At 38.4% G+C, this 110,734-nt stretch overlaps 6 protein-coding genes across 13 annotated transcripts; 3 read left to right on the top strand and 3 right to left on the bottom strand.

The window, feature by feature from the left end:
- The first annotated feature begins 17,526 nt into the window (after nucleotides 1-17,526).
- On the top strand, nucleotides 17,527-19,873 carry LOC141754153 (uncharacterized). The gene is made up of 2 exons (XM_074613052.1): nucleotides 17,527-17,776; nucleotides 18,633-19,873. Exons 1-2 carry the CDS (start codon nucleotides 17,599-17,601, stop codon nucleotides 19,583-19,585), a joined length of 1,131 nt encoding a protein of 376 aa, XP_074469153.1. The 5' UTR covers nucleotides 17,527-17,598; the 3' UTR covers nucleotides 19,586-19,873.
- Nucleotides 19,874-21,870: 1,997 nt separating this feature from the next.
- Nucleotides 21,871-37,757, top strand: dna2 (DNA replication helicase/nuclease 2). Of its 2 annotated transcripts, XM_074612991.1 has the most exons (25): nucleotides 21,871-22,192; nucleotides 23,668-23,724; nucleotides 25,115-26,000; nucleotides 26,705-26,813; nucleotides 27,684-27,833; nucleotides 28,045-28,228; nucleotides 29,330-29,478; nucleotides 29,723-29,845; nucleotides 30,040-30,286; nucleotides 30,398-30,512; nucleotides 30,782-30,938; nucleotides 31,126-31,317; nucleotides 32,209-32,451; nucleotides 32,585-32,698; nucleotides 32,833-32,942; nucleotides 33,579-33,688; nucleotides 33,883-34,011; nucleotides 34,311-34,403; nucleotides 34,603-34,796; nucleotides 35,045-35,134; nucleotides 35,412-35,625; nucleotides 36,525-36,614; nucleotides 36,769-36,954; nucleotides 37,083-37,229; nucleotides 37,561-37,757. In XM_074612991.1, exons 1-25 carry the CDS (start codon nucleotides 22,163-22,165, stop codon nucleotides 37,612-37,614), a joined length of 4,173 nt encoding a protein of 1,390 aa, XP_074469092.1. In that variant the 5' UTR covers nucleotides 21,871-22,162; the 3' UTR covers nucleotides 37,615-37,757. The 2 variants fall into 2 exon arrangements, with proteins under 2 accessions (XP_074469092.1, XP_074469084.1); XM_074612983.1 differs by lacking the exon at nucleotides 37,561-37,757 and having other exon boundaries at nucleotides 37,083-37,451.
- A 1,410-nt stretch (nucleotides 37,758-39,167) lies between these two features.
- LOC141754142 (phenazine biosynthesis-like domain-containing protein 1) lies at nucleotides 39,168-48,818 on the bottom strand. 2 transcript variants are annotated; one of them, XM_074613042.1, is made up of 10 exons: nucleotides 48,685-48,818; nucleotides 45,209-45,308; nucleotides 43,888-43,986; nucleotides 43,403-43,512; nucleotides 42,893-42,922; nucleotides 41,970-42,058; nucleotides 41,774-41,865; nucleotides 40,913-40,996; nucleotides 39,834-39,896; nucleotides 39,168-39,415 (listed from the first exon to the last, which is right to left on the bottom strand). In XM_074613042.1, exons 2-10 carry the CDS (start codon nucleotides 45,267-45,269, stop codon nucleotides 39,303-39,305), a joined length of 741 nt encoding a protein of 246 aa, XP_074469143.1. In that variant the 5' UTR covers nucleotides 45,270-45,308; nucleotides 48,685-48,818; the 3' UTR covers nucleotides 39,168-39,302. The 2 variants fall into 2 exon arrangements, with proteins under 2 accessions (XP_074469143.1, XP_074469135.1); XM_074613034.1 differs by lacking the exon at nucleotides 48,685-48,818 and adding an exon at nucleotides 45,925-46,111.
- hnrnph3 (heterogeneous nuclear ribonucleoprotein H3 (2H9)) lies at nucleotides 48,629-58,278 on the top strand. 3 transcript variants are annotated; one of them, XM_074613020.1, is made up of 11 exons: nucleotides 48,629-48,766; nucleotides 50,433-50,525; nucleotides 51,223-51,378; nucleotides 51,717-51,860; nucleotides 53,316-53,454; nucleotides 54,315-54,502; nucleotides 54,666-54,746; nucleotides 55,231-55,343; nucleotides 55,995-56,130; nucleotides 57,244-57,300; nucleotides 57,442-58,278. In XM_074613020.1, exons 2-11 carry the CDS (start codon nucleotides 50,438-50,440, stop codon nucleotides 57,519-57,521), a joined length of 1,182 nt encoding a protein of 393 aa, XP_074469121.1. In that variant the 5' UTR covers nucleotides 48,629-48,766; nucleotides 50,433-50,437; the 3' UTR covers nucleotides 57,522-58,278. The 3 variants fall into 3 exon arrangements, with proteins under 3 accessions (XP_074469121.1, XP_074469113.1, XP_074469106.1); XM_074613012.1 differs by lacking the exon at nucleotides 48,629-48,766 and adding an exon at nucleotides 49,273-49,309; XM_074613005.1 differs by lacking the exon at nucleotides 48,629-48,766 and having other exon boundaries at nucleotides 50,255-50,525.
- Nucleotides 58,279-60,893: 2,615 nt separating this feature from the next.
- Nucleotides 60,894-93,714, bottom strand: rufy2 (RUN and FYVE domain containing 2). 4 transcript variants are annotated; one of them, XM_074612946.1, is made up of 20 exons: nucleotides 93,033-93,714; nucleotides 89,461-89,751; nucleotides 80,721-80,894; nucleotides 80,467-80,584; nucleotides 79,347-79,448; nucleotides 78,657-78,780; nucleotides 76,452-76,516; nucleotides 76,281-76,346; nucleotides 75,322-75,391; nucleotides 74,927-75,028; nucleotides 74,655-74,771; nucleotides 74,467-74,559; nucleotides 72,195-72,269; nucleotides 71,995-72,092; nucleotides 66,068-66,187; nucleotides 65,610-65,739; nucleotides 65,349-65,443; nucleotides 63,920-63,968; nucleotides 63,623-63,703; nucleotides 60,894-63,277 (listed from the first exon to the last, which is right to left on the bottom strand). In XM_074612946.1, exons 2-20 carry the CDS (start codon nucleotides 89,534-89,536, stop codon nucleotides 63,134-63,136), a joined length of 1,899 nt encoding a protein of 632 aa, XP_074469047.1. In that variant the 5' UTR covers nucleotides 89,537-89,751; nucleotides 93,033-93,714; the 3' UTR covers nucleotides 60,894-63,133. The 4 variants fall into 4 exon arrangements, with proteins under 4 accessions (XP_074469047.1, XP_074469037.1, XP_074469028.1 ...); XM_074612936.1 differs by lacking the exon at nucleotides 93,033-93,714 and adding an exon at nucleotides 91,002-91,241; XM_074612927.1 differs by lacking the exons at nucleotides 89,461-89,751; nucleotides 93,033-93,714 and adding an exon at nucleotides 85,196-85,901.
- A 681-nt stretch (nucleotides 93,715-94,395) lies between these two features.
- Nucleotides 94,396-97,961, bottom strand: LOC141754110 (uncharacterized). The gene is made up of 2 exons (XM_074612969.1): nucleotides 97,519-97,961; nucleotides 94,396-95,618 (listed from the first exon to the last, which is right to left on the bottom strand). The coding sequence occupies exons 1-2, from the start codon at nucleotides 97,858-97,860 to the stop codon at nucleotides 95,289-95,291; spliced, it is 672 nt and encodes a 223-aa protein (XP_074469070.1). The 5' UTR covers nucleotides 97,861-97,961; the 3' UTR covers nucleotides 94,396-95,288.
- Nucleotides 97,962-110,734: the final 12,773 nt, after the last annotated feature.

The following is a 110,734-nucleotide window of genomic DNA, read 5'->3' as shown; positions in this document are numbered from 1 at the left end:
GCGGTGAAATGGGACAACCCATAGCTCAGTAATATCACATTTCAGTAACTTCAATACGATGTGAAGCAGCAGTATTATGATTTTGAAAGCTTCTCTTTAATGTTTGATGTTTGAGTCGCGAAGCGGATCATCTTTTTTTTGTGTTAAAGCATGACCTTTTCTTGGTTTGCATGTAAATATGTTTAGAATTACCATTTAATGCATGACAACAGTTTATTGTCGCAAGTAAGCATAGCAAAATCTATTCAAATACAGCCATATTTATTAATAAGAAGTACAACAAACCCAAGGCAACATGCAAAATAATGAAACCAGTGGGCAACTCCGGGTCTGAGAAGTGAAGCCGATGCTGAAGTGCCTTAAACTTGCATTCTGTCTAACAGCCAGCAGGGGGCGACTCCTCTGGTTGCAAAAAGAAGTCTGATTGTATAGAAGTCTATGAGAAAATGAGCCTCACTTCTCACTTGATTTATTACCTCAGTAAACATTGTAAACATGAGTTTATGGTCTCAATCGTTAGTTTCAAGTCTTCTTCAATACAGAATGATGTTCATTTAGTAAATTATGGTCCCATTTAGAGTCAAACAGACCATAATGTAGGGTATGCTTTAGGGCGTGGCTACCTTGTGATTGACAGGTCGCTACCACGGCGTTGTCCAGTCTGTTTTCGTCTTACAACATTAACCCTTTCACTGTGTCATTTCAGTCCATGAAAGTTAATTATAACATTTGTGGTCGCCTGAAAATGTCTTATTCGGCCTTTGGTTGTACTTAGCTCCGCCCTCTTGTGTCACTTCTGGTTGCAAATAACCAAGATGGTGACAGACAAAAATCAAAATGGCGACGGACAAAATGCCGAACACAAGTTTTCAAAATGGCAGTCCGAAGTCCACTTTACTTTTACATAAAGTACTCATTTTGTTATATTATGAGCCACTATAACTGAGTCACAGATGTTATTGATGTGGATCACAAAACAAAAATGTGCAATATTACTCCCTAAAAACGTGACATTAAGTTTCTTCCACTCTCCACAAACTTAACTTCAGAGACACATCTGACTGCCTACCCACCAACAAAACCGACCCATTCTTACATCTGAGCAAGTCATTCATGTTCATTTAGATTCCATTTAACTTCTTTGAAATGCGTAACATAGATAATGGGTTGTTTGCTATTAGCTTGTGTCTGATAAGTTCAATCAAAGAGCTAATGAGGACATAAAAGAACGATGGATTTCTTTTCTATTAATTCAGTTCAACAACAAGTTCAACATATACCCGAGGACTAAATGTAACTGGTAAGAGAAAGCCGGCTCAAGACTAGTGGATCCATGTGTAAACATCACAATTCACTATTGTGCACTCTGCAGCTATAATATTGTTCTTGTAGGAGATCAGAAATCATGGAGCAATCGGCTCATTAGCAAACTAAACAGATGTATCTAACTATGAAGCAAGGAATCTGTCTGTCTGTCCCTCAGTGTGTTATTTGCATATCTCGAGAGGAGTGCAGCGTCGAATGTGGTGCAATTTGACCAGATGGTGGCACTATAATAAGTAACTTTACATTTTGGCCTGTAACTTTTGAACCGTAAGTCTCAGAAACAAAATCTTTTTCCCCTGGAGTCCAGACGAAACTATCAGTATAAACCATGCAAATTTGCGTCTATACTGATTTTCTGCCATTTTGAATTTATCCAAATCTGATTTTTTTTGCTACTCTTCCCGCAAATGTTGAACAATTGTCACCAAATTTGGTACAGAACATCTCTGTTTTGTTTTTTGTTTTTTTTACAGGTTGTTGATGTTCCATACAGTTTTGCTATATTATATTATATTATTATATTATATTATATTTGCAATATTGCCCTCACAGTTAACTCAAATACTATGGGCAGGACTTATATTACAAAAAAAGACCATATCTCCTGAACGCGTTGTGCTATTGCGACCACATTTGGTGGACATATGTACATAGGATGTCTGAGTGACCGTGGCAAAGTTGGTGCCATTTGGCCGATAGGTGGCGCTGTAGCAGCATCATCTAACTATGCAGGAAGGAATCTCTGTCTGTCTGTGTATGTACAGTATGACTGCCCTTCCCATATCTCGAGAACCGTTCATCCAATCAACTTCACATTTGGCGGGTACAAGCAGCCATACTGTGGTTTTCTCAACAACGCTGCATGCAGAACTTCTGGGGGCCAAGCAATCTGCCCGTTCTGGACGGGCACTGCACTAGTTCTCTATAAATATGCATATATTCTCTTTTCCCACTTTGTAGACACACACACGGACACTGTGTCCAATAATGTGTGGGAGGGTGCTGGTCATTTGTTAGTCTGGTGTCTGGTCTGATGCTGACATTTAGCTCTGCATAATATAACAAACGAAGCTAATCATTTATTCGCGGACGGCAGCAGGAACACGGAGAGGTGTGTTGTTAGAGCTTTGCACAGACTCACAGAGTGCAACTATAACTCATGATGCTACTTGTTTCTCTCAGATCAGATCCAACACATACATGTATACATACCACAGCAGAAACATGTCTAGTGATCTAGTGCATCCTCTCCTCTCTGTGACTGCATATAAATTAGATATTTATTCATGGGAACAGACCAAGCGGACACACTGTTTTGAATGTATCAACCAAATGACCACAGCATGACAACCAATATTATGTGAGACTCATTTATTAGTCTGGTAATCAGTTTGATCTGATGCTGGCATTTACTGTCATGACAACACTCAATAAACTAACAACAGGAACAGAGTGAACCACAACAGCACAACAAAGATGCTTTCATCCAGATAACAAATGATATATTGGATATTTTCCCACAGTAGCGAATATCTGCTTTAACTTAATATGTAAACAAGCAGTCAACACTTGTCTAGTCTACCATCTTTAATGTCCGTACACCATCTCTGTTTCTCCTACACAGTAATTGAAATGGTCATGCAGTAAGGGAAACTGAAAATTAGTTTTATAGATCTGGATTCAGGCGTTTTTCTGGTGAGTCCCCAACTGAAGAGTGTTTTTTGTAATGAAACTGGGCCCCAGGTGACAAACCAAGTAGTAGAAGAACATGAGCCAATGAGCTTGAAAATTAAAAGGTCAGCTACTATATCGTGAAACTAAATGTTGGACAGAATCTAAAAGAACAAGCAGAGATTGATTATATATAATTAATGTGTTTACCACATTTCATGGCGATCCATATAATGGTTGTGGAGGCATTTCAGTCAAAAGCAAAAATGTGTCAGTCATATATCTTCATCCTCCAGGCACCCTGAATGTTTGTACGTTTCATGGTAATGCATCCAATAGTTGTTTAGATATTTCAGTCTGGACCAAAGTGGTGGGCTGACCAACAGACTGACCTCACCACACTTAAAGGATCACTGTGTAACAATTAGTGGGATCTATTGGCAGAAATTAAATATAATATTAATAAGTATGTTTTCATTAGTGTATAATCATCTGATCATCTAATAAGAATCGTTGTGTTTTCGTTACCTTAGAATGAGCTGTTTGTATCTACATAGGGAGCGGGTCCTCTTCACGGAGCCCGCCATGTAACATTACTTTCACTAAAAGTTCTTGTTTTTGCCACTGACAGGCTCAGATTGTTATTATAAGTGTCTGACAACATTATGGAAAGGACACTACAGAGAAATAAAATGACCTTTTGCTTGATCCGGTCTGTTTGTTATTGTGTCCAAGTCCCACTTAAGGAGAAGTCTCGTTGTGACATCTGAATATCCGTATACTCTGGCTCAAATAAATACGGGCGGCGATCGAATTCAAAGACCTCATCAATATTGTTGAAATCATCTAGATATTCAGCCATGACATTGAAAATCTTTTAGGTAACACTAAGCTACGTTTTCTGTACTCCAACACAACAAACTCTGAAGACGTTTCCACCATGGATTTATTCCACTATTCCACCGTTGTCTTCCGGCAACACGTCACCTCGACAGATTTTAGAACGAGACTTCTCCTTGAGCGAGACTCTTTCCATAATGTCAGACACTTATAATAATAACAATCAGAGCCTGTCATGGCAAAAACACACACTTTTAGTGGACGTAAATGACGGTGCCAGCTTGCCCCAATAAGATTACGTTGCAACCCATTTAGCAGCTGCCATCTACAGCTCTCTCCCTTAAAGGGACTATTTGTAACTTTCAGAAATGCTTGTTAACAGCGACACCTGTGGCCGTTAAGTCAACGAAAGTCAGCGTCGGGCTCGTGCTTGCTCGCTCTAAATAGACATGAACAAGCATCGCTCAAAACAGTGAGGCGACACACGTCAGCCAAAACCACAATATCACTCTATATTTCACCTGCTTGGCAGTAATGTTAGCTGACCAGACGAAGGTCTCTCCATGAATTACTGCTGATCCTAGTGTTGGCTTTTCCTGCTTCAGCCTCCAAAAGCGGGTCGGTGCCGGGGCTGAAGCAGGAAGAGAAACTTTATCACCTCCCGACTGCGCCCGCAGGGAGACACCGGCACCCGGTCGGAGACGACAACGTTTATCGCTGCGGAGCCCCGTCACTTCACAAGACACGGGAAACCTCTGTTGGTCTGGAGGAGCTGCAGCATTTATTTCTGCACAAACGTCCACTGTACATTCACTAGATATTCTCAGAGCTAAACTAACTCTTCTGCAGTGTTTGTGTGCGCGCGTTCACGTCCAGAGGTGGAACGAGACAGCGAGAACGTGCGCGCTCTGTGAGTGAAGGCAAGCAGGCAGCGGAGGAGAGACTCCGGTCACACGCGAGCGCGCATGGTATCCCGACCCGGTAGATTTATACCTGTAAAAAGTTACAAACAGTCCGTTCAATACAGGACCAGTTTCAGAAATTGTTGTTGCTATAAGTCAGTTAGACACAAAAACATGGAAAATAGGGTCCAGGTTGAATAATACAGAAGTTACCCTTTAAAGCCAAAAGAAAAGAAGCCTAAAATCTCGACTAGCAGAGCTCCTTGTGTCAAATGGACTTCAAGAAAGGAAGCAGTTCTGATGGCAGGAGGATGAAGGCTAATTGTAACTGTAGTTATACGAGAAACAGCTCAAATGAACTATTATCTTTGTAGGTTTGATCTATAAATAAAATATATGAAATTGAAAATGATAAATAGTGCAAGATAAAGGACAGTGTGTCATTTCAAACAAATGTTTGACAGTTAATCAAACGTTTTAACACAGACAATACTGTTCATCTGTCTTTGTTGCACTCCAACAGCAACAGCTGCACACTTGTTAAAGTGTTGTGTTTTTGGTTTTGTTCATTTGTTTTATGACGTGTTGCTGTGCTTTGTACTTCTGGGCCACCAGAGTAAATACCTCCTGCTGCATTATTCCAGTTACCTCTGAGACTTCTACTCAGTTGATCTGAAATCTCTCTAACAACATCTCTGGTGTAAAATACATACGGGGAAATACTGTGTTGCTATGACTGCAACGGCAAAATTGTTGTCTCTGAGGTCATGGCAAAACAGTCTCCACAAACCATTACTCTAAAATGCTGTGACAACCACTTTTATTCATTATATTAGAAATGTTACAGTTGAGTGAGCCTCTCTGTCTCTCTCTGCTCCTCCTGAAGCCATTGAAAGCATCGTTTTTTAAGGCAACCAAAAAACAATTAAAAAAAACAGGAAAGTGATCTGAAGTCACAAATTCCCCACACAGTTTGCAATATAATCTACTGCTGTATATTGCTGTGTACTCGTCAGTGGGTCTCATTTGGCTGCATGCCATTATGATAGTTTCATGTGTGATAATTTGCATCAGTGCTTTATAGCATCACTGTAATTAAATATAAAATTAGCTTTGTTTTATGAAAACTATACAAACTCACACTTTTGCCGCTGAAGCAGATTTTTTCGGTTGATGTATTCCTGCTCGGAGGTGGAGGACGGTGGAGGACGGTGGTGGACTGTGGTGTACTGTACGTTGCATGGATTGCACAATGTAGAATTCCATTAAAATTTAATCTCTGGGTTGTTATCACATAACAGTTTTATAAATTGGATCTCATTTTCAGCATCATGTAGCTGGGTGCAGCGACTGTGAAGCAGAACAGTGATTACATGGGTCATAGTATCATGGTACACAGCAACAGTTGGTGAATACTGAAGCAGCAAAGCTGTAGCGTTGGAGATATTGGTAGTGAAGAAGAAAAGCCTGTGACCTTGCCAGTTCAAGTTTGATGAATGAACTGAATAACACATTCCCCTCCTTTAATAACTTCGGTCCAGATGCCCTTGAATAATGCCGTCACCTTCCACCTCCTCTGGTGGAGCTGCTCAGTGACCGATGACCCATGGTTGTGATGGTGAACGAATGTGAACTATATGCTTTAATACATTGTCTTCCCAGAAAAAGAAACAACTAACATCCTCAAAAATAGAAAAATTTAATAATTACCATGGATCTGGTTCGATTTATTGATTCCATGATCAACGATCCAATATCATTGATGCAAAGTGAAAACACCAATACATATCCTCATCTTTAAGATACGCCTCCTTCCTACAGAGCTCAGTAATAAAATTGTCAAATCATATTTTAGTTGCATTTTGTGAGTTAATATAAATGTAACTGATTGTGCATGTGCATATGATACCTTCTCATATCGATCGCAGGCCCCTGAATTGAATAAATAGAAATCGTATCGTGGCAGACTTTGTGATATCAGCAAATATCGTATCGTTGTCCAAAGATTCAATATGATATCGCAATGTGATGAAACTTAGCATTTTTTCTGCAATAGAAAGTTGCAAAGTGACATGCAACAAAGGTCGAACCAGATGCATCAACTTTCCCAGAAAGCTCCACGAAATTAGATTGAAAAGGGTAGCCAACACGGGGCAGCATGGATAAAGAGTCAGAGTCATTAAAGTAACATAAATACCATCTAAGGTAGGAAGCAGTGTGAAATACCATGCACCACAGAAAAGTCATTGGCTTGAGAACATTTGGGAATACTAGTTGGTGGAAACACATGAATCACATTTTCCTTTTTCCAGCTTGTTGGGAAAAATCTGCATCTTGCATGAATTATATCAATAAAATTAATGAAAACTAGCAGCTGTAAACTGACTGTACAAGACACGTCTCCTTCTAAACTGACCTAGTTTTAACACCTGAACATGCACCATGATTGAGAGCTCATGGAAAATAGTTAGCGAGCGAGCAGAGTCGAAATATCTCCAAGTAATGGATAAGTGGCACAAACCTACACAGTGCGTCCGAAATCACATACTTCCTACTAATATGTGTACAATCGTTCAACATACTTATGTGTGAATAAACATTAGTGTGTATCCTTTCGAAAGCACTGAACTGTTATTTACATCGTCACTTCCTGAGAGCCTCAGACCTTGTAACCCATGACAACCTCATGTGACCAAAACAAGGATTTGTGAGATTCAAAGTCTGAACTAGCTCCAGCGCCCCCGCGACCCCGAATGGGATCAGCGGTTACGGATAATGAATAAATGAATATATTACGCCTAGCAAAGTGAAATCTTATACTTAGACTTAAACTGAAAAGTCATTGATGTTACAGAGCTGTCTGTCAACATCTGTAATGAACTACTACTGCATTGGATTGTGGGATATTTATGCCACCGTAGTGTCCAGCGTTGCATACTGTAATATTACACCGGAAATAGTATGCAATTCATGTACTGTTGGTTTCATACTAAGGTTTCGGACATACAAAAAAATCTCACATACTGTTTTAGCGTACTAAATAGCATGTTAGTGTGGAATTTCAGATACAACCACAGCTTTTGATCTATGTTTGTTAATCTAAAGTGTGGAGTGATTCATGCAGCGCGTGACCTAAAGTGGTCATTATTTCATAATGGAAAAGAAACTTCAACATGTAAAGGTTAACTATGTGGGAATCTGATGTATTGCCAGCCCTGAATCCAGTCTGAACACGATATCTGACTGCTCCTTTTTGTAATCAATGTGATGACACTCTAATCAACTCATTACTTATTAATTCCTCCTCACTGCACCATAGCTGTGTAGGTGTCACTGCGCAGGTGGGCCCCCTGACGCTGCTCTGCTTCATTCCATCACTGGCTTTGTGGGTGATTACACTTAAATCTGCATATATGAGGTGCTTTCACCTGTGTTCAAATGTGAGGTTAATTAAATCCGATATGAAGGTCATTTACCACTTCCAGACTTTACATATTGGAAATTGTAGACCTTCTAGTACACCATAGGCTTTTTTCACAAAACACATTTTGACATGTAACTGTAGGAAACGCCTATGTGTAAATAATCAAATGAATGATGGCTGGATTCCATTTAGCTGCTTCAGTTTCAGGTCCTGGTATTGTGCATGCTGGCTCACTGGGCCACTTGAATAGATCAGAGCCACCGTTGATGTTATTAGTAACACTTTTTTTTTTTTCCTAATGTGACAAGTTAAAATCTGCTGTGAAAAGGGCCTATTACTTTTTTTTTAATTGGTAGCACATTTCTCAATACTGAGATGTGACTGAACTGTGGCTCAATTTTCATTGCTTTGACAATGTTTATGTTTTTAATATTAGTGTAGTGGCCATTTGTCAGAAAAATCTAAATCAAACTTAAATCAAATGACCACTGATGCACCATGGGTATGTGGTATAAACAGACAAATAAGACCATTGTGCATGCAAAGTTTCTACAAACAAACAAAGAAATGGCTATCGCTGCGTCTATATATACTAAACAAGAAAATAATTAAACTAAACAAATAACTAGCAAAAGAAAACACCATCAAAAATCTGTTCATCTACATCCTGCTACATCTACTGTACATGGAGGAATTCTTTGCTTCATATGGGTGGAAAGTTTATGACCACCAGCCAAATGAACAGATGTCCCTCCTGGACGTGATGAATGCTGGCTGTGTGGACGTATCTGCAGAAGATTGCCAGAGATGAATCAGGCATGCAAAAACATTCTTTTCCAGGCGATTTGTAAGAGAGGACATAAGGTTTGGATGAGAACTTGTGGCCAAATGCAGAGCACAGCCTTGACTCACGCTGTTGTGTTTCTAGCTATCATATATTTGTGGATATAGTTTTATATTGCATTACTGTAGGGTTGCAACTAACGATTATTTTCATTGTCGATCAGCCTATCGATTATTTTCTCAATTAATTGATTAGTTGTTTGGTCCATAAAATGGTGAAAAATGTTGATCAATGTTTCCCAAAGCCCAAGATGACGTCTTCAAATGTCTTGTTTTGTCCACAACTCAAAGATATTCAGTTTACTGTCATAGAGGAGTAAAGAAACCAGAAAATATTCACATTTAAGAAGCTGGAATCAAAGAATTTTGACTTTTATTCTTAAAAAAAGTACTCAAACCGATTAATCGATTATCAAAATAGAAAAAAGTCAATCGATTAATCGTTGCACCTCTACATTACTGGAATTACTTTAGTTTCATTTCATGCACTTAGAATTATTCAGTTAAAAAATGGCAAAACAATAATGAAGCATTTCTGATACTTACATATACTGGACGGTAGCCCAATCCATGCAATAATCACTCAATACATATCACTTTTAGTTAAAGGAACATTATGATTTGTAAAATGAACAAATGACAACAAAACGTAGCCTCCAAACTGGCAACAGGCATCATCAGCCCTCAAAGGTGACAACGGATGATAGAAGGACTCTGGACTTTCATAAGATTTTATTTGACAAACAGGTAGAGTGTGATATCTGTGATTTGATATTGTTCACTTCCAGCTGGTTATGAGTTTCCTTTCGGCTCACAGAGAGATGCTATTCAGTGGCAGCTCATGTGGGATCACTGTGTGTCTCCTGAGTGTTGTGGTGTTACTATTTGATTTGATTTGATTGCATTGTGCTGCATTACAACATGCAGGGAGTACCATTATCTGATACATTAACTGAAATTGTCTGCTTTTAAACAAATAAAGCTGAAATATATTGGGTTTAGATGATCTAATATGTTATAATGCCATCGCATTATTTTATTTGTTCGGTTTATTTCTTTATGCTTTTTAGCATAGACAACACAATTAGGATTATACATAGCTAATAAGCATGCTGACCACTGTACAATCTATATGGTGATCTTTATTGAATCATTGAGAAGAAAAGAGGAGGAGAACAAAAGACTACAGGAGGTAAGAACACAAAAATGTCAATGAGATAAGTAAAGAAAAAGGAAATTAGAGCAGAGGAATTTAAAAGGGCAAAAAAATTAGGAAATAGGACAATAGATAAGTGAAGAAAGAAAAAGAAGACGTGGGTAATGTTTACCATGAAATTGTGGCGTTGACATTTTTTCAGTCTTTTACACAACATTTTACTGCATCGTGGATGACATTCATGTGATGTGGTTTTATATAATGTAAACAACAGCAATGCTTTCGCACACAGACACATATATGCATACACTGAGACAGAAATATCTGCTTCTGCATGCATGCGTATACATATAAGATGCCTTTGAGGTCATATTTTTTGTTTTGTTTTTCTGTGGATTTATGTGTTTCATGTGTCATTAAACAGCTTGTTGAGACAGGACTGAAAGGGACTCTAGTTGAAAGAGAAAATAAATAAGATTTAATCAGCTGAAAGCACGGCTTCACACTCCTTTCTGTTTCTCTTTAACACTTTGTCGAGTCTCTTCTTTTCATCTCCACCTCTCGTTCTATTTCTTGATTGAAGCTATAAACACATGAGGCTATTTTCCTGATTAAAGGCAGACATTCACCAAAAGATGCTGCTTTTTTTTATTACTCAATTTACAGATAAAAAGAATATGAGTCAGGGAAACAAAGATGTGAAGAGCAACAAGACCTTCCGGTCAAATATAATGATTGCCTGTTACAAAGGGAGTCTGTCCCTTAAATTCGTCTCACTGATAAACTTGTACACTGTTGGTTTGGAAAATATTTCTGTAATGCAGGGCCGCCTCAAGGTATAGGCCATTAAGGCGGTCGCCTAGGGCGCCACCTTCTGGGGTGGTTAAAAAAAAAATGTCGGTGGGCGCCCTTCCTCATTTTTTGCATTGATGTCATGTTCTGGCTGTGCCAGCTCTTATTATTTACTTTTGTGATTTTGGATTTGGTTTATTTGTATATATTTCCGGTGTTTCCTGTTTTATTTTGGTAGTTCACTCCTCCTGTGTCTTGTCTGGTTTTACTTCCCTCCTTTGTTTGTTTTCCCGCCTTTTGTTGATTGTCTGCCCCGCCCTGATTTGTTTCACCTGTGTGTATCATGTCCTGTATTTAAGCCTGTGTGTTCCCCTCTGTCCTTGTTGGTTCGTACTTGTCTTCCCAGTCCCTTGTCCTCCGTGTTCCTAGTGTTCCTCCGTGTTCCTAGTGTTCCTAGTGTTCCTAGTGTTCCTCCTGCCCGTGACTCTCGCACCCTCTGGTTTGTAGTTTTGTTTTGTTCTCAGTTTGTTTTTGGTGTGTTTTCATTTGTACTTTGTTCCCCTCCTTGTTTTGTTAGTTCTGGAGTTGTCAGCTTAATTAAAGCTCGCTTTTGTTTAAAAGATCTTCCTGTCCTGCTTGTACTCTGCGTTTGGGTCATCCTCTGTAACTTTCCACATGACAATTGAGGTAACAAATGAACAAATATAGAAAGAAAGAAAGAAAGAAATACACTTTTCACCCGAGTAACTCTCTATCTCACACTTTATCTTTCGCCCGGCCGCACTTATTTGTTACTAAAAGTGTGAATTGTTGTGAAACTGACTAAACACTTTTAAGCCAACAATATTAGGGCCCAATTGTTTATTTATATTATAATAAATACAGTTATTTATGAAAATAAAAATCACCTACGCCCTGCTCTAATGCGATTTTAGTTCATTAGCTAAAACTGTGTATTGTTTCTATTTTCATGCTCAAGAATGAACTTTCACGTTCAGTTTTTTCAGGGGTTTGGAGTAAAGTCTCCATTTATAATCTTGATGATTTCAGGATCAAATCAAGAAAGACAACTCAACTTATATCACGTATGCTTTTTTGAACTTAATAAGTTAAATAAATGTCCAGAAAGAGAAACTAAAAGCTGTTTTTTCTGGAAGCTGAATAGCGAAAGTTGAAAAAAGTTTTGTCACCGTGGAGTTCGAGAAGTGTCTAAAGATCCAGTCTGATAAACTTCATTGAGTGCTTAATGAGCCACATGACTGTGTGCATATTAAATACCGTAATCATTAATATGTAGGAAGAGATCGAAAGGTCAATGTAGTCAGGCATCCGGGTGCTTTGTTAAATGTATGAGTCTACCAAAGACCAATTACCTCTCTGTCCTTTTCTCTCTTCCACTTGTCTATCTTTTCTTTCTTTCTTTCTTTCGATTTGGCTTTGACCTTTATAAGAAGTGGTGGTGAGTGAGGCAGGGAAACGTCTATAGGGCCTGTAACAAAGAATGAATGAGTCAGTGGAGTGACTGAGAATGTGTAAACACCAGATTTTATTGACTGTCACCCTCAGCCTTCGCAGGGCTGCAGCTCCTTGATAAATGCATCACAGAGGTTCACAGCCAGCTCGTGGGTAGAGACTCATGCTGCTGTTTGACAAGATAACAGAGTTTCAGCAGCAGTGACCTGACAGCTCTGCAACAAATTCAGCATTTCTTAATAACCTACATTGAATAATTGGCCTAATTTGGCTCATCTGAGACAAAGACAGACAACAATCTGATCATTAGTGTTTCTATGGCGTCCATGTTAGCACCATTACCATGTTCCACTGTTGTTCCAAGTCACTCTCAGTGCTGCCAGCTGAGTCAGAACAGTTACTCATCTCCTTCTCACAAGCCAAGTATCATATTATACAGTATGTATTATAAACCAATTTCCATACCGTTTTGCAGTTAGTATCCACGCAGCCTATTTGCTGTTTTTAGATTTACTTATCGCCAGGCCTAAATTCCCTTACAAAAAAGAAGTATACTTCAAGTTTATTTTATGAAGTAAACATAGGTATAGTTCAAGTATAATCCCAAATATACTTTGTGTAATAAGTATACTAATATCAATGTAGTAGTAATATACTTATGAGTGTACTACTTGAATACTTAATTGGCCCACTTTTTAGTTTACAAAAGTATGAACTATACTACAAGTAACTTATGCTGTTAGTTTACTAGTTGTATACTTGTAACCCACTTTTTAGTTTATGAAAGTACTCTTTAAAGTCTTTGTAAACTACTAGTTTAATAGTTTTTACTGCAAGTATACTTGTAAGTTTTCTTTATGTGAATTTATAGTACTTAGCCAAATATACTTATATATACCAAGTATACTTGGACTTTTCTGTATACTTGCCAAGTACACTTAGACTTTTCTGTATACTTGTCGGTTTAAGCCAAGTATATTTAAGTATAATTTTGTTAAGTGTATCTCTGATAAGTACATAAAAAGTAAACAAAGCATACTCTCTTATTTTACGTTTAAAGAAGTATACTAATAGCACACTTGAATGAACTTCTTTTTTGTAAAGGTTGTTTGTAAATTGAGACCTGGACACTAGACCTGTGTCCTTTTTTGGTGTAACGCTACTCTTTTACAGTTTTGTAATAGCATGACGTGATTCTAGATGTGATACAGTTGTGTTATGTTTTGGACGATTGATACTCTGTGGTACAATGAGAGAACAGTTACAGCTCTCTGGCAAACGTCTAACACAGCTGTCCAGAAGGAAATTACCACGGCTGAGTCACATTTCAGGAGTGTGGGCCCGAATAACTGAGGAAACTGTAACTGAACTCCTAAACTGAACTGAATAGAAGTCTGATAGACCAGTCAGTCTGAGCATCACTCATGATTCATAAAGGTAGATTAAACACTTGAAATGTAAAATAAATAAATTACACTAGCATAATTTCTTTCTCAATAATACAATGGACTGGTAAAGAAGCATGAAAGCGAAGCAAATGTTATATTACTGATCTGTATGTTTGACTGACAGCTGGACCTGCAGGAGGAATAATTTCATTAAGAGTTATTGTTCCAGTAGACCTACTTCATTTTGTTTTGTTTTATCTGTTTACCAAAATGTTGCAGATATTACTTAACACTAAAGTACTATCTTCTTTATTTTTAGTCTGTCTTTCTTTCTCAGAACTCTTTTGCACATGTTTATATAACAGAGTGTAAACACACAGGACACAGTGGCAGGATGTGCACATACCAGAAATATTCAGAAGAGTGCCATCTGTGACTTTGAAAGCTTCATTTTACTCTTCTTTTTTTCATTTGACTAACAGCTGAGGACGCAGACCAGATGCCAAAACTCTATACTGCTGTGGAAAAACACATTTTAATTTCAGCCGGACTGTAAGAGTAGATAGATGGAGGTGTGCAGTCTGTGCAGAATGAGCTGGTATGGAAGAATCTGTCATGTTGGCATGTGATGTTTACATGATGGTCGACTGGTCTCTGGTCTGTGTGGGCCCCCACTGGTATGTTATTGTCTGACCGACCACAGAGGACTTTAATCCTCACGTCTAAACTGACAACACCATGAATGGTATCTCTGGTATTTTTTAAAAAGCCTGGCTGGTACACAAAGGAACAAGCTAATAGACGGATATACTGCAGTAAAAATAAAGTGTACATAAATAGAATAAAATTAAATATTATAGTAAAGAAGGTTAAATTAATTGTAAATTAATTAATAATGATAATTTGTCTGTAAAATATCTATAATATTTGTATTATGGATTTATGGAAGAAAGCATTGTAAGAGAGTTAATCAGTAAAACATGCAGTTTAGAAGATAATCATCAAAACTGTAGAAGAATGAAGCTAAATGATACAGCACAAGTTGATGACCCAGGCTGCTTGGGTCAGGTTTGAGTACAGCATTTGTTTTGTTAAAGAGGACCAATTATGCTTTTGTGCTTTTTCCTTTAGTGTGTTATATATAGTTTTTTGTGCATGTAAATTGTCTGCAAAGGTACAAAGCCCAAAGTCCACGCCAAAGGGAGTTCCTCTCCCCCACAGAAACATTGCTCCTGAACTGCCTGAAACGCCTTGATTGAAGTCCCGCCTTTTCTTCCGTAACGTGGTGATGTCATCAAGTGACACACTTTACCTAGCGGCTAGTTTGGTATGCCCTCAAACAAATCTAGTTAGAGCGGAAGGATTTGGTTTAGTTGACCAATCAGAGCAGACTGAGCTTTTCACAGCCGATATGAGAAAAATAAAAGCGTGTTTTGAACATGAAAGCATGTAAACGAAACCCAAAATACCCAAGTGCACCTGAAAATAAGCATAATAGGTCCTCTTTAAAGCAGGTTGACAGACATCCATCCATCCATTTGGGGACTGAGGGGAAAATAAAGAAAGAAAGGAAGAACACCTCAAAATGAAAAGGAAATCTGTAACAAAGACTTAGATATGTATCCCATTTACTGAAAGTGTCAGTTAACCTTTCCTACCTTGTTTTACAGCATTTATCCTGTCAGATCTGATAGAGTATCCCCACTTTCTGGCTGCAGCACTGACTGAAGCGAATATTATTCATAATGATAACAGTTTTGACATTTAAAAGTGTCAAAAGAAAGTGCAGCAGTCATTAATGTCATAAAGGCAGTCCAGTGTCTCGAAAGTTTCACTCATAGACTGTAGGTTTAACCTGGATCTCTGCTGCCATCTTCTGGTCAGCAACTGCAAATGCAAACCTACACATCTGGTTTATTCTGGCCAAGGCAGGTGAGTAGGCATTCAGGTATAAGTAAGTAGTTTTACAAAATAAAACAGTCTTGGATTCCTGTTTCAATCCTTTAAACTACCACAAAGAAATGGAAAAGCAGCTACAACAAAGACTGTGAAACTACTTATATGTATTTATAAGCCGGTGGAAGGCTATTCTCAGAGTTTTTTGTGAACTTTGCCAGTCATTTTTCAATTTCAAGACATAAAGCGACACAGCTCGTGTGGCTCAAAAGGAGATGTACTGATCTATGGATGTATTCGGGCAAAGCGATGTTACAAGATAAGGGGCAGAATAGAAATGTTTATCATTTAAGTTAGATAGACATTATATCGAAATTGTACACTACCTCTCAGCCTTGGTAACGTGTCCCACATTGTCCTACACAAACATACTCTTTGTCCCACATTTGGTTTGTTGGGCTCTCGTCACCCTATTGTCAGCCCATGTAGGCCTAGCAACATACATAATGAAGTCCATCTTCTTTTCTGGTACATTAAAAAAGCATTTCTGCGTTATATTTCTTCTGTATTTACTTACACATACGTATACACTCTATTAATGTAGAAGCTAGAGAGTAAAAGAAAAACATTTTGTCCAAAGTGCTTACCCAATAGATAGATTGTGTTTGGGGCAGTGGAGCACAGACAGACTAATAGATTCACCTTGACTCATGTAATATAATGAGATTCATTTTAATATATAAATAAAAGTTTGATTAGTTGATGTATTTAAGGTTTTAAACCTGTATTGTTCCAAAGACAGAAGAGGGTGAGAGTGTCTTTCCGGATGAAGCGAGATATGTTTAAGTTATCATCTGTGTTGGAAAAAAGTTTGGACTCTCCCACAAAAATACTTTTTGATAAATAAGGTCAAAGAAGTGTCTTTTAAAATCATTCATCAATGTTACCCAGTTAGGTCCTTTTTTGCTAAATTCAAAATGATAGTGATTTCAGCTGTGCCTTGTGTGATTCCCATACTGAAACTATTCTCCATCTGTTCTGGAAATGTACACACACCCGTAAACTGTGGCAAGATATTTATAGATTTATCTTGGAAAATAATATCTGTGACTTTGAACTTCTACTGGAAAATGTATTTTTTGTTTTTTTAAGGTTCAACACAAGATATGAGAGAGAATAATTTCTAATAAATCTCATTATCATTGTTGCAAAGTTTTACATTCATAAATGCAAATTTGAAAGAGTTAAACCTCATCTTAATGTCTTCAAGAAAGAAATGGAACTATATATTAAGACAATATCTTCTGCAAAAAAAAAAAGCGTTTGTGCTCTCATTTTAATGTTTTTACTTAAGTTACTATTATTTATTTATTTATTTATATTAAACCCTGGCATGTTTTGTGTTTTATGTTACTTTGTTTATTAATTAATTAATTAATTTTATTTTGTATGTTTTTTTTGTTATCCCTTTATTTAATTTATATGTATTGTATTAGATATGTGTACATTTTATTGTTCTTTTAATTGTTTACAAATTTAATATAAAGTTTATTGAAGAAAATAAATAAATAAAGATATCATCCATTGTTTGTCTCGCGATATCTGGCAGCCCAGTGAGCAGCCAGTCCTACTATGGATTGTTAGTCTCGCGATATCTGGCAGCCCAGTGAGCAGCCAGTCCTACTGTCGATTGTTTGTCTCGCGATATCTGGCAGCCCAGTGACCAGCCAGTCCTACTATGGATTGTTAGTCTCGCGATATCTGGCAGCCCAGTGAGCAGCCAGTCCTACTGTCGATTGTTTGTCTCGCGATATCTGGCAGCCCAGTGAGCAGCCAGTGTTGTGTCAGGCAGCCCGTCAGACTGGAGGTCTTCTGTCACCCGCGGAAATGTTCAAAACAGAGAAACTAAAGGCGCTGGTGAACGAGCGACTGAAAGCCGCCGCCGAGGAGATATTCAGCATCTTTGAAACAACTATTAAAGACTATGAGGAGATAGTTTTTCGGTCAAAACAGGAGGTCGACCAACAACAACAACAACAACAGAGAAGGCTGGCCGGTTGTCAAGGTAAGTGACCGTTAGGACCGTTAAACTGTAACGGTCTCTACTTCTCTACACTCCTCATTTAACCAGTTTGTTGTACTAAAATGTCCTAAAAACCTTATGTGTGCTGGGCCACTCCCTAAATACCTTTTACGGGAGACAACAAGTAGCGCCATTTTGCATCCCTGAAGGGGGAGGAGGATGCAAAATGGCTGTCACTGGCAAAATGTGCCATACAACGGTTGCTAGGGACTAAATGCATGACGTGACGTGACGTGACGTGGGTCACACTCTGTCTGTGACCTCACCTCCACCTCTCCTGTCAGACAGTGCTGAGGGAGAAGAGAGAGGGATGTAACCAAAGGCCATTGTGAACAGTTCATTTGTTACTCATTAGGAAGTGATCCTGTCTTAAGTCCATAATATGCCTCATAACTAGTGCAAGTTTTTTGTGCCCAAAATATGATTATTAATACACACTATTTTTCCTGTGCTGCTCTCCTGCTCATTTATAATCAATGGTGAAAAGTCACATTGACAGCTGTCAGACTCCACAACCAGCACTGCTCCCAGTAGATCACTTACACACCAAAAAACTGACAATAACCTGATATTTTCAGGTGGAATTTCATTCATTCATTTCATTCATTCTCACTGTGCAATATGATTTTCCACTTGTGCAATTTTGTTAATAGTCTGTTTATTGTCAATACTGTATATACTGCTCCTATTTTTATACTTCCTTCTATTTAAATGGTTCATATTTTGTTACACTTTGTTTAGCTCTATTTTTACTGTGTTAGTTGATGCATCTTGTTTTTTGCACTAGCCCCTTTGCTGCAGAGCTTAAATATATTGTCTTGTGTGTGATACTATCCAGCTCCCCTGCAGCTCTCTGTCCAGGAAGAGGACGCTTCCTCTGAGCAGGATCACTGTGAGAAGGAGACTGACCTGTGTGAGGATGACCAGGAGCCCCCGCAGATTAAAGAAGAGCAGGAGGAGGAAGCGTGGAGCGCTCATGCAGGTAAAAAGCAGAAGGAGGAAGCTGATACCAAAGACTCTCTGTTCAATATAATTTATGTGCAAAGGAATGACGATGGAAGACAGTTCCCACATCAAAACCAAGAAGTTGAAAATAAAGGAGACCACTTGCCCAGCAGCTCGTGTGAACAGTTGAAATCAGAAGGCTGTGGTGCATCAGAGCCAACCAGTGACTGTCAGATGAGTGACGCTAGCGACGATGAATGGGGAGACAGCGGAGGATTTCACTCAGGTGTAAACAGAGAGGAACAACAACAGCATGCTGGCGAGACAGCAGACAGGCCGTACACCTGCGGCGTTTGCAACAAGAACTTCAGGATCAAATCCATTCTGACTCGCCACATGAAGACGCACACGGGAGAGAAACCTTACAGTTGCGGTGTTTGTGGTAAAAGCTTCATCCAGCGCTCCTATCTGCAGACTCACATGAACTCTCACTCCGGACAGAAACCGCACACATGTAGCTTCTGCGGCAGAGGGTTCACACAGGTTGGAAATATGAACGCCCACATACGAATCCACACGGGAGAGAAACCTCACAGCTGTACTGACTGTGGTAAAAGTTTTAGAGAGAAAGCAGATCTCATCAAGCACATGATAATTCACACAGGTGAGAAACCTTATATTTGCACTGTGTGTCATGTGAAATTCAGCGCTCAGTCGAATTTAACGCGCCACATGAAGACTCATTCAGGGGACAGGCCGTACAGTTGCACTGATTGTGGGAAAAGATTCATTCGGCGCTCCCATTTAATTATTCATATGAAGACGCACACAGGAGAGAATCTCTAGACTGGAGAAATGATGGTGTTTATTTGATCATTTCCTGGATGAGGACTCGCATTAGAGGAGTAAAATGTATTAAAAAAATCTTTTTGTACGGACCATTTTATCTATGTTGTTGCTATATAGTTTTGTACTGTAAAGGACCCAGCAAGTTGTAATACGGCATGTTTCTTCAAGTGACAATCATTTGTGTTGAGTGCAGTCATCAAATTTAATTCATTTCTGTTGAACTTGTCAAACAAGGTACTCTGAAGAAATAAAGCAAAGGGGACATTTTTACCTTCTCCAAAATCATCAGTTGTCACTAAATCCCATGAATACAATGTTTTTGTGTGAAGTCGATCATAAGCAAAGGAACTATGTGAATTATTGCTGCTGCTTTGAAAAAAAAAATCCAGTACCAACAAAAGTCCATTAACCATCATGTCTTTGTTAAATAATTATTAACTGTGTCAATGATGGCCAAATTAGTTTTAAGAGGGGCCAGCTTTACAACATCATGTGTTTCCAAAGATAAAAGAAGCGTCTGACTGCTGTTCAGCTGCAATTCAGATGGCTCACACATTAACTTTTATATCAATACAGACCACAAAAAGACAGGGTGAGCTTGAAATTTCGATCAGAGCTGTTGAACCTGAGTGGGAAAAGACCGACCGATCTACGCACCCGAGATACTATTTTTAATTTTTTCTTTTTTCTTTATTTTTTTTGCACAAGACAACCTGCCTGGAGAAATAGGGTTAGTAAACACTGCATATTAAACCTAAACAACACAACACATACTTTTATGAAGATGCAATAACTTATATTGCTTATCATGATGTAGTAGTTTTACTTTTCTGCTATAATACTAGTATTAATGTCTGAATATGTTTGGTTTATTCTCTTTTCTGTATACTACTCTGTTAATTTCTGTACATTTTAATTGTGACGAACATAGTTGCATATTTAGTGAAACCTGAAGAAAAATAATGGCTATTTGTGGAGAGCTTCATAACATGTTTTAGATAACGTACAGCCTACCGGTAATCTCTGGCCAGACTGATGGTGCAATAGTAACATTTACAGTTGAGAAAGGAGCATACAATCATGTTTATTGACCCTAATTCACAAAGACAAATTAACTCTTAGTTGAGGGTCAGATATTAAAAAAATAGACTCAGCTGCAAATTATTTAGGATATCATCCTAAATATCATCATGTTGCATGTTGTACTTGTACTTTACTTGAGTATTTAAATGTTTTGCTAATTTATAATTCTACTCCACTACATATCAGAGGCAAATATTTTACTTTTTACTCCACTACATTTGTCTGACATTAGTTACTTTGCAGATTCCGATTATTAATACAACATATAATCATCATCATCAATACATTATGATGATATATGTATTATTATGGATAAAGATAAAAAAAATCTTGTGAAATTCATAAGCTACCCAGCATTATATATATAGTAAAAAATAAGAGCACCACCTTTACCAGCTATAACATTTAAGTAATGAACACATAATGCATCAATAATTATAGTCTAATAATGTAACATGGGCCTACGTTATTCTGCAACAGGCCATTCTGCATAATGAGTACTTTTACTTTATGTACTTTAAGTATAATGTAATGCTAATACGTTTGTACTTTTTTGAGTACGATTTTGAACACAGCTTTTACTTGTAACAGAGTACACTGTGGTATTGTTACTTTTACTTAAGTAATAGTAATAGATCCTCCGTCACTGCTCAGTATCACTTATAAGATAGTTTTGTTTGTTTTATTGTTAGTGATTGCTTGATGATGAATGATTTAACTTCTGTATAATCGATGTATTCAGCTATAGTTTTATCATATAATGTTAGTGATTTTGTAGCTGTGGAGGTCAATAACTTATAAAAAAAGTGTTTTACTGGAAGTACACCAATTATTATTATTATTATTATTATCATTATCATCATTTTTATTAGTATTATTGTTGTTATTATTATTATCATTATTATTATCATCATTATTATTATTGGTATTATTATTATTATTATTATTATTATTATTATTATTATTATTATTATTATTATTATCATTATTATTATTATTAGTAGTAGTAGTAGTAGTATTAGTATGTTCATGTTCTTTAGCAGTAAAACTGTTGAGTAGTTAGAGTCCTGATCCTCACTCCAACCAGTTGGTGGCGGTAATGCCCCAACACGTTGTTCGCTCCAACGAAGAAGAAGAAGACGAAGACGGAAGTACACTGATGTCACTTCCGTTGCGCGAAACTGAAACTTTGGCGCCACATCCTGAAAACACACTGGTGAAAGAAGGCAGCTGAGAGAGCATCAAGAAGAAGAAGAAGTCTCCAAACACTGAACCAGTCCGGTAGTTAGCTACTCTCGTCAGGGTAACCGGTAGTCAGTAACCTCCTGGTTGTTGAGTCGTCCACAATGAATCAGAATAAAGCTCTTATCTTCTGATAGATGTCTGTCAGGTTATCCTTCTGTCGACAGCACCGGTAGCTAAACACACATGACTCATTTACCCAGAAGCACATGAATACGGACACCTGTGTGTCGTTTAATCAGAGCCACCATGAAAAGGACCAAACTGAAGAAAACCCAGGTGAGTTCAGAAACTTCAGCTCTTGTTTTATCTACAACAGAAACAACAACAACAACATGAGGAGGATTCAGCTGTAACGTCACAGAAACAGACTCTAATGAGATTAATGTGTAACAGTTAAATGTGACACCTATCACCAGGGAATGAAGTTATCACCAGGTGAAAATATCCGGTCTCCTGCCACCATGGCAGACAGGTTTTCCTTATATTAAGAAATGTTATTTTTAAAAAGCAATTCTAAAGCCTAAATTAAATATATGGTAACACTTAATTTTACAGGTCCACAAATTTCATGGTAATTAGGTGATAATTAGCAAATAATTTTCCAATTTCTTTGGAATTACTGCCCAATATTTACCTATACATTTATTGAAAATGACTATTATAACATTATTTAATAATTATATTATGCTATTTCTCAATAGCTGGTAATTTATTTAATACATTTCCAAGAAAAGAATACAAAGTTAATTGATATGCTTTATTTCCATGTCTGCTGATAATAATTAACAAATAATTTCTTTGAAATTTCTTTAAAACCTCCCTGATTACATCAGCTACCATGTTACATTTGTGTAGACGATAAGTCACACAATGGGGAGATTTGTGCTGATCAGAAGTGTCTTCTATTAGTTTTGTTTTTCCACCTCCGATGAAGAGCAGGGCCCTATTTTAACAATTCTATACTATTTTAGTATAGAATTATTAAATCATGTTTATATCAAAGTGATTTTCGATAAATATTGGGGTAATTTGGCAGTAATTCCAAAGAAATTTCTAATAGGTAACTTGCTAATTATCACCTTATTACCATGCAATTTGCAGACCTGTAAAATGAAGTGTTATTAAATATAGTCATGGATTAAGGTTACATGATATATTCCATAATTCTACAGTCTGGTACCACTGACTCAGTGTTTACAGTTTTAAAGTGATCTACCTAGATTTCAGAAGTGGCAGACAAAAAAACACGAGTGGCCGGTAGAAATGTTCAGTGACCTGCCACAGTGGCAGGTGAGGAAAAAGGTGAACTTCAGACCCTGTCTATCACCGTTTATTATGTCCGAAGTCTCTTATTAACTCACCTGTTTCTGCCTGGTTTGATTGATCCCTTCAGTGCAGCAATCTTTATTTTTTCTGGTCAACAATATTGGATATCAGAAATGGGGGGAAAAAACTTATTCATACATTTATATACAAACAACAACAACACAACTGAGGTTTTAAATGGTGTATTGGATAAACGTGTAACCAGATAATATGTGTGTAGCCCACATGCTTTAGTTGTTTAAATGAACAACGTTTATATTGTTGTTACCAGGAGTTTATTTCTGACAGATGGTTGGTTGATGCCTGGTGAAGTTTTTGTACCTCTTTTCTACAGTATGAAATGTCAAATGTCTGTTTTAACTTGGTCAACAAACAAATGGCACCAGTGAAATGTCGGTAAATATTTGCTTTGTGGTTTCTGTCAGGCACCAGGAGGGCAGAAGAACATCTCATCATTCTTTTCCTCTCAAAATCACCACAAGGTACATCTTTTTCTTTTTTCTTTTAGTTAGCCTAGTTGTTTCTCTCTTTTCTGCCTTTTGCTTTTTTTTTCTTATTTCTTCAAGTCTTGACAGGCCTTTCAAAATCTCATGTTGATATTATTACTTAAAGGTATTATATGCAACAATTTCCTAAAAAACAATGTATAAACTGATAGAAAACTAATCCCTCTCAATCACCACTTATGCCCCACTAGATGTGTGTGGTGTCTGTTTCTGCAGAGACCCTGCAGCCCTCTGCCTGTATTTTCTCATTTCTTCTTATTTTGCTTTACTCGGGACTCTTCTGGGCGTCTGCAAACAGCCTTTAGGACCCACGTGGGGCCAATAACAGCGTGCAGGGTGTGCAGCCCGTTCAGGTGGTCAAACACCACCGCTTTGTCACGCCCTTCGACGTCTGATACCAAGCAAGGCACAAGCATTAGGCTATATATCGATGGGCACAAGTCCCCCTTTAGATGCTTTGCGGCCGTATGTGACGGATGAGAACGGGTTTGTTACATCGCTGTGAGTTCCCCTGTTCCTCTGTCTCTCCTCTGTTGTGTGTAGTGGCTGCTGTGTGTTGCTGTCGGTGTGTCAGTTTGACCGAGGAACACACACCAGGCAGAGGACAGCCTGCCTTTTGGCTGCATCAATTAAAAATCCGGCAACTCTGTACCTTCCCGCAGGGCTCTACTGAGGTGTGCGGAGTTAGTTGTGTGTTTATTTTTGTTTTAGAACATTACCGCCATGAAACAATAAAAAAATACCGTTTTATTTCTCTGATTCGCTGCTTTGTTCTCACTATCGGCTCTCTCTCTCTCTCTCTCTCTCTCTCTCTCTCTCTCTCTCTCTCTCTCTCTCTCTCTCTCTCTCTCTCTCTCTCTCTCTCTCTCTCTCTCTCTCTCCGTTCACTCTATACTGGCTCGACAATTGCTGTTGTCTGAGAAGAGGCCAACTTTGAACGCGGTTTGTTTACAAACACCAACCGACAACTGTTGCATATTATACCTTTAATGCCATTATTAATCATTTAGACAGATGAACAGTTTTAGAAATAATTATTAGTAATGTGCATGTAGTAGTCACTAGGCATATATACTGTTTATATAACTTAGTTAAAACAATAACATAAGTTAAGAAAATTATAGAACTTAACTGTTACTGTTTTACTCATCTTATTTTTTACTTCATGCATTTGTGTATAAATGTATTTTTCTCATGTAATCATCTCTTATTCCCTCACTTGTCTCTTTTTCACCCTTTTCTTATTTTTCTTCTTTTCTATTGTGCTGCAATGCACTATTGCATTTCTCTCTGATATACATAAACAATGTACCACTAATACTTTTAAGATTATGTATTAAAATACTCATTTGACTGTTACTTTTAGGACTTGTCGTCCTCCACAAAATTATCCGTCGCTGGCACTGCACTCGTCAGGACCGAACCTAAAATCAAAGATGGTGAAACCTCCACACTCAGACCCCATTCCCCCTTAAAGAGGAGTATCCTTGGGGAGCTTGAAAACCACCTGCCCTCATCGCCTGATCTTCTCTCTGTGCCTGAGACCCCCACCAGTCAGATCAGGCTTGCCTCCTCTTCCTCCAGCAGAGAGGTGGCGAGCCTGGAGAAGCTTGGACAACTGTCCCCCATCTGCCGTAGTCCCCGCTCCAGAGGGCAAAGTGCACGGAGAGTTATGACCAAGGATGGAGGAACAACCAAGAGGGAAGACGGGTGGTGTGGCTCCGTAAAAAGACTCATCAGCCCTCCGCAAGAGTCTCAGGATGCCAAGAGAACAAGAAATGCCAATCCACAGGCACAAAGAACTGCACTCAGCGCGGGTAGCAACCTGAAAGTAACAAGGCCTGTGATTGGCCTTTTGAAGACGCCTCATGTTTCCAGTGACCAGTCTGAAGGTCACAGCAGAAGTACTGAAGTAGTCTTTAATGACAACAAAAACTCTTTTGTGGAACAGAGAAAACATCAGAAAGAGAGCGATGAAAATGAGAGAGAATCTGTTTTTACTTTGATAACGGAGCCGAAAACAACAGAGGCGACAGCCAGTGGAAACCCACACACTCGTCTGGAGGAGGATACTCACATTCTTACTGCTCACATGCACAAACCTTGTGCTCAAACTATCACATCTGCATTGCAAAGAAGCACAAAGGAGGGAGAGATTGACCTTAACAAGGCAGGAGCTACAACAACAGCAATGAGATCATCAAAAGGAGACAGGGAACATTTGACATCATCAGATCAGGAGCGAGCTGGAGGTAAACTGATGACACCTACTACATGTTTTGTATATAATTGTAGTTATTGTATAAAAACTGCTTGTTCACCATCTATCCCCATTTTTGACTGTGACAAAAAAAAAGGGCTGCACGATTTAGAAAAAATATCTAATTGCAATTATTTTGACTGATATTGCAATTGCGATATGATTTGCGATATTAGAGGGTATGTTATTTTTTACATCATTATTCTCATTTTCATTGAATAACATGTTTTCTTAAGTCTGTAGGTCATGATGTGTAGGCCAGGACATCTCTGCAGCACGACAATATTTAATTTAAAATGGTATTTTGACACACATTTCATCTTTAACAAATATTACAATTTCCTCCTCATCTTGCGATTTGAAAATTGCAGTAGGTCATATTGCGATTTCAATAAAATTGATTAATTGTGCAGCCTTAGTTTCCCCTAACAAAGTGTCTTTGTGATGGACCCTTAGTAAAAACATGGTATCACCTACCAAGAATGCAGCCTTTAAGACTAGGAAAAGATGAGATTTAAGCTATTTAACAATATTATAAAATCCCAGACGACTGCATGATTGTCAAATAATTATATCAGTATATTAATACAGTATACATGCAGCTTTAATTCACAACCATATCTTTGAAAGTAGTTTGTTTCAATTCCCTGCTAACTTGTTTATTTTTTTTAATTTTTCGCACAAAACAAAACACAGGAACGACTTCAGCGTGTCCTGTGGAAGAGATGTTGGACGAGAGCTGGTTTGCAGAGCAGATGGATCATAATGAAGTTCTTGGGACAGAGGATAAACCAAAAAAAACCCGGTGAGAAACACATGAACACGCTTGCTTGGAGACTGTTGCTGCATAGTTTAGAGGAGGAAAGATGAAACCGAAGAAGGGCACATGACACATGGGGAGTATACACCGATCAGCCATAACATTCAGACCACTGACAGAAGAAGTGAATAACATTGATTATCTCGTTACAATGGCACCTGGCACCGGGTGGGATATATTAGACACCAAGTGAACATTTTGAACTTTGTGTTGGAAGCAGAAAAAATGAGTAAGGATATGAGCGACTCTGACAAGGCCCAAATTGTGATGGCTGGACGACTGGGTCAGAGCATCTCCAAAACTGCAGTTCTTGTGGGATGTTCCCGGTCTGCAGTGGTCAGGACCTACCAAAAGTGGTCCAAGGAAGGAAAACCGGTGAACCGGCGACGGGGTCAGACCCGAGGCTCATTGATGCACGTGGGGAGCGAAGGCTGGCCGTGTTGTCCGATCCAATAGAAGAGCTACTGTAGTTCAAATTGCTGAAAAAGTTCATGCTGGTTCCAATAGAAAGGTGTCAGAACACACAGTGCATCGCAGTTCGTTGCATATGGGGCTGCGTAGCCGCAGACCGGTCAGGGTGCTGTCCTAATGATATGGCTGATCGGTGTATGTGGGTTCAAGCACTTGACTTGGTGACCAATAAGCTCCCATCTCATTGTGTAAGTTCATCCCTCTGTGGGCTGATTGTAGCCTCCTAGTTGAAGAGATTTTACGACTGGAAAGTTGCCAATGACACCAAGACCTACATATGTTTATTCTTTCAGGTGTTTTTAGAAATGATGTATGGCAGATGATTGAAAAAAAAAAAAAAAACAAGCATATATATGATTATATATGTCCTCTCTGTTCATACAGTAAGGTGCCAGACCATGTGATCCTCTCTGGAGGCATAAACAACCGCTACTGGGTTTTGGATGTGGAGGAGAGACCTGGCCACAAAACATTGACCATCTCATGCTCCAAATCTCTACATCCAACTGAGACGTGTCTGCTGAAAGATGGATGGTAATGCCTTCTGGCCTGTTCACGCCGTTATTCAGTTCCTCATTTTCACCACTTTTCCCTACAATGCCCAGATGCAGCCCAGATGTGTGAAAGTAGCACTGACTTCAATATGTACAGTATTTCTGTGTCTTTGCTTGTGTCTTCATGATGCATATTTGTGTGTCTCTGTCTCTATAAGCTTATAAAATGATCATTCCTTGGGTGTTTTCAGGGAGATGACGCCCATTCGTTGTGGTGATGTGGTGCATCTAGAGGGCCGCTCTGATGGTGGATCCTGGGTTGTGGACAGGGAGCAGGGCTTCTTGGTTTTACTACCTGATAGCCTCATCTCAGGTACCAGCATCTCTAACTCCATCCGCTGCATGAGGCGTGCAGTACTGGGAGAAATGTTCAAGGTAAAAGCCTTTACTAATACAATTAACCCTTTTAAAAACAGTGTTTCATGATCCTGTTTAAATTGATGTAAAACAAAAAACACAATCTCTAGAGCATTCATTCTTTTTGCAGCAGAAAGCTAAGGCTACTGTCTTTCGCGTCATCACATTGTATGCTTGTGATGACATCATTACGTTATGTTGCGTGTGGAACGTAACAAAACTATCAAAATGCCTTTTGCACTTGATCTGCTCATAAAAATTTAGATATCTCACAAACAAACAACCAATCAGAGCTGCTCTGAGGTCTGCTGTCCAGCTGCTGTCTATGAGAGCCGGCTGTCAATCACTCGCGAACTTCGACCAAACGGTCAAACTAGACAGCGCTGATCAAATATGAATCAATATTCTGTTACTGTAATGCCTATTTCTCCCCTCAAATGTTTTCAGAAACATCTTGTAGTGTACTGTTTATCTGTACAATGAGAAAGTTTGTGACCCGACAGCCATGTTGAGATCTGTTGGGGAATACTAAGCACCGCCCAGCTGCCGGAGAACAGCCAATAGGAACGCTCTCTCTCTGAAATGACCTGTGATCAAAGTCTCCCGTTACAGGCTAGATTTTTGAAAGCCTGAAAATAGAGGAGGAGGTGCAGAAGTCTAGTTTTCTCTCAGAGAAAACTCTGCCTACTGAAGCTTTAAGAAACATTCTGTTCATGTTTCTACATTTAGAAATCTTTTGGACCAATATGTTTTGTGTTAATTTAGTAACATCTTATAAAAAAACATGTCTTATTTTTTTTTTTTTTTTTTTATAACACATTTTCAATACTTTTATAAATTATTATGGTTTATTGACTTATATAACCTTTTAGCTTAGGTTGTACAGATTTTAGGGATATGAAGCATTTGAAGATACTCCAAAAAATGACATCACAATATCCAAAAATACCAGTGTAGGCACTGGTGGATCATTTATATTGTGTTCAAAGGGTTAATATCATTGTGTAATTTTCTTAAATTTCCTATTTTATCTCGAAGTGGAGAGTACACTTACACACACAATAACACAATACTATACTCTTTACCTCCTCCGTTTTTTTTCTGTTTGCCGCGATGCAGAGTTTTGACGGTGGCTCCAAGCAAATGCTGAACGGCACCATGGTCCATGAAGTCTTCCAGAGAGCAGCTACAGCTAAAGATTTTTCTTTGGAGATGCTGTCTAAGCTGGCTGACCAAGCACTGTGCCGTCCTCAGTACCTGGGAGACATGTAAGTGGTCAGATTATACCCTACAGGGTGCTGCAGACCTTACCATGTGTGTAATGATACAACACCGCAGTTGTTCAACAGAGCTCTTGAATCAAGAAATAAAGAAACGTCAGAGAAGCACTGGACAGTTAGTTGTGAATGTTTCCTGTAGATTTAACAAAGTGATATATCACGGTTTTCACTTGATGTTTGTATGCATATTATCTTGTTCAGTTATGTTTGTGTTGTGTCCATGTGTCTCTAGGTACAGTTTGGGTGTAAGCCAGGAAGAGATGAAGCAGGAACTGCATGATTATCTGCCCGCACTGGAACAATGGGCAAAGGAATACCTCAGCTCCACAACACCAAAAACCATCAGCCTCAAAATGTATGTACAGTGCACACACAACGCTACAGATTTGCTAACAAAAGTTAATTTGCTCTACAAGAGACTACCTGATTGATTTGAGTACATATTTTGTATTTATTAGTGTAACGAATATCAAAAGTGTAATTATTAAAAGTGGATTTTGTCACTCTAAAGAGCTGTTTATATGTCTGTCTCTGTCTCGATGACCTCAGCCCCAGCAACAGCAGAGCTCCGAGCAGGGGTCAGGACTCGGCAACTGTTGTCACGGTAGCAGAGCTGGCAGATATAGAGGAGAATGTGTGGTCCCCGAAATTTGGTCTGAAAGGGAAAATCGATGTGACGGCGCGGGTTCGAATCCAAAGACCACGAAGCGGTAGTCGCAGAACGTCGGAGGAGAGGACTGTCCCCCTGGAGCTGAAGACCGGAAAGGAGTCGAACTCGATGGAGCATCGCAGTCAGGTTGGTGGAGGTAGATACGCACCTGTAGACCGGTGGTGAATATCGGGTCGACTGACTCACACAACTATGGATTCCAGATGTCCATATACAAGTGTTTTTTTCTGTGTGTAGGTGATTCTTTACACTCTGATGAGCTCGGAGAGATACAACTCTGAAGCTGGCTTGTTGCTTTACCTCAAGACTGGCAACCTGCACCCTGTAGTGGCCAGCCACATGGACCGCAGAGGTACAGTATCCCCACATGTGCTCAACTAACCTGCCCAACACCAGTTTTAAACAATATCAATATATTATTTTATATCCTTAATGATTGTAGAATCTTCTATAAATGTATTATACATTTATTTATATACACACACGCACACGCACACACACACACACACACACACACACACACACACACACACAGAGTCCCCTTTCAACTAAATTCTTAACGCTCTTTCACAGCAGCATCTCCTCCATCACCACTATTACTGAACTCTATGTTTATCTCAGAGCTGCTGAAGCTGAGGAACACGTTGGTTCATCACGTTCACAACTGTGTGGAGAAAGAGGAGAAGCAGAGCCGGCTGTCTAGACTTCCTGACATCCTGACCAACAGACAAACCTGCCAGTACTGTCCTCAGAAGAGAAACTGTGCTTTATATGAGAGGTAAACATTTAAATCTCATTTTGCAGCCACGGAAATGTCAATCATTAGAATTATTATTAACCTTATCAGTTAGCATATCGTTAAATAGTTAAATGGTCTCATTAAGCTCTCTCTGTGTGTCTTGTCCTCTTTTCTCACCACCTTTACCACTTTTGTTTCGCAACACCTGTCCTCACCCCTCCTCCAGGGCGCTCGATGGCAGCTCTGCAGACGACCACGAGGACGTTGTGCGTGACTTCATACAGCAGGAGACGGGTCACCTGATCCAACCACATATAAGCTATTTTTCCCATTGGCTTCTGCTCTGCTCCCTTGAGGCTGCCAGCATGGAGGCCAAGAATGGTCGAAAGCGTGTTTGGCTTCAGACGGCTGAGGAGAGGTAAGAAGCTGGTAAACACTCCCAGTACGGTCAAATCCAATATTGGATATAAAAACATACATACTTCATTCTGTATAAAACACTTGAAGGAACAGCGTGTAACATTTATCTATCAGCAGAAATGGAATATAATATTCATAACTATGTTTTTATTAGTGTATAATCACCTGAAATTAAGACTCATTGTGTCTTCATGAGCTCAGAATGAGCCCTTCATATCTACATAGGGAACGGGTCCTCTTCTTAACACCAAATATCCGCTGCTGCCGTTATAGATCATAATTCTTACAGTCTTTAATGGACATTTTTGCACTTTTTAGATTATAATTTACAGTCTTTAATTCACATTGTTTTTGTCATTTTGTTTTTTTTACTTGTATATAGACAACTCATTTTTATTTTATTATTGTATTTTCTTTTATTCTGTTATTCCTATTCGGTGTAAGTACATTGAGAGAGCTGCATAAAAACTGAGTCAAATTCCATGTATGTAAATACTTGGCAAAATGAACCTAATTCTGATTCACGGAGTCCACCACATTACTCCACCATGTTTCTACAGTAGCCCAGAACAGACAAACCAAACACTGGCTCTAGAGAGAGACTTTCACATTTATACATTACCTGAAGGCCAGCGTAGTGGTAGCCATCTGGCTCCCGTTGCTCCTAGAGTAGTGTTATTATGGTATGGGTGGCCTCTGAGTGAGGCGAACGGCGTTACCACGGTTTTGCACTCGGCAGAGCACGTTACCACAGTCTTGGGAAAGGGAGGAGTGAGCGGACGGGTACTCAGTTGGTTGCAATCTGCAACCACACTGCTAGATGTCGCCAAATCCTACAAACTGTCCCTTTTAATACACAGTATTTTCTTACTCTGACCTGTGTTTCTAGTGAGAAGAATGGCAGCTGTGTGGGGAATGTGCAGCTCAGTGGCCCAGTGACCGTGCAGTCTGAAGGGGTTTTCCTCCATCGTTTCCAGCGAAGCGGTGCGGTGCCACAGAAGGGTTTGGCCAGCAGCGGTTTGGCCAGTGGGGATCGCATCGTTGTTAGCGACCAGGAAGGTCGTCTGGTTGGTTTGGCAACAGGATACCTGTGTGAGGTCAGCAAGACATCGATCAGCTGCACTCTGGACAGGTGAGAACGAGCCCACATTTACCTGTTTCAACAAAAGGACGACTACAGGACAGCGTTGTTTAGGCTTTTCTTTCACCAGCTGAAGTCACTAACCCAGTTTACACCTGTTTTGTTGTTTAATGTTGTTTTCTAGAGACCTGTCTAAGTTCAGTGGTGTGTTGTTTCGATTGGACAGTGATGAAGGTGTGGTGGGCCTCAGCACTCACCTCACCAATCTCTCCAGACTGATGGAAAACTGTCAGGACAGGTAGGTGCAGTAAAAGGAAATAATGCAAAGTTATGATGGCATGTTGTGTATATAACGGTAAAACCACCTTATCACTAGGAAATTAACAAGGTGATGGTTAAAATAATAGCCTCACACATTTGATGTTTGTGCAGTGATCGCCTGAGGGAGCTGGTTGTTGACCTTCGTCCTCCAGAGTTTATTTCCAACCTCAGTTCTGTTCTGCCAAGAGAAGCCAAGGACACTGTGGCCAACATCCTCAAAGGTGACGAAGCTCCTCTGCTCTGTTCTTCCACTCTGCTCTGTCTAATTTACTTTCTTTTTTCATTTTCTGTATTTAATTCTGTTCTACTTTCCGTTACTGCGGGGGACGCTACTATAAATGAAAGACATGTTACGCACTTCCCCAGAAATGTTGCACAGTTGGAGTTTGGAGTTTCATAAAACAACATTTTCTAACATTGAATTAATTACCCACTATTGTCCATTATGTTCTTATATGAAGATTAGGGCTGCAACTAACGATTATTTTCGTTGTCGATTAATCTGTTGATTATTTTCTCGATTAATCGATTAGTTGTTTGGTCTATAAACTGTCAGAAAATAGTGAAAAATGTTGTTTCCCAAAGCCCAAGATGACGTCTTCAAATGTCTTGTTTTGTCCACAACTCAAAGATATTCAGTTTACTGTCATAGAGGAGTAAAGAAACCAGAACATTATTCACATTTTAAGGAGCTGCAAAAAAATTACTCAAACTGATTAATTGAATATCAAAATAGTTGGCGATTAATTTAATAGTTGACAACTAATGGATTAATCGTTGCAGCTCTAATGAAGACATCTCATCATTTGTGTTGGAGAATGCACATTAGGTCAATTCATGCTATTGTGTGTGTGTAGGTCTCAACAAACCCCAGAAGCAGGCCATGAAGAAGGTGTTGTTATCTAAAGACTACACACTGATTGTTGGCATGCCGGGCACGGGCAAAACCACAACCATCTGCACCCTGGTAAACTCCTAAACATGATCTCAGAACTTAACCTTACCTGAACCATAAATCAACATTATCTACTCCCAAGTGAGACCAGAACTCTAACCCTCTCTCCCCTCCACCTTTCTCTCTTACCTCTCTCATGTGACACCCTCCACTGTTCTCTCTCTCTCTCTCCTTCTTGCTCTTTGACTCTTCCGCACTTCTCTCAGGTTCGCATCCTTCACGCATGTGGGTTCAGTGTGTTGTTGACCAGCTACACCCACTCTGCTGTTGACAACATCCTGCTGAAGCTAAAGCGATTCCGGGTCGGGTTTCTGCGTCTTGGGCAGGGGCAGAAGGTGCGCTATAGTTTGACGTCTGTTATTCAGTCTGTAAAGGACTGTACAGAAAATAAGTCTTTACTCCCCTTTACAACAGTTAATATAAACTGTGTCACTTTGTAGATTTTTCTGCTGTTTAATATAAAGCTATTCCATTATCTCGTGGTAATTTGCATTAATGCACAAACAACTATTTAATAATATTGAAGTTATACACTATGGATTCATCCTTATTTTTGAAATGTTAAAAAAAAATAACATTTTAAAAACTCAAAAGTTTCGTCCCCTCTGACTTGATCTCTGACGGCCCTCTCCAGGTTCATCCAGACATCCTGCCTTACACGGAGGAAAGTGCAAGGAAGAAGGGAGTTCACACTTTGTCAGAGCTGGAGCAGCTTTATAGCAAGGAGGTGAGGAGTTAGTTTGTGGAATATTATATTCGCAACAACTTTGACTGATTTATATCCACTGAAATCAGCATATTATTTAAATACTGACATCTGATCTCGATGTTTTTCCTGCAGCAAGACATGTCACTTGCTGATATTCTAACTTAAAGGAGTAAACATCTTACCGTTCAATACCGATTTTCTCTCTCTCTTTGTCTAGTTGGTAGTGGCCACCACCTGTATGGGCATCAAGCATCCCATTTTCACACGTCGCCGGTTTGATTTCTGCATCATAGACGAAGCTTCACAGATCAGCCAGCCGATCTGTCTGGGACCCCTGTTCTATGCCAAGAGATTTGTCCTTGTTGGAGATCACCAACAGCTGCCACCAATAGTACAAAATCAGGAGGCGAGGTAAAGTGTGTGTGTGGAGGAGGTGAATGTTGATAAAATGAGAAAATACAAAAAAACTATTGTGTTATGAATATTTATTGTATTCATTTGTCTTCATGACGGCCAAAATGTTAGGCAGTTTTCACATAAAGTTATGGTGTTCAATGTGTGGGGAACGTGATTGGATCAGTTTGGTAATCAATTCAAAGTTAAAATACTGTCAATAGAAATATCTGTTATCAATTTCTTAATTTATTTGTTTTCTCTAGGAAACTTGGGATGGACGAAAGTCTATTTAAGCGACTGGAGCTCCACAGTGAAGCAGTGGTCCAACTCAATGTACAGTACCGGATGAATAGGTACACTTACATACACAGACAGCTCTGTATGCTTCAGTGATCTGGTCTCGTTTATTATGAGCTCATTCTTTACACCTAACTTAACTGCTAACAATATTCATTATTATCTGCAATGAGTTTACTTTGATCTCAAAGAGAAACTGTTAACGCTGCTCTGTCTTGCTTTAGCATTGCAGAGAAAACTTAACTCTATTCACAAAACAGCATGGCCAGAGTGGTTAGGACAAACGAAAGGATTCCCACTCTATAATAAACGGTGTGTGCTGTGTGTTTTTAGGCAGATAATGTCTCTCAGTAACTCCCTGATGTATGAGGGCCGGCTGGAGTGCGGATCAGAGAGGACGGCCACGGCCCTGCTCACCCTGCCCTTCCTGCTTTCTGTCCAGTCGGAGCTGACTTCCCACTCTGAGACTCCTCCACAGCACGACCTGGCTTGGATACAGGCCACGTTGTTGCCCAGCAACCCTGTTTGCTTCCTAGATTGCTCCATGGTTGGTATAATATACAGTGCACATCAAGCAGTAGCTAGATGTTGATATTTGACTGCAACATTTTAATTCTCAATGAAGATGACGGTTTGCTTCAACTGTCCAAAGCCTTAGAGGTCTACAGTCAAGCAAAACCGTAAATTAGAAAATTACCTGCAGAGTACAAATTTGTTTTTTATGTTATTAGTTAATTATGACTCAAATGTCCGCATCTGATTTTTCTTGAAGGTCAGAGGTCCGGAACGATTGGCAATAACATCATAATGTATTTTATTCATAACATGAGTAGAGATAGGTCTCTTTATCGGTTCGGTTCTTTATCATTACTAAATAATTGCTTTTTAATATATTATTTAAAAAAAAAAAAAATTAAAACAGGATTAGAATTTATTTATATTTTACATATAACTAAATTATGTTTCTAGAGCAGCAACAGTAAAGTCACCATATAAACTCAATAAGGTCTCATGGAAACAAATCTGAAATGTAAAAATAAAATAGATAATATTCCTGAGTGAAGTGTACAAAGAATGAAGAGCACAGACATCAGTCACTATCCGTATCATCCTCCCTCTGCTGATGGGATTCACTGTCTGCAGGTAGCACCGGTAGAGGAAGACATTACGCCCTACATTAGTCTAAAAGCCTCCTCGTCAGTTTTGAGTTACACTAAAATGTAAGTTTGGATGTGTTTTGAAAAGGCTTTACTTGCCACGTTTTTATCTATTTTTTAGCTGAGTCGATTGATTCAGACTTTATTAGGTCTGCTGTCTAGCGAAAGCTGCTTCAACTGTTGAAGAAATAGATTTATGTGAGGTAAGATTGTTTTCATTCAGGGCTGTTGTGAGTAAGACAATGGAGGTGTGCTGGTCTAAAACTCGTTTCTCCACTGCTTCCTTTAGGTGCCAGCGCTGGAGTCTGTAGAGCAGGGAGGCGTAAGCAATCACACCGAGGCTGCTCTCATACACAAGCTGCTTTCACTGCTGATAAAGGTACTTCAGATGCCCAATTGATGCTCATGCGGTATTTATGGCATAATACAGTGGTGTTTTTTTAAATCCTGGCTTAATTCTTAGGGTCATGAAATGTTTTTCATACCGGGAATGAAAGTGAAAAACTAACCCTTGCTTATTTGACTTTCTTCAGGCAGGGTGTAAGCCCAGTGATATAGGTGTTATCGCCCCCTACAGACAGCAGTTAAAGAGCATCTCTGCTCTGCTGCAGTCCGCTGCTTTCACCGGCGTGGAGGTGAATACAGTGGACAGATACCAAGGACGGGACAAAAGCCTGATCATTTTTTCTTTTGTCAGGAGCACTACAGAGGAAGGAAACGTAAGTGTTTCTCATCCCAACTTCCTTTTTTTACCCTTCTCTGTGCCTCAATCATTGCAGCGGTGAATAAGCAAATAAACAGGCGAGTGGGAACCTGACCTGATTCTCTGCTGCTTCTTTTTCCATAGTTAGGAGAGCTGTTGAAGGACTGGCGTCGCCTGAATGTAGCCATTACCAGGGCTAAACACAAGCTACTGATGGTGGGCTCTGTCACAACGCTACGACGCTACGCACCTGTGGAGAAACTACTCAACCATCTCCAGCAAGAGAACATGATATCCTTTAATTACATCATACATTACTCTTTAATGGGAATACTGTTAGCACTAACTCTAGTCATTTATTGCAAACGCTGGCGTCGCTTAACTGGTTACTGCAGACTTTTTTTTTCTTCAGTTCTGTACAGCAGAATTAAGCTTTCTATGTTATGGTAATTTAAAGTGTTGAACAGCAAGTCACCAGTGTTCCCAACAAATGGCGGTTGAGGCTACAATCCTGCTTCCATGCAGTTTTTGAATGACTTAACCTATGTTTGTTACATGTCTTCATTGTTTTTTTTCTATGTATTCTGTGTCTACAAAGTTTTTTCCTGAACCCTTACTTCACATTATCCATCTCCCGCCAGCTGCCCACAAGGCCTTACCAAGCATGTCCCTGTGATAGAAGTCTGTGAAGCCATGGTGTTGTTTCAGGTCACCTGCCTGTCTCACAGTGGAGTGGCCAGTGGCTGTGGATCACCTCAACAGGGCAGAGATTTAATGCCAATCTGCAAATGCACTCAATGATCTGGAGGCTGTGATCAGTTTATCCATCTTTGGGTGGAAAAAAGTGGCATTTGCAGCGTACAGTCACCACCTGTTAACTAACGTTACAGCCCCATCTTTGATTATTTTGTGTCCCTCATGAAAAAGGATTTGATGGCGTGTAACCGGAGATACAGATTACACTAATCAACACACTATGAATGACACCTGAAGAACATGTAGGCATTCAAGGGGACACTGTCTCTGATCTGTACCTAGTTAAACATAATAATACAATGCACTTGCTGCTATTGTTAATGTTGACCAATTTTAAATCCGCTTAAAGTACTCCAGGTTTAAAAGGATCAATAGTTAATGTCTCTGCTGTGAAACAAGGTGCCCGATACTGAAATGCCAAAAAGCACACAACATTGTGCTACATCCGTAAAATGGTCTTACAGTTAGAATGTGTTGAACTGGTGGATTATGGTACTGTGCATCAAACCTCAACTAAGCCTGGTCATTATTCATAAACTCTAATACCTCTACTGGTACACTGACAATATTTTAGATTTATATACACAACAGAAAGTCATTAGTAATGTGAATACGGAGACCAAACCTTTTATACTTCATGTCATTCAGCCTACAACAGTCGCATAAGCTCAGAAATGACAGTCAGTCAACTGAAATACAGTCTTAAGGATGAAAACTGAAAAGAAGCTATATCACAATATTACAATAAAATTAAATATTGATTTAGTCCTAAATTACTTGATTAGTAATATTTTTCAAGCTCAAACCATAAAGGATGAAGTGATGGGATGTAGTGTGTGATTTTCTTATTTAATGGTATACATCACTGGACTTCATACAGATTTGATGAGAAATATTGCATCAACAGTACTGGATTTTAATCTCTGAATAGACTACACTGCCCTTAAAACAGTAAAGAAATGGAAACTGATATGTAATAATTATATTCGTCAGTTTACATCGTCGCTATAACAGCAAAAAGTAAAACAGTTTTTGAGTTAAATCCTTTGTGTACAGCAGAATACGAGCAAATCTAAAACTGTACAGAGACGGAATGATTACAAAGGAAACTACCGGGTGTCATCATAACCAGTTAAAACTAGGAATTTGTAGGAAACCACAATTTAGAAAGAAATATATTCTGCTCTGATGTAATCTAACAGATAATTTAACTGATGATTAAGTTTTTCATCGCTGTGATTAGAGCATGTTGGATAACGTCCCGGCCACCAAATCTAACTGATTCTACCTTTGATCTGTTTAACTGCCGACACAACCTCTGATATTTTACACGTTTTGTGTTTGTATTTTGTTTTTTAATATTGTGATTTTTGCTTTTCCGTTATGTGAATAAATAATACAAATACTATCAAAGTGTGAGATGTTCTTTTCATCCTGTAGTTGTCAATATTAGATTGACCAGTCTGGACAATAATCTGTTTATCTTTTTATTTAAACCATCTTGTTGTTTGTTTTAATCAAATGGTGCAAAGCCTGTGTCTGCTTCACTGTGCAGGTATGACCATCATCCCATCATCCCCAGCCCTTTTAGCTTGCATGTGGCTGTGTCTATAGTGTGATGGTTCCCTGCAGCACAGTGACAGTCTGTCCAGATATGTTGATTCTACCGTCGTCTCTCACTTCTAGTCCCAGCTCGCCGCCTCGACTGGAGCACTGGTAGGCTACACAGAGGGGAGAATGAGAGTGTCAGCAGGATTTCAGCTCAGCAGTCATGGACTGTTTATAGTGAGAAATGACACCTGTTGTCAAGCAAATGACACATCTAATGGTTAGTAAAAGACTTAATTAAATTACACTGGTTTTGAATATTTTATGTGTTTAGTGTGTTTCTAATTTTGGTGTCATTGCGGCCTTAAGTCTTGTAACTATTAGTGTTATATTGGTTATTTCCTTTATTGTCGGGGTGGGAGGGAAAAATGGATGAAATATAGAAGACCACTTATTTGCTCTGTAATTTATATGCCTTGCAATCTTCTTCCAATTAAAAAAAAAAGATATAAAAAAGAAAGAAATTGCACTGGTTTACAGTTTGACAACTTGCTGATCAAATGTTAATGTGTAATTAGTTAAATTAATTACCCAGCATTTTCTTCTTTCCTAGTTTGGTAGACCAGTAGCTACCCAGCACGGTGTGGGCTGAACCTGCAGAGACAGAAAAGACAACGTTACTGTGTGAGTGCTAGACATCTGACACTGTACATGTTTTTGTATTTTTGACACTACCTGTTGCTTGTATGCAAATTTGAAGAATTACTTAATTATCAGAAAGTACTTTTAAGTACCATTTAAACCAGTCATTCCCAAAGGACCCACAGGGGGGTTGCAGAATTTCTTCCATAGTCTTTTATATCTGCAGTACAACTTTGTGCCACATGAGGGAGCCTGAAGGTTTGTATTGTTCTGATAATTGTAGCCTACTTATAACATTGAAACTAATATGAAAGGCTAGTGTGAATTCTGTTTGTTTTACTAATGAGAGGAAAAACACGAGAGCAATGCATTTATTTGCCCTCATTTATATGTGTATATGTTTTCAATAACACATGCATAAAACAAAGTTGTGATTTATCAAATGTATATCTCTTCGAAATGCCTGGTTTACCTATTCAAGATAATATGAGGTGATGCAGAAATGGCAGTAAAAAATGGTCAAGAACCTTCATTTACCCACAAATTTGCTCTTATTTGGCCTATAGAGAATTGGGTCGTTATGGTTTTGTCATTTTTATAAAGTGGGTCTCCAGAAAAAGAAAAAAGGTTTGGGAGATGGACTGATTTACACCATTTGTAACATAATATCACACACACACACACACACACACACACACACACACACACACACACACACACACACACACTGTAACTCAACAAAGACTGTGTCTGAATGTGTGGCCACTGGGGCTGTAGTAGTAGTAGTAGTAGTAGTAGTAGTAGTAGTGGTAGTAGTAGTAGTGGTAGTAGTGGTAGTGGTAGTAGTGGTAGTAGTGGTAGTGGTAGTAGTGGTAGTGGTAGTAGTGGTAGTGGTAGTAGTGGTAGTAGTGGTAGTGGTAGTGGTAGTAGTAGTAGTAGTGGTAGTTGTAGTAGTGGTAGTAGTGGTAGTAGTGGTAGTGGTAGTAGTGGTAGTGGTAGTAGTAGTGGTAGTAGTAGTAGTAGTCTACCAGTGACGGGATCCTCAGGGATGCCGTTCCATGGAGAAAAGAATCTGGAGTAGAAGTCGTATCCTGGCTGGCAGTCTGGGGATCCTATTGACCGATAAAGAAGGACAATTTGATTAACCATGACTTGTAGTTTTATCAGAGGGCTGGTCTCAACACTGAGTATTCTGTTTACATGTCATATTTGTTGGCTAATGGGCAGAAAACCTTTACAGTTTTTCTCAACTGTTTACACAGGTTTTCTGAAAGTATACCTCATATTCCCAGAACTCTACACACAAATCCAAAAACACGCATGAAAAAGGCAAACTCCACAAATCTCCTGCAAAATGAAACTGCCTTCAATACAATTTTATGTCTTCTCAAAATGGTATTCAGTGTTCAAATGACACACAAACACACCATCATATGAATAGACATTTCTAAGAACCAGTTGAACACTGATGTAGGAGACTTATGCCATTTGCATGTTCAATGTTACACTTACTACGGATAGATAGATGGATAGATAGTTTCATTTATCAGGAGATCACCTGAAGTTTTGCCTTTTGTGTGTGTGTGTTTTTGGATTTATGTGTTAAGAGTTCTGAGAATATGACATATGCTTTCCAAAAACGTGTAAACAATTGAGATAACTGTAATGGATATTGAGATTCAACATATGGACAAACTAATACAGTTGTTCTAAAGTTGTTCTGGCATTTTAGGCAACAAACAACTGTTACTTGTTTCTTAAAAGACTCCGCGTGTCTTAACTGTGGTACCACTATAAACTTGAAATTACTGCATGTGGTCTGGCCAGCAAGTCATAAAGCTGTCCAACAATCTCCCTGTCCAAGGGTTTCTTTTTTTTTTTCTTTTTACCTTTCATGGTGAGGATTACTCCTTTGACTCTTCCACTCTTCTCATTGCTCAGAAGAGCAACAGGGTCAACTTTCAGACTGGTTAGCACTGACCTGCAGGAAACACAATAGCAGAGTCACAAACAAACCTGGCAAGACACAAGTGAGAGATTTAGTAAGCCCTGCCATGCTGTGTTTGTGTGTGTTTTGATTGTAACCTGTCACAGCTGTCAGCCAGTCGAATCATCATTTTCTTAGTGTTGGAGTTCAGATAAACATCCTGGACGGGGTGGTTTCCAACTGCAACCTGTATCCCACACGCAGAACCAGAGACACAGTTAAGCGTGCACACACAAAACCACAGGGATGAAATCACACTGGCACATACTATATATACATATATACAGATGTTCATGTAGACCACATGTGTCAAACTCGAGGCCCCTCGCAAATTTTGATTCAGCCTCCTTATCAATTTAGGTTCTCAATAAATTTTGGCCCACCTAGTTGGCCCACCTAGGGTTTTATGTGCTGTCAATTGCCTGCCAGAAGGCTAGGCAATATGGGACATGTACACTACATGATCGAAGATCTTTTATTTTTTATTTAGTTTATTACATTTCCCACACAACCATTGAGTTGTCATATTCAGGCTTGTGAAACAGGCTATATGAGACTTGTAGAAATATGGGCGAGAACAAAATTAAAGATACATTATTTTTCTTTTACATCAGGAAGTATTTTGTTTTATTAAATGCACTACACACAACCATTGAGTTGTCATATTCAGGCCTATGAAACAGGTTATTGTGAGTTGGCTGTATGGTAGCCTACTTGTAGAAATGTATTAATGATGCATTATTCTTGACTAAATGCTAAGCAACTTTTTGGGGGTCTTTTATGGCTTTATAGACTGAATTCTATGTGAGAAGAAAATATAATCAATTGTTCTGACATTAAATTATTATTTTTTTATTAAATAAAAGCATGTCAGTAAATTATATCTGTCTGGCCCTTGATGTGATTCTTATTTCCCAGTGTGGCCCTTAGTGAAACTGAGTTTGACACAGGTGATGTACACAGTGAAGCAAGAGTTTACTGTAAAACATGCTCTCACAGAGAGAGTATGTGTCTTACTGACCTTGATGAGGTCTCTGAACTCATTGGCATCCTGAAAAAAATGGGTTTTAGAAAAACAGTCTGTTAGAATAATACCATTTTGTTGTCTTTTTAAAAAAAAACTGAAAAGCTTTCTTTTGGAAAACCTTGCCGTGCTTATGGAGGATGTTTGAGTTCCTTTAATCCAGTTGCAGCTGTATGTTACATAATTATGGGATGGTTGCAGTTTCTGGGTTTCACAAAAGCAGTTTTCTTAATGTGATGCTGGTTGACGTGATAGTGATGTGGGCAACGAAGAATGAATAGTATAGACTAGGACTGACTGTGTGTGTGTGTTTTATTGAATGTTCATTACTATATTGTTTGATTTCTAGCAGCTCTAACAGTTGCATAGTGCTGGTAATGTTTTCATACCTTATAGCCCTGCAGATCCACACAGTGCCACTTCTTGACATAAATACACATTTTGAAAACTAATAATTGAGCCTATAACTGTATTGTCCTGATGTGTTTATCTGACCACATACTGTACCTCCTGGGTGGGCGGGTTGAGAGGAAAGTCCATGACGTACCCTTCCCCCTGCTGGATGACAGCCAGATCTCCACTCTTGGTCTCAAACACCAGTTTGGGATTCACATTCTCTAATAACATAATAATAATATTCAGTATAGTAATATATACATACATTGAACATTATGCTCGCAGGCTAGCTGATGAACTGGCTTTACAGAAGTGTTCACATGTACTAACTAATGTGGGTGTGTTGGCTAATAATACTTTGTCCTTTCTTGTCTTTAGCTGCACTGTGTATTACATGGAAGAGCGGATAGCTTTGTTATTCGCAGGTAAATCATTACAAAAGTATTTCAAAATGCCTCCCAGTTAAACTTTATGGATTTCTGTGTGTGTGTTTTCTTGTGATCCAAATCGAGACAATGCGTTAACTGGATTATAGCTGGAAATCAACCATGATATGCTGTTTATGTCAGTGAGTGTGTTTTTGTTTTGTAACTTACTCTTATGCTTGAACAGCACTGCTGCAGAGGCCAGAGTGGCATGACCACACAGATTCACTTCATTGGTTGGTGTAAACCATCGAAGTTGGAACCTCGATCCTGTTAATCACATTGTCATTGTCAGGTGCTTTAACACACACAGAACTGTAACATGTAGTCTCCACATAACTGTCCACAGAATCTACCATTTGACACAGCAGTTATCTAAACACGGTTCACTTCAAATTTAGCAACATTTTGGCCTATAAAAGGAAGTTTATACATATTCACCATTTCTTATATGAATCTAAAATGCAGATGTGTTGCGTTAATGTGTGCAATAAGTAACTGCTCAGCTGCAAGCAAAATATATACTCAAGGAGACTGAGTTATATTTACTTAAAGCTTCAGTAGGCAGTATGTTTTTGGCATCATTGGGCAAAAATTCCATAATAACCTTTTCAGCGTATTGTAATTCAAGTGTTCTAAGAGAAAACTAGACTTCTGCACCTCCTCATGACTCTGTTTTCAGGCTTTAAAAAATCTAGCCCCATGACGGAAGACTGTGGCCAATCACAGGTCATTTCAGAGAGAGAGCGTTCCTAAAATGACCTCAATAGACTGCACAGAGGTTCACAGCTGTGTCTTTTTTATCTGCAACAAGACTGTCTTGAACAATGTCTGAATTGCATTCTACCTTTGTTCCTTATTGCCACTTGATTACCTGCAATGATTAACTTTATCTAAACAACTGCTTAAGTCAGTGGTATCCATTTAATCCATTAATCTGCGTGTTTCTCATCAGTGTGCCTGGATTTTCCAAACAGATCCTACAGTGAAGGCATAAACGGTAAACGAGGGTTGTCCAGACTTGCAGATTAAAAACTGCACTTTATTCCGAAGGTAAAATAGATTTTTAGTCCAACAGTTCTGTGTCTGCTGTGCTTTATGCACTGTAAAGTTGTGCCCATTTAGCATATATTATACAATTATGTCAAGCCAGTTGGAATGAGACATTACCATAAAATTAACACATTGGACACTGATTACATTGAGGCTCTATTCCATTGGCCACTAGCAGGTGTTTACGTCTTTTATTGCTTGCAACAGTTATATCCCCATTCAAACAGCTTCAATAACAACACATGGGTTGTACATTGGTAAAGGATTGTAAAAACACTGGGGTTAATTATTGTAATGAGTGGCTAACTTGTCCCAGACAGACTGGTGCATTTCTGTTGAATCCATCTGACAAATCCAAACTGATAGCTATAATCAATAATAAAGTATGATATGGCAATATATATATATATACTGTATATTAAACCCAATATTATCTGACCTGTGGTAAAATTGTCAGAGGGGTTGATCCTGGTGATGAAAGCTGTTTCTGACAGGTTCATCTCTGCTGCTATCCTCTGATACAGGTCATCACTCAGTTCCTGTTAGAAACAAATACACAAATATAAATCTTTTTTTGTCATGGCATGTACACTAATCAATATGTAGTGGGGTACATGCACATAGATAGATATGAAAAATATACATGTCAAACTGCTTAATATGCCTATTTTACAACAAATAAGATAAGATATTCATATATTAGTCCCTCAGTGGGGAAATTTGCAGTGTACAGCAGCAAAGGGAATAGTGCAAAAAACAAGATGCATCAGCTAACACAGTAAAAAAAAAAAAAAGAGCTAAACAAAGTGTCACAAAATATGAACCATTTAAATTGAAGGAAGTATAAAAATAGGAGCAGTATATACAGTATTGACAATAAACAGACTATTAACAAAATTGCACAAGTGGAAAATGATATTGCACAGTGAGAATGAATGAAATGAAATTCCACCTGAAAAATATCAGGTTATTGTCAGTGTGTAATCATGTGACATATGAGCAACAAAAACTGCATATGAGCAACTTTGCTGACTGAAAATGTCCAATTAATCAGTGAGTGTTACAAGTATGTTTAAGCCCTTAATGCAGGCTGTCATAGAATAGTCTATGATGACATTACTGTAGCTACATTAACCTATAAATAGTCTTACTCACATGCATAAGTGGACAAATTGCAGCGGGGTTTCCCTTGAACGGTAAATTAGTGAAGGCATCTATCGTAAATACTGGAATCTCCATTATGATTAGACTAAATCAGAAAGAGACTTGAAATTAAGAGTCCCAGTGAGGACGGAGGAGTCTGACCACAGTCGACCTGCTGCTAGTGGACTTTACACCCGGTCTGTTTGGTTTCAGCAGGCGACCCTCAGCGGCATCTCCTCACTGGTTGTCAGGTAGCAGCGTCACGACTAGTGTTAAGAGCTGTGATGTAACAGGCCTACACTGCTATAAAAACACAGGCATCGTCCGAAATTCCATACTAACTATTTAGTATGCTTAATAGTATGTGAGTTTTTTTAGTGTGTTCGAAATCATAGTATGAAACCAGTTGTACATGATACATGATGTACGGTGAAATATATATATATATATTTATTTTTTTCAGAACTTTATTTCAACAAAAGACATGTACAAAAGAGTATAAGGAATACAAAGAAAGAGCACAAAAAAAGGCAAAAACAAAAAAAAAAATTATTCCAGGGGAGTTCAATGTCCATTCATTTTAAAGGTCCCATATTATAAAAAAGTGAGATTTTCATGTTTTTTTTATTATAAAGCAGGCTTAAGTCCTATATAAATACTGTGAAAGTATCGAAACACTCAATCCACAGGGAAATACACACAGCCCGTATTCAGAAACTCTGCATTTGAAACAAGCCTTCAGGATTTCTGTTCATTTGTGATGTCACGAATACACAATATTTAGACCCTTGACACAATTTTAAACATAAACATTCTAAATGTGTCCCAGTTTATTCCTGGTTGCAGTGTATGTGAATGTCATCAGCTGACAGGAAGTACACATGGACCCAAGCTGTTGCCTAGCAATGCAATTCTGTTGCAATTCCGTCAAAATGCGCTAAAACAGAGCGTTTCAGACAGAGGGTAAATACAGGCATATTCAGGCTGACAGTATGAGGAAAATAAAGTTTTTTTTAACATTACAGTATGTAAACATGTTCTAATAGAAACACAAAATACAAGTATGAACCTGAAAATGAGCACGATATGAGACCTTTAAGTCTTTTCTGAGTTCAAGAAAATGTACTTCCTTTAAAATATTGAGAGACTTTGCAGCTTTTTGGTTTTTGACATTTTCCAGTAAGGTGCTGTACTGCTTGAGTTCGACAAGAAACCAACAAAAGCAGGGTTGTTTGGAGTCAGACCATTTCGATTTGTGGATATGGAATTTACCAAGAATAATCAGAGGCTGAATTATATAGGTAATGTTGCTATCCATCCCATAAAACACAAAATATAACATCACATCAAATACGCTAATCTGTACATTAGCACTCATTTTTCTATTTATGAAATTTTGCATATCAGTCCAAAATAAAGTCGAATGATTACAGTGAAAAAACAAAGGAAATAAAGTTTCTCGATCTGAATTACAGAAAACACATGTAGAGTCTATATTTATTTTAAATCGTTCTAAATTCTATGTAAAATCTTTCACTTTATTATTGATACAATATTTTGTTTAGAATACAACAAGCCTTTTTCCACTGTAAATCACCCATAATAGACGACCAAAAGGAGGTGTAACACAGTTCAAAACATCTCTAATGTGTCTGTTAGTGCATGGTTTATTCAGAATGTTAATATCTCCAATAAAAATATGCTCAGAACTAATAATGTCAGTTTCTGTGAGATTACAATTCTTTAAACATTGAAGAGAACATGTGGGAACTGCATCAAAAATAATAGCATTTTCATTGGGTGTGACTGGTATCTTAAATCTTTGAAGAAATTCTGAATATGACATCAACAGACCATTATTATTATTTACCAATTAACCAACTAACAATATTTCATTGTCAACCCATGAGCGATAAAACAGTGATTTATTTTATACAAGATATCCTTATTACTCCAAATAAAATATCTATGAGGACTGAAATTGTGTTTGTATGCTAATTTCCAGGCTAAAAGTGCTTTCTTATGAAAGTTTGCTAGTTTAATTGGGATTTTGTCAACAGACTCCGGTGTAATATGACTGTACCGCTGGACACTACATATCCCACAATGCAACACGGTATTAACAAACATTCATAACAGACGTTGACAGACAGCTCTGTAACGTCAATAACGCTTACGTTTAAATATAAGTATAAGATTTCACTTTGCTAGGCGTAATATTTAAATTAGTTCAGACTTTTTGATTCTCACAAATCATTATTTTGGTCACATAATAGAGGTTGGCACGGGTTACCATGGTTACGCGTCTCCATGGTGGCAAAGTGGCCTCTCAGGAAGTGACGATTCAGTGCATCCGAAAACATGCACACTACTGTTTATATATTTACTGAAATCTTCAATGTAATGTAGCCTGCAATATATTACAGTTCAGTGAAATGATTTTGTTTTGATCAAACTTTCAGAAATAACATGCCTTTATACTCCTCTTATAACAAGTGTACTTCTATTCTATGACTATATATGTATGTAGAGCCCCAAACGTCATCTCTTTCCCAAATCTCGCGATAACAACATATCTGAGCGAGTACCGTTAGTGACACTTTCAGAAATAACATGCCTTTATACTCCTCTTCGTAAAACAAGTTTATTTATTATTATCATTATTATTATTAATATTATTATTAATATTATTATATATGTATATATATGACTAATATGTATGTATAGCCCCCAAACCGTCATCTTTCTCCAAGTCTCGCGATAACAACATACCTGAGCGAGTACCGTTAGTGACACCTGAAGCTGTGGATCGACCGGAGCAAGAGACCGGAGACCGGGGACGAGAGAGGAGACCGTGAGATGATCTCATCGTTTACACACATTAAGTCACTGCTGTCTGACATACATTATATCTGTCTGTATGTTGATGCCCGGTGACGGTGTACTGACCGTTGAGAACTGAACTAGTCTGCTGCCCTGAACGTTTGACCGCTGTCCGTGTCCTACAGTTAGCACTAGCTGTTAGCAGTTAGCCTTAGCCTGCTAGCTGTTAGCCTGCTAGCTGCTAATGCTAACTGCTAATGCTAATTGTCAGTGTCTTACAGTTAGCATTAGCTAGCTGTTAGCCTGCTAGCTGCTAATACTAACGGCTAAGGCTAACTATTGGTGTCCTACAGTTAGCATTAGCTAGCCGTTAGCCAGCTAGCTGCTAATGCTAACTGTTAGCATGCTAACTGCTAGCCTGCTAGCTGCTAATGCTAACTATCAGTGTCCGTCAGATAGCATTATCAGTTAGCCTGCTAGCTGCTAATGCTATCAAGCTAACATTAGCACGTCAGCCCAGAGAGGCGTTAGCATCAGCTGACAGATGTTCTCTCCTGCGGCGACCTTCAGAGAAGTAACTTTACTAAAAGAACAAATAACGACTTGTTAGGATATGTTTGTAAAGGTTACGTTAGCTCGCTACGCTCATATTTTACCAACACTTTGAGACACAGTGTGAAGGAGGAAGTAACGTTAGCTTCACGTTATCTTCATTAACTAACTGTTGTGACAGCTGCAGTAACGTGCTACGTTATTAGGTGTTTCCTATCGGGGATTTGTTATTGCATACTGCTTATAAGTACGCTGTTTTCGTCTCGGGCAGTTGTTTTACTACAGATTACTAAACGGTAGATAGATACTATAGATACTATAGTAGTTACTATCTATCTATCTATAGATAGATAGATAGTAACTTTATTGATCCTGAGGGAAATTCAAGTTTTCAGCATCACAGCTCCATAGTGCAAAAACATGAGTAAAAATGCAGTAAAAAAGTTAGTACTGCAAAGTACAAAAAAATATACAACAATATTGGTTATAATGTACTGTAAAAAATAGAAATACCACATGGCTTTTATCATCATTAATTGTAAGTTAGCTAATGCAAGACTTTTATAGACATTTTAAAGCAGTTTGTTTTTAACGCATATATTTATAAAAAGGCATCTTCACAGATAAAGCTCAGAATTGTTTTGTCCCCTAATGTAGACTTTGGGCCCAGGGGACACATCCTGAGGAGGTCAGGGGCAGGGAATGAAATAAGCATCCGCCACCTGCCAAATACAGGATAAATGTTGGCAGTGGCAGGTAAAAAATTCAGGCCACCTACCACCATGGCAAGAAAATATTATTTTTAAAAAGCAATTCCTAAATTAAATATAGTTAGGGATTAAGGTTACATGATATATTCCATAGCTCTATGGTCTGGTACCACTGACTCAGTGTTTACAATTTTAAAGTGTTCTACATACTAGGAATTTGATAAGTGGCAGACAAAAAAACTGAGTGGCCAGTAGAAATGTTCAGTGACCTGCCACTGAGGCAGGAGAGGAAAAATCTTAATTTCAGACCCTGGTCAGGGGATACGGGAAGCACAGCTTTATTTCATGGGCTTAGGCCAAGTGACTGTGTTTTTTAAAAGTATTATAAACACAGTGATTTAATGTGTTGCTGCTGTGTTGTGCTCTCTGTGGCAGTGAGGATGTCTTTGAATGAAGAGGGTTATGTGGTTCGGATCAGAGGACTACCATGGTCCTGCACGCAGGAAGAGGTTGCCAGTTTCTTCTCGGGTGAGAATACACATACATATCTTTACAGCTTGAGGCATGAACAGTGTTAGTTAGTGTAAGACTGAAAGTATATCTAAATTGATAAACTCAACTGTCTTGCTTAGTGTTGAAATTGTGACAATTTTAGTGAATATGATAGTTTTAATGGAAGTGTACATTCTGCCTTCACCTTTTACATTGTGTTTAGAATTGTAAACCCAAAACATCAGAATCGCACCTGAATATTTTTTATTGATTGTGGACGTCAAAGTCAAACAGTATTAAAAAATCTAATTTAGTTGCACTGTAGTCACTTCAAGGCTCCGCTGCAACACCATTCTGCTCAATTATGCAATAGAAATCTGCTATAAAGCACTTTTTTTTAATTGGATGCATTACATTTAATCTGTAACTGTCAAGAATCCTCTCTCCCTCCCACAATCTGTCTTGGTGTTATGCACAGAAACAACATGTTTTTTTCAACCTTTTCAGAGATGTTATTACCTCATGTTTCAAATTTCACATGACTCCAGCAATTAGAGAGCTGTCAGGATCTCAAGTGAATCAGAGAATGGTATACTTTTGGATTCTACTTTCTGGAGCTCCAAATAGCTCAAATTAGATCAGATCCAGTTGTATCCTCTATTGTGAGTTTTTCTTTTTATGACAGGAAATGTCTGTGTAGACATCATTTTAAGGAAATCTTACTTATTTACAGACTGTGACATCGTTGGGAAAGTAAACGGAGTGTGCTTTACCTACTCTAAAGAAGGCCGTCCCAGTGGAGAGGCATTTATTGAGCTGAAAATGTCTGAGGATTTCAAGAATGCCCTAGCAAAGGACCGTAAATACATGGGACACCGATACATAGAGGGTAAGCAATATAACCAGCCATCAGTGAGTGTTTACCTGTGTCAACTTTCTCTTTGAACAGTTGGTGCATTACGACATTACTGATAGAAACGGTCAAAGTGCAACATACTATGTTGCTGACATCTCTGCAACTGTGGAGATGTTGTTGCCTGTGTGTTTGCCATTGCATATAAAAGTTTGTTTCTTGGTTCATTTATATTGAATTTCCTGTACAAATAGACATTTCCCAACTTTTGTGTATAATAAGCTTTAAACCAAACTCTAATGAGAAAGTTGTTTAGTTTAATTGTCCTTTCAGATCTTGACGTGTGTGTCCATCTGTCTGTGTGTCTGATTCAGTGTTCAAGTCAAACCGTAGTGAAATGGACTGGGTGCTGAAACGCAGCGGTCCTGCTGACTATGACAGCTGCAGCGGCTGCATGCTGCGACTTAGAGGCCTTCCGTTTGGTTGCAGCAAGGAGGAGATTGTTCAGTTCTTCTCAGGTACACAAACAGTTAAGCTTTTTGAATTATTATTGAATTGTACTGTAATTAGACCATTTATACTAATCTGAGGGATAGTTTTTACAGACATGTAGTTTTTTGGGCTGTCAACACAATACAGTGTAAGGGTACTGTAAGAACTGCTACTTTTAAATGTGCAAAAGAGCATCTTAGCCTGCAGTGCAAGACAATCAAACCACTAAAACAAATGTCGGATGCATGTAGACTCTGCATACATTTCACTCATCTCTTGGTCAATATTTATGTATAGTGCTGTGTCACATGAAATGTCTCCATAGGATTCATTATATAAGGCCAAGAATAGGCGCCAATGAAATGAGTCTATGTAAAAGTCCTTGCATCGTTCCATGTCTAAAGGCCCAGGTAGAACTTAAAGCCACAATATGTAGAATTTCTATCTGATTATAGCATCTTTAACTTTATTATGATGGCAAGTTCATGTTTGTACAAAAGTGGAACAATGGTCAACTTTACATTTACAAGCTCTTTCGTAAAGAGTACTGTGATTAGTACCGTGATATTAGGAAATGTGACTACATTTTGGATTTCTCTCATATTACAAAAACGTATTAATTTGACTTATAGTCAGTCAACATATGTGTGCCATGCCCCAAAGGCCTAATGTATGTTCTTGTAGTGTAGTCATAGGAGTCCATAGTGTTTTTTTTCCTAAACAACAGCATCTTTTTTTCAATTATTCCCAATGAGGAGAGTGTATGTGGCCACCTAGAGAAAAACTGTTGCACCCAGCGTCTTTTCAGAGCGCTTCTAGTTGAAAATCTCTGTACTTTTCAGAAAGGCCAGCACCTAAATGCCAGAGAAAAATGCTATATGACACTCGGCCATACTGTGTTTACCAATTGTCCTTGTTATGAATTGTTAATATGTCTCTTACCATGTTAGTGTCATGTTAAACACTTTATTTAGCAAGCATATTCTATATGAATTTGATATCATGCCTCCTAAAGGGGGTTAAAGATAGGATGGGCTGGGCTGGGCTGGGCTGGTTTTGCTGAGGGGAGACAGTACCATGACGCTGATCTGGGGTCAGTACTGTGATTATGCTCACTGGTAGACTTCATCTAAGATAATCAACACTTAAGAATTATTATGGGCCAGTGTCACCCAACTCTAATAAATAATGATTTTGCCAGTGAGCTAAATTCACTTGTGTATCAGAGAATTTAGTTTTTTGTCTGCATTAATTTTAAGTTTATAGCTGCTGACTCCAGACCAGTATTTGTTTCATTCCCCTGCTGGGCACCTTACAATTTTAAATTCAGTCTTATCAGATACTAGGGCTGATATTTATTCACCGTCATAACACATATTAATCCTGAAAGCTCCAGTGATGCTGTGGGTGTTGTTCTTTCTATTCTATACATCTATCAGTCTACCTACCGACCTATGTATTTATGTGTGCTTGGGTTGAAGGCTTGAGAATCGTGCCAAATGGGATTACTCTGCCAGTGGACTACCAGGGGAGGAGCACAGGGGAAGCCTTCGTGCAGTTTGCCTCAAAGGAGATAGCAGAAAAGGCTCTGGGGAAACACAAGGAAAGAATAGGGCACAGGTGGGACAGACGGGAAAGGGACGGGCTGGACTGGGTTGGGCTTCTATTGCAGTATTTAATGGGTGGTCATATTAGAATGATTATGGTGTTAATGGGATGGCTTCTGTAATGGTTGAATGATAAGCATGGGTTGGTGTGCTAGAATAATTATGGTAAAACAATGATAAAGTGGGTAAATGAATTGGGTGGGTCATGTGATATTTATTGAAATAATGGGATGGGTTTAGTGGGTTTATGTATTGTAACATGTTGAATAATGGGATGAAAGATCATGTATGTAATCTGTAAATTAACGGTAGTGTGAGTATTTTATGCCATAGACAGTTTTGTTGGTCATCTAAGACCTAGGAGCTCTATTTGAATATGTTAGAGCAACATTTGGGTATATTAGATCATTTTATTGGCACTTCCTTGATCTTTTTATACTTGTATTTTACAGAGTACTTACTGTAGAGGAGGGGGTTAAGCGTAGAAGTAAACCAGAGGTCAAGTAAGGCAGCTATTACCATTAAAGCATCAAACTTCTTTCTGCAGTTCTCAATCATTAAAATGATCAATGCAACACCTAAAAGCCCTGTAAGGATTTTCTTTTCTGTAAGTAACAACAGGGGAGGTTGGCATAGAAATCCTTTACTACAGCCCTAAGCCCAGCTAATGATGATATTTTTGAGGTTGTTCAGGCATTCAGACACTCAGTCCCAGGTTAAAACTACTTAGACCACTATTTAGAGTATTTGTCATTTGTGTGTTTATCTTTCTCTGTAAATCATCTCTGTATGTAACCTAAGCTAAGCCATTTCTACTCCTTAACCCTTTCCTCTGCCCCCCCCCCTCCACCCCATGGGCCTCTCACATTGCAGGTATATAGAGATTTTTAAGAGCAGTCGCAATGAGATCAGAGCCTACTACGAGCTGCCCCGGCGGGGAATGGGATGCCAGAGACCAGGGCCCTACGACAGACCCATGATGGGGGAGCCCAGAGGAGGGTTTTTTGGCCGCGGTGGGGCTCTGATGGATACCATGAGGAGTGGAGGGGGCTATGGAGGAGGTAAGCAGACTTCTTTATTTCTGCATACAGGAATATATGTGGCTGAAAAAGTGTAGTTGGTCAGTGCCAAAGACAGTAGAACCAAACAATGATATTTAATCATGCAGAAGTTGATGATGTGAAAGGATAAGCCCTGCTTCAATTGTGTAATGTCTGTTTCCAGGTTACGGTGACTTTGACAACTACAATGGTTTCAACAACGGCATGTTTGATGAGCGAGTGAGAAGAGAGAGGGGAGGAAGAGGTAAAGTCCAAAATATATTTACCCTCTAGAGTCTGGCATTTAGAAATGCTGAATAAATGTTTGAAAGCCTGATTTTATACTTTGAGTTTAGCAAACCTGCTAAAATGTCTTCCAGTAATTGATTTGTTTACATTTGATCAGTGTTCATTTAACACTTTTTTTCTCTTTCAAATGAATGACTGGCATAAATCTACAATTTTCTACACCTAAACATTTTTAAGATGTTACATTGTTGATATGAATAAGAAGAATAGGGATTGGGTTTTGTAAAGCAGACGATTTTTTTTATCCATCTTGGCTTTTAGTCTCTCATAGGAAGCTATATGAAGATTTCACACATTTAACAAGTAACATTAATATTTACACAGTATATCTTTATTTGTTTTTTCATTATCATGAAGTAAATCAGGAGATTACTTCTATCTTCTACATTACTAAAGGTTGCATTAGTAATCTGTGGATTTCTTTGTGTGTTTTTGCTCAGCGATGGGAGGCCATGGCGATGGTCAAAGTGATGTTTGTTCAGGCTTCCATAGTGGCCATTTTGTTCATATGAGGGGTTTACCTTTCCGTGCCACAGAGGGAGACATCGCTAAAGTAAGAACAAACACACACTGACACCAGTTACTTTTATTATTTCTCTTGATGATTTTCAAACAATGGGGCTCTATGCATGGCATCTGCAGGTCTTAAAATCTTAAAAAAGCAGTGAATTCAGTTTTCTCAGAAGTGTTTAAAAGCCTTATATTTAACTTACAAAATTCTTGAATATTTTCTTTCCTGCTAGAAAAATAGTTTTTTGCATCCGATCGCGAGCTGTTGGGAGAAGTTATACACTTATAAACTAAAAGTGTGACAGTGGATTGTGCTACACGGTCACTACTGCTCGCTACAGTAACATGGAAGATCATCCAGCTGTGGATTTTAGCAAAAAGTTCATCACAATATTCAGTCATTTTAAATTGGTTAATCCATCCATCCATTTTCTGCTGCTTATCTGGGTCCAGGTCAGGTTAATGACATCATGTCTGTGGAGCCAGATTATAGACTGACCAAGGTCCATCAGGTCTCTGGCTGTTTTGTGTTCACACTGTATAATGATGTTGGTCAGGAAGCCCAGTAAACTACTACATTTAAATATACACTGAAAGTTGAAAGTCATGAGAAACTTACAGTTGGACATGATCTTTCTACGTACGTGTCTGACTGTTCATGTATCTGTGTATACGTCTTTCTTGGTTTGTCTAGTTCTTCTCTCCTTTGAATCCACTGAGGGTCCACATCGATGTGGCTCCTAACGGCAAGTCGACTGGAGAAGCAGATGTGAAGTTTCGTTCCCATGAAGACGCTGTGGCAGCCATGTCCAAAGACAAGAACCACATGCGTATGTCCTTCCTTTTTCCTCTTCAGCTCATCTGTCCTTATGTTGGTTCTTGTGACACCTCTTTTTCACGCTACATTATGCTACGTTCATGTGACACAAACCTACTTGTTGTCTAGCAGCAGAGGATAGGATCAGCTGTGTCAACACAATCAGAATAATAGCACAAATTCACAAGCTCAACAGATCAGCTGCTGAAGTTTTGGATGGTTGACTTTGTGTGGGGTAGCTTTTAATGTTGGGATTCATTTTTAAAGCCCATTAAGAAAATATATTCCTGTGTCCAGTTGCACAAAACCACTTAGGCTAAGGATGCCTTGGGAAAAAATGAGTTTCATAAAATCACCATAAAGATTTCTTTAGAGATTAAAGGGATTCCCTTGCAACATCCTAAGTATTTGCCCGTATCTACTTAAGTATTCCCTTATGCGTTGCTAGGTCTTAGTAACCATTTTCTTCAGAAGATTTTAAGGGACTCATACCAGTCTCTTGAAAGGGAAATCATTTGTGAAACATAATCCAAGATAACATCAAATAGCATTTAAGTTTGATTGCAATTAAATTGCATAACAGAGCATCAATAGTTTTCAATAATATCTTCTAATACTGTGCATATATCAGCAAGTAGGCTACGATTTTAGTTCATTTGTGTGTAAAGTCGCTGCAGTGAACACAACTGTGCCGTCAGGTGCACAGGGTGGCTATCACACACAGTCTGCCTTCTCTAGTCACCTCTCATCTGGTCGGCACATCTTTACCACCTCAGTCTCCCGGATAGCGGTCTTAATTGGCCTATAACCCTAGCTGTCAGTTAGCGGTTTCACGTCATTCATTTCGACAGTAACTACCGTGAAAGCTTAAGTATAAACATTTAAGCAAGGGGACAACCTAAGAGTCTTTATGCATTGCTCTCAAATTAGCTTAGGGAAATATTTTGCATAAGGGACAAACTTAAGATAGTTTAAGCAACCGGGCACTGATATTTTTCATGACAGTATTTGAGATATTTCAGATTGTACTTAAACTGGGAAATTAAGCCGGTGAATTTAATTGACATTAAACAGTTGAAGAAACAAGTTCTTCAATATGAATGATGGATTGATGTTTTCTCCACAGAGCATCGCTACATTGAGCTGTTTCTTAACTCAACAGCCAGTGGAGCAGCTGAAATGAGTGAGTTTTCATTAACTTTTATGACAAATAAAGTATTGATAAAAGTTGTGTGTTAGTTCTTCATCTTACTCACTGTCATTACGGTCATGAGAAGTTGCTTCATCCTTTTTACGCTGACCTATCTTTTCAAAACCATCTCAGGTCGTGGCGGCGGTGGTTACTACGGTAACTCAGGAGGGGGCGGAGACTCACGGAGCAGCGGGCTGCGAGGTTCATACTGATGATGTCATCTCACTCTTCCAATCCATCCTGACGTTTGTCTCGCGTCTCTTCAGGTCACATTTACTCGATTACTTTTTCTAAGCAGAAGAGCTGATCTGAAGTCAGTCATTTGTTGTGTAACAACCATTCTTTTTATTGTGGGTTTGTACTAAAACTTCAATTCAGATTCAAGAACAGACCAGATATATATGACCTTAACAAGCACTATAATTACACCATTCCTAAAAGCATATGAAGAACAAAGCAAATGGTCAATATTAAGATATTGGAGCTGTTGCAGGTGCTGAAAGGGTCATTGGAGATTTCTTGTTTATCTTATTTAAAAAAAAATTTCACGGTCGCTCTGAATCCAATCAGTTGAGGTGAATGATGCTCTTTAGGAGATGGAGCATTGAGAAGCAACATCAGCACATTACAAGCATATTTAGGCAAGAAATTCTGATTTAAAAAAAAAAAAAAAAAATCTCAGTTTGTTCTAGTTTAATATAATTTTCAGCAGATAATTTGACCACTCTGTAATATACTGTTTGAAACCGGATTTCAGATCAGTTTTCCTGGTTTAAAAAGTTTGATAAATGTGAGCCAGTGTGTTTTTTATGAATGTTTTCACAGTTCATTACAGAATTTAAAACTAAGTTTAATAATATATTCCACTCTCAAAGAATGGAAGTAAAACAAAGTCTCTATATTTGAGCTGTAAGATAGCTTATACAGCTGTTGTACATTTTGTCTAATAAATTTTATATTTAATTCTCATTCTGTCTCCCTGACTCTTGACTTTAGTAATTGCCCGACAAACCATGTGTGTGTTTGTGCTATGTTAGCAGCTGTAGCGCTGCTGGCTCGGGAACCGAGTGTGGGTGTGTCGGTGGCGTGAACGTAGCTGTAGCAGACAGTGTGTGTGTGTACAGTTTATTTGTCGGTGAATAAATGCTACAAGGCTACAACTTCCTGTATCTGTAACTCCGGCTCAGACTCTCTTAAGGTGGACCAGCTTTTCTCCTTAAACTGACAAGCCGCTCCTCTGAGTTATCCTCGGCTTTTTAATCAATTATTAATATTTCTTTTAACCGATAGCGTTAATCGGTTAAAATTCTTAATGTCTGTTAACAGATAAACGGTTAATTATTAACATCCCTAATACTAGCTGTAAGTCCTACATATAGTTCCTGACTGTCATTGTATAGTATGCCATAAAAAATGTCAAAATCATAGTATAGACATACTATTCTGACTTTTTCAAAAAACTATACTACGACTTTTTATGACCCCTTTCAACATACTATACTGTGACATTTTGTCATGACATTGTTCGACATACTATACTATGACTTTTTTTTCAACATACTATACTATGACTTTTTTTTTCATGACATTTTTCGACACTATATGACTTTTTATGACATACCATATATACTATGATTTTGTTTTAAGTTTTTTCGATATACTATGATTTATTTTTTGACTTTTTTCAACGAACTGTACTATGACTGTTTTTTCGACATACTATAATATGATTTATTTTTTGACATACTATACCATGACTTTTTTTTCAACATAGAATATAAGACTTTTTTTTTTACTCTTTTTTCAACATACTATGACTTTTTTCTATACTTTTTTTTTCGACAAACTAAACTTTTTTTAATCACGTTTTTCGGCACACTATACTATGACGTTTTTGGACAAACTATAGTATGACTTTTATCACTTTTTTCGAAGTACTATACTAGGACTCTTTTTTCTGACATACTATACTAAAAAAGTAATCGTATAGTATGTCGAAAATTTTTATGGAAAAAAAGTCGTAGTATAGTAGGTCGAAAAAAAGTGATAAAGTCACAGTATAGTATGTCGAATAACGTGATGAAGAAAAGTCATAGTATTGTATTTCGAAAAAAGTAATAAAAAAAGTCAAGTAAACTTTTTATGACATTTTTTAACATACATTATGACTTTTTTCATGACATTTTTCAACATATTATACTGTGACCTTCTTCATGAAATTTTTCGACTTCTATAATATGACTTTATGAAATACTTTAATGAAATATTATTTTTTTTACATTTTGAATTTTGAACTTTCTTCCAACCACTCAAACCACTATACAATGCATGTCAGCATCCTCCCATTCACACACACACACACACACACACACACACTGATGGCAGAGGTAGATAAAGACATTTCCAACAATTTCAAGTTATTTGTCTTTCTCTACTCACGGTTGTGGTGATTTGTTTGGTTTGGATCAATGTTGAATCGCTCGTTCGGTTAATCGAAAATAAATCAAGGTTGTTACAAAACACAAATAGGCTTTTACATCAATCAAATCAAAGAGGCAAAACCCAATAAAAAGATGAGCAAACTAAGATTGTCTTCACGTTGGTTGAGAACTGTCTTGTCGGCGTCTTACGTCATGAATTTCCCACACCTGGACCTGACTCCATCACCTGACTCCATTAATTGGCTGGGCACCATGGGATTTGTAGTCCTATAGCTTTCCATGGTCTACAAAAGGTCACCACTAGGTGGCAATATTGTTTTGACCATTTACCCAAACAAAAAACAAAACTGTCTCTTACATAGTAGGCCTAAATGCCATAATTGTCATAAAATAGTTATAGTATAGTATGCTGTAAAAAAGTCTTAGTAGCCTATAGTATGCCATAAAAAATATCATAGTATAGCAGAAAATAATAATTTTGTGGCACTGTTGGGACCGAGCACAGTCACTCTGAACCTAATCAGTTGAGGTGAATGATGCTCTTTAGGAGATGGAGCATTGAGAAGCAACATCAAAACATTACAAGCATATCTAGGTAAGAAATTCTGATTTAAAAAAATAAAATCTCAGTTTATTCTGTTTTAAACTAATTTTCATCAGATCATTTGACCACTCTGTAATATACTGTTTGAAACTGGATTTCAGATCAGTTTTCCTGGTTTATAAAGTTTAATAAATGTGAGCCAGTGTGTTTTTTATGAATGTTTTCACAGTTTATTACAGAATTTAAAACTAAGTTTGACATTATATTCAAAGAATAAAATAAAGTCTATATTTGAGCTGTAAAATAGCTTATACAGCTGTATACATTTTGTCTAATACATTTTATATTTAATTATCATTCTGTCTCCCTGACTCTGACATCACATTTGAAGAGGTATTTATGTCAAGGTTGTGAATATATCAGAATTAAAAAAATTAAAATAAATGACTCCTCTGCTTATGAGGTGTTTAAACGAGAAACAAAACTAGAGGTAGCTGACTTCAGCGGGACACAAGCAGAAAAAGACCCAACAGTGCAACGACAGTAAATGTTCAGCGGAGAAAGTTCAAACATTAAAGTGACAATAAACAACACGAACGATTGTGTTTGTAACGTGATTTAATCAGAAAATGCTACACAGTCAAGGCAACATACTGTTGGCAATAGAGTTAATATTAAACTGGCAGGATTTAGTAAGCTAAAGGGCCACAGTGATTATCAACATTATGTATATACAACATACAGTGGTATCTACACTGTACAAGTCCCATTGAAGGCTGGGAGATTTGTAAGAGTGACACTGTACAAAAAGGTTTTAGGCCTGGGTGCATTTCAAATGTTTGTCTGTAATACTTAATGATATGATAAATTGGTGAGTTTTTAAATATTTGAAACAATAAAAAACACGTATTGAAATGAACTCAGGCCTGTTTCATCTCTTGATGGGAATGAATACTTCCAGTTCTTGAAAAGTCACAGGTTGTAAACATTGTATACAAGTACAAAACCAGAATGTGCAGTGGAGCTCGTATCGTAACCCGTCACTGAAGACTGTACTTTACAGTCATCAGCATTAGTTTGACAACAAAAAAACATTTAAAAAAAAAAAAAGAACAAAAATGGTTCAGTTTCAAACGTTCCCTCTCAGGAATGGAGCAGCAGTCAAGTGTGGTTCTTCTATAAAGTCTCCATCTGCTCAGATAACAACTAACTTCAAGTGAACTGAAAAAGCTCAAACAAGTTCCCCAGACTTCTGAAAGTAAAAATGAATGTGCATAAAACACAAAATCAAATATAAATACTCTCAAATGAATCGATATTACAGGTAATATAGGATTGGCATGTGCTCAAACATACTTTGTGGGTATGGTATCATAAGTGTGCAAGTATGTTCTTAAACAACCACTAACTAGTCAGTGAAGTGGTCATGTTGTAAGCTAGCCGTCAGTGGTTCATCAACTAAAGAGCCATTTAGGAAATCTGGCTTCAATCTGTCACCAGAGATGACGGCATCTGTTGCTCTTCTTGGTCAAAGCAGCATCCACTGCATTAGTGTCTCAAACAGTGAAATGTGCCTTTAGTCTAGAATGCCTGTGTTTGGCTAGTATTGGCTAGTGTTGCTCCTTTGACATATTTCTCTCTACAGAAATCCTCTCTGTAGAAATCTAGGGCTCATTTTGGCAACAAGAAGCACAAGTGAGTAATATTCACTGCATTTCCACAGGCACAAACGGCAGCAACATTGTTAAAAAAAAACTGTTTTTCAGTTCCTTTTGAAAGTCACAGCCTCGAGGGGGAACTAGTCTGGTCATAGTGTCAGCAGAACAAAATCTGCTTGGAGCTGCGGACGTTCCTGGAATTAGTTTGCAGAAAAGTTTCATTGTCAAAATATATTCCCATGTTTCTCCGTAAAAAAATTAAAACAGGGACAGAAAAATGAGACCAGTTCTCACGGCCACTTAAACAGAAAATACTGTATATCCAGTTTATATTTCAGTCTAGTATCTAATAAAGTTGAATCCAACCTGTCAGGTTGACTTGATCGTTTGTGCCTGTGTAAATGTGTGTTCATTTCACTCAAAAAGAGGGTGCTTTGCAGTCAGACTCAGTAACAAGGCCACAATACTGTACTGTATGTATAAATGATAGAATCTCATCTGTTTGGCTATACACGTACTGTATACAGTTTGAGGCTTGATACATACATTATAATGATGCAATACTAAATAAGACTGGAAGTTTGGTTGAGAATCTGCATTTAGCTGCAGTAGTGCTCATCACAGTCAGTGCAGTTTCACTTTCAGTTCATAGTAAAGTCGTTCCTCCTTTCATAGCAGAGCTCGGTCAGACAGTTGTGTTTCGCATGACTCCCTCTCTGTTAAAGGTCACTGATATCTAAATATGCTGTAAATATAACTGATGTATATTTAGGATAATGATTGTTTATATTAAAGCAGACCAAAGATTTTCACTCCTTTGATTTCCAAGTAAGACATGTTGGCCCATGTGGACCGTTCTGCCTCTTCCTCTGTCTCAGATAACAAGAGACGATGTTTTAATGTACACTAGCAGAGCATCTGCAAAAAAAAGTAGTGACGTCAAACAAAGACGGGTCAGAATGATGCAGACGCCCCTCATTTTGTCTATGAGGGACTTTTCCAACCAGTAAATGAAGACAAATAGAAATGTACTAAATGTTCATGCACACAGTCCATTTCTAGCAGCATACGGTGTGTTGAGACAAGTTGGGAGATGGATCTTACAGAGGACCGGAGGTTGGGGATTTATGAGTCTCATCTCAGATTGTTTGAAGCAGTCACGACAGCACTGTGGGGCTCCTTCACGTTGGATTGGAGGAGCATCGCTGGAGGAGGAGGGCGTGGCAGGTGTCGCACACTCTGACTGGTTTTGGCGAGGCGGGCAGAGGGAGCTCATTGTCGGAGCAGCTGTTACAGAAAATCTCCCCACAGTTCCTACAGTGGTGCTGGAGAGAGAGAGAAAGACAGACTAAGAGTATTAGTACTCATTTATTCCATTTAAAATGCTGTTCCTGCTGCAAACTAAAACAAATTACTTCCTGCACGTGAGATGATTTTTCCCAGGAGAGACCGGCCATAAAATAGTTTGTCAAAACAGGAAGTGAATCAGAATGGAAAAGCTTTCAAATCAGTTGGCATTTATTGATGCAAAAAGGATGTGCATTACTATCATCCTCAATAACATATCAGGGGCCCTCAGATGATTTCCAGTACATTACTAGTTTTGACCATGTCTGGATTTCAGATGTGGGAACACATAATTTCTTATATGTGGTGATTTGTTGACTGACCTTTCGTCTCGAGATGGAGAACTCCTTCTCACACAGCTTACAGTGGCTGGCGTCCTTGTCCTTCAACCAAACCTGACCCCCCTGCAACAACACAGCACAGGAAATCTCAATTTCAACTTAACTTTACATTATAGACGTTACAAAACAACACTCCAAAATCAGCAGTACTATATGTTTTTTCTGCTCTTTTTAATAAAATCTTATCTATCTTAACATCTTAATGATGGAGTTTAGATTAGGTTTAGATTAAAGACTTTTTTCTGCTATTTGTATCTCTGTAACTCATGGTTACTTTACCTGAAGAGCTTTGTTGGCCTCTTTGATGTCTTCAATCTTCAGTTTGGATCTGATGACAAAAAGAATAAAACTGCTAGGTAAAGGAAATAAATAAAATCAACCACCTCAGGTCATCAAACCTTTTTTTCTTTTGTCATCTTTCCCTTCTGAATGAATTATTAAACTAGAAGTACCGCCTCACGGTTGTATGCCTCCGCCAACCGGTCAAGTTGCAGTTTACATCCACGTCTGTCCAAAACGTCATCACTTCATCATTTTATCTTGTTAAACATTTGTATGATTTTGTCATAATTAGTATTTGAATTCTTGAGGTATGGCCAAAAACAAGTTTTGTGAGGTCACAGTGACCTTGAGCTTTCACCACCAAAATCGAATCCTTGAGTCCAAGTGGACGTTTGTGCCATTGGAAGACATTCGCTCAAGGCGTTCCTGAGATATCGTGTTCAGAAAAATGGGATGTACTGAGGGACGCACAACCCCAAACATAATGGCCCCCGCACTGACTATTGCCAGCGCTGAGGCATAAAAATGTCAAAGTATAGTATGAAATAAAAAAGTCATAATATAGCATATCATAAAAATGGTCAAAAATGTTATAGTATTGTATGCCATAAAAATGTAGCTAATGTTTGTGCGAGATATAATGAAATTCCCTGCAGGCGTACCTGAGATATTGCATATATAAGAATGGAACAGACGTGAGGTCACAGTGACCTTTGACCACCAAAATCTAATCAGTTCATCCTTGAAATCCAAGTGGACGTTTGTGCCAAATTTGAAGAAACTAGTGCGGTGCCCATTGGTGGTGTGGTCGTTCAGAGCCTGTGCTCAATCAGAATGTGCTGATTGCTTGGCTCCCGGTAGGCTGCAGCTGACGAGATGCTCGATCTGCAGAGCCCTGAAGCCCTGAAGCCCTGAAGCCCTGAAGCCCTGAAGCCCTCCCCTGCTGGTGCACAGAGCGCTGGTCGCTTGTTTATTCAAAGTCTATTAATATTGAACATTTTGCACCATTGGGACTCTTGGGTCCCGAGCAATACAACTGCCAAGTGTGAAGTCGATCGGATGAGCGGTTCTCGAGATATGCGAAGAACATACAGAAAGACAGAGATTCCTTGCTTTATAGTTAAATTCCCTCAAGGCTTTCCTGAGATATTGCATAAAGATTAAATATATATTTTTACCTGGAATTCATATGATGATGAAAACAACTGAACTCTTATTAGAATAAATGTTTTAAAAGCCATTTTTTTTGTTTCTCTAAAAAACACCTACAAAGAACATTTGAAATACATTAGAAAAACTTCTACAATTGAATCGAGCATTTAAATCTTACATGAGACATTACATTTGAGGTTAGAGCCCTTTACTGTCTGTAAATACAGCTTGATGATAGTGCAGACATGTTTTAATTAAAGCATACTGTACATACTCGCTGAGTTTGGAGCCTAGTTCCTCGAGAGCTTGTTCTTGGTCCTCACAGATGGTCTTCAGCTGACTGTTTTCATCCTGGAGACGATGGAACTCCTAGGAAAAAACAAACATTAAAAACACAAAACAGAGGACGTGCACCTGATCAAATTAGATCATATTCTGCAAATGCTGTCAAAAATAAATAGCTATATACTGTAATAAAACATACTACACAAGATCACATACATACGTAGGTACGTGTCTTTCTATGTCTTTTTACCTTCTTTAGTCCGTTGATCTGCAGCGCCTCTGTGCTGAGCTGAGCCACCGTATCCCTCTCTCTCTCTAGATCATTTTGTAACGTCTGCCTCCACTCCCTCTCTATCTTCAGGTCCGTGTCCAGCTGCTGGCTACAGTCACACCACAAACATGTATATACACCAATATCAAGAATAAAGATGACAAACAAGAGACAGAGAAAGGGATATACTGAGATTATGTTAGGGCACACTGGTTTGTATATGTTTTAATTGTGATTTACTGGCCCTAGTTTCATGAATTAAGGCTATGACAGTTTCAGTTCAAGAGAGAAAAGCTTTATTAACAACAGCTGGGTTAACATGCAGCTTATGGTGTATTTACTATGTTGTGTCTCACTCTGAGCGCCACAGATTATCTAGATTAAGTGTTCATGTATGTATGTGTGTGCCAATCAGTCTTTGGAGGGGTTTTGCTTACAGTTGCCTTTCTCTGTGTTCGATCTGCCGCTGCAGGCTGTCGGCCTTGTTAGCAAAGTCCAACTTGAAGCGTCTGGTTCCCTCCTCGGCCGAGGTGCGGTGCCTCTCTGCCTCCTGTAATCTGCACCATTATAACCAGGGACAAACTCAGGGCCATGGAGAGAAAAAACTGGGGGGGCGGAGTATGGAGGGAGAGGGACAAAAAATAATTGAGGAAGACAGGAGGAGGATGACGGGTAAGGGACTGAGGTTTCGGGGTGGAAACATGAAGGAGGGATGGCTGAGGATAGATGAATTAGGTTGGGGTGAAGGGTGGTGTTTTCTTTGTTACAACACCAGAGAGTAAGACTTAGAAAGATTGCAACCAGGGATGAAGAATTGAGGGGTTTAAAACAGAACAGTAAGGATTACAGAGACGTATAATGAAACAACGAGGGAAAACCGCCTTGAAGCAACTGAATGGACAAGAAAAAAAGATAGCTAACTGAATGCACTCAGACAGAGTTGTCTTTTTAGATGACATTTTGAGTATGAAAAATATGCCAATTTCATTGTTTTTCACCCAAAAGTGTACAGATAGGAACCTTTCATAGCGTGTTTTGGGGATATGAGTATTTTAATGACGTTTTAGAACTTGTTGAGCCATGTTAGATACTTGAACAACGAGGAGGATTATCCCACAACACCCTGATTTACAGCAACTGTTGATTTAGAGCTCCAGTGTCTACCTGTTAAGAGCACTCTTGAACGTGGCTAAAAACTCAAACCACACCCAACACTTTCAAAACATCTAACTTTATTGGTCACGGTGGTAGAAGACAGTAGTTGTGAGTTTTCAACTGAGTGTTTATTCTTCTACAAATTGATAGGAGTTACAGTACTATGAACATGGAGTTAGAATAGGTAGAATGATTACTTCCTGATCTATCACAAAAGTCAATAAATATGCCGAGACGAGACACAACAACACATTCAAGTTCCCTTTGAGAAAAGCTCCAGAGGTTTACAGCTGTGCATCTACAATTCTTTACACTTGGCTCAGTTCTGTCTGTTCTGCAGAAACAAAGCATGTGAATTGAGCTAAAGCCGCTGGTCCCACTGAGCTGTATACTTCTGCAAAACTTGACTCAACCTTACAATTTTCAGTTTAGTTAGATCTATGCAAGAAGGAGGCGTGCTGTGTCCAAAATCACTCCCTTTTTTACGATAGAGTGCACAATATTTAGCCTCTAACATTTTAATAGAGTGTGAAATCCACTATATAGCGTCCTCAAAAATTACAACAATGGAACGAAAAAAGTAGCATCCCTTGGCATGTGTCCTACTTTCCTCTTTATAACGTCACCTGTCAGTGATGATGCAAAATAACAATGACCTCATGCAAGAACGTACGAACAGATTTGTTCTGAAGTGGCTTGTACAATTGGTTTAGGAGAACTTGTCGCATTTACCAATTTTCTCATATTTTGAATTTTCTCTTAGATACAAACACAATTCTCGAGTAGTCCAGACTTGTAGGAGTCAAGTTTTTCACTTAATTGATTGTATATTTTATTACTTTGAAGCAATTTTTGTGTTTGAAAATCCTATATAAATCACATAATTATGTTGACATTATCCTGTTTGACTCTGCTATTCAAATTATAATATAATCCTAAATGTATTCAGACAGCCTTAACGATATCATCATTCATTTAAATTGGCCATCGATGCTATTGTATAACACTACAATATCAATGTGAAGATCTTAAATGAAATTAGGAGCGTTTGTTGAATCTGACGTGGCACACCTGCATGAGCCCACAGCACGAAAAAAAGTAAGAGAAAGTTAAGACAAGAATATGAAAATGTTCTTGCATGAGGCCCAATGGTTCGTAAGTGTCTGAAATCTTAATTTACTGCTCACTATAGAGTGAACTACTGAGTGTGTATTATAAAGAGAGTAGTGAGTGAACAAGGGACTGATTTCAGACACCACGAGGGTCATCACAGCCAGTCAGAAGCAGTTCAGGAGTTGCAACACATGCAGAGCAAACTGGCAACAAATTAAAAGCAGGAGGCTGCACAAGCAAACTCCTGTCTGACTAAACATCTGTAGTGAACAACACTGACTGACTGTGATGAAATGCAGGCTGCTGTAGAAACAGTTTGTCTAGGTTGTATGATAGTTTTGAATCACAAGTTACTCAACAATCTCTGCAGAGCCAACATGGATGTCTCTAGGGGACAGTACGAGGGGACGGCAGTCTGAACCTTTTGGGAGAGTGTTGGGAGTGTCTTTAGTGACTGAATGCTATCCCTCCATTGAGCATGCTGTTTGTCACTTTATTCTGCATCTTAAAAAACAGAACTACAGTAAATTGAAATGTGTCCAAAAAAATGTCATATAAAGTGACAGTAAGAGCTTTTGCTTAAAAAATCCAAAACTTGCGCTAAATTTTGGCGAGGAAAAACTGGCATTGCCATATTCAAAAGAGTCCCTTGACCTCTGACCTCAAAATATGTGAATAAAAATGGGTTTTATGGGTACCCACGAGTCTCCCCTTTACAGACATGCCCACTTTATTATAATCACATGCAGTTTGGGGCAAGTCATAGTCAAGTCAGCACACTGACACACTGACAGCTGTTGCTGCCTGTTGGGCTTGAGTTTGCCATGTTATGATTTGAGCATATCTTTTATGCTAAATGCAGTACCTGTGAGGGTTTCTGGACAATATTTGTCATTGATTTCCAATAATAAATATACCCCTACATAAAGCAAGCATATTTGCCCACTCCCTTGTTGATATGATTATTAAATACTTGACAAATCTCCCTTTAAGGTACATTTTGAACAGATAAAAAAATGTGCGATTAATTTGCAATTAATCATGTTTAACTATGGATAATCATGTGATTAATCACGATTAAATATTTGAATAGACTTACAGCCCTTAAAAAAAACATTAATAAAAAGGGTTTGATTATTAAAAAAGTTAAACAGACTGTTTAGCTACCTCCTCCCCACCCTAATAATTTCTCCCTAAATACTACAGTGACTCAACTCTGGTAACCAGTGGCTCTGGGTGATGCCATGTAAAGTAGTTGTGAAGTAGGAATGCCCTCTACACTCATTCTAACTCAATGTGAACAACAACAACAACGACCCTATTATTACATCTCGGAGTCAACTATCTTACTGTCAGTGTTACTGCATATAAACTGACTACTGGAGACAGGAAGAATGTGTAGCATATGTATGTATGTGTACACGCCTGAGCATGTGAGTGAATAGATAAAGTAGTGTACGATTAATTCATAATGTTTCTATTAAAGTATAATCAATGTAATATTCACACAGTTCTCTGACCGGCTAAACCAGGACATTCAGAGCAAACCCAGCAAAGTTGTCTGAGGAGGATTTAACTAACAATCATGAAACATGTTGCAGTGGCCTCTATGAATCCCAGCACTCTGCTGGTGATGATGATGTTTCAGTAACTAAAGGACCAAATCATGCATTCCAGTTTCACCTGATTCTGTGGCTGCTATCCGGCCATTAAACCATCTGAATATTGTGTGCAAAAATGTTCCTCGAAGTTAAGTCTGTTTATTCATTCAGTCATAAGCAATCATGTGTCTGCATGTGCGTGGCTATGTACATGTTTGTCCTCAGAAGGAGATGTCCTTGACTAGCTTGTACTGGTGCTCTGTGTCTGTGCTGGCACACTTAACAAATGACATAGCAAGCGTTCTGGTCTGACTTAGCAGATCCTTATCACTGCACAGAGGAGCAGGGATAAAATCAGGAAATCAATGAAACGTGGTTTCAAGGGAGCAAAACGGATGGATGGATGATTGGATGGATGGTATAAAAGAGACGAACAGAAGGGAGGAAAGAAGGAGGAAAGAAAGGAAGGAAGGAAGAAAGGATGTCAATACATCAGTCTTCTAAGTGGCCCCGGTTACACTGAACACTTTAAGTGACTTTTAACATCACAAGCACAGCAGTAAGTGTAAATGAAAGGCATTAAAACACAGAAATCTGATTTCAGGCTGCCAATGTCGTCAAATTTCTTCAGTCTGGATATATTTACCTCCACAGTAAGCGTATGAGTAATGAGAAGAGGTGGGACGACAAGCACGGAAAGGTAATGTGGACAGATAGATGAATATAACTAGATCAGAGAAAAAGTGGAATTTTCAGGTGAAGTGTGCACAGACATCGAATACTATGAACATCAGATATTTAAGCCTGATCTCTATAAAGTAGACAACATGTGAAGGTCTGAGGGGAAGAATTATGTCTTATCAGCTGGTAAATAATTTTAAACAGTGGCTCTGTCAGGACACTTTTTAATTCTTCATTAGATTTTTTCAGCTACAACAACACAAACCTCCCACTGAAAATAACAAGTGTAACTGGGGTTTGTGTCCTACCAGCCTACTGTAAAATACACCTTTAGAGCAGCAAAAAACATTCACAACCAATCACAAATAGGATGGAACAGATTTAAACCAATGGGAGGGGGGAGGGGAGGGATAGATTGTGTTGACTGGTAGACGATGAGGTGAGGAGGGATACTAATAAGGCACCAATGAACCAGCAGGTCTCATAATGACTGATATGGAAATAAGGAGCAATATACACTGATTGTGGTGCAGCGGTGACCAAGAGAACTTAGCATGAATGAAAATATCAGCAGGGTAATTTATTAGACATGATAAATTAAGGATTGCAGGGTTTCCCCAAGGAACTGGTTTAGCAAATCCTGACGTGTCTCATCTTGTAATCAGTTTAGTTGGTAGGTGATGGCCTAAACAATAGATTCAATACACTGTGGGAAATGGTGAATCTTTTCCCCTGAAGGTTAATGTTTTATTTCATAGAAATGTATTATATTTTTATGATGTTGTGATGCAAGTGGAGGTGGTCTTGCATTGGGACAGTGGCTTCAAGCATATTTTGGGTAATTTTAGTAGAATTTATAAAATTGAATCTCTTTCAGGCAAACGCAAACCCTGCCAGGTCTCTGTAAAGTAAAAGCTTTGTATCTTACATTTTGGCAACTTATGTACTAAGAAAAAGGCTTTTGGATAATGCAAAAAAAAAAAAAAAAAAAAAAAACACACCTAAAATATGACAGTTTGTTGTTTCCCAAAATGTTTGACATTTTGGAAATTTTGAAGGTTTTCACAGGACAATAAAAGTGAGCTATTTTGTTTCAACAGTGTTTATAATGTATAAATTTAACATGCAAACCATCCATTTGCCATTTTATGAAAAAGTTGCGGGCCGCCTCCACTGAATTAAGACCGCCTTTGCTAACATCAAAAGGAATAAATACACTTCTATTAAATAAAACCATAAACATCTTCAGGTAAAAATAAAATGTTATTTCACATAACAAAGGTAGTGACTAATTATATCAAAGTGAGACTCAGCTCAGCCAATGACAGGCTTATTAATCCTCCGAACCAAGTTCCTACGAGAAACCCTGAAACAGTGACGAGGAAGAAGACTCAAATCATATTCCCCCATGTTTTCCCCCAGTTCTCTTCTGCAGGGCCTCAAACTACACCATGCACAACTATTAATAATTCTGTGCTTTTTAGTAATTATTAACAACATCTTCATCTGGTCTAAAAAAATGACACCTAACGACAACATGTTTGGTGATCTTGGGCAGAGAAATAGTCCTTTTTTTGTGATTTCTTATATCATTTTGGTTTAAAAGGGTCTCAGGGATGTCAAACTTACTTTGCTAAAGGGGGATTATGTTTATGTTTTTTATTATGTTTTGGTAAATCAAAGAAAGACTACAGTTCAAAGGTTTTAACAACAAAGACTGTAGTTTGAAGGAGGGACTGAGAAGACACATGGGACAAAGTGATTTTGCCGTTTTGGTTAGTGCGTGCTGTTCCTTTATAGGTAGCGTGTCTCACCTTTGCTCCAGCTGCTTCATGGTGGCAGTGATCTGATTGGTCTTCTCCTCCAGACGAGTGATCACGTCGTTCTTCTTCTGCATCTCCTCATCAGACGACTAACACATGAGAATGAGTTATAAGTAACAGTACTACGTACAGTATGAGTGTGTACTGTGTATGATAAGAGAACAACCAGGTGAGGATATGTGTGTTTGTACCTGCATCTTCTGGTACATCTCTACATTGATGACTTTGACTTCATCCAGTTGATGTCTCAGTCCAATCAGTGTGTCCTGTTGATGAAAAACAAAGACTTCAGTGATGTTCTGATCCCGCATTGACTGACGTCACACTGTCATATGACTATTTGTAGTTCCCTACAGCAGTTTCACTGTAATTTAGCATGCTCTTCTTTCATCCATTCATTCAGTCATTGAAGGGCTTTATTATTATTTTTATTTGTGAATCTATTCATCCTCTCAAATCATTTATTCACTGGGGGTTTGTACAAAATTATACTCAGGACTACATACATACATACATAGTGATAACTACTGGCCAGTTTTGGGGCTTAGTCATATTCATGTGTATATACATTGTGGAAGTAATTTTTAAAGTTAATCATTTATTCAATTGGTTCACCCTTTTCCTAAGTACAGTTAGATTGTTTTTCCCTTCGTCTGCTGTCCTGAAGGGGCCCATGTTATAAAAATACCGTGGTTCCTTATTTGGATGTGTGTGTAAACATTATATCATGGCATGAAGGACGCATAAAGGTTTCATGTTAATGTGTGGTCAGCACACACTGACTGACTGGCTGCTTACCAATTGGTCAGAACGATGATAACTAAGAATAAGTAAAGTAAGTTAACCAATACAAGAGGTTTTCTCTGTCCTGGAAAAAGTATATATTCTGTGTGCTATCTACATTTGTAGAGGCATTCTCAACTCCTGGTTTCCTGTGTTAAGGTATCAATGTCTCCTGATTCGTTGACTTCTACATCAGTATTTTGTGTGATTAGTAAGAGTGCTTTAAGTGTTACAGAATAATTCTTTACAACAACATTATCACATTTCAAGCTAAGAGACACCTGTAAGCAAGCTGAAATATATATTTAGGACAAACTGTATGTCACAATGAATGATACAAATGTTCCCATGTCACACGCCCCATGGCCCTGTGCAATAATGATGCTAACATTACTCTCCAGTCTGACAGCCGATTCTCCTGATGTTGTTTTTAATAATCCCAGCAGCCTGTGATGCTGCTGCTGTATGTCACAGCTTGGTTACAAATGTCAGCTGGTGGTGTTTATGTAGAAGAGTTCACATGTTGGTGGTGCAAGGCCTGACGCTGGCAGGGCTGCCAGAGAGAAACAGACACAGGAGCTGGCAAGGTATTACTGCTCCATGTGAGCAAAGTGTGGGCTCACTGGGCTGGTGCTATATTTTTAGTTTGTGCCCCCAAAGGGCTTGTTATCATGTGCTCTCTCATTTTGATGACATTATGTCTGAAGAGCAACCACATCAATCTTATTATCATCTTTTAACTGTTTGAGTCTAAATACATATCTCAAAAATTACTGACTGGGCCTTTCTCATCAGTATTGGCATTGATGAAAACTCACCATTAACAATTCTCATAATATGCAAATCATGCATAAAATAGGGCTCTCAATCGATTCAAATATTTAATTGCGATTAATCTCATGATTGTCCATAATTAATCGAGATTAATTGCACATTTTTTAGTTGTTCAAAATGTACCTTAAAGGGAGATTTGTCAAGTATTTAATAATCTTCTAAACATGGGAGTGGGCAAATAAGCTTGCTTAATGCAAATGTATGTTTTTATTATTAGAAATCAATCAACAACACAAAACAATGACAAATATTGTCCAGAAACCCTCACAGGTACTGCATTTAGTATAAAAGATAAGACTATGACTTGCCCCAAACTGCATGTGATTATCATAAAGTGGGCATGTCTTTAAAGGGGAGACTTGTTGGTACCCACAGAACCCATTTTCATTCACATATCTGGAGGTCAGAGGTCAAGGGACCCCTCTTAAAATGGCAAAGGCAGTTTTTCCTCGCCAAAATTTAGCATAAGTTTGGAGCCCGCTACAACCTAAAAACTGCAAGTTCCGTTAATATGTTAATATATTAAATTAATTAAATTAGTGGCATTAAAACAAATGTGCGTTAAAGCGTTAATATCGTGTTAACTTTGACAGCCCTTATATAAACCCTTGTCTCTTTGTACATTGTTGAATCTTTATGTTTTATGACTCTTTTGTATTTGTGTATTCACTGTAAGTCATTCTGTATAATACTGAACACTACTAAATGTCTTTTATTTTAAAGTCTTTCCTTTTGTTTACATTTTGTCTACTTTAAGCTCTTGACATGTTTTATAAATAGATCAGTGTTCACAAAGGAAGACAGAGTGAAGTCATAGAAAGATGGAAAAGGAAAATGTAGGCTAACCTGCTTTTCATGAATATCTTTTTCCAGAAGTTTCATGGCCAGCTCCATTTCCTGTTTCATCGACATCTGAACTACCAGCTCATTCTCCACATCCTAACAATAAACCACATACATGTACAGTATATAATCTGTTAATACGCTGTCACCGTGTATATTTTACACTCACACACAAGCAGTCACAGTCTCACCTGTCTGAGCTGACACTCCTCCTTCAGTTGCCTTTGAGCCTCACTGTACATCTCATCCAAACCTTGACGCGACTGTTTGTATGTATCTCTCTCCACTGTCGCATCGCCTTGGGTTACCTAGATAAATAACATAAACGGGAAGAAGATGTCAGCCATGTCATGCTATCATGGTTTTAGTTTTGGCAAAAAAATTACCAAATGAATGTTTCTTTGTGTTTTAAGACAGCAATATATTTTTGTAATTTTGTGTTTGTGCATGTGTGACTGTGTACCTCTAAATGTTGCTGTGTCTTCAGCAGAATAAGGCTGTTTTCACTCCTCAGCTGCTGGTTTTCTTCCTGCAGTTTGATGATGTTGTTCTTTGCTATGGCTAACTGCACATACAAACATGTGTACAAAGACACAGAATAGTTTAGTTGATCACCAAGAACAGTTTGACAGTAATGCTTACACTGATACTGTGATTTCATCAAAACATGTTTGGCTAAATTATCACATCAGATTCTAAGATCACATGTAACAGACAAAGGAGGTGGATCCAAATGAAATTATAATCCTGTCGTGACTAGTGTAACATAGCAAAGGCACTTCAGTCATGATGTAGAGATGTGCACTTTAACTCTGAGGTTTAAATCTAATACACAGATATGTTGAGGGTGGTTCTCACCTCCTCTATGAGTTTAGTATTGGACTTCTCCAGATTGTCCACTCTGCCCTGAAGACCATGAACTGTGGAGCTACACACACAAACACACACAAACACAGAAATTATAATCAACATCTGTTCATTTTCAGTCTCACTGATTTTATTGTGCAAACATTTTTTCAGAATATGGGGATGGGATTAGAGTAGTTGTGTCACAATTCACAACTGAGGTGTTAAAAAAACTTAAACAGAAGTTTTCCCTCTTTTGATTAGATACAGCTTAATGGAGAACGACTGTGACTTGAACGTTTATTACAGGTTTAGAGGACTGAAGTGTCGCACCACAAACTGACGGTAGTGCCATAGTTAGCTTAGTTTATGTTAAGAGACCCCTCATACAGCTCAACAAGGATAGTAACTGACAATGTAATTTAATGTCATACCACACATTAGAGCTTTGTTTGCCATAATCCTCCTATCTCAGCTCTATCACAGCTGCAAAATTTAAAGAAGGATTCACAAAACCTATAATTCCATTTAAGGCAGCAGATCAATCCAGTTTCACTTAAATGAGATACCAAGAAAAACTGAAAGAGGAAGTGTGACTGACAGTCTGTGCTTTGCTGAGTCTGTCTGTAGGAACAGATGGGACAGAGTTGCACTTCTGAAACAACCACACTGGTTCAAACCGAAACTGACTGAATACTGGATCTATTTTAACGTGCAATCAGCCTTCTGCTTTTAATTCGAGGTAACATACCACTACTCAAACATCAGAAAGTCAACCGATGTAAAGCAAAATGTGAGGTATATATCAGGTAGAATGACTGCCTGTCTCAATCAGCCACTATTAAGGTACAAAATACACAGAGTTTTTAAACAGAGGACTTGAAATTTCCTTCATAACACGATCATCTCCAGGAATTCTGCGGAAGACCCTGCAGACACGTCTGTTTCCAATAAAAAAACAAATGTCTTACTTGAGTTGTCTGTTCAGTTCCTCGACGTAGTTCTTCTGATCCAAGATGGACGCTATCTGGCTGTTCCTGTTGCCATGGAAACAGATATAAAACAGAGCTCTTCATCACATCTAGGAGGCCTAGAGAGACCCAGTGTATTGAATAAAGCGGAGACTTAATAAAAGATCATACCTCTCTTCACTCCTGTAATCATCAATGTCATTCTTCAAGTACATGGAGAAGTCGATCACCCCGACCTCAAATAAGAAAAGATATACGCTAACATCACTCAAAAGAAAGCACATTCTGAAAAGCAATGATTGCACAACCGTTGATATGCTGAGATGAGTCATGCCTTAAGTTGTCGCAAGCCACCAGAACATTTGCAAGAATTGCGTATGTTAAAACTCAGACAAAACAAAAATTGCTTACCGTAAAAGTGATAGTATGCAGTTAATATCCAGTGCATTTACTAATAGCACTAACTTGTCTGTTAACCACACACAGACACTAACACAGTCTACCATGGAGTTACATTCCAAAGAAACCTTCAAGAGCCAATAGACATCATTAAAAAGTAGCAGAGCTGGAACATAGTCGTTTAATCACTCAGTCAATTGACCGAAAAATAATCAGGAACTATTTTTATAATTAATTGTTTACTTTTCAAGTAAAAATATTGGGGAAAAGGGTAATTTGGTTCTAGCCTCTCAAACGTGAGGATGTTCTGCATTTCTCTGTTTTATATTATATTATAATTATAAACTGAATTGTAGTTTTTTTTTCATATTTCTCTTTCTACCTTCCTTTGGTTAACACTGTCTCCCCTGTTTTGCTATCTCTCCCTTCTATATCTTTTACATGGAAAATCCATCCACCCGCCCACACACACACACGCACACACACACACACACCTAAACACCTGCGTGCAACAATAAGAAAATCCAATCTCTTTTTGTTGTTGTTCTTTTTTTTCTCTTTGTTGTTGTTGTTATTGTTGCTGCCCCTGTTGTTGCTTGCTCTTTTGTTTCGGTTAGTTTGTGTCTAGTTCTCCAGGGGCCTGTACTACGAAGCGAGTTCAACATACCCAGGGTATCCTCTCGTCGTTATCTGGCTTAACTAACCCTAACAACCGAGATCCCACTAAGCGGTTCTACGACAGTGGTTATCAACTCTGTAAATCGACCCAGAGTTTCTCAATCTGGCTATGAGCGCGTTCAGGGGCGGTGTTTGCAGCATATGACCAATTGCAAACATGGACAAGTCTACTGTCAGCAGAGCGGCACATTTTGCAAACGAAGAGCAAACTAAGTAAACTGTGTTGCTTTTAGCCTGAATTATAACTGTAACTTCTTCGTATTTGTGTAATATTATCATACAATCTGTGCACCGAGCTCTGATTGGTCAATAGGAGGTGCTTTTATACGCCTGCTCCGGAGCAGGTTAGGTGTTCAGCTTAAGTTACCATGGCGATCTACCCCTGGTAAGAAGTGATCCACCCTCGTAGGACGGAAATCCCAGAGTTAACCCTGAAGTCACCTCGCTAATTCCTAAAAACCTGCTTCATAGTACAGGCCTCTACTTGTCTTGTGCTGTGTGATATGTTTTATATATTTGTTTTCATCTTGCTCACTTGTATTGTACTATAAACAAGTACAATAAAAATACAAATATTGTAAACTGAATATCTTTGGGTTTTGGACATTGGGCTCTGGGAAGTTGCGTTTGGTATTCTTCACTTTGTTTTGACATTTTATAGTCTAATGATAGATTGAAAAAATAATTGCTTAATTATAGATTAATCAATAATGAAAACAATTATTAGTTGCAGCCTTAAAAAGTAGTAACCAATTAGGATTTTTTTTTTTATCATGAAAGAATTTTATCATCTTGGCTTCAGAAATAGAATCAGACCTAATTTACACCTGCTATTAAATGTACAATCTGTGTGTGGTAATCTGTGTAAAGGCTCACATTGAGATCAGAAAATGACTGGATCTAACCAAACACAAGTATCTCAGCCATGTTCAGTCAGGTGTGAACAAAGGCTGAACAGGGTGTTTGCATTAGTGAGTAAATGTGTTTGCACTCAGGACAAAGTCTCCACCCATGGAGAAGAAACATGACACCACAGCGTCTGCTCTCCATCTGCCTGATGTCAAGATAACGTGACGAAACAGACCATTCTTGTCTGCATCTTGTCACTACAGATAAACTGTTTCACGTCAATGAACTAGTGTACACAGGAAGTGGAGTAACATGACTTTTTGTTGACATAAGACGCACATTTATTTTTCTGCGTAGTATGGTGCAAGTAGAAAATTAGATCCAATTATAGAGAAAACAGAAAGGAGAGCAGAACGCATTTCAGCTGTACAACGGAGCAGCTGTTCTTACCTGAGAGTCCAGGTCCTCGCCTTTGACACAGAGGTTAGCATCGATGACGTTCAGGCCCACCAGCAGGCCCACTATCACGGCTCCCTCCTCCTCCAGCATCAGCGCTGAATTCTCATAGAAATCACTGTGGAGGAGGAAGATACAACAGATTCTCAAACACTGAAGGGAGCTTTGGTAAAAGTAGTGCAGATACTGTAGATGTTGTGTGGATGTGAAATGTTGTTGGTGTTAGTACAAACTGTAATTTTTTATATTAAATTATTTTCAAGGAATTTAGAGTAATATTAACTGCAGGATTTGGGCACAGAATTATCATTAAATGCTGAAACAAATTAATTAATTTAAATATTACATTTATTATTTATATATGTATTTTCTATTATTATTATTATTATTATTATTGGTAATAATAATAATATAAATTAATACAAATAATTTTAGCCAAACATTATTGTTGATATCTGACATATGACTAACTTGGGGTAATGGGATTTGTTAATAATAAGCAAAATCTAGAATATCACCAGTCTTAACCTTTAAAAGGCCTGATTTGTCAATCAAGAATTGTTATGATTTAGTTTTCATAGCCAAAGTTCTATTAGTTACATAAAAAAAGGTATATATTGTAAATGTATATTTTTCGAAATAAGTCAAATTTACCTATTTCTATGTGTATATATGTGTGATTACCTGAGCAGGTCTTTTCTGGTGATGAGGAGTCGTAGGTAGTCGGCCAGTCGTTTCTGCATGAGAGCCAGACGCAACCAAGCTCTGGCCCTGCCTAATGGAGTCCTGGGAAACACACACACGTACACACACAGTTAATTAAATTATATTTGTAGGAAGTTTTGAGTAAGGCTGGTGGTGCTGGGACATTGTTGGATTGGTCTTTGTTTGGATCCAATTAGGTTCTTCTATGTGTTTATTGCTGTCTACATTTAATATGGGCTCATCTTATTAACTGTTCCTTCTTTTCAAGACTTCAATCTGACAACCATGTTTCATTTTGCCTCTGTGTCATCTCAGTGACTACAACTCTGTTTTTTTGCATATCATTATTCTAGAGAAAAAAAATGTGCACTGTCTTACTTAGTGTTGCAAAAACACTGCTCTGCTACATGTCTGTTGGTCTGACTCAGCACCACCAAAGGAAACACACTCTGTTCTCCATCTAAACCAACACAACTGTTCCCCATTTTGCTGGATCAGACGAGACCTGAATATTACTCACTTGATTTCAGGCCTGAAAGCTCTGGTATATAGTGACTGATAAATGAATTACAAAGTAAAGCACAACAAGGGGAATCATGTGCATGAATGAGCGTTATGAGAGTGTATGAATGTAGGGTGCATGAGTAGGGTTTTTGAAGTTGATATATTACCACACACATTGGGCAGGCACTATCAACACTCACATGTGTTCTTATAAGTCATAGTCACAGTAGGAAGTTACATTACAACAAAAACAACTGGCAGCAAGTAAAAGATATCTATTACCCAAAACAGACAGTTTAATGACTAATTTCAAACTGAACACTGAGTCTGACTAACTTTGGAAAAAAACTTCTGTCTCTAGCAGTTACAAAGAGACAAAAGAACAATAAAGAAGTAGAGAAATAGGAAGAAGCGAGGCAGCAGGGAGAGGAAAGGTGAAGTGAAAGTAAATCACACTCAGGTATTTCCCTGCTCTGGCTCACGTTACATTCTCATGTTACTGTGTGTGGTTGTGTTGTGGCTCATGTTCCTCCAGCATGATGTTAATTTAAGTTGGGTGGGAGCACAGGTGTGTATACATAAATGTACTGCTTACTTAAGTCCAGGCAGGTCTCGTACAGAGGCGGAGATCTCTGCTGCTTCAGGACACAGTTTCTCCACCAGCTCCAGAGGACCCCACAGAGACTTGTTAAAGCCCAGGAAGGACTTCTTCACTGCAGAGAGAAGAGAGAAAGAGACACAAACTGCGAATAAAAATCTAGGAATGACATCTTTTATGTGGGAGGCAAACACAAACACGATTGTGCAGCTTAGACATCGAATTTTAATAAGTTGGGAGGTCCCTCTTACCTTTGAGGCCATGTTTGAGGCAGTGCTCCATGACGACAAAGAACTGCTGGAGAGGTGGGTAGTCCGAGTCCAGAGTTCGTCCGAAGCTCAGAGCCGACTCGATCAGCCCTTTAATACTCAGCTTGGCCATGTTCAGCAGGTTGGCTCGCTCCATGGCCATGGGGTCTCGCAGGGCTGCAGGACAAAAGCCACACACCGATACTTAACTTAAAATATGCTTAAAATACTCCCGTTAGGATTCAAAGGATGGTCACACAATAATGTCTACAAATGATCATTATCTATACCTGGTATAATTTTTTTATTATTATTATACAGAAATGTTGACTGAAATAATGTTGAATTGTTTACATTATTCAAATAAGTAATGTATAATACTAGAAATTGTCCTCGCTCTATCATTAATGTACCGAACCGAACCGAAAACCGTGACCCCAAAACCGCGATATGAACCGAACCGTGAATTTTGGGAACCGTTCCACCCCTAGAGGGAGAGTGACTTCATTCTCTGCACAGGTAGACATTACTCCTCTATATCTTTACGTAGCAAACAGTTGTTTGCTGCTATATTTATGCTCTGAATACCGTATAGAGAACCTTTAATCCTTACAAACAATCATACTCAGAAAACTGAGTTTCACTCTGAGCATACAACTGAGTCAGCCAGGTTAATGTCTTACAACTGGTCATTATCAGAAACATGCTTACTGTAGGAACGTGCAGTAAATGTAACGTAAGTGCTTTGAAGGCAGAATCCACAATAAAACAGAATGCTGCATTTGCATTTCTGTGTCAGGTCAGTGCAGTAACACAGATAATCAGATCTGTATGTAAAAAGTGCCAAAATTCAACAACAAATGGAAGAAGAGTCCACCCTAACAGATCAGAAATTCTATGATAAATCTGTGAACAAAGTATAATCACTCTTCCAAACCTGAACTGGATGAATTAGCTTGGAAATATTTATTTTGACACTCAGTACATACATTTTTGCTAGATATTTGTTCTGTTTGCAGCTGTTGAGAGATAACAAAACTGTGCCTTACTGCAGCTATGGCAATAGGTGCATTGAACAGACAAAAAAGACATTGTATTTAATATTTCCATTATAAAAGAAACTCCAGAGCATGAGACTGTAACCTCCCGGAGATATGCTTTTCAATGCCCTTCACATGGACCTCTGGGTTAATGTGTAGCCAAACACCAGAGCAAGACAGAACAATGTTGGGTGAAAAAGTGCAGAGAAGTTGCCTAGCAATGTAGAGGAGCTTTAATTGCCCCTGCAGGTTGGTCTCGGAGGCAGAGACGTTGACAAATCAACAGATGATTTCCTGGGAGCAGCATGACTTTTAAGTGCCCTTGGGCGTTGAGCCTTGAGGATACTGAGGAAATAACAGTAACCCTTTGACTGCATGCATGTGTCACCATGTGACTTCTACTAGAGTACATCAAACGCTGAGGATATTGAAAAGCAATATGTTTCAATGGCAATTTGAATTTTAATGCAATTATGGGGATTTTAAATTCTCCTAAATTAGCTCCCTGTGTTCTTGTTAAAAGAAAAACAATCAGGAGGTCATGTTGCATTGAACGCCTGGAACAACAATTCAGTTATTTCAATTGCTTCTCATTTTACATAATTCAAATGCAGGTCTGTGATGACACCTGAGATCTGTGGGGGGGACTTCTACTGACAGACAGACACTGGATGATTCAGATTCAGATCCAGATTCAGGGCGCACTGACAGAGAAAAAAATACTGTAGATCCCAGAGCTCAGCTAAAACAACAGAAGATGTAACTTGGCAGAAAATGAACCAGCAACTATTATGATAACCGATTTAATAGTATAATTCATTTGTCTAGCAAAAATGCCAAACCTCTGCTGCTTCTAGCTTCTTAAATGTGATTATTTGCTAATTTTCTGTTTTATATAATTTCAAAAATATATAATACTGTATATTTGAGTCTTGGGTTCTTTTGTGATGGAAATGTTTTCAATTTTCTGACATTTTGTAAACAAAAAGTTAATTTGATTAAACAAGAAAATAATCAACAGATTAAAGGTATTTTGTTAGTTCTCAACCTGGATTTTCATTTTCACAGGTTTTTGTGTCTAACTAATAGGGACAGCATTTTCTGAAACAGGACCAGTATTGAGGGAGAGCGCTGTAGACGGCAGCTGTTCACAGGCTGCAATATGGTGCTATCGTGGCAAGCTGGCACCGTCATTTACATCCACTAAAAGTGCTTGTTTTTGCCATGACTGGCTCTGATTTTTGACATTATTGAAAGACTCTCGCTCAAGGAGAAGTCTCTTTCTGAAATCTGAGTAGGTGACGGGTTGCCAGAAGACAACGGTGGAATGGTGGAAAACATCCCAGGTGGAAACGTGAGTGTCAACCGGGCAGTATGTTGTGTTGGAGGACAGAAAGCGTAGCTTAGAGTTATCTAAATGATTTTCAATGTCATGGCTGAATGTTTAGAAGATTTCCACAATGTGGATGAGGTCTTTGAATTCGATGGCAGCCTGTATTTATTTGAGCCAGAGTATATGAATATTTAGATTTCTCAACGAGACTTTTCCTTGAGCAGGACTTCGACACAATAACAAACAGACCGGATCAAACGAAAGGTAAGAAAAACGTATTATTTCTCCGTAGAGTCCTTTCCATAATGTTGTCAGACACTTATAATAACAATCCGAGCCAAAAGAAGCACTTTTAATGAACGTAACGATACATTGACACTGCTCACTTGCCCTCGCAACTTGTCTCGCGGCTGCTGGTTGCAGCGTTAACCCTCAATACTGGACCAATTTCAAAAATCGTTGTCCCCATTCGTCACTCAGACACAAACTAAGGATGCTAATTTAGAATTTTTTTCTTAACCTATAACCGACCCTTGTTAACCGATTATTAACTGTTAACCGACAGTACAGTCAAGGCAGCAAACACATACAGACAACGCCAAATCAACACGCAGTGCACTAAAACCCCCAAGAAAAGAAGACAAATGCATCAGTGTGCAGCATGTGATGCTTCAAGCAGTTGTGTGGTGGTATAAAACACAGCTACAGTACCACTGCTAACATTAATAGAGGAGGATGTACAAAGCATGACAGCATCACTGATCTATGAAAAATCAATTGGACACACACACACAGAGAGAGGGAGATGAGGTAATGTATGAAAGAGAAAGGAGATGAACCAGCTAGGTTTGTCACACTGGTATATCTACACACACCAGCTGAAACTATTAACTGTGCTCCACTTAGCAGCTGACTGAATGATTGATTGTTCCTGAAGATCTCAGGGAGACCTGTTCTGTGTAGTACAGGGGTTTGCAACATGCGGCTCCGGAGCCACATGCGGCTCTTTAGCCCCTCTCCAGTGGCTCCCTGTGGATTTATAAAAATGGAAATGAATAACCATTTTTTGTTTACATTTTCATTTCTATTTATCATTGTTGTAGGTCTGTGGTACAACGGAGTAGTAGGGCCACATTGAGGAAAAATAAATAAATCTGAGATTTCGAGAATAAAGTTATATTACGAGAATAAAGTCACAAGTTTATGAGAAAAAAAGTTGTAATGTGAGAAAAAAGATGTAATATTATGAGAATAAAGTAATTCGTTTAAGGTAAAAAAGTCGTAGTATTATGAGAATAAAGTCATAATATAAAGTAGTCATTTTACGTGTTATTTTTCTTTTTTCTCGTAAAGTTATGACTTTATTCTCATAATATTACGACTTTTTTCTCGTAATATTATGACTTTATTCTCGTAATATTCCGCCTTTTTCTCGTAAAGTTATGACTTTTTTTCTCATTAAGTTATAACTTTATTCTCATAATATTACGACTTTTTTCTCGTAATATTACAATCTTTTTCTCGCAAAGTTATGACTTTATTCTCGTAAAGTTATGACTTTACTCTCGTAATATTACGCCTTTTTTCTCGTAAAGTTATGACTTTATTCTCGTAATATTACGATTTTTTTCCTCGCAAAGTCATGACTTTATTCTCTTAATATTACAACCTTTTTTTCTTTAAAGTTATGAATTTATTCTCGTAATATTACAACTTTTTTCTCGTAAAGTTTTGACTTTATTCTCGTAATATTATGACTTTATCCTGGAAATCTCAGATATTTTTTCCCTCAATGTGGCCCTAATACTCCATAATACATTTGCTCTTTGGCCCTCACTGCATTAGACTTATATACTATATACTTAGACTATGAACTGTGTTACCTTCATCACAATGCTCAAATGTTTTGCAGCTCCAGACAGATTTATTTTTTTATTATTTTGCATAAAATGTCTCTTTTGATAGTAAAGGTTGCTGGTGTAGTAGAGACTGATAAGCTCAGTTTGGTTGGTTCCTCATGTGTGCCCTAAAACAATGAGTTACTGGGTGTCTTCTTGACATCAACCAGACAGTCCAGCCCCATGATGCTGATAATAATACTCTACCTTGGACGGTCCAGTCCCCGGGCAGAGACGTCCTGTGGTCCGACACTTTGGGCAGGACGTGAATGCTCCCTGTAAGGGTCTCTGATGCTTTCCTGGCCAAGGCGAAGATAGGAGCCTGCCATCGCCCGTCTCCTCCACCACCTCCACCTCCTCCTCTCACCGTGCTGCTGCTACTGCTAGCTTTATCCACAACACCAGACTTCTCCTCCTGCAGCCTCAAAATGCCAAACACATGAGTCTTCTCCTTGCTGCTGTCCGCCTCAGACAGAGACAGAGCCAGGTCGGTCTCTGCGGGCGATGCCATGTTCACGTACCTCTGGAATAATAAATATATAACTAACTAGTGCTGCTCCGGTGCGAAAACAGACGGATTCACACGGTTAGCGAGCTAGCCTTGATGTACAATTCACCCAGCGACCATTGTGACAACCGTAGCGTAAAAACACCTGAGATACCACCGGCCAAAGAAAGCAATGACAGATCACCGTCAACAACCAACCGTCCTAACGTCCCCCGGACTGTAAACCGTCGGTGTCGCCTAGCTACATGGTGACCGTTAGTAACGTTAGCAACAACAGCCGATCCCTTGGATACAGGTCTTCTTCTCCTCCGTACATCACGGTGTTGTTGTATAGGTTATGTTTACAGCCTGCACACCTAACCGACAGTTGTGTTCTGACGGTCCCGCTGCACCCTCCGGTCTGGAGGGGCGGTGTCAAACAGGCTCACAAGACACACAAAAGACAGCACTACGTCATGATTTGAGAGGCTGCTGTGCTGTTCTGTTGTTGTGGACGTGCCGCCCTCTGCTGCTGGAGGAGAGGACTGCCTCTAATACATCCATGGGCTGCCTGCCTCCAGGTGGAGGATGGGACTGTGAGGAGAGGACTTGTAGACAAGAGGTGACCAGACAGCTATTTTAAAGGACCCATATTGTAAGAAAGTGCATGTCACAGCCTAAGAGACAACCACAACAACACATAATAGAGGTAACTCACACTCTGCCTTTTATTTACTCCTCTACTTCATAGATTTTTTTGTTTTTTGTTTTTTCACATTTATCCTTTGGTATTGCAATATATTGCAATATATTGTTATTAATTGTTTTTTATTTGTTTGTTTGCTTTATTGACACAACAAACATTAATTACTTCTTTATTGTTTTCTTCCATTTACATGCATGTTCTTTTTAAATATCTATATATTGTAATTTGCTTAATGAATTGTATACATGTATATATATGTTTTTGTTTTTATTTTGTTCTTTTTTTTTATTTGTATTTATTATTGAATTGAAGCTTTGGCAATATTGTTCACCTGACAGTCATGCCAATAAAGCAAATTGAATTTAAATTGAATTGAATTGAATTGAAAGAAGTGAGTTTTTCAGGTCTTTCACATTATAAAGCAGGTTTAAGTGCTATGTAAATACTGTTAAACTATCAAAACGCTCAATATACGGAGAAATACACACAGCCCGTATTCAGAAATTGTGCATTTGAAACAAGCTGTTAGGATTTCTGTCCAGGCTGGCAGACAAGAGGGGCAACACAGCTATTTTAAGATATGTATGCGAGTAACAAATATATATATATCTTTGAATAGCTGTAGCTCCAACTGTCGGTAATATTTTTGCAAGGGTGGAATGCAACTAAATACATTTACTGAAATACTATACTTAAAGGTCCCATTATGCTCATTTTCAGGTTCATACTTGTATTTTGTTTTTCTACTAGAACATGTTTACATGCTGAAATGTAAAAAAAAAAAAAACTTTTATTTTTCTCATACTGTCAGCCTGAGCATACCTGTGTTTACCCTCTGTCTGAAACACTCCGTTTTAGTGCATTTAAACGAAATTGCAACGGAATTGTGTTGCTAAGCAACAGTTTGGGTCCATTTTTACATCCGGTCAGCTGATTTCATTCACATACACTGCAACAGGAAATAAACTGGGACACATTTAGAATGTTTACGTTTAAAACTGTGTAATGGTCTAAATATTGTATATTTGTGACATCACAAATGGACAGAAATCCTAACAGCTTGTTTCAAGCGCACAATTTCTGAATACTGGCTGTGTGTATTTTTCCGTATATTGAGCGTTTTGATAGTAAACAGTATTTATATAGCACTTAAATCTGTTCTATAAAATAAAAGACATGAAAATCTCACTTTTTACAATATGGGACCTTTAAAGGGAGATTTGTCAAGTACTTTATACTCTTATCAACATGGGAGTGGGCAAATACTGTATGCTTGTTTTATACAAATGTGTGTGTATATATATATACAATGTAATAAATACAAATATTGTCCAGAAACCCTCACAGGTACTGCATTTAGCATAAAAAATATACTCAAATCATAACATGGCAAACTCAAGTCCAACAGGCAACAACAGCTGTTAGTGTGTCAGTGTGCTGACTTGACTGTGACTTGTTCCAAACTGCATGTGATTATCATAAAGTGGGCATTTCTGTAAAGGGTAGACTTGTGAGTACCCATAGAACCCATTTTCATTCACATATCTTGAGTCAGAGGTCAAGGGACCGTTTTGAAAATAGCCATGCCAGTTTTTCCTAGCCAAAATTTAGTTTTGAAAAAAAAAGTTTAGAGCATTATTTTTTTCCTCCTTCTCGACAAGCTAGTATGACATGGTTGGTATCAATGGATTCCTTATGTTTTCTAGTTTTATATGATACCAGTATCTTTTACTAATATTTTAAGTACATTTCTTTAATAATAGGCTATTTATGCCCTTTTACTTAATCTATCTAAGTAAAGGATGTGAATACTTTCTCCACAAGTGCATTTCTGGTCATTTTGGTATGAACTTTTTATGTGGTAGTAGTTATTACACATGACACATCTTGAATTTAATAATACTTTTAGGCAAAAATGTCTTAATCTTTATTTTTTAAATACCTTAATAGTAAAAAAAACAAATTAAATTAATGATTACAATTTTGTGATTTATTTAAATTCTCAAAGAAATGAACAGGGTTTGATTGGTGGCTTGTCCATAATTTCTCGGGTGGGCGAGGCTCTGCTGGGGGAATTTGGACTCATGATCTCAGTATTTCCAAAGTCCTGGCTACGACTTTTAGTGTCGTATGATGAACCCACAGAGGAAAGCTCTTAAATAGCAATGCAAAACAGAATTCAAAAGAACTTTAAAAGAAATACAGTGGAAACAATTAACACCCACACAGTCACCAGTGAAGAGGAGTACATGAAGAGAAACAGGCTGGAAAACCTGTTTAAGGTTTCAAGAGAAACTAGTATGCTGCAATACATGAAATTACTGGCTCAATTAATTATTTCCTTGATTATTCAGCTTATTATTTTAGTCTATAAAATGTCATAGAATTGTGAAAAATGACCATCACCATTTCCCAGAGGCCAAGGTGACGTCTTAAATGCTTGTTTTGTCTGACAAGCAGTCTAAAACCCAAAGCTATTCAGTTTTATCATAGATGACTAAGAAAACAAGCAAACACTCACATGTGTCAGAGCTGGAACCAGTGAATTTGTGACATTTTTTACTTTAATTATCCAAATTGTGGAACAACTATCGACCAACTAATCAATTAATAGACTACTCTATTGAAAATGGCATCAAGAACCGTCCTTTTCTTAACAAAGTTTTAGCAACACATGAATAATTCACAACCTTTAATGATCTCATAGATTACGCTCGTCAGACTATAAAGTCTGCCTCACTGTCTTGATTGATTGGTGACTTGGTGAGTCAGCTGATAATGATCAGCTGCAAGACTTGCTGTGCTCCAGCAGAACTAAGATGATGCTTCATTTAATCATATGCCCTTAATAAGCTTTCACTGACATTAGGCCATGACCGGAGCACAGCCAATAGGAACGCTCTCTCAATGAAATGACCTATGATTGGTCAAAGTCTCCAGTCACGGGCTAGATTTTCTAAAGCCTGAAAACAGAGCCATTAGGAGGTGCAGAAGTCTAGTTTTCTTTCAGAACATTTGAATTACAATATGCTGAACGATTATTATGAAATTTTAGCCCAATGATGCCAAAAATATACTGCCTACTGCCACTTGAATGTAGACAGAAGTGAACTGCAGACAGTAGAAATGCTTTGTTTCAGTGCAGTGATGAATCCACTGATTGGTATGAAAATGTTCATAGGTCATTACAAAAACATGGTAGGTTGCAGTAGGAGTTAATAGGAGTTATCATCTTAAAATAGATTGTGTTATTCATTCTAATAACGCTTGTCAACCTACCTTGGCTGTAGGCTAACCGCTCCATACTCTCACTATGAGTGATGCCCCAGCGGTGGAGACTCTGAGGTGAGTACATGGTGAGAGGGACTTTCCTCTACCCACTGTCTTGTTGCAAAGAAGAGAGTTAATCAAGCAGATCCCTGACTTGCGAAGTGCCTCTCGCTGCTCTGGTTTCCGTTGAGCTGTAGCCACACAGTCAAGTTTCCTTGGATTTCCCCTTTAATATGGTGTGTTCCAGTTTGGTCCCAGTCTGAGGATGTGCAGGGCTTCTGCCGAGCTGCGCAAGACAGCCTGGAACAAAACAGATAGTGGAGACAGTCCTAATCAGATCTCAGAAGCACGGAGATTAGAGAAGTGTGTGAAAACAAATAGCATACGCACACACTTTTGCTATATATGCTCCTGGCTTCTTTACACAAAACATGGATAGCTTCAGGGATTACTGTCACAGTTCCACCCATGCCCCCAGCTTTTATAGTGTGTCCCTTTTTCCCTTTCCCTATGTGTCCAGTTCGTCAATGTCTGTCGTTTTCTAGTTTCATATGATACCAGGAAGTTGCATTAACGCGTTAAAGAAATTAGTGGCGTCAAAACAAATTTGCAGCAACACGTTATTATCACGTTAACTTTGACAGCCCTATTTGCTATACGTCCCAACTTTGTTAAATGCCAAAACATCCCTGACTGAGCACAAGCCAGGTACAGGTGGTACGCAACCACTGGCCCACCAGGATGCCCAGATGCACACGATTTTGAGATGGACAAGAATCTGTATGTTGTTTTGAAAAACAACCAACCATTTGCATTTTAAGCCTGGTTCCAGGTATAGAATTAAAGAATAAGGTAGAACAAAATGGCTATTCAGTCTGATTATCAGGCTGCTGCCTTGCCTCAAAATGTACTTGTGTAATATAGACTGAAAGGTTAGTCGCTGTTCACAGTCTCTGTCACACAACATTACATCTTTGCCTCCGATTTCTCCTCACTGATTCAAACAAACACTGCTCACACATACACCACTTGCAGGACGAGACCTTTCACTGTCATGAATAATATATGCCAAAAGGTTTTTCCCTCAGATATTCTACTAAACTCTAATGAATCTTGATTTTAGGGCTGCAGCTAACAATTATTTTCATTGTCGAGTAATCTGTTGATTGACAATCTGTCTTTGTTTGGTGTATAAAATGTAAGAAAATGGTGAAAAGTGTTGATAAGTGTTTCCAAAAGCCCAAGATGACGCCCTCAAATGTCTTGTTTTGTCCACAACTCAAATATATTCAGTTTACTGTCATAGAGGAGTAAAGAAACCAGAAAATATTAATATTTAAGAAGCTGGAGTCAGATAATTTTGAAATTTTTTCTTAAAAAATGACTCAAACCGACTAATCGATTATCAAAATAGTTGCCGATTAATTTAATAGTTGACAATTAATCGATTAATCGTTCAGCTCTACTTGATTTAAAGTGGAAAAATAAGACAGTCACTACCAAAATTGACATTATAGAGCAGAATATAGGATAGAAGAAGGAGGTTTTACCTTTTCTTCGAGTGGTAGCTTATGAGGAATGCATGCAGAGGGCCTCCACCTCACCATGATGTAAGAGGAGGATGTAAAAGCCTCCGACCACATCAACTGACGAATGTTAGCTCCATTACACACAGAAAGATAAACTGTCGTAGCATTGAGGCTACAGTAAACTGCTTTACAAGGACTACTGGTGTTTTTCCTCTATTGTTGTTCTGCCTCTCTTTACCATACTCTCTCTCTCTCTCTCTCTAATAGCTGAGGGCTGACCAGGGATCATATGACCGGTCTCTTGCAGATCTGTAACCCCTTAGCTGACTCTATACTGCCTGTGTTAATTCTCTGAATGTCTGCATTCATTATTCAGGCTGCTGCTGCCTTGATGTTGATGTCCATCTCTTTTTGTTGTTGTTTCTTTCTCTGTTTACCTGACTGTTTTCTGCCTCACACACAATTTCTCTGTATCTTAATATCCCCTGATTTTTTTTACCTATTGTTTGACTTGACATTTTTTTACTCTGCTACCTCTTTGCTTTCCTATCAATTTCACAAGAGCCTCTATCTAACAAATGTGGAAGCCTCTTAATGTTTTTGCCTTCCTACAGTTTGTTTGCCTGTGCTTTTGTGGGCTGTTCATACATTTTCCGCCTGTTTGTCTGTAGGTAACAACCTTTAAAGGAACAGTGTGTAACATTTCAGTGGCTCTATTAGCATTGTTATTCATAACAATGTTTTCATCGTTGTATAATCACCTACAACTAAGAATCGTTGTGTTTTCGTTAGCTTAGAATGAGCCCTTCATATCTACATAGGGAGCAGGTCCTCTTCACGGAGTCTGCCATGTTGCTCCGCCCTGTTACTACAGTAGCCCAGAACGGGCAAACCAAACACTGACTCTAGAGAGAGCATTTCACGTTTTTACGTTACCTGAAGGCCACCGTACATCTCCAACATGTTTTGAAAGAGAGGGATGAGCAGAGGGGTATTCAGTTGGTTGCAATCTGCAACCTCCCCACTAGATGCCACTAAATCCTTCACACTATCCATTTAACACTGTACCACATGTAAAGACTCACCAATAATTGCCACAAACAACTGTGCATAAGCATTTGGGCTTAGATGCATTTGAATTTAATGTAATTGATTATGCAAGTGAAAAATGCATAAAAAGACCGGCTTAAAGCATAGGCCATATAGGCGGTCGCCTATGGCGCCACCTTCTGGGGGGCGCTGGTCGTACTCTAAAAAAAAATATATATGTTTTTTTAAATGCCAGTGGGCGCCCTGTAACTTTCTTTCACACACTTTTTCATCTGCCCGGCCGCACTTATGTTAATAAAAGTGTAAATTGTAGTGAAACTGACTAAACACTTTTAAGCAAACAATATCAGGGACCAATTGTTTGTTTATATTATAATAAATAGTTATTTATGAAAATAGAGGCTAGAGCCGGCACTGCATGACAGTGTCATCTTGCATTCAGAGTCTGATACATGCAGCCTGTATGGCAGTTCATTTTGATTTCACATCAAACGCACACAACATGAAACTCTTTTTCTCGTTCATCTCATTTTCCCATCTCTCTCCTGCCGCCCTGCATCCGCTTCCCTCCTCCACTCCGTCTGTCTCGCCTCTCTGCTCTCCCATCATCTCTGAACCACACCTAAACAAACACACTACTTCCAGGGTGGTATGTTTGTACCATGTGACCATGTTAATCACTGTAGGAACACACCCTTCCACATGACAGACAGCCAGAGCAACAAATCAATAGCCTTCAGTGGAACGTCCTCCCACCAATAGGAGGAAGAGATGCTGTTTCATAGTAGCAAGCCTTTCACTCTGCAGCAGTGGAGTGGTGCTGTGCTCACACATTCTCATACATCATTTTGATTAGCAGAAAACAAGAAAGAGTGAGTATACTGTCCTATAATAGCAGAAGAGATAGGAGTAAAGTTTACACAGTGGAAGAACCTGTACTGTAATTATACCAACATCATCTCTTATGAATATGTACAGTATGTTATCATCATTTCATCTCACCTCAGGTAGTAGAAGGCAGAGAGTTGATCCTTATTTCTGCAGCTTGTCAACACTCAGAAGTCTATAGTCCCCAAAAAGGATAATTCTATGGTCTGGTCCAGTATGTGGAGTCTGAGGCAATGACTCTGTGGAAACTGCTCAGGATGGGCTTGATTCCTCGACTTCCTGGCAGAACGTGTTGCAGCTACAGTCCAAGCTTCACGGCGTCCGTCCAAACCCAGTTGTAGGAGCTACATGCAGCAGTTAGTGGCTCCTAGATGTCCCATGATGGATACTTCAGAGGGTCCCATTACTTCCACAGAGATGATGAACAGATATGGAAGTGTTCTTAGTATGTTCTTTTACATATTCTTTGTAATCTATCTATGTATGTATCTATATTTTATCTGATCTAGAGGTGCTGCGAGGCTGTTAAATCAAAATAAGCGTCTATAGTTGTGAAGCAGTAAGCCGGTGCACGCTCTAGAGACATCACCGACAGAAACCACAACCATCACCCCACACAGCACCCAATGACAACAGAGCAGGAAGCCAGGGAGAGGGGGAGGGGTTTGGGAGTAACACAGCAAAGAGGGGGAGAGGGAGGCGAGAGGGGGTTGAGTACAGTGAGGAGGAGGAGATAGAGGAGAGAGGAGCACTGACTTGTTCTCACACATACACCCCACCCACATATTAGCATAATACACTGCTCATATGAATGGAATACATTGATATGTGAATGAAAACATACAAATGTTGGTGAACAGTTCAAGCCTGATGTTACTAACCAATCCCTGAATAGAGAGGGAGGTCCTTGTTGAGGCAGACCAGAGATTGGTGTGTGTGTGTGTGTGTGTGTGTGTGTGTGTGTGTGTGTGTGTGTGTGTGTGTGTGTGTGTGTGTGTGTGTGTGTGTGTGCGTGCGTGTGTGTGTGTGTGTGCGAGAGAGAAAGTGAATGACTTTGCATCTAAGAGGATGAAATAGTATTATTACTGCAGCCAGAAAGTATTCTTAAGATAAGGCTAATTCTGCTAATGCTTTCCGATAAACCAACACAAAGACTGAGCTGCAAAATGAAAGACGAAAGAGATTATTGTACACTTGGGTGGATGATAATGGCCCAATCAGCAATTTTTTTTACCATGAATTATGTACAAGCATATACTCTGTATAATTGTTGTAGAATTTGCACTATAGATTAAACAAATAAGATGTGTGTTTCTCAATTGAAATACTAGCAGGTTACGATTTGGGATAGGAATTTTGGATATAGGGCAACAATTTATCTACATGTAGATCATAGTCTTGATTATAGTTTGTATTATATTGATTATAGAAGTGTGCCATTTTGAAATCTATAGAAATAACATGACGCGAAAACCACTTTTTCCGGAGCAAGAAAATATTTATTGTAAAAAAAATATAAAGTATAAATGACTCCTTTCAGAAAGATATTTATGTACAGTCTCTGTCTAATCTACAAAATAATTTGAAAAGAAGCACAAGTGTTCACGAGCAGAATTACAGAACTAACTTGGATGGAATTTACTGTTTCCTAATTTCCCCCATTTGTAGCTACAAGGTTAAAGAAATTAACTATTCATATTTGCAGTTATTTCAAGATGTTGTCTGAATTGCATTTTGTTATTATATTTATAGTAATGTCAGCCGGTACTGTTCAAAGGGTTTACATGTTAAGTAGTTATAATATTGGGTAATTTCAATAGAAAAGTTAATCAACCAATGGCTCCCAACAAATAAATTGTTACCACGTTAATAGGTATTCAATGGTACATGTTACAGTAATGTTAATATAATGCAGTCTAACAAAACAACAGCCTGAAAAATGAGCTGAATGAACATTATGAGCTTTAAAAAAGGAGGGAGTTATTACTGGGTAATCTAATGCAATCTAGTGCATTTGATTGCATTAGATTTGACTGCACATGTGTACCTTATTAACTAACAACTCTATGTTTAGTCTTATTTTATAACTAGTAACAAAAGGGTGGCTCCATCACCTACATTCAAAATGAGAGATTTCATTCAGTTTTCAACCCAAGAGATAAAGCTCTTGATGCATGGACAACTCAGGCAACACTGAATTATAGAGATCTACAAATTGATATTCTTAATAGCAGTGGCGATCCAAAAATAAATATTAAAAAGTTATAATGGTTAAAAAAAAATATTTTTACAGGTTGAAAGCTTGAAGAATCCATACCATAACAAGCCCTACCACCGATCATACATACGTATTACCTCTTAACGAGCCCTTTAGTCCTCAAACTCTGCAGCATAAAGCACTTGCTGGAATTTCATCCGTACCTCCATCCTTTTTTTAATGGTAAGCCTCTTCAGTGAAGGCAGAAGGCTGAGCAGAAACAGTTCATCTTCATCTCTGATGTTGGCGAGGGCGTCTGCAGAGCTCATCTCAGTGTCTGTGGTGGTTTGCCTTTTACGTTTAAGAGAAACTCCCATCTCCTGATGGTTGTTTGAACAGGAGTCCACGAGAGAAAAGCTGGTACTAACGACAGGCAGGGGACAGTGCTGCTCCTTCTCATCTTTATCCCGCTCTTTCTCCACGTCATCACCACTTCCAGCTACCTGTGTGGCATGAAAACAGCACATACGCAGCAGTACTGGTTAATAGCAACACTGATAACAAACTTAAATTTCTTTGGCGATCACAGACAAACATATCAAAGTCCTTATACAACCTATACCTCCTACTGGGAACAAAACAGGTTGACAGGTTTGACTGGGTTTCTACGTTCATGCAAGTCTATAGATGAAAAGGAACTACTTTAAATATAAAAAATATATATACATTTTAAAAATAAGCAATTGTGTATTAGATTGTATTGTATACCATTCAGTAGAGCCTTACTGATTAATTGGCAGATATTAGGGGCCAATTTTAGCTTATCACAGATATATCACATTGGCTAATAAATAAAAAGAAATTGCAGAGCAGAAATGCCAAAGATATGGTTGATGTAATTTAGTCAACTAATTGACTAAGATGGGGCAGCCCTAATGTTGTGTATTTATGTTTAAAATAATAAAATATCGGAAACTACAAAAAAAAAACTATATTGATATCTCTTTCAGCCTCAAAAATCTGATATATGTCAGGCTCCACTGTTTTGCCTATTATTTTGAGAAAGCAAAAATAATATTGGTTACTTTAAAGCTGAAGTAGGCAACAATATTCCAACATGAAAATTGTGATTTATTTTCTGCTTTAACCCTCCTATTGTCTTCTCGTCGACCGTGCAACTTTTGGTTTGGTTTGACGTTTTATAAAGCATAAACTATAAATTAGCACCTAATTCTGTGTTACACCTTTTTAGCCAACCTCGTTCCAACTCATTACGACAAGTTTTACACTTTTTGGGGGGGAATTTATGGTTAAAAAACATTATTTCCATGTATTTACATTTCATTTTTGAGTTTAAAAAAAGCTGAATTTTTTTATTATTTTGACTATCAGTGGAACATAATATTGTTGGATTATCACAGATTGGTATATATCAAAGTTTAGTCAGAATATTATAAATATTATAATATAAAACATTTTCAATGGCAGCACATAATGACACCTTTTTTAGCTAACTTCATTCCAACTCATTACCACAAGTTTTACACTTTTTGGGGGGGAATTTATGGTTAATAAACATTATTTCGATGAAATTACACCTAATTTTTGAGTAAAAAAAAAAAGCAGAAATGATTAATTATTTTGACTATCAGTGGAACATAATATTGATGGATTATCACAGATGAGTATATGTCAAAGTTTAATTAGAATATTATAAATATTATAATATAAAACATTTTCAATGGCAGCACATAATGACATCTTTTTAGGTAACTTCATTCCAACTCATTACCACAAATTTTACACTTTTTTCTGTAATTTATGTTCAATAAACTTCATTTACATGAAATTATTCCTCCTTTTTGAGTATGAACCCCCAGAAATGATGAATTACTTTCATCCATGTTATTTTGGGGCAATCAGATGCAAGAAACCCATATTTGTGATATGATGAAGTTTGAAATCGGGTCAAAGGAAGGTTAATACACACACACACACAGAGGCACTGCAGTCTGAATGTTTTGCTGTGTAAACTCTTTGTTGATTATCTGTTTTCCCACCATGTGCTTTTATTGTGAAAAGAGAACCCGGATGTTCTGAGAGACCAGATGTCAGTAATGATGTCTCCTCCTGGATGTTAACATGCGACTATTAGCTTGTACAACATGTATGTAGTTAGAGATGTATATCTGTGTATAAATCAATATTATATGTAGATTAATCAGAGTGTAGATATGATTAAGGTATTGTTAGCGGTTGCTATGCGACCACAGGCCCCAGTTAGAACTAGTTAACGGCTAACCGTTACCTAGCTACTGTTACCTAGGTAGCTAACCGTTACCTAGCTAGGTAACGTGTTTTAAAGTCAAAGACAAAGACAGTGAACGGTGAACAACATCACACCTCGTCGGTGTCTCCGGTGCCGGTCTCTACTCTGGGTTTGACGTAGCCGCTGAGCCAGGCCAGCTGGTGGTAGAGCACCGGGACGGGCCTCTCCAGCGGGTTGTCGTCGTCTGCCAGCAGAGAGAAGCTTCTCTTGGCCAGTCGCTTCTTCGCCTTGCAGAACTTGTCGCGGAGGTTTTTCCACTTCAGCTTCACCTCCTCCTCTGACTTTCCCATGCTGTCCGCGATGTCCCTCCACGACAGGTGTCCCTTCAGGTTGTCCTTGTAGTCCCGTCGGGACTGGTCGTACAGGTTCGGGTGTTCTCGTATCAAGTCGGCCAGCTTCTTCTCGACAGTGTTCATTTTGTTTACTGTTTATATTTTACTTCATCGCGAACGCGAAGTTCCTTTCGTCGGCAGACACGTCGAGCTTCGCTCTGCTCTCCAGGCGAGGTCCAGGCTGGCAGAAGGAAGTCAGAGGAGACATTCATTCAAAATAAAAGTTCTGTCATTGACGCCTTTTGACAGGCTGTCCTGGAATAAAATAAATGAAAAAAAAAAAAAATAATTAAAAATATATATATATAATATATATATATATATATTATATATAATGTAAAAATATAAATATATTTGTATGTTTATATTTAATATAAAAATGTGATATATATATTTAATATAAAAATGTGATATATTTATATTTATATCACATTTTTCTATTAAATATAAATATATACATACAAATATATTCATATTTTTACATTATATATATAGATATATATAGATATCTATATATATAGATATCTATATATACCACATTTTCTTAGGGAGCCATCCCATACCAACTCACCAAGACCTCCCAGTTTAAGGATTTTCTTTAAAAAAAATCATGTGAAAACTTCTATTAGTGCTTTTCTCATTCGCTTTGGCTCAATCCTCGAATTGAGAATTTTAATTTCCTTGAAACTTTTTTTATGAGGAAGGATTAATATCCATTAAAGATGTGCTGTAGACAGTCTTCACATGTTGTTACCACGTCTCTGTTTGAAATTCTAAATAATATCAGAATCTATAATCAAGATACAACTAGGGTTGTCAATCGATTAAAATATTTAACCACGATTAATCACATGATTATCCATGATTGATCGCAAATTAACCACAGATTTTTTATCTGTTCAAAATGCATCTTAAAGGGAGATTTGTCAAGTATTTAATACTCTTATCAACATGGAAGTGGGCAAATATGCTTGCTTTATGCAAATGTGTGTACATATTTATTATTGGAAATCAATTAACACACAAAACAATGACACAAATATTGTCCAGAAACTCTCACAGGTACTGCATTTATCATTAAATGCTCAAATCATAACATGGCAAACTCAAGCCCAGCAGGTAACAACAGCTGTCAATGTGTCAGTGTGATGACTTGATTATCTTGAGGTCAGAGGTCAAGGGACTCCTTCGAAAATGACCATGACAGGTTTTCCTCGCCAAAATTTAGCGTTACTTTGTAGCGTTATTTAACCTCCTTCGCAACGAGTTAGCATGACATGGCTTCACTCTAACTTTAAAACTGAGCTACAACATCTGAAAGATCGAGTGTATTAAAGAAATTAGTGTCTTAAGTGAGTCTTAAGAATAGAGGCATCAATCTAACTATAATTACACCGTTGATTCTGAGCACTGTGACTTTATTCAGCCGGGCACTGTGCTTCCTGCCTGCCTGCACTAGATGGCGTATTTGCTCTTTTCTTTTCTCTTCTTTTATTGTCACTGTGTTGACTCAGTGAAGAGTTGAGATGGTTCACTAATCCAAGATCTGGGGTGGCTTTAAGGACACAAAATACTCCAAAATAATTTTAATGGGCTTCTCCTTTGAAGACACAGTAAAGGGACCAGAAATCATGTGGCTGAGTATGTTGGGTTGTCATTGTCCATAATGTTTTTGGGATTATAGTATTTTATTCTTTCTTTCCCTCCCTATGTGTGTCTTTTGGGTTTAAAAATATTTTTTATCTATGCTACTGAAACATAGTAGTGGTAAACACACACCAGAAGTGCTGGTTATGATATAAACTTCATAATTAACATAATTGCTATCAGGTGGTGGATGGCTTTTTAAGTGCATGTATATATAAAATATACTTGAAAAATACAATTGTTTGCCAAAACATCATAATAAATCATTTAGTGTGGTGTGCAGTTTTCTGGTTTATTCTATGTGTAAGCTATGTATGAAAAATAAAAATGGACTTGCTTTGATGTTACTTATTTTATGCAGACTTATGTTTTCTGTAGTCTTATTTATATTAAGATATTTTGCAGCCCATTACACCCAGGTTTGGATCTTTCGCTGTGGGGATAACATGATTATCAAAGGCCAGAATTTAAATGAAGGCTAATTTAAATAGTTTTTAAATGGTAACAACATGAAGACTCCATGCAGGTGTGACGAATACTCACATCACTGCATCAAATTTCATTTACATTTGAAGGCCACCACGGCAGGTCGTGTCAGATCAGACATCGTCTCTGTTGGAGGCAGTCTAAGTGTCCCCTGGAAGCTTCAGTACAGATTACAGGGACAGCACAATGGATAACACCAATTATGAGGACATCAGCTATTATCACAGGGATGTCACAAGTGATGGCAGGCACACCCAGTTACAGTGACAATTACAGTACAGCTGACTACACAGGGTCCACATGAGGGGGAAGCCTGTTATTATTGGGATCCAGAAAGTCAAGACACCTTCATTTAAAGGGAAAACACAAATTATATAGACAGCACAAGTGATGGTTAGCAGGTCAAATACATACGAAGGTTCATCATGGCTTATCTTTTCCGTGCGTTATGTGCAGACAGGGTCATGACAGATCTCTGTTGATGTTTTTATATTTGTTTAATTTGTTTTAATACGATATACAACCATTTTCTTCAAAATGACAGCTCTTTAACTGCAGGGGTCACAAGAATTTCGAGGAATTAGAAATGGGATGATCCTGCAGAAGATGTCAAAGAACCAACCATGCAATAAAAGATTCACAAAACCTCTTTGAAAGTTCAGGGAAACAGCGATGAAAATTGAAAGCGTCGTCAAAAAGAGATGAACAGGGAAACACCAGAGGCCACATCAGCCTTGCTAATATATATATATCAAATTTCTATAGAGAAATCTTTCCAGTTAATTATAAAAGTCAGATCAGATATTAAAAACACATACAGAGGGAGGGGATATTCCTGCTCTGAGAGAACATAAAATGATTTAGACTTTTGGCACATTAGGCATCTAAACCCACTAATGCATTAACATTTTCAGCATCTTTAGTCCTGCAGTGATGGTGGCAGTATATAGGGAACCACAAGAGAGCAGCGGAGCCCTTATCTTACTTCATGAAATGCAGCAGCAAGTATTCCACTTTTGACAAATGTGTCTATGGATAAAATACCTGTTTGGGAAAAAATATACTGCTGTCCAGTCAGTTAAAAAATAACTGCAGCAAGTAGTGACACTACACATGTTGTTCAACTTAGAGGTGATTCAAAAGGTATGCAAGAGCTCATATACTCTAAGAGACACACTATCCTAATATAATATAATAACTGAGGTTGTTTGGGATGTCTAGCTTCATCTGTTGATGTTGAGATAATACAGGATAAAGCTTGCAGTCTAGGGTTAGAGAAGGTCCAGCTCGGCACGCTAAAACTGGTAATGGAAACGCAAATCAGCGTGGCATGGTTTGACTCAGCACGACCAAAAGTGCAAATGGAAAAGCTCTATAGAGGGCTCAAAGCTGGCTCCACACCGCATCAAGCTTTGACACATTATGTGAATTTATCATGCACAATATTGCTAACGTGCTAACTAAGATGTGTGCAAACAATTGCCTCAAGCAGACAGTATGACACCAAAAACAATGAGCAGCAATGACAGTAATGGTAACGGGATTAAATGCTGATAAGAAGATTTTGTTGAATTCTAATCTCAATATAGAAATCTACAGTATGTAAGCTGTTTTATGATGCTTTTCACAATGGTTATCTGATAATGAAGTTGTGAAATCGATACAGAAGATACAGCTTAATTCCACTGACTGTCTGCTGTAGCAGAGAGACGGTTTCATTTCTGTAATGCTGTAGCATCTAGCAGCTGACAAGTACAGTATAAACCAGTCCGCCATCGATCCATTGCAGTGGCTGAGTGATGGGGTACTGGGCTCTACAGTGTTTTGATGGCATTTGTTGTGTCTCGGCCACTTTCCCTACCAGGCGGTTCAGGAATTTGAACCGGTGACCCTGTGGTCATGAGGTCACTTCTGCGACCATTTGGCTACTGTCCTCCACAAATGTTTATAATATATACTCATGTTTAAGTATTCTGTTGCACTTTGAACCTGTAGACCTCAAAATAAAGTTGCTATTTAGTTTATAATAACAGAATATAACTGTACCTTTAGTATGCATTTATTAAGCGTGCCATAAAATGAACGGTTTGGGGTTCTTAACACTGATGCGTTTGTCTGTCTGCTGTGTTATCTGACCCAAGTGGGTGACTCAACATCCCAAATCGTCTCCATGCACACACTCTCTCTCAGCCACACACACACACACACACACACACATCATCTGCAGTGTGAGTGACATATTTATCTTCAGAGGAAAGGAGGAGGGTGGACGGAGCAAGATACTCAGCCTAAAAACAGACACCAGGCAGGTAGTCATATAGATAAATCTGTGTGTGTGTGTGTGTGTGTGTGTGTGTGTGTGTGTTGTGTGCGAGCCAGCTAGTGAGCCAGATAATGTAGATCAGTGAATAGTAGTAGTTGAATGGGCAGTTTACTAGATACAGTTGGAAGATCTAAAAGATAACTGTCAATCTCATGGTTGCCATGGTTCTGCATTGTCAAGGAAACACAGTCATTTTATCATTGTTGTCTAGACCTGATAATCTAGACCGTAATATCTGGTGAGAAGAAGAAACTTTTTCCAATCCGAGTCATCCTCTGGTATCTGAGCGTGTGTGTGTGTGTGTGTGTGTGTGTGTGTGTGTGTGTGTGTGTGTGTGTGTGTGTGTGTGTGTGTGTGCGTGCGTGTGTTTGTGCGTGTGTTGTTACAGAGCAGCTCTTTCCCAGACCAGTGATAAGTGTCACCTCAGTGGGGGCTTTGACACATGGGCTGGTGTAAAGAGGGGATGGGGGGACGTGAGAAGTCTAGGGTTCACACCTCATTGATGGTAGGAGATGATCCTGTAACTAACCTCCTAATACACACACACACACACACACACACACACACACACACACGCACACGCACTAGAAATCCATGGCGCATATTAAAGGAACGTACCAGCAGCTTTGTAAGTTTTATCCCATTCATGTATACTCAAGGACTGCCAACCATTTTCCAGATCACATCATACATTTTCTGATCTGCAGCAACTAGTTTCCATTTATCGGTGATACATTACAGAAAGCTTTAAATCCAATTTATTGTATTTAAAGTAATAATCTGAAAAAAAGTTTTTCAGTTAAAGCAGCAGTGGGTAGAATTGGAGCAAATATGATTAAAAAAAGTTATTTTTATAAAATGGTCACTATATCCTGACAGTAGTGCATGAGACAAGTAATCTGAAAAAAATCATGGGCCTCTGTGTCCTCCGGTGCTCCTAATGGCATCTGCAATATTTCACAGACCGGAGGAAAACAACCAATCAGAGCCGAGCTGGAGTCTGCCGTCTCTGAGCAGCTGTCAATCACTCGCAAACTTCGATCAAACGGTCAAACTAGGCAGCGCTGATCAAATATGAATCAATATTCTGTTACTGTAATGCCTATTTCTCGATTCAAATGTTGTCAGAAACATCTTGTAGTGTACTGTTTAGCTGTAAAATGAGAAAGTTTGTGACCCGGCAGCTATGTTGAGACCAGTTATGGAAATACCTAACACCGCCCACCAGCTGGAGCACAGCCAATAGGAATACTCAGAAGAACGTATTCTCTGTGATGGATTTCTTACTAAATGGAAACTAGTGGCTGCCTGGAAACTAGAAAGTAATGTGGGAAAAATGTTTGGCATTGTCATTCCCCTACTCTCTCACGAGCAAATAAAGGCATAAAATGGCCAAAAATAATCTTTAAAAAAAATAAAATAAATGCAGTTGTGAGCAGGGACTGTTTATAAAAACTGTTCCTTGGTGAAGCATTCATGAAAGCTCCAATATCTGAAATCTGCCGACTGCCAAAATGTGTTGCACAATAGGCTCTCGTCAACAAATCAAACCTGGAGGACAAACTGAAACAATCATGTTTTATATTGTTGTTTTGAAGGAAAGTGTAAATGTGATCCTTTCTTGCATTAAATAGAGTGCTATTTGACAGTACAGTCACCTATCTTGGATGTCAGATTGTCCATAAATGCACCGGCACAGAAAAGAAAACAGCCCTTCTTTTGCAACTGCATCGTCATGCCATGACAGTGTTACTTTTACAAATAAATAAATGTGTTTAAAAAGCAGGACAATGTATTCTCTGTGATGGATTACTCAGGTCAAACAGGTTTAAAATATCCTCAAGTTTATTGTATTACTAAGTGCACTAAATGGAAACTAATGGCTGCCTGGAAGGTAGGAAGTCATGTGGGAAAAATGTTTAGCACTTATGTAAATTACATGCGAAAACCACAGGAATGATCCCTTCGCTGTCATCACAGCCATTGTTTTGTTGAACTCAATTTCTGCTGTGAAAATGTGCCATTTTTTTTTCACAAACATGCCGACATCTTAAACGGTTATTTTACAGTGATGTAAAAAAGGTGCTCTTGTTTTCAATGCAAGGGTTTATTACCACATGGTTTCACTGTTGTTTGAGGCATCTTTCCAGTCAAATGAGGAATGTTTCTGAGGGAAAGGTTTGATCACACCAATGGAAGCATTATCAGGGTACGATACGCCACTGCGTGCACCAGTTAAGAGTTGATGTGTATGTTATTCAGGTTATCTAAAGCTAAAGGCTCCATACTTCCAGTGTGCTGATCCTGTAAACTCTGTGTTGCTGCCTCTCTCACACACACACAGACACACTTCCTGTTCCATTTGACAGATATGTGCTAAAGAGAGACTGGGACTCATTTGTACTATTTAAGGCTTCTGTGAGAGTTTTCTCTTCCTCTCTTGTGCTTTGCTCAGCATCTTACTCATCTTCTGTGTGTACAGTGTGCCAATTTCCCTCTCTCATTAACTCTAGATGTCTTTCACACACATACACACACACACACACACCTACTCAGCTAAATTTATGTGGGTCTGCTGCTGTCCATTTCGTCACCTCCCACTCTCAGTGATCACTCATATCTTGTGTCAGTACAGCAGAACTCACAATATACTTTAAACATAAATCTAACCTACTTTTACTTTCTGTTTCTGACGTCAAGTGGATGACAAGTAAAGAGTGTTTTGATCAAATGCTACGTGTTCATCAAGGCGAACCAAGACTATTCTTCAAATCATTATTTTAGTCTTACAAAGCCTTCTGGCAAAATAAATGCAGACCAATGTCGTGTGTTTGGCTGTATTGACATTCAAATGAAGGTTATCAGAAAGAGTTTGAGACACTTAAAGCACTTTCTGAAATGCTCCACTTTAATGTGAAAAACACCAGCTAAATGTGGACTGAAGACCAAAATTATGCATTTTCAAAATTGCTGGCTTGGTTTGGACACCACAAAAGATAACTGTGTGACAGGACGAAGCGAGGGTGGTCGAGTGTGTGTGTGTGTGTGTGTGTGTGTGTGTTTGTCAGTCCCATGTTAAAGGGAAGTGTCTGTGCTTATCAAAGAGCAGGATGAGGTGACATGTACCTGCTGAGGAGCTATCAGCTTTTTTACTGTGTCATTACCCCCAACCACATACAGACAGTGTGTGTGTTTGTGTGTGTGTGTTGGGGTCAGTTATCAGACCCTGCAGAGACATTTTTCCATATTAAAACATTAGGTTGGAACTGATGGGCTTTTATTGTCCAAAGGTTGACAACAGAAATTGGTTTCCTGTAATTTTTGTTTTCTTCTATAACATATCTCCATGTGTGCTTTTTTTTATTTTGGGTAACTTACAAGTGGTGTCTGTTCCCACCATGGCTCGAAACCCCTTCCCCTGACATGGATGCCGTTATTTAAACCTGGAGTATAAAGTGTATTACAAAGTGTTGTAGTGCTACTCACAGTGACGTATTCAGTCTGCAGTCTAATTTGATCAGTGTGATTATAACTCTTTGACACACAATGTTTGTCTTCTAAATTCCCCCAAAGGTGCCCAGTTGGAAAAAGATGACCTGGCAACGCCTGGGGTTCACCTCACCAGTGAAATGTCCTCTCTCATTTTTTTTTCACTGTGATCAAAGAGGTTCCAGTCAGGCATTTACAGCCATGACTTGTGATTTATACAGAGGAAGACGCCACTGTGGTGTGACAGACTTTAAAAGGTCAGTTAAACTGCTGCTTTTCCATTTCTCCTTCTCAGACAATGATGCATTTTCAAAGCATATTCTGGAGACAATTGTGATGACTAATTAAGATATTATGCTTGTTTCGATGAGCGCTGTGTTCACTTCACAACCCAGCTGGCTTGCATTGCTGCCATGTGGACTGACTGGCAACATAAGCAAACATCTTTATTAGATGATGCGTTCTCTCTGAAATATTAACAGAAATATATATTAGGGCTGTCAATTGATTAAAATATTTGATTGTGATTAATGCAAATTAATCACAGATTTTTTATCTGTTCAAAATGTATCTTAAAGGGAGATTTGTCAAGTCTTTAATACTCTTAAAAAATATGCTGCTTTATGCAAATGTAAGTATATATTTATTATTGGAAATCAATTAACAACATAAAATAATGACAAATATTGTCCGGAAACCCTCACAGGCATGACTGTAAAGGGGAGACTCGTGGGTACCCATAGAATCCATTTTCATTGAGATATCTTGAGGTCAGAGGTCAAGGGACCCCTTTGAAAATGGTCATGACAGTTTTTCCTTTGCCAAAATTTTGCGCAAGATTGTACGTTATTTAGCCTCCTTCATGATAAGCTAGTACGACATGGTTGGTACCAATGGATTCATTAGGTTTTTTAGTTTCATATGATACCAATATCTTCACTCTGACTTTAAAACTGAGCCATATACAACCGCCGAAATATCGTTTGCATTAATGCATTAAAGAAATTTGTGTTATTTAAGAAATTTGTGTTAAGTTATTATCGAGTTAACTTTGATAGCCCATATATTTATATGTGTATAGTATATATTTACAGTATATATATATAAGACATAAGAAACAGACAGGAGAGTTGTACAGATGGCTAAACCAAGCAGTGCACGCCTTTTACAGAGTCGCTCCTGTTGTATAGGAAACCACCTGTTGCTCACAGTATGGCACAAACAGGATGGAAACTGGCCATATGCTGCTATATATAATGTAGTTGCAAATACTGTATGTCTAGATTAAAAAGAAATGGTCCCCAGCAGAGCTACCAGCCAAATAGCAAAGAGCACAGGGGATAAAATAGTGACAAGATAGCAGAATATGTAACAACAGTCACCTGTTGAAGAAGACGTACTGCTGACGAGCTGCAGATCAAAGCAGATATCTGAAGTAACCGTCCCACAGGAGGATGAGCGGCCCTGCATTGAGCTCTGGGATTTCCCTGTTATCCTGACCTCTGACCATGACCCCCTACACCCACCTCCAAAACCTGCCTGCTTGTTAACCTGGCCGTCATGCGTGTGACCCATCAGCACTTCAGAGGAAGTGCCACCACAAAGTCATCTGTGGAGGGTTAAACCGTTACCGAGGGAAAGAGAGCGAGAGAGTACGATATGAATGAGGACGAGAGAAAGGAAGAAAGAGACGCACAGAGTCAAAGTGTCATGATTCATGCATTAACACAGGAATGCTATTGAGAAGTGGAACAGGCACGGTAGTTTCCAACAGCAGGGGGGCATGCAGCTGATGATCTAAAGGGAGAATCCCCAGCAAAACAAAATCCATGTGTGCTGTTGTTTCTCTGATCTAGCACTCAGAAAAGTAAAAGTAAATATAACCATACTGCAGTACGTTAACAATAGTATATCTATTAATAATAAAGATTCACGATTGGACTACAGTGTTTTCACACTTCAAATCTGGGGACTCGTCGATTTTTGTAAAATCTCAGTTTATTGGCACCCTGATAAAGATTAAGGGGCAGCAAGGGCACTGGCTGATAGCAAGTAATGTGATTTATTACTTTTATTGAACAATATAGATGATGACTAAACTAAATTTCATGTTATGTGATGCTGCAGTAAAGTTGAGGACATTCTTTGATGCACAGTATTACTTGACCAGTGATGTTTTACAGAGAGGGAATAGATCAACGTATTCTCATGCAACAGTTCGTATGATATCTTGTGAAAAAGTTATTCAACATGTGTCAATTTCCGCTTGTTACATGCATACAATCTTTTAAAAATAAACTTCCGTCTTCACAGGAAACAACTTCCTTAGGTTTAGGAAGAGATTGTCTTGGTTAGGTTTAGGCAACACAACTACTTAGTTAGGTTTAGGAAAAGATTGACTTGGTTAGATTAAGGCAGCAAAACTACTTAGTCAGGTTTAACAAAAGATCGACTCAGTTAGGTTTAGGCAACAAAAATACTTAGTCAGGTTTAGGAAAAGATCGACTTAGTTAGGTTTAGGCAAACTCCACCTTTGTTAAATGGATAATAAATACTTTGTAAAGCATCTATAAACATTATTCAGGTAGATACTTTTGTCAATGGTTAATAATTGGTTTCTGGTCCATCTATGTAATGTTTATAAATGTTTTACAAATGATTTCTTTAAAGTTTTTATCATTTGGTAATCATCAATGAATACTTAATATAGTACATAAATATTATAATGTGTACAACAATAAACTGATAAAAAAAGACTTTACTTATGTAATCAGAATGTAATTGTTATCGTTTCTTATCAGCTATGATACAATGTTTAATTTATAAACTATTTATTTCATATTACACAACCTATTGATAAAATAACAGAAATTATAGCATTAATAATAATTAGTAAACATTATTAATTATCATTTAATTGTTTGTTAACTTTAGCTGCTAAATGCTCCACTATGTTCCCCAGCTAGTTGCTAACTGTGTCTGTCTGCTGTTTGGTGCTGAGCAGGTCGTGTGCAGTCGGTTTTTAGAGCTCTTGTACTGAAAACATCTGCCTGCTGCAGCTGAAATCAACATGAGAGCAGTGAGAGTGAACAAAAACTGATTCTTGAGGAGCTGAGGAATCCTGTGGAGAGTCAGCTCACTCTAACCCTCTGTGGGATCTAGTGTTTATGTAAAAACATTAACACTCTCTAAGAGCCAATAAATATTCTTCCTTTTGATGCTTAAGCACATTTCCTGCTAATACTGCTATGCGGTAAAATGTTAAATTCGGGACCTAATAATAGATGTTAAGTTACAGATTTTAGTTATTTTTCCACCATCGTCAAAAGATACTAGTGGGTATACCCAGCACACTCACATATATTGTGGATTACACATAAAAACCTCAGACATTTGTAAAGATCACTGTCTCACAGTAAGAGACAAAACAATGGAATTTTGTTCTCATTAGGACGAACACAAACTAGCTTCAGATGGAAGCAGTCACTGTGAACACAGACTAAATTCCTTTCTTGACCCAGTGGAGAATGAATTATCTAAACCTGTAAGCAGAACTAAAGACTTATATTTATAGTTGTAGGGAGGAAGGATGGATGTCTCTGCACAGTTGTCAGGAAAGTACAACTGCACTAAATTCCACAGAACGCCACATAGATCTGCTTAATAAAGACATGAGAGAAAAAAAGTGGAAAGAAGATGAGGAGAAAAGAGAGAGAGACTGATCTCAGAAAGGAGAAAACAAAACGAAAGATGTCAAGAGAAAAAAAAGAAAGAAATAAACAACAAAGTGGTCTGAGGCGCACACAACCAGATGTGCGACACAACTAGTTTGCATGCTTACATACAAAATGCAGAAAGATGTGTTGGTTAACCGTAACTAGTTGACGATACTGTGGTCAGTAGTAATGCTGTGTTTGCTGAATTTTTTCTATGATTCAATTGTTTTTGTGCAATATTACACCCCCCACGTTCACAGAGAGTGTTCATCGTGTTTTTCTGCATCTGTCAACCATGATATCGTTTACAACTGCTCAAGAAACTTCAGAATCTGTCTTCACTGAGACTCTGGAGACTAGACTGGATCAGTCTTTGTGGCTCCAGAAGGGGCGGTGTGAAGTCTGATTGCCTCAAGGGATGTCACTTGAGTCGGTGTCGGTTGGGGCTGAAGACTACAAGTTTGAAATTGTGAAATGTGTGGAATAAAAAACACTCCCTGGTTCTGCTGCATCGATTTTGATGTGTAAAAGTGCAATGCTAAGTCAGTGGAGTACTAATGGCCAGCAGTGGGCGACTCCTCTGGGTGCAAAAAGAAGTCAGATTGTATAGAAGTCTATGAGAAAATGAGCCTATTTCTCACTTGATTTATTACCTCAGTAAACATTGTAAACATGAGTTTATGGTTTCGATCGCTAGTTTCAAGTCTTCTTCAATACAGCATGATGTTTATTTTGTAAATTATGGTCCCATTTACAGTAAAATAGACCATAAAGCAGGGTATGCTTTAGGGCGTGGCTACCTTCTGATTGACAGGTCACTACTACGTTGTCCAGTCAGCGTTTTTGTCTTTTATTTTGCCTAAAAATATCTTATTCAGCGTTTGGTTGTACTTAGCTACACCCTCTCGTGTCACAAGATGGCGACGGCCAAATTGTCGAACTCGAGGCTTCAAAACGGCAGTCCACAAAGCAATGACTGACATCACAGTGACTACCCACAAAACAGGCACACAGATGTCAAACACATTGACTTAAACACACATTGAACATGTCTTTTCTCTGTCTGTTGACGTGTGACGCTGTAAATTCAGTCTTCCTCAAAATATTCAGTCTCATAAATCAGGAAACAATTGTCTCTTGTCTTGGGATGAGCAATGAAAACAAATCAGCATAAACACTAATAACAACAAAAGCATAACTTATGGAAACTCTAACTGTATATTTAAGGCATGTCTGTTTGTGGAGACAGTGGTGAGCGACCAAGAAAATGGGAAAGAATTTAGGTGGTTGACATTAA

Source organism: Sebastes fasciatus, chromosome 2, assembly GCF_043250625.1.
Source record: "Sebastes fasciatus isolate fSebFas1 chromosome 2, fSebFas1.pri, whole genome shotgun sequence".
NCBI lineage: Eukaryota > Metazoa > Chordata > Actinopteri > Perciformes > Sebastidae > Sebastes > Sebastes fasciatus.
Note: the sequence above shows the minus strand (reverse complement) of the source record. Positions and strands in the feature narration are given on the sequence as shown.

Excerpts from the sequence above, each read along its gene's own strand:
- LOC141754153 (XM_074613052.1), top strand. The coding sequence starts at position 17,599 with ATGTTCAAAACAGAGAAACTAAAGGCGCTGGTGAACGAGCGACTGAAA. Across the intron at positions 17,777-18,632 it reads AAGGCTGGCCGGTTGTCAAG|CTCCCCTGCAGCTCTCTGTC; the intron begins GTAAGTGACCGT and ends GATACTATCCAG.
- dna2 (XM_074612983.1), top strand. The coding sequence starts at position 22,163 with ATGAAAAGGACCAAACTGAAGAAAACCCAG. Across the intron at positions 22,193-23,667 it reads CCAAACTGAAGAAAACCCAG|GCACCAGGAGGGCAGAAGAA; the intron begins GTGAGTTCAGAA and ends GGTTTCTGTCAG. Across the intron at positions 28,229-29,329 it reads TACTGGGAGAAATGTTCAAG|AGTTTTGACGGTGGCTCCAA; the intron begins GTAAAAGCCTTT and ends GCCGCGATGCAG.
- LOC141754142 (XM_074613034.1), bottom strand. The coding sequence starts at position 46,008 with ATGGAGATTCCAGTATTTACGATAGATGCCTTCACTAATTTACCGTTC. Across the intron at positions 43,513-43,887 it reads AGTGCTGTTCAAGCATAAGA|AGAATGTGAATCCCAAACTG; the intron begins GTAAGTTACAAA and ends TTATGTTATTAG. Across the intron at positions 42,059-42,892 it reads AGTTCAGAGACCTCATCAAG|GTTGCAGTTGGAAACCACCC; the intron begins GTCAGTAAGACA and ends TGTGGGATACAG.
- hnrnph3 (XM_074613005.1), top strand. The coding sequence starts at position 50,399 with ATGTGTTGCTGCTGTGTTGTGCTCTCTGTGGCAGTGAGGATGTCTTTG. Across the intron at positions 50,526-51,222 it reads GGTTGCCAGTTTCTTCTCGG|ACTGTGACATCGTTGGGAAA; the intron begins GTGAGAATACAC and ends ACTTATTTACAG. Across the intron at positions 55,344-55,994 it reads CAGAGGGAGACATCGCTAAA|TTCTTCTCTCCTTTGAATCC; the intron begins GTAAGAACAAAC and ends TGGTTTGTCTAG.
- rufy2 (XM_074612927.1), bottom strand. The coding sequence starts at position 85,499 with ATGGCATCGCCCGCAGAGACCGACCTGGCTCTGTCTCTGTCTGAGGCG. Across the intron at positions 79,449-80,466 it reads CGAGACCTGCCTGGACTTAA|GACTCCATTAGGCAGGGCCA; the intron begins GTAAGCAGTACA and ends TGTGTTTCCCAG. Across the intron at positions 72,270-74,466 it reads AAGATATTCATGAAAAGCAG|GACACACTGATTGGACTGAG; the intron begins GTTAGCCTACAT and ends TTTCATCAACAG.
- LOC141754110 (XM_074612969.1), bottom strand. The coding sequence starts at position 97,860 with ATGAACACTGTCGAGAAGAAGCTGGCCGACTTGATACGAGAACACCCG. Across the intron at positions 95,619-97,518 it reads GCACCGGAGACACCGACGAG|GTAGCTGGAAGTGGTGATGA; the intron begins GTGTGATGTTGT and ends CATGCCACACAG.